Raw genomic sequence first — 144,179 nt, forward strand, 5'->3', positions numbered from 1 at the left:
AACGGAATTCTAGAGCCACTAATCATCCCATGGTGAACCCAGCGGGCGAGAAGGCTGGAAGTGAAGATTTGTGGATTAGCAGTACATGTCCAGTAGTGGATAAGCCTCCTAGTGACGATGTGGAAGTTTAAGGCCACATGGGTCTATTCAATCTTTCTTTTTGGTTTTACTGACGTTTTAGATGAATACTTCCAGACAGTTTTGTTTGCAGTCATGGTTTAGCATATTCAACCAGATGATTTTGTTTCCCTCCAGGGCAGTGGCAATACAATTATCTTCTGGTTTGCCAAGGAAAATGTCTATCTTGCTTTCACGTTTATTCTTATGTTCTACTGGTCTATCTTTGGGCTCTAGCTTTCTGTAACTCGTCTTCCTAGGTTCTTTCTATACTGGGGCAGTTTTGTTGTGTTGAGTGCTCTCGAGTACTGTTATCTGAGACCTCAACTCCTTGTAATATTATTTTACTTTTCAGTTAATAGAATTTAGTCTTTGCCGAGAAAATATATATATATATATATATATATATATATATATATATATATATATATATATATATATATATATACCTAATAATATTTTATATTTAAATATTTATTATATATTTATTAAAAACAATATTATATAATTATATAATACCGAAATATGATGTAACCAATATTAATAATATTAGAAGATGTATAATATTATTTTTTTCGAATATACTTCACAATTTCATGAATTAATGTCATGAATTAATGCTAGTTAGAGTGAGTTAACCCATATTCCTTAGTAAAAAGTAAAGTGTATATATATATAATTTTTAAAATATATAATAATTTGATTAAAATATTTAAAATTTAAATATATAATGTTTAATATATTTGTTAAAGAAAAATATTTACAATATATTTGAACATATGTGTACACTATTTAAAACTTGAAGAATAATGTTGTGTATATTATTAAAAAATTATATTGATTTATTTGGGAATTTTAGCCTCTCGATTTTGTGTCCATGAAGGTTTTGGATTGGTTTATGTTGGCGGATTTGAACTGTACACTAGAAATTCAATATTTTAAGGTGAGGTGGGCTCGCTGGATTTATATGATCATTTAACTTGTTCACTTGATCCTTACACACATTAGTATTTTGTGATTATCTCTTGTAGGTCACTTGTGCGCTTCTCATAGCTTTAGATTGGAGGTTTTATGACATAAATTAATCTTAACTTGTTGTGGGTTTCACTAAATTTCGAAGTGGAGATTTGGATAGGGTTCTTTGAAGGCCCTATTTCTAGTCTACTATTATGGTTCTCTCTGATATTCAATGTTCCCAAGGTGGTTATTGGGTTTATTCTTTATGTAACACTCTCTTTTCTTGTGGTTAGTATATGGTTTCAGTTATGTCTATGCTCAGGTCAGTGTTTCATTTAACAATGGTGGTGAAAACTCTCATGCCTCGTGGTGGCAATGATAGATATTGTGGTTATGTTATGAAAGCCATGCATCAATAATTATCTGATATATTTCGAAACATGCAACACCTTCAAACTAGAATTCAACATGTGGTGGATGAACTAGGTTATATCATATCATAGTTGGAGGAAATTTTATTAAAAATGAGCAATGAAAATGACACAATGGATGGTGAAAATGGAAATAGGTGGGTGATACCCTTGGATGGTTAATTTAGTATTTTGACATGTGCAGTAAGATTTGTTTTTTGGTGGACCGATATTGGCGTATGCATAACTACAACAATATGGAATATTTCATAGCTTGTCAAGAAAAAATGTCTTAACTCAAGCTCATTCTCTTGGCATCATGGGCAGAGCCTAAACCAAATAAAAGTAGATGGGAGAACTATGTTTGAGAAAGAAACAAGAAGCTAGAAATTTGAGACTAAAATAAGGGCGATTAGGACTCTTAGAAAGGAAAAATCATGGAAACAAGCTAGAGCGAGAAATGGCAAGGGAGTGTAGTGTGAAACAATGGATATTAGAACTAGAGGGTGTAGTAAAGGGTGAATGAGGTGAACATAGATGAGACAAGATAGAAGTTCATATGGAGAACTTGTCACATGTAGGGCTACTAGGAGTGAAGTTTTGAGGAGTGTCAACAATGGGGGAGTTCACATAGATTAAATTAGGGGCATGGTCCTTCAACATGCAAGATTTTCATAACAGAGATGATGGTATAGCTTCTCTCATTAGTTTGGCACCATTCCTTCGTGGATTTATATATCATATGAAAATGGTAACCTTGTCAAATTCATTCTTCTAGTAGAGTGCACTGCATTGGAAAACTCAATGCATTGAAGGCAATCCTTCAGTGCTGCATTTTCAAAGTAAATTCCCCTAGCAGGCAGAATGTTTGTCTGTGACTCTGTGCATGGCAACTGCAACATCATTCCCCCTTACTTTTTTGTGCTAAGTATAGTTGGTTGATGTGTTCATATTTGTCATCAGTTGGCTTCCCCTCACCCCTCGCTTAGCAAGTGATGGACTGTGTGGTTTTACGTGATCAAGTGATAACTTTTGTGTTGATGTTCACTTTTGCATTAAAACACCCCATTGGGATATAATATATAAACAATAAATAAATACAAATATTTATTGTATATTCTATGTAAACAATATATATATATATATATATATATGCACCCATGAGGGTATCAGAACTAGTGACCTATTGCATGGAGTGCCTTAGGAGTGCACCCTTCACCATCGAACCAAAGCCTCATAGGAAATTATGTATATAAATATAAAAAAATAAAATTGTAAATATAAAATATATAGCGTAATTTATATAAATTAAATTTTAATTTTAATTTTAATAATGGTAGAGAAACATTATATTTAATTAAATTTATATAAATATTAAAAAGATAAAATATATAAATATAAATGCAAAATATTATATTTTTAATCATTCATATAAGTATATATAAACACAATTATAAACATTAAATAACAAACATTGATATGTTATTTATAAACATAATTTATATAATTTAAACTGGAATATTTTAAAATAAATATTTTATGTGAACATTAAATTTTATTAATATAGATAAATACTAAAATATATATAAATATAAAATATTATATTTTAATCAAGTATGTATTTTTAATATATAATAAGTTATATTTTTTAATGAAAATTATAGTAAAAATATATATTTTTTAAATACAACATTGTGCATTATATCTATATAATAAATACTTTATTCTTTCCATATATATATATATATATATATGCTTTTTCTATTTCCAACTCTTTAAAACGTGAGTGGGCCTAATGGTTAAGAGCATGTGTTTCCTCCTAAGAGGTCATAGGTTCAAAACTAGATGGGGGTAGAGTATGTATGCCTTCGTACACTTAGTAGTCAAATATGGAGGTGGGTCTCTTCTTCCCAAATAAATGGGTCTCAGACACCAATGCGATGTATGGCTTGGCCATAATGTTAAAATTGGATAATAATAATATTAGTTCATGAAATCGTGAAGTGTATTCAAAGAAAATAATATCATACCTATTCTAATATTGCTAATATTAAGTAGATCATATTTATTTAATTAAAATTTTAAAGAAATTATACAATTATGTAATATTATTTTTAATAACTATATGAAAAATATTTAAACATTAAATTTTATTAAATTTATATATACTAAAAATACGTAAATATAAAAGATCCCGATTGGGGTGAGAACCGACAGACAAGAGGTTCACGACGAGGTCTTAATTCCCCAACACACATTATAAATGTTTAACCAATTTGATGGGATTGCTTCACCTAATGTGAGCTTAGCGAACATTCTGGAGAGTGTTTGGTTTATAATTATGGTATGCTTAGTTGAGGTCTTCATTCGCATGTTACCAGAGATGGAGATGGTGGTTTTGGTGGGTGATATTGTTCCAGATGCACAAGGTGGCTTACTCTTTAAGCCACAACACACTTATTAGTGTTAGTATGTTCCACAGGGATTCATTCTCTAGAGGCAGAGTGTGGTGTCAGCATTGGTGGAGGTTTTGAAGGGAGATACTTGGGACCCTGGTTCGCGGTGGAAGGAGGTGGCTTTCAGAATTTTGTGGCAACACAAGTCAAGTGTGACATCTAAGACTAGGGTCATCTGTAGTGCAACTCGGGGGACATCCAATTTCACAATTGTGTGGTAAATTTCTATAACTATGTCTTTGTGGTTCCTTTAATTTGGAGTTTGGTAGTAGCTAAATTTTCTCCATCCTCATATCAGTAATGGTTGGGTGGAGCAGTGTACTGACTAGATGCTTTATTCTTGATGGGGCTAGGGGTCTCTTGGTGGGTGTCGATCTTGAAAGGGTGTTGTATTGGGGTTGGCATACCAACCCTAGTGGGTGGCCACGTGTTGTGGGGGCCTAGTGGCTCTAGGTATGAGGGTGACTACTAGTGATGTGGGTCTGGTGTTTCTTGGTGTGAGGAGAGGGTGAGTAGATAGGGAGGTGGGTCAAGGGTTTGTCGCTTATGCAACACCACTGATCCAAGGACTGGGTTGACAATGCTAGTATTTGGAGATACTCTATGGGTGGGGGTCTCGTGGAGTTAAGATAGCGAGGAGGCCATGACAGGAGATGCAACGATAAAGAGGCTGCACACAGAGGGGTGTCGACCCTTGAGGCCTCAAAGTGATGCATCTGGTCGACCAACGAGGTCCTGGGGGAGAAGTTGACTAGTAGGCTAGCTCTCCAAGAAGGGTGGACCTCCCCCCGATTTTAATCTATTGAGGCCCAATTACATCAAGTTACTCTGATGGTTGAGCAATTAGTTTAGGATAGGAAATATGAATATGATGAATTCATAGCTTTCATGAATGATTTGTAGCATAACTAGTGGCACATACTGGATAAGTTGGTATCTATTTGGCGCAAGCATAAGCATATTATGGATAAGAAGACTCACTTGGAGGACCATCTGGATCACATAGAGGCCCATGTGCATGAGGAATTTTTCTAACCTCCACCACCAAGAGATGAATCATACACTCCAGAGCTAGGGTATACTAATGCTCAAAGATGACAGCTAGTTGTTTTTGTATCTTGGGTCATTTTTTCTTACTATGGGTTGCATGCATGAGATACTTTGGTTTTATATTACTCTTCTCTTTATGATTTTGTCAATACCTCCAAACCAACTAGTCCGGGAGCAATGAAGCTCGAGGAATTTTGACCTGGAATCAACCATGAAGTAGTATTTTGAGTAATTAATGGAAACTTTCGAATTATATATATCTATATATATGTGTGTGTACATATATATATATTCAAGAACAAAATATATTAGATATTTTGAATATATATATATATATATATATATATATATATATAATATGTATAATATCTATATATATATATATATATATATATATATATATATATATATATATATATATATATATATATATATATATATATATATATATATATATATATATATAACAAACATTTTATTAATATTAAACTTAAATTATTACAATACAAACACAATGAAATTTTGGCTCTGTTAGGGTTTTCAAAATCTATGTATAATTAAATTTTTTCAAAAGCCCTCATGGTGGCCCAGACTATCTCATAGAGGGCATTTTCCTTTACACTTGCAGATATGTTGCCAGGAGATTGTGTGCCAATTCACCAACTTGTTATCAGATATTTGTTAAGCTCCTCTCTAGATAGTCACTACTCATTAGGGTTTTTTATTCAAATCAAGTCACTTTTCACTTCTTTCTGACACCCTTCTTTTATTCAAATGATGACGTGTTGATGATAGAATCCAGAAAGCTCAACGACTTCTGCTGTGGACCATGCTCCTTCAACAAGTATAAAGATATTATATAGTAATGCTTCTCTAGGTATATTGAAACAAGCTCATTAGTTAGCTTCCTCATAATTTGATAAGGAATCTCCCTAAATGCATAATGATAATTTGCAGATCACTTTAATCAAACCATGTTCGAAAGGTTGGGTCAAGGTTTCAAAAAAGAAAGGGAAAAAATGTGGGCTTGAGGATGAGCCCTTATTTGAGAGATCCATATTTCTAATTGTTTATTCTATCCCTTTATGTCTTCTTTGTTACTCTCAATAACATTCATCCCTACTTAGATATCATTAATACCGGGAATATTGTGCCAAAAAGTGAGGCATGATATAATTTTATTTTTGTTTGATAAAAAAAAAAAAAAAAAACTTTAAAAATAAATTTTAGTTAAATTTTAATTATTATAAAATAGTATTATAATAAATCGATATATTTTTTTAATAATATACATAGCATTATTCATCAAGTTTTAAATAGTGTATGTTTAAATATATTGTAAATATTTTTATTTTAAACATTTTTCTTTAACAAATATATTAAACATTATATATTTAAATTTTAAATATTTTAATCAAATTATTATATATTTAATATATCTATATATATATATATATATATATATATATATATATATATATATATATATATATATATATATATATATATATATATATATATATATATATATATATATATATATACACACACTTTATTTTTTACTAAGGAATATGGGTTAACTCACTCTAACTAGCATTAATTCATGAAACTGTGAAGTATATTCGAAAAAAATAATATTATACATGTTCTAATAGGCGGTCATAGACTTCCTAAGCTAGCATTAAATTCCAGCCAAAACCACCTAACGCTCAAACGAGGGTGGCATAAAGACACAAGGGCCTGGTAAACTATTGGGAGATCAACAAGAATGATGTGTTGCAAAACATCAATAACATTAAAGATATTGTTACTTCTAAGTTCAAAGAAAAAAATATGGTTTGAGAAAGATTTAGCAGTTAAAAGAAAACTAAGTTACTATAAGGAGGTCATCAATCCCACCCTAGAAGATCAAAAGTATCTCTCTATTTTAACTAGCTTAAAGAGGAAAATTAATATAGCAAAGATTAGAACGAATTCTCATGAGCTCCAAAGTGAAACAGGTCGTTGGGCAATTCCTAAAACACCACGGATGGAAAGGATTTTCCATCTATGTGAGAATAGGAACATCGAGGATGAAAAGCACTTCCTCTTAGAGTGTCCTGCGTACAACCACATTAGATCTCAGTTTCACAATCTTTGTTACAATACTGACCTTCCTAGCCTTTTACAATGTCAAAATTATAGTGAGCTCGGGAGGCTTCTCTCCAAACTTTTTGAGCACAGGAACAAAATCTTAAATCAAAATAAATAATTTGTTTCTTTAGGTCTGATAGACCAATGTTTGGTCTCAGTCGATGTTAACCACCACCACCAACATCATCATCATCATCATCATCATCAATATTATTAATATTGATTAGATGATATTTCGATATTATATAATTATATAATATTATTTTTAATAAATATATAATAAATATTTAAATATAAAATATTATTAAATTTATATATAAATATTAAAATATATAACCATATGAATTAAATTAAAACTATTTTACACATTTATAATATATAAATTTAAATAACAAATATCTTTTTAATATTAATATTAAATTACTATAAAAAATCAACATAAATTTTTAATGGTATGCAAATATTATTATTATTGAAGTTTTAATGTATTGTATAAATATGATCAAATATATTCTCAAAGTGGGGGCTTTTGTGAGGAGTGATTTTGTTCTACTATTTCTAAATTATTCACATAAATATAAAAACATTAAACATCAAATTTCATCATCATCATCATCATCATATATATATATATATATATATATATATATATATATATATATATATATATATATATATATATATATATATATATATATCTATATATATATATATATATATATAATTGGGGATGATAAAAATTGGGCTATAATGCTTGCATTTGTGTATTTACATAGAGAGCTTCTCTTAGCTTCAAGAATCATAAATTCTCTACTAAAAAGGCCAACCACGTGAAGGTGGAAGCTCATCTGGCCTCCCCCTCACTTCTAGCCTATAATTACACTACACTCATCACTCCCCAAACCCCACCTTCTATTTTAAATAACATACAATATGTCATCAACATTCATTCTAAATACATAGATATAAAGGAAACAACATAATAAATATTATACACAATCATCAATGCATATCAAATTTCCATTAATATGATTGAAGATCAAATTTTGCAAACATAAAAACATTATGCGTAAAATTTTAATTATTACCAAAAAATAAGCATCAAAGTTTTAATTATTGCAAGCAAAGAAATTGTAAATACACAGACCCCAAAAATTGTAAAACATACAAACATTACATGTCAAACACAAAAAATATTGTAAATGCATAAACATACAAGCCTATGTAAAATTTACACATTGGCAAAAGAAATTCACACACACTTTAAAATACAAGTCATACAATATAATTGTAAATACCATTCAAATCAAACTCAAAATACAAGCATACACAAACATAGAAACATCACATATCAATTACACCCTAAAAATCTTGTAAATGCATAAGATACAAGCACATGAAGATACTAAGCATTGCCAAATGAAATTTCATACACATTCCAAAGTACATATCCAAATGTCAGACACAATAAATGTAAATACACAACCATACAAATGAAACTAGAACCACAAAAATTACTACAGTCATGAATACACATCAAAATAAAAGAATACACAAACATAGAAACATCACATATCAATTATACCCTAAAAAATTGCAAATGTATAAGATACAGGCACATGGATATACTAAGCATTGTCAAATGAAATTTCGTACACATTCCAAAGTACATATCCAAATGTCATACACAATCTTTGTAAATACACAACCATACAAATGAAACTAAAACCACAAACATTATTACAATCATGAATACACATCAAAATACAAGAATACAGAAACATAGAAACATCACATATCAATTACACCCTAAAAATATTGTAAATGCATAAGATACAAGCACATGGAGATACTAAGCATTGCCAAATGAAATTTCATACACATTCCAAAGTACATATCCAAATGTCAGACACAATAAATGTAAATACACAACCATACAAATGAAACTAGAACCACAAACATTACTACAATCATGAATACACATCAAAATACAAGAATACACAAACATAGAAACATCACATATCAATTATACCCTAAAAAATTTCAAATGCATAAGATACAGGCACACAGATATACTAAGCATTGTCAAATGAAATTTCGTACACATTCCAAAGTACATATCCAAATGTGATACACAATCTTTGTTAATACACAACCATACAAATGAAACTAAAACCACAAACATTACTACAATCATGAGTACACATCAAAATACAAGAATACACAAACTTAGAAACATCACATATCAATTACACCCTAAAAATATTGTAAATGCATAAGATACAAGCATGTGGAGGTGCTAAGCATTGCCAAATGAAATTTCACACATTCCAAAGTACATATCCAAATGTCATACACAATCATTGTAAATACACAATCATACAAATGAAACTAAAACCACAAACATAGCTACAATTATGAATACACATCAAAATACAAGCATATACAATTTACATAGAAACATCACATATGAATTACACCCTAAAAATATTGTAAATGCATAAGATCCAAATGTCATACACAATCATTGTAAATACACAACCATACAAATGACACAAAAACCACAAACTTTGCTACATACATGAACGCATATCAAAATGCATGAATACACAAACATAGAAACATTGCATATCAATTACACCCTAAAAATATTGTAAATGCATAAAATTCAAGCACATGGAGATACTAAGCATTGCCAAATGAAATTTCACACACATTCCAAATTACATATCCAAATGTCATACACAATCATTGTAAATAAACAACCATACAAATGAAACTAAAACCAAAAATATTGCTACAATGATGAATGTACATCAAATCTTAACCACCATACATACATAATATTGTAAATACAAAAAAATACAAATATCACCCATCAAATTTTGATCAATACACATACAATATTGCAAATACAGACATATTACACATCAAATTTTAATCATCACAAAAAACATGTTGTGAATGGTCATTGCTAAAGGAGACAAACACACACACAAACATTTCAAAATACATATCAACATGCCATGCATATCCATTGTAAATACAACCGTTAAAACTCAAACAACAAACATTATCATAGACAATCATAAACAAAGTACAAAAAGTCATCAAACATTACATTAAAATAACATGAATACACGTCAATACACAAACAAAAAATGTTTTAATGCATTTAAGAATTTAAAAATGTGTAAAACATACATTAACAATTAAGAAGTTGATTTTGGTTTTCAAATTTCAAGTATGTTCCATAATGTAGATTGATATATCATTAAAAGTTATTAGCTTAAAATCTATGATGCTAACTACTATTAGACAATTAACCAAATCTAAGAAAAAGTAAAAACTAAGAAGTGGAAAAGGAGAGGTGATGCACAAACCCTTAAGAATGACCATGGTTCATTCTTAAGGGCATTGAGAAGGGGCATTATAGCTCCTTCAAAAAGAAATATTTTATTATTATTATTATGAGCTTTCCATGAGTAATTACAACACAATGAATAAATAAACGTCAATTTCTTTTGAAAGCGATTAATGTCTTAATCATTTCATGTCTTTTTTCATGAACACAATGGACATGTAAATGTTTCATATGTCGTGGCCATGCACATATCCTAGTGATTCTCTGCAAAATTAATATATTTTAAAATTCAGTGAAAATCCATGCTTTCTATATAGTGGAACAAAAAATGCATAAATTGATTTATCATTTAAGAAAGTGAGTAACATAATTTAATGTTTGAAATCATCTTCTTAACTTAGCTTGACTAAAGAGAAACCTTGCTACATATTGAGAATTAGTATTGGAGCGTGTACTTTGACTTCAAAAGGGAAAAAAATCATTTAGGTGAAAATAAGTTTGAAAATTAAATAGTCTAGACTCTACGATAATAATGAGATAAAAGAAAATACTAATTCACCGAAATTGACTCATTTAGTAGCCTTCATTGTAAGAAGATAAAATGCAAATGTTGGAACATGAACATAGTTAAAAATCGAAAGTGATGAAGAAGTTGAGATTTAAGAAGGTGAAGGAGTTGGGGCTTACTAGAATATGCCCAATTTTGGGAAGGCTTTGGTAGCTAGAGGCATATGCAGGCTCATATCAAATAAGGGTCTTTGAAGCCAAGTTATCCTATAAAAATACATTGAACCTTATTCATTAGAAGACCTTCCAAGAATACTCATTATATAATTTGTTGATATGTCGGAAGGTCATTGTCCAACCCTTCCCTCTTGTGCAGAATTGGCTACTGTGGGAAGTTGGTAATGGAGAAAGAGTAAACGGTAGGAACTAATCCTTCCTAAGGTTGGAAGTGGAGAAGTAAGTCCCTGAAAACAACTATAACTTAGATTAGGCAACCTCCCTAGAATTCTAATGTATACAGCATCAAGAGTGGAAGAAAGCAAACTTCTTAGATTTGGATGGTATTGAAGGAGATGTATGGGAGGCCTATACAATAAAATCAAAAATGAGTCATGTTAGAGTTAACATAGAGGATGAATTGGTTTGGTCAAATAATGGGGCCCTGAGTCAAACATTATAGGAGGGACTATCTTTCTTAAGATAACTATAATGGAAAAAGCAACATTGAAAAAAGAAAATGATAATGGTGAGCAACTGTGTACCCTGAAGCCCATCAGTGGTTTTCTCCCTGCGTCCCATTCCTGTTGAGAGCCCGTCACACAGCTGCTGAAATTGAATCCTACAACAATGAAATCTAATTACTTACTGAAACAGATAAATTCAGCGGGTTATCCAAATCAATGAAATCTAGTTACTTACCGAAACAGATAAATTCAGCGAGTTATGCAAATTTCTATCTATAAATGAGATGAAACATAAGAAAATATACCCATCAATGAGGAGTTGATCCAGTGGACTGGCAATGGGAAGAATATGAACAACACACAGTGAATCTGATGCCTGAAGCTGCTGCTCTCCTCGCTGAACATGCCTATAAATCCATGCACTAGGTCCCACTGGCACAGCGATCCACGTCATCCACGCTGCTCATGTTCTCCGTATAACTGTGTTCTCACTTCAAGGTTTACGAAGTATGCACTGCTTATAAATTTTTAACCATCACACTGGAGGCCCTGAAGTAGAGGTTGAGGATTTATTGGGTACTAAATATTACGTTCGCAACCCATCTACATTTGCTTTAAAGATTCTACTGTGTGAAAATTTAAGGGGAAATGGCATGCTACAACATATTTAATGGGAAATGGCCTGCTACATATATATTTCTTAACAATATATATGTATTACAAAATATTCATACCTGTCTGTGCTGGTTGAATAACACTGGCATCATGCAGCACAGTCACACTGTTTTTTTGACAGAAACAACGCGCAGAGGCTGAACAAGTCTCTCGATCGATCAGAGACAGCAACTTCTCACCCGCTCGCCTCTCTACACGGGCTCTCAAGGATGCCTTCGTATACTGTACAAAAATTGGATTCAAAACATTTAGGTGATTATAGTTTTAAGGAGGTCATAAATAAAATTATTGGATTCTACTATTTGTATCACAGATTTGGAATTCCCATTTTCCAGGAAAAGTAAGGCTGATTTACCTTGTTGTAACATTGAAAGTGGCCAATTCAAGTGTCGTTGCTTCCAGGATCTGAGGGATACCTCAGCTCCCCATAATTCCCCACTCCAACTTGAATTTCCTCTGTGTATGACAAACTTGCATTCTCAGGAAGGAAACAAACAGGGCCTATTCAGATTGATTCTCAGTAAGGAAAAAAATAGACAGAGCCTATTAAGATTGATTCTCAAGAAGGAAGGAAACAAACATAACCTATTTAGATCAATCATAGACTTAATCTATCGAAATATATGTTTCAATTAATTGGAGAGAGAATTAGATGGGCATATAATCTCTGAATGTAGTATCTCTGAAACTTCTCATATAATCTGTGTATACCTGAATCGGCATTCTTCCCTTGAGCAGAGGTAGGGTGTCGCACCCTATTGAGATATATATACTCTTTATTTCTCCTTCCTGCCTTATAGTTGTCGATGTATAAAGACTTCCTCCCAAGCCCAACAAGGTAAGGGAATGCTACATCCACAATAGTGCAATCACAGAGCCTTGTTATCCATAATTGCATAAGCAAAAGCACAAACAATATAAGTAAAAGCACAATGACGGCCTTATCATACAAAATTGCATATAAAACAGAGAGTACGAACACAGAGCCTTCATCTATAATTGCATAAGAAATAGCACAAAAAGTATAAGTAAAAGCACAATGATGGCCTTATCATATAGAATTTCATGTAAAACAGAGAGCAGAGCTACTACTTCTATGAATTTAACAACAAAATTGATAATACAGAGCTACTTATATGCATTTAACAAAATTGAATTAACAAAAGAAAGGCACATAAAAAAAAATAGACTATATAGAATTTGACCATATCAGATGAACATTAACCAAAGAAGATGGAGAAAGTTGAAACAAAGAGACTATACAGGATATTACCAGAAGAGGGGAGGATGTGGATGTGGATGTGGGAGGATTTAGTTCTGTGCCAATCAGGGGCAGGGCGTGTGAAGTAGTTTGTATCAGTCGCAGGAGGCAATACTGCCAAGCCAAGACAAGACATGGGCATCCTCTGTTTGCCATTGCACCACCAAGCCAAGCCATGACAAGATACGGGTAGTCTCTGTTTGTCATTGCACCGCCCAGTTAAGAGCTTGAAAAGGGCCGTCTGAATGATCCTCATACTGCAACATTGATCCCAAAGAAGAAAAACAGGGACTCTATTTGAATCTATAACTAGAAAAAGAAGAAAAACAGAGACTCTATTTAAATCTATAACTAGAAAAAGAAGAAAAACAAAGACTCTATTTGAATTTATAACTAGAAAAAGAAGAAAAACAAAGACTCGATCGATAGAAATTCACCTAATCTACCTGCGATTGATTGAATCCCATCCCATGCAAATATGAATTCATGTAAATACGTCTAGCCTAGAAATTTATGTGCATTCAAAAACTGAAGCAGGGCATGTAACAATTCATAATTAGGTAATTTCTGTGGCTTCAAAAAATGAAGCAGGTGCCCATTCATATTTATGTGTTTAGCCTGGTAATTCAATATATGCTAGAATAGAGCTAATTGCATGAAATAATTACAAAATCATATTAATTCTAATTCTTGCAGTGTATGCCCATTACTAAGCCAATCTAATATAACGTCTGTGTGAAGGTTACATGTACAGAAATTTGCATGCCTGGGATTGAGAAGGATATGGATGGATATCTCCTCATTCATATACCTTTTTCTTCAGCGATGTATGTCTACCTTGAGAAAATTGGTGTGATGTATGTTTACCTTCACCTCCCTGTGCCGCACAGCACAACAACACGCAAACCAGAGCAGACCATACCAGACAACACAAAACTCATACAAAGACTAGACCAGACTACACAAAACTCATACAGAGACCACCAGACTCACAAACATACATGACATGGAGCTCCAAGACAAGACTCATATAGTGAAGTGCAGTAGCCATGGGAGGAGGAGGAGTAGATTCATAAATGGCAAAGATTGGGACAAGGATCGGAAACAAATATTGGTTGGATTCAACGGTCAAGCTTTTCTTGACTGCCACCTTTACAAAACAAAAGCACTTTTCTTGACTGCCAGCGCAACAAAAATCACTTTGTGGGGACATGATCTTGGATTTCCAGTTTATGTGAAGATAATTTTTTTCCCGGCTCAATGAAAAAGCACTTTGTGGGGACATGATCTTGGAGTGCGAATTTTTGCGATGAAGATAATTTTGTTGCCCATAGGAGTATAAGTCATAATTTAATATTTTAAGTGAGTGTAATAAAAGTTAAATTTATTTTTTTAAATTTTTTTTATTAAATTGGAGAATGCTCCCAACCAATAGACACGCTGCAAGTAAAACATAAATAGCTAGAATTGGAAAGAACTATGGCTGTATTTTTCCAAACATGCAGGAAGAAACACCTACAGAGGGAATGTCCATTAAACTCTATAGAGGAGTGTGCAATATGTGAGTTGAATCATGTGACAAGTTCATGCCCATCCTTTCCGGAACTGAAAGCAGTTTTTCAAGGGAAAGGCAAAGAGATTGAGCAGTTGTACTTTATGGGACCTAAAAATCCATGGCAACCTCGGATGTCAATGGGAAATCAAGGGGTATTTCCAGATCCATCTCAATATTTTAGTAATTTTAATATGGGTCCCCAGTCCATGCCTTATCCAACCATTTGGCCCCAATACCAGCGTCCACCTTGGCAGCAGTGGGCTCCTTAGGCTAGTTCAAGTTCCTCGTGGGCTCCGAACTGGCGGGGACCTTCTCCTCCTATGCAGTTTCCCCAGTGAATTCCACAACAAAAACTTCAGTTACCCTCTAATTTACCTCCTGGTAATTAGCCTATTCATCCCCAACTTCCCATCCAACCCAATCCAAATCCTAACAACAAAGGGGCTTAGCGAGCTGACACCCTCAACCCACCTTCATACAACATCTCTACCGCAAAATTCTATGAGATGAATTTACGATCTCGACAGACAGTAGATGCTCAACCCTCGCCAGTTATCATTGAACAAATTGAGAGTGAGGAAAAGGAACCAGAAATGGTTGAAGAGGAATCAAACCAAGTCAACAAAAATCATACACCTCCTCAGCGCTAGTTACTCAAAAACACTGAGCTAGACCACCCTATCCAGAAAGGTTGGCTTTGAGTAAACAAACCCTCAAGGTGAGTTTGACCTGTTAGGGGAGTTACGGAATTTATTTGTCAAGATTCCCATGCTGCAAGCTATGAGGGACGTACCTATATACACAAAAACTCTTAGGGAATATTGTGCTAAGAAGCCTAGAAAGAAATCAAGAGACCCGCTCACCATTCATGTAATGGGGAAGTTATCATATTTTATGATGGGAAGGTCCATGCCTGTAAAGTATGGGGATCTCGAGAACCAGGGAAAATTTTAAGAACCCCCCTAAATTTATAAATATAATAAATGGGCGAATCTGCATGGTATATAGGAAAAATCGAAGGCCATTTTATCAATAATATAATATGTATATATAATTTTTTGGCGAATCTCTCACCACGCATGGCGAATATTTTACTCAATTATAAAATCTTGTAAGATCTTGGCGAGTCTTTCACTAAATAATAAAACTTTGTAAAGTCCTAGTGAATCTTAGCATAGGCTACATGCTGGTTTAATTCCCCCATTTAAATAGGCTACATTCCAGGTGAATACCATGGGTCAATACCATGTGCCATTTTGGTGAATACCATGGGTCAATACCATGTGCCATTTTTATTTTTATTAATTCTAATATTAGGGTTAATAATGGTTTTTTGCATGGTATTAATAACAATCTAGTCCATGGTATTTGTCCCATAGTATTTTGGCCATAGGTTTCACCTAAATATAACCCATTTTTTGAGTGTTCGTAAATATAAGGTGACTTATGGAGTAAATATAAAAAAATGTTTTATTTGTTTACCATACCTCTCGTTTATTTATATTTTTATTAATTTACCATACCTCTTTTACAAATATGGTATTTGGCCCATAGGATTCACTTAAATAAAACCTCTTTCTTGAGCCTTCATAAATAGAACAAGGGTTATGGACTAAATATAAAAAGAGGTTTTATTTATTTACGATATGTCTAGTTTATTTATATTTTTATTTATTTACCATACATTTTGAGTAAGTATAAAAAGACGTTTTATTTATTTACCATACCTCCACTTTACTTATATTTTTATTTGTTTACACCCTTACATGTATATAAGGTGACTTATGGAGTAAATATAAAAATGTTTTATTTATTTACCATACCTCTCATTTATTTATATTTTTATTAATTTACCATACCTCTTTTATAAATATGGTATTTGGCCCATAGGATTCACTTAAATAAAACCTATTCTTGAAAATGGGCGAATGGATTCACTTAAATAAAACCTATTCTTGAAAATGGGCGAATGGAAGGTTGCAAGTCCTAATTTCAAGGGCTAAATTTACCTTTTATACCTCTCCCTTAAAATAAGGTGGGCTATTTGAGGTTATTGTAAAAATGTACTATGATACAAAATATTCGCCCACTAAAAATTTAAAACCCCTTAATTTCGCCAAAGGGTGAACATTCGCCCCTAAAATTATCCTTGTCGAGAACCTAATTTTAACCGTGCAAATTAATGGGCTAGAAATTCCAAATGTACTGGTAGATTTGGGTGCTGCCATAAATGTCATCACTGCTGAAACTATGCATGCATTAGGTCTTCTTACTTGAAACACACACCTACAGTGCTAGAGCTAGCAGATCGATCTACAGTAAAATCGGTAGGGAAGTTTGAAGATATCACAATTTCGATTGATTCATGGCACTACCCTATGGACTTCCTAGTACTCCAAACGTAATCTCCAGATGGAGGCCATCCCTTGATTCTGGGAAGACCGTGGTTGGCAATCGCAGACGCTTATATTCGGTGTCGGTTTGGACATATGATCATTTAAAATGGACAAAACACTAAGAATTTAGTATTATAAACTTCCACAAAACCTAACCCATCAGCAAAACCGACATACCACAAGAAATCTTTACCGAGGAAAGAGTCTGAATTAGAAAATGAGGAATTAAGACCAGTTCTTACTATTGGACAAGCCCTCCTGCTGAAAAAAGAAACGGAAGATGACACAATTATTACCTTTATTAGTGATCCCTATTCTATTTCAGATTTAAATCAGCAAAACTTGGACTCTGTCTTGAGTTGTGAGACAAAAGAAAGTATTGGAATAGCAGATGGATTTGATGAGCTACCTACAACTGCGCCCCATGACAGTATTTCTATGGAAATAGAACCAAGAAAAGCGCTGAATATCAATCGAGATCTGTCGGAGTCCAGAAGAAACAAATCTTGGATGCTCTTCGGAAACACAAAGAAGCCTTCTCCTGGGACTATTCAGACATGAATGGGATTCTTGCTAATCTATGCACCCATCACATATACATTAAGGAGGACTGTCGTCGTGTGAGCCAAACCGAGAGGAGAATGAACCCTGCTCTGAAAATCATTGTTAAGGAAGAGCTTCAAAATCTGCTGGATGTGGGATTTATCTACCCCATTTCAGACAGGCAATGGGTTTCCCCATTGGTAAAGGTCCCTAAGAAAAATGGTAAATGGCGGATATGCATGGATTACAAAGGAATAAATAAGGCAACTCAGAAAGACCATTTTCCATTACCATTCAATGACCAAGTCTTGGATGCGTTGGCTGGGAAGAAGTTTTTCTCCTTCCTGGACGGATTTACCAGGTACAACCAGATCCATATAGCTCCTGAAGATCAGGATAAGACCACTTTCACATGCCCTTGGGGAACGTTCGCATACTGGGTCCTCCCATTTTGCCTCTGTAATGTGCCTAGAACATTCCAGAGGGCAATCTTAGGGATTTTCTCTGATCTAATGGATGATAGTGTTGAGATTTATATGGACAATTTAATGAAATATGGAGATTAATTCGAAGAAGCATTGGGGAAGCTAGAAAAATTTCTTTAAAGATGCAAGCAGGCGCACATCTCATTAAGTACGGAAAAATGCCATATGATGATGAATAAAGGAATAGTCCTGGGACACTTGCTTTCAGTTGTAGGAATCCGGATGGATCTAACTAAAATAAAGGTAATACAACATTTTCCAATACCCAGAAAACCCACACATGTACATAGCTTTATCGGTTGCGCTAGTTATTACAAGCGCTTTATAGAAAATTTTCCTAAGACATCACATCCGCTTTTTCAATTACTGACAAAAGATGCAGACTTTGTGTGGACAAATGACTGTGATGCAGCCTTTGTGAAGATCAAGGAACTGGTCTGTAGTGCTTCGATCCTTAGAGGGCCAGACTATGCATTACCATTCCATATTCATGTTGATGCTTCCCAGATAGCAGTCGGGGCCATTTTCGGGCAGTAAGTGGATAAGGTACCATATGCAGTTTACTATGTTAGTAATAACTTGGCTCCTGCTAAGCTAAATTACACAGTGACTAAAAGAGAATTCCTTGCTGTCATCTACGCCATCAACATGTTCCGGCACTATATCACTAGTTACCCCACCTTTGTGCATACTGATCATGCAGCCATCAGTTACCTGATGAATAAACCCGTTACTCCTGGTTGTATTACAAGATGGCTTTTGCTACTTCAAGAATTTGAATTACCATAGTAGATAAAGCAAGGAAGGACAATGTGGTTGCTGATTTTCTGTCTAGGTTAGAAAATAATGCCGAAGGTACACATATCGAAGATAGCTTTCCATATGAATATCTCTTTGCAATTTCCGCTAACACTTAGTGGTATGCAGATATTGCTAACTATCTTGCTACACGTAAGGTACCTCGTCACTTGTCATATAAGTATCAACCGAAAATTATTCATCATAGTACCCGATATTCATGGATGACAAGATACCTCTTTCACACAAGGGTTGATCAACAGATTCGGCACTGTGTATCAGAGGATGATATCTATGAGATATTGAAGGCTGCCCATGGTGGACCTTGTGGAGGACATTTTTCAGATAATAGAACAGGCCACAAGGTGCTGCAATTTGGATACTACTAGCCTTCTATCTTTCGTGATGCTAGAGATTATGTCCAAATATGTGACACCTGTCAACAGATGGGACAATCTAGGAAATCAGACGAAATTCCATTACAGCCCAAGATAGTCCTTGAACCTTGTGAGAAGTGGGCCATTGATTTCGTTGGGCCCTTCAACCCACCTTTTCACAAGAAGGTTCACATCCTAGTCTACACTGATTATGTGACTAAGTGGGTGGAAGATGAAGCAGTTGCGAAAGCAACACAACAGGTGGTTGTAGATTTCCTTTTTGAAGATATTTTTCCTTGATATGGTACCCCAATAGAAATTGTTTCGGATGGAGGAGCACAGTTCACATGCCACATGATAGGGAGGCTTATGCATAAATACGGGGTGAAACATAGAGTGACAACTCCTTACCATCCCCAAGAGAATGGACAGGTAGAAAGTACAAACAAGGTATCAGAGAATATCTTGACAAAAACTGTAGAAATTCATCGTCGGGATTGGTCACAGAAACTTCCAGAAGCTCTTTGGGAGTATAGGACGACGTGGTGGAATACAACTGGGTTTTCACCATTTGAGCTATTCTATGGGAAATCCCCCTTGTTTCTAGTAGAGTTCAAGATCAGTATCCTCATAATGGCTTTGGAAGTGGGGTTATACTTATCAGAGGCCCAAAAATACCGACTGGAATAGCTCAATGAGTTAGACGAGATTCATTTAGTAAATGTCCAGAGAACTATTGCTATCCAACAATAGAGAATGAAATGGCATGATAAATTTATCAAGAATAAGGTGTTTCATACAAGGGACTAGGCATTTCTCTATGACTCCCGGTTCAAATATTTTAAAGGAAAGATTTGCACTCGTTGGATGGGACCCTATGAAGTGGATGTTGTATTTGACAATGGAACAGTCAAATTGGTTACAATAGATGAAAATCGTACTTCCTTCCTAGTGAACGGACACCATCTGATGTTATATCACCATCCAACTTCTAAGGATTCCTTCATCAAACATATTTCTAATACGTCTGGTTTAATGGTTGTTGGTGCAAATAATACTCTCTCTGCCTTCTGTTAAATATATATATATATATATATATATATATATGTTGTTACTACTTACTTGTTTGTCTTTTGCAGGAATAAGAACCAAATTATGAGAAGGAGAAACTGAGAAATTTTCCAGGTAACAATTGTTGTTGTTACTCCGCTGATGTTGTTACTCCGCCGTTGCTGTTACTCCCCAGTACACTGTATTCAATCACCATAATCATTAACCTGTACTGCCATACCTTTCCATTATTTACTGTGTTTTTCGAGATGTACCAGTCATTATTACCATTCTTTTATGCCACGGCCACCATGCTAACATTATTGCCATCGTCAGTTTGGATTGTTGTTACTCTCCCCTTGTTAGGATATTTCGACACATAGGAAATAGTTAAGTATAACTTGGTCTAGTGTAGAGTTAGGTAAAGTGTGTTCATTTACTATGTATTTTTGTAACTTACAATCTGACGTTCATGATATGTAGTGATCCAACGGTTCATTCTCTCCTCGGTATTACCAACATTTGATCTGTGGCTTAACACTCGATTGGTCCATGATCTCTATTTAAAGAGCATGGAGGGTCATTTGTAGGGTAACCATTCATGAGAGAAGCTTATGTAAATTTTCATCCTTTTATTAATAAATTGCCTGAAGTGGTCGCGTTGGCTCAGGCCATGGACTGTTTCCCTCTTTGAGGGTTTTAACCACGACAACAATACTGTTGTATTGATCTGTGATCTGTTTGTGAGCGGTGTCGTTTGGTGTTCTGTCTGAGGAACTTACCTTATAAATTCCTACACCCCCTACCAACCGACTGTATCCATTGTGTCGATCCAGTTCCTACAGCGATGGGTGGGTTGGCTATGCACCATGAGCCGGAGAATACGACAATGGTTTGAAATAATTGAGAAGTATGGCATGTTTTTGAAAATTCAATGTGGAACATCTATCTCGATAGGGTGTAGGGTTTTAATGAGGCAATTGCAATTGAATTTGCACTCAATTTAGAGGAAGGGAGCTCTCGGGTCCGGGGGATAGAAATCCTTGCTACAGAGGAATCCATTGCAGAGGTCAGCGGGCTATCCAAATAGGGGCAGAGATGGTTTTCGCGAAGAAACTCCCTCCCGGAGTTCCCCGAGGCATTTTTGCAAGCCAGAGAGAATGTTGTTCAGAAAGGTCGGGGGTATGACCAGAATTCATTACAACACTCGTGGGGTGAGGTAGCAGGTTTTGTAGTGAGATACATAATTTGCAAGGGGAGGTATACCATCGTGTTTAAATATCATTTTAGAATGTTGGCTCACCTCTGGTTCTGATAGTCGAAAGCCTTCTCATTGAATATGCCTTTCTTCCTATTAAAAAGTCTCCAGCTGATGGCGCAATCTGCTCGGCGTTCACAACAAGTTGCGGCAGTCATTACCAACCATGGGTTGGTCCAGCTATTAGTCACGCATGCAATCGATCGACTTCAAATCCTATGGGAAACATTCCGAGATTCTATAGAGGAAGAGATAGCAACTACTAGAGCCGCTAGAGAAGAAAAGCCGAAGGCGATGGAGGAAGAACCCGAAGCAGAGGACAAACACGTAGACCAAGAAGAACCAGAAGAAATGGAGATGGAACCCAAGGGGCTGGAACAAAATCGAGAACGTGAACCGAAGAGGATAGTCAAGGCTGCCTCACAAGAACCAGCCTCGACTGTAGAACGGATGGAAGAAGAAGTGTTGTGACAAGAGGCCGATATAGAAAGGGTCACTAGCACCATGATCGAGACTGTCTCACAGGAACCAACCTCGACTATGGAGCCAATGGAGCAAACCAGCAGCACTATAACAAGATAAGAGGTACCACATGAAGCTGAGGTGGAAGAATTCGTTAATATTGCGGCTGTGGGTGTCCCACAATGACCACCCTCGACCGTGGAACCGATGGTGGAAGATGAACCAGGACGAGAGGGGCCCAAAGCTGAAAGAACCGTGGGGCCAACAGAAGGAGAGGCTATAGGTATAATGGACGGAATTGACATAATGATGTAAGAATCCATTTTTATTGTTGGTGTCCTGGAAGAAACAATGCCAGCATCGTCTAATCAAGAATTGCTGGATAGGGAAGGTTTTGTTACACAAGAACCACCATCAACCCGTCTAGCCCTGGAGATTGCAGAGGAATTAGATGCTGAGATTGACGATACTCGACAAGAACCAACGTCAACCTCAGAATGGGGGACTACATAGACAGGGGTTCCAACCCAAACCAGAGATGTTGCAGACAGAGGGAAAGAGCCCGAGGTCATAGTCGGGGCCGAGATAGATCAGGTAGGAAAAATATTTCAATTTTCCTCTTACTTCTCCATTCCAAAAGGGGCGAGGGTGTCTTGCTCTTGTCGACGCACAGGGGAGGATTTTGTCGTTCTGCTGATTTACAAGTTTGATGGGTCAAATAAGGAATCAGTTGCCACAGGTTTATTGGCCGCAGACTTCCAGAAAGACCTTTCCCAGGAACCCAAAAGAGAGGAAGAGACAGGTGTTTCTGAAACAAGGGAACCTGGAGGGGGAATTTTGTCAAAAACACCAATGGACACCCATCAAGTGAGTCTGCCACCTATCAAGATAGCTTCACAGTGGGTCGAGGCCAGAGTTAGTAAGGAAGCGATTTCTACCAAGGAAGCGAGACAAAGCAAAGCAGCCCCGCCGATTAACCTTGTGGATACTCCCTCGAGTAATCCACCACCGATCAAACTAGCTATAGTACCAGATGAGGTGGTGGTCAAACAAGAATGGATAGAATTGTGTGAGCAATGGAGGCTTCTTGTTAAGCAGAAATATCAGCTGCAATTCAAAGAAACAATGTAGCTCAAAGCATAGGTTAAGAGGCTAAGAAGGCAGGTGCACCGGTTAAAGAAACAGGTGAAGAAACATAAGCGGCAGGCTAAGAAGCCCAAAGCCACGATGGCTGAAGCAGAGACATAGGTAGATGAAGTGGAAACAACCTCTGTTGCCACTCATACAGACCCTATCAAGTATCTGTTTGAAGGCCGTGAGTTTTCTTTGACGGCTGAAGTACAAAGTTGGAAATCCACCATGGCGCGATATCAGAACGAAGTGAAGAGAGCCCAAGAACGAGCATCCACGGCTATCTTCAAATATGTGGAGCACATAGTTATAATGCGATTGAGGTATGCAAAGAAGCAACTCAAGGTGGAGTGGCTGGAAAGTCAAGTGGCAGAATTGAAAGCCGACAAAGAACAAATTCTCAATATAGCACAGGAGGTGATGGCATGTCGCCCTCCTGCTTCTAGTTATTCTTTATTTTTGCATGAACGTTTTCTTTTTTCTGTTTGGAAAGCATCAAGAAAGAAATTAGTCATGAGATTGAGGATGGTGTACCTCTAGATGTTGAGAGCCCACGATGTTCCAACTCAACATTTGATGTGTGAGCTTTACATGCATGAGTGTCTCCTGCATGTTCATAGAGAATTTAATGCAGTTCCATTTGTGGGGGACATTCATTTGAGGCCCCTCACCTATTACACTTTCAATCAGATTAGCTGGCAAAAGGCTTCTAATGCATTTGAGTCGAATCAGGTCACGAAGCCTTTTATGGTAAGAGGAGAACCCGAGAGATCAGTGACTATGTACAATAAGCACAATACATTTTTAGAAATTGTGGGAAATAGGGAATGGATCTTGAAGACAAAAAAGTGGTGCATTGATCTCTATGTCAAGCAATTAGTCACGTTTCAAGCTGAGGCCCTGGATAGTTGTCAAAAAATGTGGATGATGTCACCCACATCTGTCCGGAACAGAGAACCGTTTGGAGCACCAAAGTTTGCATGAGCACTTAGTAGGGTGCCAAGATACGTGGCATGCATCCAAACATGTGGGGTTCAGTGGATGGGAATTCGATTTCAGTACCCTGTAATTTGGTTGCCAGCAGAGCACTACACCCCAGCATATAATGTACCAAATGATTGGTGGGAGGAAGTTCTTCTCTCAGAAGGGTTTAAGGTTCCAGGAACAGAAATGGTCGGGGAATACAATCTTGTGCGACTTCATGAAGCCCACAACCTATCCAACCCACACCTATGGAGACGGAAATCTGCAGAGGGCGTGCAGAAGGCTAGTTGGGGGAGATGTTGGGCATCAAGTCAACCTATCTTTTTCTTACATTTCCAGTCCTCTTTTTATCCCTTTTGTATTCATTCACATATATTTACTATGTAAAACTGTGAGGTAATTCCCCTTTCTTCATCTCTTGGGATATTTAATTAATGAAGTAGAGTCATGAGGGTTTTACCTATGCGAACCACTAAAACATGTTATGATTAGAGATTCTGAAGCGCAGGTGTTGACCTCACGGCATGTCACAGCAGTTCCGCGATTCACAGCAGCTGATCGACCACGATGAAACAACATAACTGATTTTCAGTTGTTCTCAACCTGTTTTGGATCATTTCTATTCTTGCTTTCTCGACGTTGGTGTTGTGTTGAACTGATGTATATCTTTGGGAATATAGTTGCTAGGTTTTGGGGAGAGATGTTACTCCCCTTTGTAATGTATAAAATACGAGTCATTCCTGTATGAGGGGTTACCCAAACCCTCAATTATATTGTAATAGGATTGTTCAGATTAATAAAATACAACCCTTTTTGTTGTTCTATCTTTCGTTGTGAGTAGCGCAACCCTGATCAGAGAGTTAGGCCCGCTCTTCTCATCAGGTGTTGCATGTTTTCTTGTTATGTGTGTGTTGTTCGTTGCTATGTTTATTTATTGATTGCTGTTACAGATTCTTTAGATCACTATGAATACCTTTTTAATTTTTGTAGTTGATTTTCTATTTATGTTACAGCAATGCTTTGATTTGGTAATCATGAACCCTTGGTCGATGACAGATTGTAACCTTGCCCTTGCATATACCTTTCGTGTTGCCTTGAAAAGAATATGCACCCGGATTGATACATTAATGTAGGAAAAGGGGTGAATAATTTTTTCATACCTGAACACAAACAATATACACTGAAAATTTTTCATGTCTTGGGAGGTATGACATGTTGTTGAAGGATCATACATAGTTCTAATGACACACTTGGCATTGATGATCATTACTGACTTGATCATGTATCATTTGAACATAATATGTGGTTTAACTAGAAAATTAAACATTCAACAAGAATTCATTATATGATTGAAAAGAAAACTCCATTGCAAAAAAAATAATTATAGTTCATTTATTTATGCAGTGACTCAATTATTTACAATATAATTCAACTATACACTATCCACACAAAACATTTCCACAGACCCTGTTAAGTCTATATAACTCATTCATTGATCCCACCATTGATACAAAACATAAGAAATAAAACGATGGAAATGGAATAAAACCTCTATAAATTTCATATTTATATTAACCATCACTAGCACAAGCTATACACAAGCTCCATATACTTAAATGTAAGAACTCAAACTCTGTTAATTCATATTACGCTATCTAGCGAATGCCATTATGATAAACATAGTAAATATTGACAATAGAATAGCAAACTATCAAATCCATAGTACAATAATAAAAGAAATATAAACAAAAAAGCTATTGTCTAACAAAAACATAACAATAACATCAAATAGAGTGGAAAAAAATAACTAATCAGGGAAAAAGAAACCACTACTATAGGAAACAACTCATCTTTTATATTTTGTCTTTAATGTCCTACTTCAGGGAAACTCTAACCAACTCATCTAGCTAGCTTGCCCTAATGAGTTATACTCGTACATGCTGAGTTGCAAATGTTCATTGGACCAAACTAGGATGAATCACCACCACTGCCCATATCTAGCCAACCTACATAGTTAGAGGATACATTGTTGACCAAGGAATATTTCACTTAAGGCGTAGTCTCTTCAGCCCTTGTCACACATCTGCGCAGTATTTTGGGCATTTGTGGCATGTGGTGCATAATTCCCTCCATCCTCTGTGTGATTTCTCCACACTTAGGAAACATTTCATACTTTTCCTCCCTTTTTTCATTGTTCTTTCTTATCCCTAATAGTCCCCCAACACTAAACATGGCTCATCCTTGGGCCAATTTGTTGTGGTTGTGCACCAGTTGAAGAAAGAACCTAGAAAACCTTCACCACAATTTTTTCAAACATTTCTTTGGTAGTGTGTGTGATTGCCTTCGCTTACTCAACCAATCCTATAGTATTTGCAGTAGTCTTGATAGGCATAAGAGCAATTTGGAACAAAGTTTCATTCTCAGTAATGAATTTGTGCATTCTGATTTTTGCTGCAACGAAATAATTTATGAGTAGCATGGCCTCAACTTCCAACTTTCCACTTTTTGAGCTAGTTATTATTGCTCCACTCTCAATTGGTTAATCTTTCTTCCCAATTCCACACTTTTGTCAATTGCAACACTACATTCTTCCATGAGTAGAGGTATCAAATAGCTACATATTGTCTCATTTTGTTGCTCCATTGTTTGAATCCTCATCCCAATGTCTTTGAGCTCGACATTATCTTGCAATTTATTCCATAAATCTATGTTGGCCTCATATAATTTGTGCACTCATTTTCCAGATATTGTGCATTCTCAAAATATTTGGAGGCTATCTAGACCCTTTCCCTTCTTTTTACTTCTTATGGTGGGATAGTGGGATTGATCTCCAATTGTAGCTATTCTACCTTTTCTATTAGGCCATGAACGACCTCTTCAATATTGGGCAATTTCTCCTTTGTGGGAGTGTCAGTTTCCATGGGGACACTTGAAATCTTACTATGATGGCATGTCATAGTGTCCCTTCTATTTCTTCAGCTTGTTTCATTGCTTCTTCCTACTATGTGTTTGCTTCTTACAGAGCCTTGTCCTCATTACTGAGTTGGATTAAGTCCACCAAGTTTGCTTGTGCATGAAACTATACTTCCTAGGCAATGGACTACTGCTAAGAATGTAAAACATGCATTGGTAACTAAGAAATAATTAGATCTACCTGCAGAAACACTTGAGCCCATTGTTGGTCATTAGTGGCCATGTAGTGTACTGCAACTAGGGGGATGACCAAGGTGTTATGCTCTGCTAAATTCGAGGATGTTTTTGACGGTTCTGGTAAGATCTCCAGTATAAGAGGTGCATTGGTTGCCTCTATCATAGTTGTTGGCTCTGTTGCACTAGGTGTAGGAGCAGTTGTCCTAGATGCCTCGATCATTAAATGTGATTTATCTATTTGTTGCTACATATGATCCTATAATTCCCTCTTGTGTAAGTTTCTAAATGGCTATGATGATAGGGGAAGCTTCTTGCTTCGTCACTTCTTTGATTTGTTGAACTGATTTTCTAGTTCCTCCTCCAAAATGGAAGGTTTTTCAACGCTTATTGTCTTTCTCACTTTTCACTTCTTTCTAACACCCTTCTTTTTACCTTCCAATGGCCTCTTATCACTTCTTGGCACAACTTCCTCTTCCTTGGGTTCCCATTGGGGTGTGTTGGGAAACTCTTGTTCAGGTTCCCATGGCAAAGGTTCTGGGCATTCCTTCGGTTATGGGGCAGATGACCTTGTTTATTGTTGTCCTTGTAACTCCCCCTTTGTGCAATCGTTAATTATATGTACCTACAGATGCTCATTATGGGTTGGTATACATTAATCCACCAACCAATCATTCATTATCTGTGACACTACATTCTCATCAAGCTTGTAACAACACTTCCACCATTACTTGTCAGGGTCTACACGTGCATGTACATACATGTGGTGAGGAGTTGCATGGAGCATTGTGATTTTCTTATAGGCTTCAACAACCTATACCGAAATGTGTTATACCTTGAAAATATCATAATTAATGACTTATTTCCAAATATAAAATTTCAAATTTGTATTCATCTAGCTCTTTTTATCATAAGTATACTAGAGTGATCCAAACCATAGCGCAATGAATTTTGTCTTGTTTGGAATAGGAAATTTGGTATCCCGAGACACTTGCCATTTTAATCAGGATCAATAGCCATGCATAATGGAACTCGACATTCCTATCCTTCGCCTACAAACAATCTTGCATAAATTGACTTAGTAGAAAGGTGATCCATTTCATCTAGACATGTGTGACACATTTCTTTGCAATAGCCACTTCTCCTACAAGTCAATGCTCCTTTTGGCACTTCCTAAGAAACTTACAAGAAATTAATAGCGTGGAAAAATTCACCTGCTCATCACTTATAGAGGATATTAATACCCCCTCCATCCACAAACTGCACTGTATTTTTCTATCACCTCCTTACCAACATCATTTTCATTCCTTTTATCAAAGAGAGGTTACAAATCCTCTCCTACCATGGATAACCCATAAATCCTAGATATGAGTTATGAATCAATTTCTATAAGCTCACAGAGCCACATCTCTATTTTGTACGCAACCGAGAGTAATTTAACACAAATATTTACTTCATTACTAGACCAAAATGGCGGATATCTAACAAATTTAAAATACCTGATTTATAAACCCCCTTAGTCCATTGTTGAGGTTCAAAAACGCGTGGAAGTCTTAGTTGGACTATGATAGTCATGTACTTTACCTGAGCAAATTGGGGAAAATTGTTGGGGTATGTGGAAATGTCTTCATTAAATTTAAGCTTGTCGATCAGGTTGAGCATGCCACCTTATTTGATAACACCTTTCAGAATTGAAGTTGTTAACAATTTAAACTTTGGCTCTTTCAACAACTGAGTTTTTTATTTTTCAACAAGTTGTGGACGCCGCACACCACTAGCGACTTTTGTCCTTGATTTATTGGGAACTAATGATGAGGCCATGGCATATGTATCTAAAAAATACGAAATTCATCTGCAACTACATTTTGATTAGTTTTGTGCTTCATGCCTCGACTTTACTCTTACAAATATGAGACAATGAGAAAATAACTGGATGAAGTGTTAGTGACTTACATGTCTTGTGCACATTTTAAAAAAAAATAACTTTTAGTAATCTTGGTTATATCTTATAATAACTTCACTAGGCATGGACATCGTTTGTGATTCTAGCCATGGTAGAATTCATGCCAAGCAACCTTCCTAACATTGCCGCTGATCTAGGACACATTTTTCTTTAATAAATTTAATGTCCCTTTTAATATATTTCCACAATGCCCATCCACATGGGTGGCACATGCTTTTACTGGTTCCTTTTTCTATAATTTCTTGGTTTCTATTGGCATCATTGACCACTAGATGTAGTCCACTTTTCATGTTATCACTGGTACTACACACTTTCCTTGAATGCTTATACACGTGGCTGTGCAATGTTCTTGGTGCACAGTGTGTTAGCCCTTCACTACAAAAAGATATATCTACTTTTCCAAGTTAGTCACATTGTTCCTGTGAACACAACATTCTTTGGGTTCTCTACTTCACAATGTTGACCTGTGAATGCCAATAAGGTTACAAAAACAAATATTTTTTACCCCTACAAACACATCAACTTTGGAAAGTGGGGTAATTGTCTCTATACAATTTTAGTCGATTCCCATTGACAAGTTCATTGATGGGATTCTCATTCAGTTTCTCCAATTGTATTGTCATTGCATTTGTGACATAATGCATAATATACAATCCAAGCTAATGCATATGAAATTTCATAGGTGTTTCATAAATTCGTTGTCATACATCAACACAAGATCATCAACCTGGGATTTCTTTTGCTTGACATGGAAATCATGTCATGCCTTTTCCCTAGCCTTCACCTCATAATAGGTCAACATTTTTCACCTCCTCAGTTCAATAAATATGGAGAACTAGAAATGAAAAGGTTTGTTACGAAACTACATATAAAAGTATTTTTATAAGAAGAAATCATTTTTCCAAACATGCTTGCAAGCGATATTTCAAAACACAATATTTTCAAACGTTCTATTTTGGTTTGATTTTCTCTACAGGAGCATGTAATGTGCAACTTTATAATTTCAATACATAAAGTTGGCTTTTTAGTAAATTGATATATAATTGTAGTCTAAAACCTCTCTAAAATGACAATTTGAGATACTAAGATTTGGAATAAATTAATGAAATAAATAACACTAATATGATTTTATGGTTATGTAATAGCCTTGGGAAATTGCGTTAGAAAAGATAAACACCAAACAAAAAAACTTGGGAAAAAAGAACAAGCAAACAAAAAGATAACTCCTTGAAGAACCACATTAAGGAAAAAGTCAACTGTCTAATTAAACAGAACAACATATAAGTGAGAGGAAGAGGCTTACCTTAAGAATGTCATTGCAAACAGTAGCACAATAGTCTTTGTGCCATTAATATTTTCTCAAGCAATATTGTCAAGTGATAGGTTTGGAGTTGAGAGTAAGATCACCAAGTGAAATTCTATTCAAGATGGAAAGGTCCTTTTGTCCCCCACCTTGCGAAGAAGAATCATCCCTTTCTCTTTCATTATTCCTAACAAAACAACCTTTTCTCCTTTTCTCTCCCTCCCTTTAAATTTTCTTTCTGATTCAATTATCCTTCTCAACTTCCCATAAATTGTAACTTTTGTCAATTTCTCTCACTTTAAATTAATGTTCCCATTCCCTTTCAATTTCCCTCACAAACCTTTCAAAAAATACTTCGTGTTTGATAGCACCGTGAAACCCTCTATAGTCTCTTTCCCTTTTCATCTCTACATCATCCCCAATTCTTGTTCATAATTTGATCCCTCTTTAATAGCAAGCTCCCTTGACTAGAAACTCAACCTTCTAGAATATATCCCTTCTCCCATTGGCTAGTTTGTTTCATAAAGCACTCTGCAATCCATTCCAATATATTTTCTTTATTTGTTAGTGATAAGTAACCAGGTCAAATCCCAATGAGTTTAGGGTAGTTTTTTTGAAATAAAAGAAATTCTCTAACATGCCAAATAAAATAGTCCTTCGTAGGTGAAAACATGAAAAAAATGAGTTTAATACTTTTAAGCACTCATTTGCTTTAAAATCAAGTTTAATATCTCTATTTTGAAACTAACATGGAATTGTTTTGGCTCAAGTCTTTCCTGAATATCTAGCGAGTCTCTCATGTCAATAAGATTTTTTATCTCTAGCTTGGCCTAGTCATTTATTGAATATATGAAAAGTGTCTTGATGATCTTGTCAATAATAGTGGCAAATTCCTATCATGGACCTCTCCAAAGACCATTATCAATCCATAACACGTTGAAATATTCAATGGTCACATTCCCTTTCCTTTTCCTTGTTGTCCCCAATTATCGTTCCATCATTATGGCCTTTTTTATAGCAATCTCCCTTGATCGATCACCGACCTTCCAATTAACTCGATTCCTGCTCCTCTAGCCTAGGTTATTTCACAAAGTCATCTACAATCCATCCCAATAGGATTTTCTTTATTTGCTAGTGATAGGTCATGAGGTTGAAACCCTATGAATATAAGGTAGACTTTTGGTCATTAAATAAAGTCTCTAACATTCCAAACAAAGCCAACACCAATTTACATACTTTTTAGTGTTTGTAAGCTAAAACTTCTAGTTTAATAATTTTTACTGTGAAAATCGACCCAAATTTTTACGGCATGATTCTTTCTGGAATGTCTGGAGAGTCTCTCAACTTTCAATTCAAGATTTCTTTTCTCAAATTTGGTCCAAATGTTTATGGAATATTTGGAAATCTCTCAAGAATCATGTCAATAATAGTGGTGAATTCCCCTTATCAACATCTCCATAGACCATTCTTGTCCTATAGCACGTTGAAACCCCTGATGGTCATTTTCACTTCCCACTCCACATCATCCCAATTCTTGTTCCATAATTATGGCCTTCTTCATAGTAATCTCCCTCCATGGTCACTCAACCTTCTAGACTCTATTCCGATTCCCAACCAAAGCCATTTCAGGGAGGCCTTTGTAATGCAGTTCAATATGATTTTCTTTATTATCCAATGGTAGTTCGCGAGATCGAAACTTGGTGAGTCCAACAGAGCCACTTAAAATCTTTCTTGAATGTATGGGGACCCTGTCATATGAATAATACCTTGTTTGGAGTCCATCCTCGATGTTTATTGAATGTATGGAAAGTCTCGAAAACCTTCACAACATTAGGGGTGATTTTTGTTTCATAAATTGAAAGGAATAAATATGTCATTCATTTTTCTCTAGAAATGCTTTAGGTATTAACTCAAAATGCCACTGACCTCTTCGAGGTTTTGAGTTAGAATCATCTCCTTGTGGGTGCTCTGGTTGGATGAATACGAAGGAGAAGTGTATTTTTCATACATATCCGACTCTTGAACTCTCAAATCAAATGAAAGAAACCTAATGGAAAATTTTGACACAATTATATGAAGGATGTGAGATGTCTTTTAGTGATTAATTTTTCATATCATACCTGACCCTTGAACTCTCAAATCAAATGAAAGAAATCTAATAACAACGAGAAAGATTGATTTCTTGAGCCTGGGTTACAACCTTTTCCATTCAGGTAGACCACGGGATGTTTAGATGCAAATGAAATTTGATTAAAAGTATATATTTTTAAATCATTTAATATGCCAAATTTGTAGTAATATTTGTACAAATTATTTAAATTAGTAAGGATTTCGTAATTTTTTTTAATTAAGTTTCAGCGATTTTATTATATAAAATTTGGGTGAAACATTTTTAATTTTTTTAGAAGAGAGAGAGAGAGAGAGAGGGAGAGAGAGAGAGAGAGAGAGAGAGTGAGAGAATTTAATCTATGAATTAAATTTAGTCTGAAAAGTTTTGCTTATATTAATATCTAAGTAGTTTTGAACTTCATCCTTCTCAAAATTGTTGAATAGTTGATCATTAGGATGTTATTTGTAATGATTTAAATTATTCCATCGAAGTGGATGATCATTTAGCATATATTCAATGATAAATCTCAATCTCGTTATGTTACCGATGACAGTTATTATATATTATTATGCATGGCATATGTGATTTTCTTCTCCCCATCACATCTCAAATGTGTTAACCGTATGGAAATCCATGAAAGTAGTATTTGAGGAAATTAATGAATGAAGATGAAATAAATCTCTTTGACATTTTATAAATGGATACGATAATGAATGAAGAAAGGTAAGTTCAAAAAGATGAACATTTTTCAATGCATCTCCTTGTAATTCCCTTTAAGATTCGCTTTCCCAAGCTATAATAAGTTTGGTCATTATGTATGGGAGTGTTTTTTGGGCTTATTTTAAATCTAGTTGTTCCCTTGGATAGGTAATTAATAAACCTAAACAATAATATTGTGAAACAACTCTAGAGTTGGAAACTTGATTGGTTGGGAGCATTCTCCAATTTACGAAGAACAATTTTAAAAGATAAATTTAACTTTTATTACACTCACCTAAAATATACATTCTTGCTAAATTATAAATTAGTAATATATGTACTTTAAAACTATAAATATGTGTGTAATGCTTTATAAATAGAATTTATTTACTTATGATAAAATAAGCACGAAGTGTAAAGTGTAATTGGCCTCCACAAGGCATATTTGAGCACTGAATATTGTGAACGTTTAACAAAGAGGTTACCCTTAGATTATTTCAACCATTGAATTATGACATATACTCCTCCTATTGGCAACGAAATTATCTTCATCACAAAAATTTGCAATCCAAGATCATGTCCCCACAAAGTGCATTTTCGTTGAGCTGGGAACAAAATTATCTTTGCAAAAACTGGAAATCCAAGATCATGGCCCCACAAAGAGCTTTTTTGTTGCACTGGAAATCAAGAAAAGTGCTTTTGTTTTGCAAAGGTGGTAGTCAGGAAAATCTTGACTGTTGAATCCAGCCAATATTTGTTTCTGATCCTTGTCCCAATCTTTGCCTTTTACGAATCTACTCCTCCTCCTCGCATGGCTACTGCGCTTCATATAATACATATATATTTTTAAGAAATATATATGTAGCAGGCCATTTCCCATTTATGTTGTAGCAGGCCATTTCCCATTAAATTTGCAGACAGTAGAATCTTTAAAGCGAATGTAGATGGATTGCAAATGTAATATTTAGTACCCAATAAATCCTCAACCTCTACTTCAGGGCATCCAGTGTGATGGTTAAAAATTGATAAGCAGTGCATACTTCGCAAACCCTGAAGTGATGGTGATATGATCTCCCTCAGCATCGAAGACTACCACTGAGCATGTGACCCAGGGCTTTGTAAAACCATGTTGATGCTTTCTATATTTGTGATCGACTGTTATTCCATTCCATGTAATGAAATGACCAAAAATATGTGTTTTCTTAGCTTAGATTCAATTGGGTTTAATAGTTAACAACATCTGAACCTTCGATTATTTGTTTTGAATATATGAACAAATGGAAGGTGGATGACCTGACACCAATCCACCCACACGGTTATACAGAGAACATGAGAAGCGCAGACGAGGTGGATCCCTGAGCCAGTGGGACCTAGTGCGTGGATTTATAGGCACGTTCAGCGAGCAGAGTAGCAGCTTTAGGCATCATAGTCACCAATCAAAATAATGTCTGACCACTATGTGTTGTTCATATTCTTCCTAGCACCGGTCCAATGGATCAACTCCTCATTGATGGTTATATTTTCTTATTTTTCATTTTATTTATAGATATAAATTTGGATAACCCGCTGAATTTATCTGTTTCGGTAAGTAATTGGATTTCATTATTGTGGGATTCATTTTCATCTGTGGTGTGACGGGTTCTCAGTAGCAATGGGACGCAGGAAGCAAACTATTGATGGGCTTCATGATACACAAGTGCTCACCATTACCATTTTCTTTTTTCGATGTTGCTTTTTCCATTATAGTTATCTTAAGAAAAATAGTCCCTCCTATAATGTATGACTTAGGGCTCCATTATTTGACCAAACCAATTCATCCTCTATGTTCTTAATTTTAACATGAATCATTTTCAGTTTTCTTGTATAGGCCTCCCATACATCTCCTTCAATACCATCCAAACCTAGAAAGTTTGCTTTCTTCCACTCTTTATGTCATATACATTATAATTCTAGGGGGGTTGCCTAATCTAAGTTATAGTTGTTTTTAGGGACTTAATTCTCCACTTCCAACCTTAGGAAGGATTAGTTCCTACCCTTTACTCTTTCTCCATTACCAACTCCCCACAGCGGCCAAGTCTACACAAGAGGGAAGGCTTGGACAATGACCTTCCAACATATCAACAAATTATATTATGAGCATTCTTGGAAGATCTTCTAATGAATTAGGTTCAATGTATTTTTATAAGATAACTTGGCTTCATAGACCCTTATTAGATATGAGCCTCCATATGCCTCTAGCTACCAAAGCCTTCCCAAAATTAGGCATATTCTAGTAAGCCCAAACTCCTTCACCTTCTTAAATCTCAACTTCTTCATCACTTTTGATTTTTAACTATGTTCATGTTCCAACATTTACATTTTCTCTTCTTGCAATGAAGCCTACTAAATGTGCCAATTTTAGTGAATAAGTACCTTATTTATCTCATTATTATAGTAGAGTCTAGACTATTTAATTTTCAAACTTATTTTCATCTAGATGATTTTTTTCCTTTTGAAGTCAAAGTACATGCTCCAATACTAATGATCAATATCTAGCAAGGTTTCACTTTAGTCAAGTTAAGTTAAGAAGATGATTTCAATCATCAAATTATGTTAGTCACTTTCTTAAATGATAAATCTATTTATGCATATTTTGTTCCACTATATAGAAAGCATGGTTTTTCACTGAATTTTAAAATATATTATTTTTGCAGAGAATGACTTCGATATGTACATGGCCATGATATATGAATCATTTACATGTCCATCATTTTCCTGACAAAAGACATAAAATGATTACGACATTAATCGCTTTCAAAAGAAATTAACATTTATTTATTCATTGTGTTGTAATAACTCTCAGAAAACTCATAATAATAATAATAATTTTTTTTTTTGAAGGGGCTAAAAAGCCGCTTCCCAATTCCCTTAAGAATGAACCATGGTCATTCCTAAGGGTTTGTGCATCCTCTCTCCTTTTCCACTTCTTAGTTGTTACTTTTCCTTGGATTTGGTTATGTCTAATAGTAGTTAGCATCATAGATTTTAAGCTAATAACTTTTAATGATACATCAATCTACATTATGGAACATACTTGAAATTTAAAATCCAAAATTGACTTCTTATTTGTTAATGTATTCTTCACACATTCTAAATTGTTAAATGCATTAAAACAATTTTTGTTTGTGTATTGACGTGTATTCATGTTATTTTAATGTAATGTTTGATGACATTTTGTACTCTGTTTATGATTGTCTATGATAATGTTTGTTGTTTGAGTTTTAATGGTTGTATTTACAATGAATATGTATGGCATGTTGATATGTATTTTGAAATGTTTGTGTTTGTTTGTCTCCTTTAGCAATGACCATTCACAACATGTTTTTTGTGGTGATTAAAATTTGACGTGTGATATGTGTGTATTTGCAATATTTTATTTGTGGTGATCAAAATTTGATGGGTGATATCTGTATGTTTTTGTATTTACAATATTATTTATGTATGGTGATCAAAATTTGATGTGCATTCATGATTGTAGCAATATTTTTGGTTTTAGTTTCATTTGTATGGTTGTTTATTTGCAATGATTGTGTATGACATTTGGATATGTAATTTGGAATGTGTGTGAAATTTCATTTGGCAATGCTTAGTATCTCCATGTGCTTGTATCTTATGCATTTACTATATTTTTAGGGTGCAATTGATATGTGATGTTTCTATGTTTGTGTATTCTTATATTTTGATGTCTATTCATGAATGTAGCCAAGTTTGGGGTTTTTGTGTCATTTGTATGGTTGTGTATATACAAGATTGTGTATGACATTTGGATATGTACTTTGGAATGCATGTGAAATTTCATTTGGCAATGCTTAGTATATCCATGTGCTTGTATCTTAAGCATTTTCAATATTTTTAGCATGTAATTGATATGTGATGTTTCTATGTAAACTGTACATGCTTGTATTTTGATGTGTATTCATAATTGTCGCAATGTTTGTGGTTTTAGTTTCATTTGTATGATTGTGTATTTACAATGATTGTGTATGACATTTGGATATGTACTTTGAAATGTGTGAAATTTCATTTGGCAATGCTTAGTATCTCCATGTGCTTGTATCTTATGAATTTACAATACTTTTAGGGTGTAATTGATATGTGATGTTTCTATGTTTGTGTATTCTTGTATTTTGATGTGTATTCATGATTGTATTAATGTTTGTGGTTTTAGTTTCATTTGTATGGTTGTGTATTTACAATGGTTGTGTATGAAATTTGGATATGTACTTTGGAATGTGTATGAAATTTCATTTCGTAATGCTTAGTATCTCCATGTGCTTGTATCTTATGCAATTACAATATTTGTAGGGTGTAATTGCTATGTGATGTTTCTATGTTTGTGTATGCTTGTATTTTGAGTTTGATTTGAATAGTATTTATAACTATATTGTATGACTTGTATTTTGAAGTGTGTGAATTTCTTTTTCCAATGTGTAATGCTTACATAGGCTTGTATGTTTATGCATTTACAATTTTTTTTGTGTTTGGAATGTAATGTTTGTATGTTTGACAATTTTTGGGGTTTGTGTATTTACAATTTCTTTGCTTGCAATAATTAAAACTTTGATGCTTATTTTTTTGTAATAATCAAAATTTTACGCATAATGTTTTTATGTTTGCAAAATTTGATTTGCAATCATGTATTAACAAAAATTTGATATGCATTGATGATTGTGTATAATATTTATTATGTTTTTTCCTTTATATCTATGTATTTAGAATGAATGTGGATGACATGTTGTCTGTAATTTAAAATAGAAGGTGGGGTTTGGGGAGTGATGAGTGTAGTGTAATTATAGGCTAGAAGTGAGGGGGGAGTCTAGATGAGCTTCCACCTTCACGTGGTTGGCCTTGTTAGTAGAGAATTTATGATTCTTGAAGCTAAGAGGAGGTCTCAATGGTGAGGCACAGTTTTTGACCAACTGAGCTAACCCTTGGGGCTAACATCCCCCATTATATATATATATATATATATATATATATATATATATATATATATATATATATATATATATATATATATATATATATATATATATATATATAGATATAGATATAGATATAGATATAGATATAGATATAGATATATAATGAAATTTTATGCTTAATGTTTTTATATTTATGTGAATAATCTAGAAATAGTAGAACAAAATCACTTCTCACAAAAGCCCTCACTTTGAAAATATATTTGATCATATTTATACAATTTATTAAAACTTAAAAAATAATAATATTTGCATACCATTAAAAATTTATATTGATTTTTTATAGTAATTTAATACTAATATTATTATTAATAAGATATTTGTTATTTAAATTTTATAAAAATAAATGTGTAAAAGAGTTTTAATTTACTTCATATAATTATATATTTTAATATATATATATATATATATATATATATATATATATATATATATATATATATATATAGATATAGATATAAAAGTGTAAAAGAGTTTTAATTTACTTCATATAATTATATATTTTAATATATATATATATATATATATATATATATATATATATATATATATATATAGATATATTATTTTATATTTAAATATTTATTATATATTTATTAAAAATAATATTATATAATTATATAATATCGAAATATGATGTAATCAATATTAATAATATTAGAACATGTATAATATTATTTTTTTCGAATATACTTCACAATATCATGAATTAATGCTAGTTAGAGTGAGTTAACCCATATTCTTTAGTAAAAATTAAAGTGTGTGTGTATATATATATATATAATTTTTAAAATATATAATAATTTGATTAAAATATTTAAAATTTAAATATATAATGTTTAATATATTTGTTAAAGAAAAATATTTACAATATATTTGAACATATGTGTACACTATTTAAAACTTGAAGAATAATGTTGTGTATATTATTAAAAAATTATAATGATTTATTTGGGAATTTTAGCCTCTCGATTTTGTGTCCATGAAGGTTTTGGATTGGTTTATGTTGGTGGATTTGAACTATACACTAGAAATTCAAGATTTTAAGGTTAGGTGGGCTCTCTCGATTTATATGATCATTTATCTTGTTTGCTTGATCCTTACATACAATAGTATTTTGTGTTTCCCTCTTGGAGGTCACTTTTGCACTTCTCATAGGTTCGGATTGGAGGTTTTATGACATAAATTAATCTTAACTTGTTGTTGGTTTCACTAAATTTTGAAGTGGAGATTTGGATAGGGTTCTTTGAAGGCCCTATTTCCAGTCTACTATTTTGGTTCTCTCTGATATTCAATGTGCCTAAGGTGGTTATTAGGTTTATTCTTTATGTAACACTGTATTTTCTTGTGGTTGGTATATGATTTCAGTTGTGTCTATGATCAAGTCAGTGTTTCATCTTAACAATGGTGGCGAAGACTCTCATGGCTCGTGGTGGCAACGATAGATTTTGTGATTATGTTATGAAAGCCATGCATCAATAATTATCTGATATATTTCGAAACATGCAACACCTTCAAACTAGAATTCAACATGTGGTGTATGAACTGGGTTATATCATATCATAGTTGGAGGAAATTTATTAAAAATGAGCAATGATAATGACACAACAGATGGTGAAAATGGCAATAGGTGGGTGATACGCTTGGATGGTTAATTTAGTATTTTGACATGTGTAGTAAGATTTGTTTTTTGGTGGACCGATATTGGCGTATGCATAACTACAACAATATGGAATATTTCATAGCTTGTCAAGAAAAAATGTCTTAACTCAAGCTCGTTCTCTTGGCATCATGGGCAGAGCCTAAACCAAATAAAAGTAGATGGGAGAACTATGTTCGAGAAAGACACAAGAAGCTAGAAATTTGAGACTAAAATAAGGGCGATTAGGACTCTTAGAAAGGAAAAATCATGGAAACAAGCTAGAGCGAGAATTGGCAAGGGAGTATAGGTTGAAACAATGGATATTAGAAGTAGAGGGTGTACCAAAGGGTGAAAGAGGTGAACATAGATGAGACAACATAGAAGTTCATATGGAGAACTTCTCACATGTAAGGCTACTAGGAGTGAAGTTTTGAGGAGTGTTAACATTGGGGAGTTCACATAGATTAAATTAAGGGGCATGGTCCTTCAACGTGCAAGATTTTCATAACAAAGATGATGATATAGCTTCTCTCATTGGTTTGGCACCATTCCTTCATGGATTTATATATTATATGAAAATGGTAACCTTGTCGAATTCATTCTGCTAGTAGAGTGCATTGCATTGGAAAACTCAATGCATTGAAGGAAATCCTTCAGTGTTGCATTTTCAAAGTAAATTCCCCTAGCAGGGAGAATGTTTGTGTGTGGCTCTGTGCATGGCGACTACAACATCATTCTCCCTTAATTTTTTGTGCTAAGTATAGGTGGTTGATGTGTTCATATTTGTCGTCAGTTGGCTTCACCCTCGCCCCTCGCTTAGAAAGTGATGGATTGTGTGATTTTACATGATCGAGTGATAACTTGTGTTTTGATGTTCACTTTTGCATTAAAACATCCCATCGAGATATAATATATAAACAATAAATAAATACAAATATGAATTTTATTTTTATATATATGAAAATATAAATATTTATTATATATACTATGTAAACAATATAGATATATATATATATATATATATATATATATATATATATATATATATATATATATATATATATATATATATATATATATATATATATATATATATATATATATATATATATATATATATATATATATATATATATATATATATACATATACATATATGCACCCATGAGGGGATCAGAACTAGTGACCTATTGCATGGAGTGCCTTAGTAGTGCACGCTTCACCATCAAACCAAAGCCTTATAGGAAATTATATTTATAAACATAATTTAAATAATTTAAATTGGAATATTTTAAAATAAATATTTTATGTGAACATTAAATTTTATTAAATATATAAATATAGATAAATACTAAAAATATATAAATATAAAATATCATATTTTAATCAAGTATATATTTTTAATATATAATAAATTATATTTTTTATTGAAATTGTAGTAAAAAATATATCATTGTGCATTATATCTATATAATAATTACTTTATTCTTTCCATATATATATATATATATATATATATATATATATATATATATATATATATATATATATATATATGCTTTTTAATTTCCAACTCATTAAAACTTGAGTGGGCCTAATGGTTAAGAGCATGTGTTTCCTCCTAAGAGGTCATAGGTTCAAAACTAGAGGGTGGTAGAGTATGTATGCCTTCGTACACTTAGTAGTCAAGTATGGAGGTGGGTCTCTTCTCCCACAAATAAATGGTTCTCAGACACCAATGCGGTGTATGGCTTGGCCATGATGTTAAAATTGGATAATAACAATATTAGTTCATGAAATCGTGAAGTGTATTCAAAGAAAATAATATCATACCTATTCTAATATTGCTAATATTAAGTAGATCATATTTATTTAATTAACATTTTAAAGAAATTATATAATTATGTAATATTATTTTTAATAACTATATAAAAAATATTTAAATATTAAATTTTATTAAATTTATATATATTAAAAATACATAAATATAAAAGACCCAGATGGGGGTGACAACCGGCAGACAAGAGGCTCACAACGAGGTGTTAATTCCCCAACACGCATTATAAATGTTTAACCAATTTGATGGGATCGCTTCACCTAACATGAGCTTAACGAACATTCTGGAGAGTGTTTGGTTTATAATTATGGTATGCGTGGTTGAGGTCTTCATTTGCATGTTACCAGAGATGGAGATAGTGGTTGTGGTGGGTGGTACTATTTCATATGCACAAGGTGGCTTACTCTCTAAGCCACAACACACTCATTAATGTTAGTATGTTCCATGGGGATTCATTCTCTAGAGGCAGAGTTTGGCGTCAACATTGGTGGAGCTTTTGAAGGGAGATACTTGGGACCCTGGTTCATGGTGGAAGGAGGTGGTGTGACATCGAAGACTAGGGTCATTTGTAGTGCAACTCAGGGGCCATCCAATTTCACAATTGTGTAGGTAAATTTCTATAAGTATGTCTTTGTGGTTCCTTTAATTTGGAGTTTGGTAGTAGCTAAATTTTCTCCATCCTCATATCAGTAATGGTTGGGTGGAGTAGTGTGGTGACTAGATGCTTTATTTTTGACAAGGCGAGGGGTCTCTTCGTGGGTTTCGAGCTTGAAAGGGTGTTGTATTGGGGGTGGCATACTAACCCTAGTGGGTGTCCACGTGTTGTGGGGGCCTAGTGGCTCCAGGTTTGAGGGTGACTACTAGTGATGTGCATCTGGTGTTTCTTGGTGTGAGGAGAGGGTGAGTAGATAGGGAGGTGGGTCAAGGGTTTGTCGCTTATGCAACACCACTGATCCAAGGACTGGGTTGACAGTGCTAGTATTTGGACATACTCTATGGGTGGGGGTCTTGTGGAGTTAAGATAGCGACGAGACCATGACAGGAGATGCAACAATAAAGAGGCTGCACACGTAGGGGTGTTGACCCTTGAGGCCTTAGAGTGATGCATCTGGTTGACCAACGAGCTCCTGGGGGAGAAGTTAACTAGTAGGCCAACTCTCCAAGAAGGGTGGACCTCCCCCTGATTTTAAGCTATTGAGGCCCAATTACATCAAGTTACTCTGATGGTTGAGTAATTAGCTTAGGATAGGCAAGATGAATATAATGAATTCATAGCTTTCATGAATTATATGTAGCATAAATAGTGGCACATACTGGATAAGTTGGTATCTCTTCGGTGCAAACATAAGCATATTATGGATAAGAAGACTTGCTTGGAGGGCCATCTAGATGACATAGAGGCCCATGTGCATGAGGAATTTTGCTAACCTCCACCACCAAGAGATGAATCATACACTCCAGAGCTAGGGTATACTAATGCTCAAAGATGATGGCTAGTTGTTTTTGTATCTTGGGTAATTTTTTTTACTATGGGTTGCATGCATGAGATACTTTGGTTTTATGTTACTCTTCTCCTTGTGATTTTTTCAGTACCTCCAAACCAACCAGTCCAGGAGCAATGAAGCTGGAGGAATTTTGACCTGGAATCAACCATGAAGTAGTATTTTGAGTAATTAATGGAAACTTTCAAATTATATATATATATATATATAGTAGGGGATGATAAAAATTGGGCTCTAATGCTTGAATGTTTGTATTTACATAGAGAGCTTCTCTTAGCTTCAAGAATCATAAATTCTCTACTAATGAGGCCAACCACGTGAACGTGGAAGCTCATCTGGCCTCCCCCCTCACTTCTAGCCTATAATTACAATACACTCATCACTCCGCAAACCCCACCTTCTATTTTAAATTACATACAATATGTCATCCACATTCATTCTAAATACATAGATATAAAGGAAACAACATAACAAATATTATACACAATCATCAATGCATATCAAATTTCCATTAATATATGATTGTCGATCAAATTTTGCAAACATAAAAACATTATGCGTAAAATTTTGATTATTAAAAAGAATAAGCATCAAAGTTTTAATTATTGTAAGCAAAGAAATTGTAAATACACAGACCCCAAAAATTGTCAAACATACAAACATTACATGTCAAAAACAAAAAATGTTGTAAATGCATAAACATACAAGCCTATGTAAACTTTACACATTGGCAAAAGAAATTCACACACACTTTAAAATACAAGTCATACAATATAATTGTAAATGCCATTCAAATCAAACTCAAAATACAAGCATACACAAACATAGAAACATCACATATCAATTACACCCTAAAAATCTTGTAAATGCATAAGATACAAGCACATGGAGATACTAAGCATTGCCAAATGAAATTTCAAACACATTCCAAAGTACATATCCAAATGTCATACACAAGCATTGTAAATACACAACCATACAAATGAAACTAAAACCACAAACATTACTAAAATCATGAATACACATCAAAATACAAGAATACACAAACATAGAATATCACATATCAATTACACCCTAAAAATATTGTAAATGCATAAGATACAAGCACATGGAGATACTAAGCATTGCCAAATGAAATTTCATACACATTCCAAAGTACATATCCAAATGTCAAACACAATAAATGTAAATACACAACCATACAAATGAAACTAAAACAACAAACATTACCACAATCATGAATACACATCAAAATACAAGAATACACAAACATAGAAACATCACATATCAATTATACCCTAAAAAATTGCAAATGCATAAGATACAGGCACATGGATATACTAAGCATTGTCGAATGAAATTTCATACACATTCCAAAGTACATGTCCAAATGTCATACACAATAATTGTAAATACACAACCATACAAATGAAACTAAAACCACAAACATTACTACAATCATGAATACACATCAAAATACAAGAATACACAAACATAGAAACATCACATATCAATTACACCCTAAAAATATTGTAAATGCATAAGACACAGGCATGTGGAGATGCTAAGCATTGCCAAATGAAATTTCATACACAATCATTCTAAATACACAATCATACAAATGAAACTAAAACCACAAACATTGCTACAATTATGAATACACATCAAAATACAAGCATATACAATTTACATAGAAACATCACATATCAATTACACCCTAAAAATATTGTAAATGCATAAAATACAAATGTCATACACAATCATTGTAAATACACAACCATACAAATGACACAAAAACCACAAACTTTGCTACATACATGAACACACATCAAAATGCATGAATACACAAACATAGAAACATCGCATATCAATTACACCCTAAAAATATTGTAAATGCATAAAATACAAGCATATGGAGATACTAAGCATTGCCAAATGAAATTTCACACACATTCCAAATTACATATCCAAATGTCATACACAATCATTGTAAATAAACAAACATACAAATGAAACTAAAACCAAAAATGTTGCTACAATCATGAATGTACATCAAATCTTGATCACCATACATAAATAATATTGTAAATACAAAAACATACAAATATCACCCATCAAATTTTGATCACCACACATAAAATATTGAAAATACACACATATCACAGATCAAATTTTAATCATCACAAAAAACATGTTGTGAATGGTCATTGCTAAAGGAGACAAACACACACACAAACATTTCAAAATACATATCAACATGCCATACATATCCATTGTAAATACAACCATTAAAACTCAAACAACAAACATTATCATAGACAATCATAAACAAAGTACAAAAATTCATCAAACATTACATTAAAATAACATGAATACAAGTCAATACACAAACAAAAATTGTTTTAATGCATTTAATAATTTAAAATGTGTAAAGCATACATTAACAATAAAGAAGTTGATTTTGGATTTCAAATTTCAAGTATGTTCCATAATGTAGATTGATATACCATTGAAAGTTATTAGCTTAAAATCTATGATGCTAACTACTATTAGACAGTTAACCAAATATAAGGAAAAGTAAAAACTAAGAAGTGGAAAATGAGAGAGGATGAACAAACCCTTAATAACAACCATGGTCCATTCTTAAGGGCATTGAGAAGGGGCTTTCTATCCCCTTCAAAAAGAAATATTTTATTATTATTATTATGAGTTTTCTGTGAGTAATTACAACACAATGAATAAATAAACGTCAATTTCTTTTGAAAGCGATTAATGTCTTAATCATTTCATGCCTTTCTTCATGAACATGATGGACATGTAAATGTTTCATATTTTGTGGCCATGCACATATCCCAGTGATTCTCTGCAAAAATAATATATTTTAAAATTCAGTGAAAATCCATGCTTTCTATATAGTGGAACAAAAAATGCATAAATTGATTTATCATTTAGGAAAGTGAGTAACATAATTTGATGTTTGAAATCATCTTCTTAGCTTAACTTGACTAAAGAGAAACCTTGCTACATATTGAGCATTAGTATTGGAGCATGTACTTTGACTTCAAAAGGGAAAAAAATCATTTAGATGAAAATAAGTTTGAAAATTAAATAGTCTAGACTCTACTATAATAATGAGATAAAAGAAAATACTAATTCACCGAAATTGACTCATTTAGTAGCCTTCATTGTAAGAAGAGAAAATGAAAATGTTGGAACATGAACATAGTTAAAGATCGAAAGTGATGAAGAAGTTGAGATTTAAGAAGGTGAAGGAGTTGGGGCTTACTAGAACATGCCTAATTTTGGGAAGGCTTTGGTAGCTAGAGGCATATGGATGCTCATATAAAATAAGGTTCTATGAATCCAAGTTATCCTATAAAAATACATTGAACCTTATTCATTAGAAGACCTTCCAAGAATACACATTATATAATTTGTTGATATGTTGGAAGGTCATTGTCCAACCCTTCCCTCTTGTGCAGAATTGGCTACTGTGGGAAGTTGGTAATGGACAAAGAGAAAAAAGTAGGAACTAATCCTTCCTAAGGTTGGAAGTGGAGAAGTAAGTCCCTAAAAACAAATATAACTTAGATTAGGCAACCTCCCTCGAATTCTAATGTATATGGCATCAAGAGTGGAAGAAAGCAAACTTCCTAGATTTGGATGGTATTGAAGGACATGTATGGGAGGCCTATACAATAAAATAAAAAATGAGTCATGTTAGAATTAACATAGAGGATGAATTGGTTTGGTCAAATGATGGAGCCCTAAGTCAAACATTATAGGAGGGACTATCTTTCTTAAGATAACTATAATGGAAAAAGAAACATTGAAAAAAAAAATGGTAATGGTGAGCACTTGTGTACCCTGAAGCCCATTAGTGGTCTGCTCCCTGCATCCCATTCTTGCTGAGAGCCTGTCACACAACTTCTGAAAATGAATGCCACAACAATGAAATTTAATTACTTACCGAAACAGATAAATTCAACAGGTTATCCAAATAAATGAAATCTAATTACTTACATAAACAAATAAATTCAGCGGGTTATCCAAATCAATGAAATCTAATTACTTACCGAAACAGATAAATTCAATGGGTTATCCAAATTTCTATCTATAAATGAGATGAAACATAAGAAAATATACCCATCGATGAGGAGTTGATCCAGTGGACTAGAGCTGGGAAGAATATGAACAACACACATTGAATCTGATGCTTGAAGCTTCTGCTCTGCTTGCTGAACATGCCTGTAAATCCACGCACTAGCTCCTACTGGCATAGGGATACACGTTGCTCATGTTCTCCGTATAACCGTCCGGGTGGATGGGTGCCAGGTCATCCACCTTCCATTTGTTCATATATTCAAAACAAATAAACGAAGGTTCAGATGTCGTTGGCCATTTAACCCAATCGAATCTAAGCTAAGAAAACACATATTTTTGGTCATTTCATTACATGGAAGGAATACCAGTCGATCACAAATATAGAAAGCATCAACATGGTTTTACAAAGCCCTGGGTCACATGATCAGTGGTAGTCTTTGATGTTGAGGGAGATCATCTCACCATCACTTCAAGGTTTGCAAAGTATGCACTGCTTATCAATTTTTAACCATCACACTGGAGGCCCTGAAGTAGAGGTTGAGGATTTATTGGGTACTAAATATTACATTCGCAACCCATCTACATTCGCTTTAAACATTCTACTGTCTGCAAATTTAAGGGGAAATGGCATGCTACAACATATTTAATGGTAAATGGCCTGCTACATATATATTTCTTAAAAATATATATGTATTACAAAATATTCATACCTGTCTATGCTGGTTGAATAACACTGCCATCATGCAGCACAATCACTCTGTTTTTTTTACAGAAACACTGCGCAGAGGCTGAGCAAGTCCCTCAATCGATCAGAGACATCAAATGCCAACCCGCTCGCCTCTTTGGATGGGCTCTCAACGACGCCTTTGTATACTGTACAAAAATTGGATTCAAAACATTTAGGTGATTACAGTTTTAAGGAGATCATAAATAAAATTATTGGATTCTACTATTTGTATCACAGATTTGGAATTCTCGTTGTCTGGGAAAAGTAAGGTTGATTTACCTTGTTGTAACATTGAAAGTGGCCAATTCAGGTGCCGTTGCTTCCATGATATAAGGGATACCTCAGCTCCCCACGAGTCCCCACTCCAACTTGAATTTCCTATGTGTATGACAAACTTGCATTCTTAGGAAGGAAACATACAGAGCCTATTCAGATTGATTCCCAAGAAGGAAAAAAACAGACAGAGCCTATTCAAATTGATTCTCAGGAAGGAAGGAAACAAATAGAACCTATTCATATCAATTGAAGACTTAATCTATGGAAATATATGTTTCAATTAATCGGAGAGAGAATTAGATGGGCACAAAATCTTTGAATGTTGTATCTCTAAAACTTGTCATATAATCTGTGTATACCTGAATCGGCATTCTTCCCTTGAACAGAGGTAGGGTGTCGCAACCTAATGAAATATATATACTCTTTGTTTCTCCTTCTAGCCTTATAGTTGTCAGTGTATAAGGAATTCTTCCCAAGCCCAATGAGGTAAGGGAATGCTACATCCACAACAATACAATCGCAGAGCCTTCTCATCCATAATTGCATAAGAAAAAGCACAAACAATATAAGTAAAACCACAATAATAGCCTTATCATACAGAATTGCATATAAAATAGAGAGTACAAACACAGAGCCTTATCATCCATAATTGCATAAGCAAAAGCACAAACAGTATAAGTAAAAGCACAATGATGGCCTTATCATACAGAATCTTATATAAAATAGAGAGCGGAGCTACTACTTGTATGCATTTAAAAACAAAATTGATAATACAGAGCTACTTATATGCTTTTAACAAAATTGAATTAACAAAAGAAAGACACACAGAAAAAAAGAGACTATACAGAATTTGACCATATCAGATGAACATTAACCAAAGAAGATGGATGTGGATGTGCATGTGGGAGGATTTAATTCTGTGCCAATCAAGGGCAAGGCGTGTGAAGTAGTTTGCAGCAATCGCAGGAGGCAATACCGCCAAGACAAGAGAAGACATGGGCATTATCTGTTTGTCATTGCACCGCCAAGCCAAGCCATGATAAGACAGGGGTAGTCTCTGTTTTCCATTGCACCGCCCAGTTAAGAGCTTGAAAAGGGCTAGCCAAACAATCCTCATACATCAACATTGATCCCAAAGAAGAAAAACAAAGACTCTATTTGAATCTATAACTAGAAAAAGAAGAAAAATAGAGACTCTATTTAAATCTATAACTAGAAAAAGAAGAAAAACAGAGACCCTATTTGAATTTATAACTAGAAAAAGAATAAAAACAGAGACTCGATGCATAGAAATTCACCTAATCTACCTGCGATTGATTGAATCCCATCCCATGAAAATATGAATTCATATAAATACGTTTAGCCTAGAAATTTATGTGCATTCAAAAACTGAAGCAGGGCATGTACCAATTCATAATTAGGCAATTTCTGTGGCTTCAAAAACTGAAGCAGGTGCCCTTTCATATTTACGCGTTTAGCGTGGTAATTCAATATATGCTAGAATAGAGCTAATTGCATGAAATAATTTCAAAATCATATTAATTCTAATTCTTGCAGTGCATGCTAATTACTAAGCTAATCTAATCTAACATTTGTGTGAAGGTTACATGCACAGAAATTTGCATACCTGGGATTGAGAAGGATATGGGTGGATATCTCCTCATTCATATAACTTTCGCTCCAGCGATGTATGTCTACCTTCAGAAAATTGATGTGACATATGTTTACCTTCACCTCCCTGTACCGTGCAACACAACAACACACAAACCAGACCAGACCATACCAGACAACACAAAACTCATACAGAGAGTAGACCAGACTACACAAAACTCATACAGAGACCACAAGACTCACAAACATACATGACATGGAGCTCCAAGACAAGACTCATACAACGAAGCGCAGTAGCCATGGGAGGAGGAGGAGCAGATTCGTAAAGGGTAAAGATTGGGACAAGGATCAAAAACAAATATTGGTTGGATTCAACAGTCAAGCTTTTCTTGTTCATGGCTCAGTGAAAAAGCACTTTGTGGGGACATGATCTTGGATTGCGAATTTTTGTGATGGAGATAATTTTGTTGCCCATAGGAGTATAAGTCATAATTTAATATCTTAAGTGACTGTAATAAAAGTTAAATTTATTTTTTTTAATTTTTTTTAATAAATTGGAGAATGCTCCCAACCAATAGACACGCTGCAGGTAAAACAGAAACAGCAAGAATTGGAAAGAACTATGGCTGTATTTTGCCCAACTGCAGGAAGAAACACCTACAGAGAGAATGTCCATTAAACTCTGTAGAGGAGTGTGCAATATTTTAGTTGAATCATGTGACAAGTTCATGCCCATCATTGCCAGGACTGAAAGCGGTTTTTCAAGGGACAGGCGAAGAGATGGAGCAGTTGTACTTTATGGGACCTAAAAAGTTGTGGCAACCTCGGACGTCAAAGGGAAATCAAGGTATGTTTCTGGATCCATCTCAATATTTTAGTAATTTTAATATGGGTCCCCAGTCCATGCCTTATCAGACCATGTGGCCCCAATACCATCATCCACCTTGGTAGCAGTGGGCTCCTTAAGCTAGTTCGAGTTCTTTGTGGGCTCTGAACTAGCAGGGACCTTCTCCTCCTGTGCAGTTTCCCCAGTCAATTCCACAACAAAAACTTCAGTTACCCTCTAATGTGCCTCCTGGAAATCAGCCTGTTCATCTCCAACTTCCCATCCAACCCAATCCAAATCCTAACAATAAAGGGGTTCAGCAAGCTGACACCCTCACCTACCTTCATAAAACATCTCTACCGCAAAATTCTATAAGATTAATTTATGATCTCAGCGGACAGTAGATGCTCAACCCTCGCCAGTTATCATTGAATAAATCGACAGTGAGGAAAAGGAACCAAAAATGGTTGAAGAGGAATCAAACCGAGTCAACAAAAATCATACACCTCCTCAACCACTAGTTACTCAAAAACACCAAGCTAAGCCGCCCTATCTAGAAAGGTGGCTTTGAGTAAACAAACCCTCAAGGTCAGTTGGACCTGTTAGGAGAGTTATGGAATTTATTTGTCAAGATTCCCCTGCTGCAAGCTATGAGGGACGTACCTATATACAAAAAAACTCCTAGGGAATATTGTGCTAAGAAGCTTAAAAATAAATCAAGAGACCTGCTCACCATTCATGTAATGGGGAAGTTATCAGATTTTATGATGGGAAGGTCCATGCCTGTAAAGTATGGGGATCTCGGGAACCCAATTTTAACCGTGCAAATTAATGGGGTAGAAATTCCAAATGTACTGGTAGATTTGGGTGCTACCATAAATGTCATCACTATTGAAACTATGCATGCATTAGGTCTTCTTACTTGAAACACACACATATAGTGCTAGAGCTAGCAGATCAATCTATAATGAAACCGGTAGGGAAGTTTGAATATATCACAATTTTGGTTGATTCGTGGCACTACCCTATGGACTTCCTAGTACTCCAAACGCAATCTCCAGTTGGAGGCCATCCCTTGATTCTGGGAAGACCGTGGCTGGAAACCACAGACGCTTATATTTGGTGTCGGTCTGGACATATGATCATTTAAAATGTACAAAACACTAATAATTTAGTATTATATCCTCCCACAGAACCTAACCCATCAGAAAAACCAACAGGCCATAAGAAATATTTACCGAGGAAAGAGTCTGAATCGGAAAATGAGGAATTAAGACCAGTTCTTACTATTGGACAGGCCCTCCAGCTGAAAACAGAAATGGAATATGACACAATTACTACCTTTATTAGTGATCCATGTTCTGTTTCAAATTTAAATCAGCAAATCTTGGAGTCTGTCTTGAGTTGTGAGACACAAGAAAATATTGGAACAACATATGGATTTGATGAGCTACCTACGACTGCTCCCCATGACAACATTTCTGTGGAAATAGAACCAGGAAAAGCCCTGAATATTAATCGAGATCTTTCATAGTCCCAGAAGAAACAAATCTTGGATGCTCTTCGAAAACACAAAGAACCCTTTGCCTAGGACTACTCAGATATGAATGGGATACTTGCTAATCTATGCACCCATCACATATACATTAAGGAGGACTGTCTTCCTATGAGGCAACCCCAAAGGAGAATGAACCCCGCTCTGAAAAAGATTGTTAAGGAAGAGATTCAAAATCTGCTGGATGTGGGATTTATCTACCCCATTTTAGATAGCCAATGGGTTGCCCATTGGTAATGGTCCCTAAGAAAAACGGTAAATGGCAGATATGCGTGGATTACAAAGAAATAAATAAGGCAACTCAGAAAGACCATTTTCCATTACCATTCATTGACCAAGTCTTGGATGCGTTGGTTGGGAAGAAGTTTTTCTCCTTCCTGGATGGATTTGGTAGGTACAACAAGATCCATATAGCTCCTGGAGATCAAGATAAGACCATTTTCACATGCCCTTCGGGAATGTTCACATACTGGGTCCTCCCATTTGGCCTCTGTAACGTGCCTACAACATTCCAGAGGGAAATATTAGGGATTTTATCTGATCTGATGGATGATAGTGTTGAGATTTATATGGACAATTTCAAGGCATATGGAGATTAATTCAAAGAAGCATTGGGGAAGCTAGAAAAAGTTCTTGAAAGATGCAAGCAGGCACATGTCTCTTTAAGTATGGAAAAATACCATATGATGATGAACAAAGGAATAGTCCTGGGACACTTCCTTTCAGTTGTAGAAATCCAGATGGATCCAACTAAGATAAAGGTAATACAACATTTTCCAATACCTAGAACACCCACACAGGTACGTAGCTTTATTGATTGCGCTAGTTATTACAGGTGCTTTATAGAAAATTTTGCTAAGACATCACATCTAATTTTTCAATTACTGACAAAAGATGCAGACTTTGTGTGGACAAATGACTGTAATGAAGCCTTTGTGAAGATCAAGGAACTGGTCTATAGCGCTTTGATCCTTAGAGGGCTAGACTGGGCATTACCATTCCATATTCGTGCTGATGCTTCCCAGATGGCAGTTGGGGCAGTTTTGGGGAAGCAAGTGGATAAGGTGCCATATGCAATTTACTATGTTAGTAAGAACTTGGCTCCTGGTGAGTTAAACTACACAATGACTGAAAAAGAATTCCTTGTTGTCATCTATGCCATCAACAAGTTCTCGAACTATATCACCAGTTACCCCACCTTTGTGCATACTAATCATGCAGCCATCAGTTACCTGATAAATAAACCCATTACTCTTGGTTTTATTACAAGATGGCTTTTGTTACTTCAAGAATTTGACATTACCATAGTAGATAAACCAAGGAAGGACAACGTGGTTGTTGATTTTCTTTCTAGGTTAGAAAATAATGCCGAAGGTACACCTATCGAAGATAGCTTTCCATATCAATATCTCTTTGCAATTTCCGCTAACACTCAATGGTATGCAGATATTGCTAACTATCTTGCTACAGGAAAGGTACCTTGTCATTTTTCATATAAGTATCAACGGAAAATTATTCATCATAGTACCCGATATTCATGGATGGCAGGATACCTCTTTCATACAAGGGTTGATCAACAGATTCGACACTGTGTATCAGAGGATGATATCTATAAGATATTGAAGGCCGCCCATGGTCAACCTTGTGGAGGACATCTTGTAGATAAAATAACAGGCCACAAGGTGCTGCAATTGGGATACTACTGGCCTTCTATCGTTCGTGATGCTAGAGATTATGTCCGAAGATGTGACACCTATCAATAGATGGGACAACCTGGGAAATCAGACGAAATTCCATTACATCCCCAGATAGTCCTTGAACCTTATGAGAAGTGGGCCATTGATTTCGTTGGGCCCTTCAACCCACCTTCTCACGAGAAGGTTCACATCCTGGTCTGCACTGATTATGTGACTAAGTGGGCGGAAGCCAAAGTGGTTGCGAAAGAAACACAGGAGGTGGTTGTAGATTTCCTTTTTGAAGATATTTTTACCCGATATGGTACCCCAAGAGAAATTGTTTTGGATGGAGGTGCACAGTTCACATCCCGCATGATAGGGAGGCTTATGTAGAAATACGGGGTTAAACACAAAGTGACAACTCCTTGCCATCCCCAAGCGAATGGACAGGTAGAAAGCACAAACAAGGTATCAGAAAATATCTTGACAAAAACTGTAGCAAGTCATCGTCGGGATTGGTCACATAAACTTCCAGAAGCTCTTTGGGAGTATAGCACGACGTGGCAGAATACAACTGGGTTTTCACCATTTGAGCTAGTCTATGGGAAATCCCCCTTGTTTCCAGTAGAGTTCGAGATCAGTATGCTCAGAACAACTTTAGAAGTGGGGTTAGACTTATCAGAGGCCCAAAAAGACTGACTGGAATAGCTCAATGAGTTAGACGAGATTCATTCAGTTGATGTCCAGAGAACCATTGCTATCCAACAATAGAGAATGAAATGGCATGATAAATTTATCAAGAATAAGGTGTTTCATACAGGGGACTAGGCATTTCTCTATGACTCCCGGTTCAAATATTTGAAAGGAAAGCTTCGCACTCGTTGGATGGGACCCTATGAAGTGGACGCTGTATTGGACAATGGAACAGTCAGATTGGTTATAATAGATGAAAATCGTACTTCCTTCCTAGTGAACGGACACTGTCTGAAGTTATATCACTATCCAAGTTCTAAGGATGCCTTCGTCAAACATCTTTCTAATATGTCTGGTTTAATGGTTGTTGGTGCAAAGAATACTCTCTCTGCCTTCTGTTAAAAAAAATAAAATATATATATATATATATATATATATATATATATATATATATATATATATATATATATATATATATCTGTGTTGTTACTACTTACTTGTTTGTCTTTTGCAGGAATAAGAACCAAATTATGACAAGGAGAAATTGAGAAATTTTCCATGTTATAGTCGTTGTTGTTACTCCATCATTGTTGTTACTCCGTCGGTGCTGTTACTCCATCGTTGTTGTTACTCTGTCGGTGTTGTTACTACGCCATTGCTATTATTCCGCTGGTGTTGTTACTCCGTCGTTGCTATTACTCTGCCGGAGTTGTTACTCCGCCGTTGCTATTACTCCGCTAGTGCTGTTACTTCGTCATTGTTGTTACTCCGCAGGTGTTGTTACTTCGCCGTTACTATTACTCCATCGGTGTTCTTACTCCACCGTTGCTGTTACTCTGCTGCTACTACTACTCTGTCATTTTATTACTCCGCCGATGTTGTTACTCCATTGGCACTGCTACTTCACCGTTGCTATAACTCCATCGGTTATTTTTGCTGTTACTCCACCACCAGGTAGGTCGCCAGGTACAACTTCATTGACTCTTATGAATTTAAATAATATTCCAAAGAAGAGACCAGTACGTGCCGCAAACGACCGCATTTTAGTTGGGGACTCCTGTCACAAATAAATGGCGATGTACCGAAAATTGTAATTATATTACATCATTACCAAATCTAATGCGAACGGAAACCAAAATATTGCAATTTTGTAATCATGATTCTGACTCATTGGAATTTGAAATCGTACGCCAAAAACCTTATCGGTCATTTCCCCAGTACACTATATTCAATCACCATAATCATTCACCTGTACTGCCATACCCTGCCATTATTTACTATGTTTTTCGAGGTGTACCAGTCATTATTACCATTCTTTTACGCCACGGCCACCATGCTAACATTATTGCCATCGTCAGTTTGGATTGCTGTTACTCTCCCCTTGTTAGGAAATTCTGACACATAGGAAATAGTTAAGTATAAATTGGTCTAGTATAGAGTTAGGTAAAGTGTGTTTCTTTACTATGTACTTTTGTAACTTACAATCCGACGTTCACAATATGTAGTGATCTGACGGTTCATTCTCTCCTCGGTATTACTGACCCTTGATATGTGGATTAACACCCGATTGGTCCATGATATCTATTTAAAGAGCATGGAGGGTCATTTGTAAGGTAACCGTTCATGAGAGAAGCTTCTGTAAATTTTCATTCTTTTATTAATAAATTGCCTGAAGTGGCAACGTTGGCTCAGGTCGTGGACTGCTTCCCTCTTTGAGGGTTTTAACCACATCAACAATACTGGTGTATTGATCTGTGATATGTTTGTGAGCGGTGTCCTTTGGTGTTTTGTATGAGGAACATACCCTGTAAATTCCTACACCCCCTACAAACTGACTGTATCCATCGTTTCAATCCAGTTCCTACAGTGATGGGTGGGTTGGCTATGCACCATGAGCTGGAGGATATGACAATGGTCTGAAATAATCGAGAAGTATGGTAGGTTTTTGAAAATGCAGGGTGGAATGTCTATCTCGACAGGGTGTGGGGGTTTAATGAGGCAATTGTGATTGAATTTGCACTCAATTTAGAGGAAGGGAGCTCTTGGGTCTGGGAGATAGAAATCGTTGTTACAGAGGAAACCATTGCAGAGATCAGTGGGCTATCCCAATAGGGGCAAAGATGGTTTTCGCGAAGAACCTCCCTCTCAAGGTTCCCCGAAGCATTTTTGCAAGCCAGAGAGAATGTTGTTCAGAAAGGTTGGGGGTATGACCAAAATTCATTACCGCACCCATGGGGTGAGGTAGCAGGTTTTGTAGTGAGATACATAACCTGCAAGGGGAGGTATACCACCATGTTTAAATTTCGTTTCAGAATGTTGGCTCACCTCCAGTTCCAACAGATGAAAGCCTTCTCATTCAATATGCCTTTCTTCTTGTTAAAAAGTCTCCAACTGATGGCATAATCTACTCGGCATTCACGACAAGTTGCGGTAGTCATTACCAACCATGGGTTGGTCCGGCTGTTAGTCATGCATGAAATCGATCAACTTCAAGTCCTGTGGGAAACATTCCATGATTCTACAGTGGAAGAGATAGCAACTACTAGAGCTGCTAGAGAGGAAAAGCTAAAAGTGATGGAGGAAGAACCCGGAGCAGAGGACGAACACGTAGACCAGGAAGCACCAAAAGAGATGGAGATGGAACCCAAGGGGATGAAACAAAATTGAGAACGTGAACCAGAGAGGATAGTCGAGGCTGCTTCACAAGAACCAGCCTCGACCGTAGAACTCATGGAAGAAGAAGTGTTGCGGCAAGGGGTCGATATAGAAAGGGTCACCAGCACCACGACCGAGATTGTCTCACAAGAACCAGCCTCAACTATGGAGCCCATGGAGCAAATCAGCAACACTATAACAAGATAAGAGGTACAACATTAGGCTGAGGTGGAAGAATTCGTTAATATTGTGGCCATGGGTGTCCCATAAGGACCACCCTCGACCGTGGAACCGATGGAGGAAGATGAACTAGGATGAGAGGGGCCCGAAGCTGAAAGAACCATGGGGCCAACATAAGGAGAGGCTATAGGAATAATGGACAGAATTGACATAATGATGCAAGAATCCATTTTTATTGATGTCATCCTGGAAGAAACAATGCCAACATCATCTGATCAAGAATTGCTGGATATGGAAAGTGGTGTTACACAAGAACCACCATCAACCCATCTAGCTCTGGAGATTGTAGAGGAAATAGATGCTGAGACTGACGCTGCTCGACAAGAACCAACGTCAACCTCGGAACGAGGGACTGCACAGAAAAGGGTTTCAACCCAAAGCAGAGATGTTGCAGACAGAGGGAAAAATCCTGAGGTCACAGTTGGGGCTGAGATAGGTCAGGTGGGAAAATTATTTCAATTTCCCTCTTACTTCTCCATTCTAAAAGGGACGAGGGTGTCTCACTCTTCCAGACGTGCAGGGGAGGGTGTTGTCATTCCTGCGATTTTGAAGTTTGATGGGTCAAATAAGGGACCAGCTGCCACAGGTTTTCTGGCCGCAGACTTCCAGAGAGACCTTTCCCAGGAACCCAAAAGAGAGGAAGAGACGGGTGTTTCTAAAGCAAGGGAACTTGGAGGGGAAATTTTGGTTGAAACATCGATGGACACCCATCAAGTGAGTCCGCCACCTATCAAGATAGATTCACAGTGGGTCGAGGCAGGAGTCAGTAAGGAAGCGGTTGCTACCAAGGAAGAGAGACAAAGCAAAGCAAGCCCGTCGATTAACCTTGTGGATACTCCCTCGAGTAATCCAACACCAGTCGAACCAGCTAGTACTAAATGAGGTGGTGGTGAAACAAGAATGGATAGAGTTGTGTGAGCAATTGAGGCTTCCTGTTAAGAAGAAATATCAACTGCAATTGAAAGAAACAATCCAGCTCAAAACATAGGTCAAGAGGCTGAGAAGGCAGGTGCACCGGTTGAAGAAACAGGTGAAAAAATATAAGTGGTGGGCTAAGAAGCCCAAAGCCACGATGGCCGAAGTAGAGACACAGGTAGATGAAGTGGAAACAACCTCTGTTGCCACTCAGACAGAACCTATCGAGTATTTTCTTGAAGGCCGTGAGTTTTCTTTGACGGCTGAAGTACAAACTTGGAAATCCACCATGGCGCGATATCAGAACGAAGTGAAGAGAGCCCAAGAACGAGCATCCACGGCTATCTTCAAATGTGTGGAGCACATAGATATAATGCAATTGAGGTATGCAAAGAGGCAACTCAAGGTGGAGCGGCTGGAAAGGCAAGTGGCAGAATTGAAAGCCGAAAAAGAACAAATTCTCAATTTAGCACAGGAGGTGATGGCATGTTGCCCTCCCGCTTCCAGTTATTCTTTATTTTTGTATGAAAGTTTTCTTTTATTCTGTTTGGAAAGCATCAAGAAAGAAATTAGTCATGAGATTGAGGATGGTGTATAGTTCCTCCAGATATTAAGAGCCCATGATGTGCCAACTCAACATTTGATGTGTGAGCTTTACATGCATGAGTATCTCCTGCGTGTTGATAGAGAATTTAATATGGTTCCATATGTGGGGGACATTCATTTGAGGGCCCTCACCTCTTACAATTTAAATCAGATAAGTTGGCAGAAGGCTTCTAATACATTTGAGTCAAATCAGGTCACGAAGCCTTTTATGGTAAGAGGAGAACTTGAGAGATCAGTGACTATGTACAATAAGCACAATACACTTTTAGAAATTGTGGGAAAAGGGGAATGGATGTTGAAGACACAAAAGTGGTGCATTGATCTCTATGTCAAGCAATTAGTCACGTTTGAAGCTAAGGCCCTGTATAGTTGTCAAAAAATGTGGATGATGTCAACCACATCTGTCCGGAATAGAGAACCATTTGGAGCACCAAATTTTGCACGAGCACTCAGTAGGGTGCCAAGATACGTGGCATGCATCCAAACATGTGGGGTCTGGTGGATGGGAATTTGGTTTTAGTACCCTATCATTTGGTTGCCAACAGAGCACTACACCCCAGCATATAATGTACCAAATGATTGGTGGAAGGAAGTTCTTCTCTCAAAAGGGTTTAAGGTTCCAGGAACAGAAATGGTCAGGGAATACGATCTCGCCCGACTTCATGAAGCCCAAAACCTATCCAACCCAGACCTACGGAGACGGTGATCTGCACGAGGGTGTGCAGAAGGCTAGTTGGTGGGAGATGTTGGGCACCAAATCAACCTATCTTTTTCCTGCATTTCCAGTCCTCTTTTCATCCCTTTTGTATTCATTCACATATATTTACTATGTCAAACTATGAGGTAATTCCCCTTTCTTCGTCTCTTGGGATATTTAATTAATGAAGTAGAGTCATGAGGGCTTTGCATATGCGAACCACTAAAACATGTTATGATTGCAGATTCTGGAGTGCAGGTGTTGACCTCACGGCATGTCGCAGCAATTCCACGATTCACAGCAGTTGATCGACCACGATGAAACAACATAACTGATTTGCAGTTGTTCTCAACCCGTTTTGGATCATTTCTTTTCTTGCTCTCTCAGCGTTGGTGCTATGTTGAACTGATGTATATCTTTCGGAATATAGTTGCCAGGTTTTGGGGAGAGATGTTACTCCCCTTTGTAATGTATAAAAGACGAGTCATTCCTGTACGAGGGGTTACCCAGACCCTGAATTATATTGTAATAGCATTGTTCAGATTAATAAAATACAACCCTTTTTGTTGTTCTATCTTTTGCTGTGAGTAACGCAACCCTGATCAGAGAGCTAGGCTCGCTCTTCTGATCAGGCGTTGCGTGTTTTCTTGTTATGTGTGTGTTGTTCATTGCTATGTTTATTTCTTGATTGCTATTACCGATTCTTTAGATCACTGTGAATACCTTTTTAAGTTTTGTAGTTGAGTTTCTATTTTTGTTACAACAATGCTTTGATTTTGTAATCACGAACCCTTGGTCGATGACAAATTGTAACCTTGCCCTTGCATATACTTTGCGTGTTGCCTTGAAAATAATATGCACCCGGATTGATACATTAATGTAGGAAAAGGGGTGAATAATTTTTTCATACCTAGACACCAACAATATACACTGAAAATTGTTCATGTCCCTGAGGTATGACATGTTGTTGAAGGATCATATATAGTTCTAGTGACACACTTGGCATTGATGATCATTACTGACTTGATCATGTATCATTTGAACATAATATGTGGTTTAACCAGAAAATTAAACATTCAACAAGAATTCATTGTATGATTGAAAAGACAACTCCATTGCAAAAAAAATAATTATATTTCATTTATTTATGCAGTGACTCAATTATTTACAATATAATTCAACTATACATTATCCACACAAAACATTGCCACAAACCCTGTTAAGTCTATATATCTCATTCATTGATCCCACCATTGATACAAAATACATAAGCAATAAAATAATGGAAATGGAATAAAACCTCTATAAATTTCATATTTATATTAACCATCACTAGCACAAGCCATACACAAGCTCCATATACTTAAATGTAAGAACTCAAACTATGTTAATTCATATTACACTATCTAGCCAATGCCATTATGATAAACATAGTAAATATTGACAATAGAATAACAAACTATCAAATCCATACTACAATCATAAAAAAAATCTAAACAAAAAACTATTGTCTAACAATAACATCAAATAAAGCGGAAAAAAATAACTAATCGAAAAAAAGAAACCACTACTACTGGAAACAACTCATTTTTTATATTTTGTCTTTAATGTCCTACTTCAGGGAAGCTCTAACCAACTCATCTAGCTAGCTTGCCCTAATGAGTTATCCTTGTACATGCTGAGTTGAAAATGTTCATTGGACCAAACTAGGATGAATCGCCACCACTGCCCATATCTAACCAACCTACATAGTTAGAGGATACATTGTTGACCAAGGAATATTTCATTTAAGGCATAGTCTCTTAAGCCCTTGTCACACATCTGGGCAGTCTTTCAGGCATTTGTGGCATGTGGTGCATAGTGCCCTCCATCCTCAATGTGATTTCTCCACACTTAGGAAAAATTTCATACCTTTCCTGCCTTTTCTCATTGTTCTTTCTTATCCCTAATAGTCCCCCAACACTAAACATGGCTCATCCTTGGGCCAATTTGTTGTGGTTGGGCACTAGTGGAAGAAAGAACCTATAAAACCTTCACCACAATTTTTTCAAATATTTCTTTTGTATTGTGTGTGATTGCCTTCGCTTACTCAACCAATCCTATAGTATTTGCAGTAGTCTTGACAGGCATAAGAGCAATTTGGAATAAAGATTCATTCTCAATAATGAATTTGTGCATTGTGATTTTTGCTACAACGAAATCATTTATGAGTAGCATGGCTTCAACTTCCAACTTTCCACTTTTTGAGCCAGTTATTGTTGCTCCACTCTCAATTGGTTAATCTTTCTTCCCAATTCCGCACTTTTGTCAATTGCAATGCTACATTCTTCCATGAGTAGAGGTATCAAATAGCTACATATAGTTTCATTTTGTTGCTCCATTGTTTGAATCCTCATCCCAGTGTCTTTGAGCTCGACATTATCTTGCAATTTATTCCATAAATCTATGTTGGCCTCATATAATTTGTGCACACATTTTCAAGATATTGTGCACTCTCAAAATATTTGGAGGCTATCTAGACCCTTTCCCTTCTTTTTACTTCTTATGGTGGGATAGTGGGATTGATCTCCAATTGTAGCTATTCTACCTTTTATTTTAGGCCATGAACAATCTCTTCAATATTGGGCAATTTCTCCTTTGTGGGAGTGTCAGTTTCCATGGGGACACTTGAAATCTTACTATATATGCTTTGATGGCATGTCATAGTGTCCCTCCTATTTCTTCGGCTTGTTTCATTGCTTCTTCCCACTGTGTGTTTGCTTCTTACAAAGTCTTGTCCTCATTACTGAGTTGGATTAAGTCCACCAACTTTGCTTGTGCATGAAACTATACTTCCTAGGAAAAGGACTACTGTTAAGAATGTAAAACATGCATTGGTAACTAAGAAATAATTAGATCTACCTACGGAAGCACTTGAGCCTGTTGTTGATCATTAGTGGCCATGAAGTGTACTACAACTAGGGGGATGACCAAGGTGTTATGCTCTGCTAAATTCGAGGATGGTTGTGACAGTTCTAGTAAGATCTCTAGTATAAGAGGTGCATTGGTTGCCTCTGTCATAGTATTTGGCTCTGTTGCACTAGGAGTAGGAGCAGTTGTCCTAGATGCCTCGATCATTTGATGTGATTTATCTATTTGTTGCTACATATGATCCTGTAATTCCCTCCTCTACAAGTTCCTCAATGGATATGATGATAGGGGAAGCTTCTTGCTTCGTCACTTCTTTGATTTTTTGAACTAATTCTCTAGTTCCACCTCCAAAATAGAAGGTTTTTGAACGCTTATTGTCTTGCTCACTTTTCACTTCTTTCTAAAACCCTTATTTTTACCTTCCAATGGCCTCTTGTCACTTCTTGGCACAACTTCCTCTTCCTTGGCTTCCCATTGGGGTGTGTTGGGAAACTCTTGTTCAGGCTCCCATGGCAAAGGTTATGGGCATTCCTTCAGTTATGGGGCAGATGACATTGTTTATTGTGGTCCTTGTAACTCCCCCTTTGTGCCATCATCAATTGTATGTACCTACAGATGCTCATTAGGGGTTGGTATACATTAATCCACCAACCAATCATTCATTATCTGTGACACTACATTCTCATCAAGCTTGTAACAACACTTCCACCATTACTTGTCAGGGTCTACACGTGCATGTACATACATGTGGTGAGGAGTTGCGTGGAGCATTGTGATTTCCCTATAGGCTTCAACAACCTATACCGAAATGTGTGATACCTTGAAAATATCATAATTAATGACTTATTTCCATATATAAAATTTCAAATTTGTATTCATCTAGCTCTTTTTATCATAATTATACTAGAGTGATCCAAACCACAGCGCAATGAATTTTTTGTCTTGTTTGGAATAGGAAAGTTGGTATCCCGAGAGACCTGCCATTTTTTCAAAGCAATCAGGATCAATAGCCATGCATAATGGAACTCGACATTCCTATCCTTCGCCTACAAACAATCTTGGATAAATTGATTTAGTAGAAAGGTGATCCATTTCATCTAGACACGTGTGACACATTTCGTTGCAATAGCCACTTCTCCTACAGGTCAATGCTCCTTTTGGCACTTCCTAAGAAACTTACAAGAAATTAATAGCGTGGAAAAATTCACCTGCTCATCACTTATAGAGGATATTAATATCCCCCTCCATCCACAAACTGCACTATATTTTTCTATCACCTCCTTAACAACATCATTTTCATTCTTTTTATCAAAGAGAGGTTACAGATCCTCTCCTACCATGGATAACCCATAAATCCTACATATGGGTTATGAATCAATTTCTATAGGCTCACAGAGCCACATCTCTATTTTGTACGCAACCGAGAGTAATTTAACAAAAATATTTACTTCATTACTAGACCAAAATTGGGGATATCTAACAAATTTAAAATACCTAATTTATCAACCCCCTTAGTCCATTGTTGAGGTTCACAAACTGGTGGAATTCTTGGTTGGACTATGATAGTCATGTACTTTACCTGAGCAAAATGGGGAAAATTGTTGGGGTATGTGGCACTGTGTTCATTAAATTTAAGCTTGTCGATCATGTTGAGCATGCCACCTTATTTGATAACACCTTTCAGAATTGAAGGTGTTAACAATTTATACTTTGGATCTTTCAAAAACTGAGCTTTTTTATTTTGCAACAAGTTGTGGAGGCCACACACCACTAGCGACTTTTGTCCTTGATTTATTGAGAACTAATGATGAGGCCATAGCATATGTATCTAACAAATACAAAATTCATCTGCAACTACATTTTGATTAGTTTTTTGCTTCATGCCTTGACTTTACTCTTACAAATATGAGACAATGAGAAAAGAACTGGATGAAGAATTAGTGACTTACATGCCTTGTGCACATTTTAAGGAACAATAACTTTTAGTAATCTTGGTTATATCTTATAATAACTTCACTAGGCATGAACATCGTTTGTGATTATAGCCATGGTAGAATTCATGCCAAGCAACCTTCCTAACATTGCCGCTGATCTAAGACATATCTTTCTTTAATAAATTTAATGTCCCTTTTAATATATTTCCACAATTCCCATCCACATGGGTGGCACATGCTTTTACTGGTTCCTTTCTCTACAATTTCATGGTTTCTATTGGCATCATTGACCACTAGATGTAGTCCACTTTTCATGTTGTCACTGGTACTACACACTTTCCTTGAATGCTTATACACGTGGCTGTGCAATTTTCTTGTGCACATTGTGTTAGCCCTTCACCGCAACAAGATATATCCACTTTTCCAAGTTAGTCACATTGTTCCTGCGAACACAATGTTACACAATAATTTGTCACCATTGGTCACCGTCCCTATCGCCCCGTTTCTGTACATTGGAGGACACATTCTGGGACCTATGAGCAGTGACATAACCCAAAAACACTTGCATTATGTTCCCTTGAGTATGCACTTCATGTTCCCTGAAGACACCTTCTGCAAATTATCCCTGAAAAGTGCTCTTTTTCCATTGGCGCAAGTCCACAGTGTCTTACCCACGCCAATCACTGAGATCCTCAAAAGGGGGTGCGACCATTGGCGCTCTGTCACAGAACAACACCCGCGCCAACCCAGTTTGGTAATGATTTTTGACAAACGCGCACCCATATGTTTTTTCCTTTCAGATCACGAAGTCTTTTGAGGGTAAAATCCATCGGATAGAGGTCGAGAGTCATCATCTATCCTCATCATCTATCCTTTCAGAGATAATGCCAATCCACAATGGGTGTCCTGGTTCATTGAATCTTCCTCCCTTCTCCATCTATAAATGTCTGTCCTCATGCATTAGACAAGCTAGTTTTGGAGTTTTTTGAGGAATGCTAGTTGTGATTATGCTTGTCGTGAGTGATAGTGAAGCATAGAGAGGTTATGCTGCCGGAGAGGAGGTATATTGCAAGACACACATAGCTGCTCGCCCAGCCAGAGGAAAGGTTCAACGTCAGAACCTTGGTTGTATCTTTTCCCGTCTATTATTTATTAATGAACGACTGCTGTTATGGTTCCAATCTCATTGTCCACTATAATGATGTTTGATTTATTTCCTTTCTGACTGAAATATAGTTGTACTTTGGTGGATTTTATGCTTGTATCTACTTCGTCCTTTGTGTGTGCAGGTGTCCGTTCGCGAGGATCGCTAGGATTGTGACCTGCTGGAGCAAGGGAGCGAGAACATCAACTCTGCATCGACATTAGCGTTGGATTCCAGGTTGGTCTTCTTAATTCACCCTTAGTGTACAACTAGGAACTTGCGTAGCAGCGTGAATCGATTGTGGCTAGTTCTATTTTGGACTAGTGGGATCACCTCTGTCCGTAGAGGGGATTTACCTATCCAACACACAACATTATTTGGGTTCTATACTTCACAATGTTGACCTATGAATGCCAATAAGGTTACAAAAACAATTATTTTTTACCCCTACAAACACATCAACTTTGGAAAGTGGGGCAATTGTCTCTATACAATTTTAGTCGGTTCCCATTGACGAGTTCATTGATGGGATCCTCATTCAGTTTCTCCAATTATACTATCATTTTATTTGTGACATAATGCATAATATACAATCCAAGCTAATGCATATGAAATTTCCTAGGGTGTTTCATAAATTCATTGTCATACATCAACACAAGATCATCAACCTGGGATTTCTTTTGCTTGATATGGAAATCATGCCATGCATTTTCCCTAGCCTTCACCTCCTAATAGGTCAACCTTTTTCACCTCCCGAGTTCAATAAATATGGAGAACTAGAAATGAAAAGGTTTGTTACTAAACTACATATAAAAGTATTTTTATAAGAAGAAATCATTTTTCCAAACATGCTTCCAAGCAATATTTCAAAATACAATATTTTCAAATGTTTTATTTTGGTTTGATTTTCTCTACAGGAGCATGTAATGTGCAACTTTATAATTTCAACACATAAAGTTGGCTTTTTAGTAAATTGATATATAATTGTAGTCTAAAACCTTTCTAAAATGATAATTTCAGATACTAAGATTTGGAATAAATTAATGAAATAAATAACACTAATATGATTTTATGGTTATGTAATAGCCTTAGGATATTGCATTAGAAAAGATAAACACCAAACAAAAAAACTTAGGGAAAAATGACAAGCAAACAAAAAGATAGCTCCTCGGAGAACCACATTAAAGAAAAAGGCAACTGTCTAATTAAACAGAACAACATATAAGTGAGAGGAAGAAGCTTACCTTAAGAATGTCATTGCAAATAGTAGCACAATAGTCTTTGTTCCATTAATAATTTCTCAAGAAATATTGTCAAGTTGGAAGTGATAGGTTTTGAGCTGAGAGTAAGATCACCAAGTGAAATTCTATTCAAGATGGAAAGGTCCCGTTGTCCCCCACCTTGTGAAGAAGGATCATCCCTTTCTCTTTCATTATTCCTATCAAAATAACCTTTTCTCCTTTTCTCTCCCTCCCTTTAAATTTTCTTTCTGATTCAATTATCCTTTTCAACTTCTCATAAATTGTACCTTTTCTCAATTTCTCTCACTTTAAATTCATGTTTCCATTCCCTTTCAATTCCCCTCATGAACCTTTCAAAAAACACTTCTTATTCAATAGCACCGTGAAACCCTCTATAGTCGTTTTCCCTTTACGTCTCTACATCATCCCCAATTCTTGTTCATAATTTCATCCCTCTTTGATAGCAAGCTCCCTTGACTGGACACTCAACCTTCCAGAATATATCCCTTCTCCCCTTGGCTAGTTTGTTTCATAAAGCACTCTACAATCCATTCCAATATATTTTCTTTATTTGTTAGTGATAAGTAACTAGGTCAAATCCCAATGAGTTTAGGGTAGTTTTTTTTACATTAAAGAAATTCTCTAACATGCCAAATAAAATAATCCTTCGTAGGTGAAGACATGCAAAAAATGAGTTTAATACTTTTAAGCGCTCATTTGCTTTAAAATCAAGTTTAATATCTCTATTTTGTAACTAACATGGAATTTTTTTGGCTCAAGTCTTTCCTGAATATCTGGCAAGTCTCTCATGTCAATAAGAATTTTTATCTCTAGCTTGGCCTAGCCATTTATTGAATATATGAAAAGTGCCTTGATGATCTGGTCAATAATAGTGGAAAATTCCTATCATGGACCACTTCAAAGACCATTATCAATCCATAACACGTTGAAATCTTCAATGGTCACATTCCCTTTCCTTTTCTGTGTCGTCTGCAATTATCGTTCCAGCATTATGGCCTTTTTTATAGAAATCTCCCTTGATCGGTCACCGACCTTCCAATTAACTCGATTCCTTCTCCTCTAGCCTAAGTTATTTCACAAAGTCATCTACAATCCATCCCAATAGGGATTCTTTATTTGCTAGTGGTAGGTCATGAGGTCGAAACACTATGAATTTAGGGTAGAATTATGGTCATTAAATAAAGCCTCTGACATTCCAAACAAAGCCAACACCAATTTACATACTTTTTAGTGTCTGTAAGCTAAAACATCTAGTTTAATAATTTTTACTTTGAAAATCGACCCAAATTTTTTATGGCATGATTCTTTTTGGAATGTCTGGAGAGTCTCTCAACTTTCAATTCGAGAATGTTTTTCTCAAATATGGTCCAACTGTTTATGGAATATTTGGAAATCTCTCAAAAATCCTTTCAATAATAGTGGTGAATTCCCCTTATGAACATCTCCATAGACCATTCTTGTCCTATAGCACGTTGAAACCCCTGATGGTGGTTTTCACTTCCCACTCCACATCATCCCGAATTCTTGTTCCATAATTATGGCCTTCTTCATAGTAATCTCCCTCCATGGTCACTCAACCTTCTAGACTCTATTCCTACTCCCAACCAAGGCCAGTTTAGGGAGGCCTTTGTAATGTAGTTCAATACGATTTTCTTTATTATCCAATGGTAGTTCGCAAGGTCGAAACTTGGTGAGTCCAAGAGAGCCACTTAAAATCTTTATTGAATGTATGGGGACCCTGTCATATGAATAATTCCTTGTTTGGAGTTCATCCTAGATGTTTATTGAATGTTTGGAAAGTCTCGAAAATATTCACAACAGTAGGGGTGATTTTTGTTTCATAAATTGAAAGGAATAAATATGTCATTCATTTTTCTCTAGAAATTCTTTAGGTATTAGCTAAAAATGCCACCGAACTCTTCGAGGTGGTGAGTTATAATCATATACTTGTGGGTGCTCTGGTTGGATGAATACGAAGGAGAAGTGTATTTTGCATACATATCCGACTCTTGAACTCTCAAATCAAATGAAAGAAACCTAATGGAAAAAATTTGACACAGTTATATGAAGGATGTGAGATGTCTTTCAGTGATTAATTTTGCATATTATACCTGACCCTTGAACTCTCAAATCAAATGAAAGAAATCTAATGACAATGAGAAAGATTGATTTTTTGAGCCTGGATTACAACCTTTTCCATTCGGGTAGACCGTGGGATGATTAGATGCAAAAGAAATTTATTTAAAATTATATTTCTTTTTAATCATTTAATATGCAAAATGTGTAGTAATATTTGTACAAATTATTTAAATCAGTAAGGATTTCGTAATTTTTTTTAATAGAGTTTCAGTGATTTTATTATATAAAATTTGGGTGAAACATTTTAAATGTTTTTTAGAAGAGAGAGAGAGAGAGAGAGAGAGAGAGAGAGAGAGAGAGTGAGAGAATTTAATCCATGAATTAAATTTAGTCTGGAAATTTTTTCTTATATTAAAATCTAAGTAGTTTTGAACTTCATCCTTCTCAAAATTTTTGAATAGTTGATAATTAAGATGTTATTTGTAATGATTGAAATTATTCCATCGAAGTGGATGATCATTTATCATATATTCAATGATAAATCTCAATCTCGTTATGTTACCGATGACAATTATTATATATTATTATGCATGGCATATGTGCTTCTCTTCTCCCCATCACATGTCAAATGTGGAAATCCATGAAAGTAGCATTTAAGGAGGAAATTAATGGATGAAGATGAAATCAATCTCTTTGACATTTTATAAATGGATACAATAATGAATGAAGAAAGATAAGTTCGAAAACATGAACATTTTTCAGTGCATCTGCTTGTAATTCCCTTTAAGATTCACTTTCCCAAGCTATAATAAGTTTGGTCATTATGAATGGGAGTGTGTTTTGGGCTTATTTTAAATCTAGTTGTTCCCTTGGATAGGTAATTAATAAACCTAAACAAAAATATTGTGAAACAACTCTAGAGTTGGTAACTTGATTGGTTGGGAGCATTCTCCAATTTACTAAGAACAATTTTGAAACATAAATTTAACTTTTATTACACTCACCTAAAATATACATTCTTACTAAATTATAAATTAGTAATATATGTACTTTAAAACTATAAATATGTGTGTAATGCTTTATAAACAAAATTTATTTACTTATGATAAAATAAGCACGAAGTGTAAAGTGTAATTAGCCTCCGAAAGGCATATTTGAGCGCCGAAGATTGTGAATGTTTAACAAAGAGATTACTCCTATGGGCAACAAAATTATCTTCATCACAAAAATTGGCAATCCAAGATCATGTCCCCACAAAGTGCTTTTTCGTTGAGCCGGGAACAAAATTATCTTCACAAAAATTGGCAATCCAAGATCATGTCCCCACAAAGTGCTTTTTTGTTGTGCTGGCAGTCAAGAAAAGTGCTTTTGTTTTGCAGAGGTGGCAGCCAAGAAAAGCTTGACCATTGAATCCAGCCAATATTTGTTTCCGATCCTTGTCCCAATATTTCCCTTTTACGAATCTGCTCCTCCTCCTCCCATGGTTACTGCGCTTCGATGTATGAGTCTTCTCTTGGAGCTCCATGTCATGTATGTTTGTGAGTCTGGTGGTCTCAGTATGAGTTTTGTGTAGTCTGGTCTGGTCTCTGTATGAGTTTTGTGTTGTCTGGTATGGTCTGGTCTGGTTTGCGTGTTGTTGTGTTGCGCAGTACGGGGAATTGAAGGTAAACATACATCACATCAATTTTCTCAAGGTAGACAGACATCACCGGAGTGAAAGGTATGTGAATGAGGAGATATCCACCCATATCCTTCTCAATCCCAGGAATGCAAATTTCTGTACATGTAACCTTCCCACAGATGTTAGATTAGATTGGCTTAGTAATTGGCATACACTGCAACAATTAGAATTAATATCATTTTGTAATTATTTCATGCAATTAGCTCTATTCTAGCATATATTGAATTACTAGGCTAAACGCATAAATATGAATGGGCGCCTGCTTCAGTTTTTGAATCCACGAAAATTGCCTAATTATGAATTGGTACATGCCCTGCTTCATTTTTTGAATGCACAGAAATTTATAGGCTAAATGTATTTTTATGAATTCATATTTGCATGGGATAGGATTCAATCAATCACAGGTAGATTAGGTGAATTTCTGTTTTCCTTCTTTTTCTAGTTATAAATTCAAATCGAGTCTCTGTTTTCCTTCTTTTTCTAGTTATAAATTCAAACAGAGTCTTCGTTTTTCTTCTTTTTCTAGTTATAGATTTAAATAGAGGCACATAATTAAATCCTCCCACATCCAAATCATCATCCCCATCCTCCTCTCTTCTGGTAAAATCCTGTATAGTCTCTTTGTTTCAACTTTCTCTATCTTCTTTGGTTAATGTTCATCTGATATGGTCAAATTCTGTATAGTCTCTTTGTTTCTGTGTGTCTTTCTTTTGTTAATTCAATTTTGTTAAATTCATATAAGTAGCTCTTTGTTCTCAATTTTGTTGTTAAATGCATACAATTAGTAGCTCTGCTCTCTGTTTTATATGCAATTCTCTATGATAAGGCCATCATTGTGCTTTTACTTATACTATTTCTGCTTTTTCTTATGAAATTATGGATGATAAGGCTCTGTGTTTGTACTCTCTGTTTTATATGAAATTCTGTATGATAAGGTCATCATTGTGCTTTTACTTATACTGTTTGTGCTTTTGTTTATGCAACTATGGATGACAAGGCTTTGTGATTGTACTGTTGTGGATGTAGCATTCCCTTACCTCGTTGGGCTTGGGAATAAGTCCTTATGCACCGATAACTATAAGGTTGGAAGGAGAAACAAAGAGTATATATATATCTCATTAGGGTGGACACCCTACCTCTGCTCAAGGGAAGAACGTCGATTCAGGTATACACAGATTATATGAGAAGTCTCAGAGATACTATTTTCAGAGATTATATGCCCATCTAATTCTCTCTCCGACTAATTGAAACATAGATTTCCATAGATTAAGTCTTCGATTGATCTGAATAGGTTCTGTTTGTTTCCTTCCTTCCTGAGAATCAATCTAAATAGGCTCTATCTATTTGTTTCCTTCTTGAGATCAATCTGAATAGGCTCTGACTGTTTGTTTCCTTCCTAAGAATCAACCTGAATAGGCTCTGTTTGTTTCCTTCCTGAGAATGCAAGTTTTTCATACAAGCAGGAAATTCATGTTGGAGTGGGGACTTGTGTGGAGCTGAGGTATCCCTCATATCCTGAAAGCAAAGTCACCTGAATTGGCCAGTTTCAATGTTACGACAAGGTAAATCAACCTTACTTTTCCCGGACAATGGGAATTCGAAATCTGTGACACAAATAGTAGAATAGAATCCAATAATTTTATTTATGACCTCCTTAAAACTGTAATCACATAAATGTTTTGAATCCAATTTTTGTACAGTATACAAAGGCATCCTTGAGAGCCCGTGCAGAGAGGCGGGCAGGCGGGCATTTGTTGTCTCTAATCGATCGAGAGACTTGTTCAGCCTCTGCGCGGTGTTTCTGTCAAAAAATAGAGCGATTGTGCTGCATGATGCCAGTCGTATTCAACCAACACAGACAGGTATGAATATTTTGTAATACATATATATATTTTTAAGAAATATATATGTAGCAGGCCATTTCCCATTAAATATGTTGTAACAGGCCATTTCTCATTAAATTTACAGACAGTAGAATCTTTAAAGCGAATGTAGATGGGTTGCGAATGTAATATTTAGTACCCAATAAATCCTCAACCTCTACTTCAGAACGTCCAGTGTGATGGTTAAAAATTGCTAAGCAGTGCATACTTCGCAAACCCTGAAGTGATGGTGAGATGATCTCCCTCAGCATCAAATACTACCACTGAGCATGTGACCCAATGCTTTGTAAAACCATGTTGATGCTTTATATATTTGTGATCGACTGGTATTGCATTCCATGTAATGAAATGACTAAAAATATGTTTTTTCTGAGCTTAGATTCGATTGGGTTTAATAGTCGACGACATCTGAAACTTTGATTATTTGTTTTGAATATATGAACGAATGGAAGGTAGATGACCTGGCACCGATCCACCCGCATGGTTATACGGAGAACATGAGAAGCGTGGACGAGGTGGATCCATGTGCCAGTGGGACCTAGTACGTGGATTTACAGGCATGTTCAGCGAGCAGAGCAGCAGCTTCAGGCATCAGAGTCACAAATCAAAATAATGTCAATGTTTGACCACTGTGTGTTGTTCATATTCTTACCAGCGCGAGTCCACTGGATCAACTCCCCAATGATGGTATATTTTCTTATTTGTCATTTTATTTATAGATAGAAATTTGGATAACCTGCTGAATTTATCTGTTTCGGTAAGTAATTGGATTTCATTATCGTAGGATTCATTTTCAGCTGCAGTGTGACGGGCTCTCAGCAGCCATGGGATGCAGGAAGCAAACCACTGATGGGCTTCAGAATATACAGGTGCTCACCATTACCATTTTCTTTTTTCAATGTTGCTTTTTCCATTATAGTTATCTTAAGAAAAATAGTCCCTCCTATAATGTTTGACTCAGGCTCCATTATTTGACCAAACCAATTCATCCTCTTTGTTCTTAATTCTAACATGCCTCATTTTCAGTTTTCTTGTATAGGCCTCCCATACATCTCCTTCAATACCATCCAAACCTAGGAAGTTTGCTTTCTTCCACTCTTGATGCCATATACATTAGAATTCTAGGGGGTTTGCCTAGTCTGTTGTGTTTAGGGACTTACTTCTCCACTTCCAACCTTAGGAAGGATTAGTTCCTACCCTTTACTCTTTCTCCATTACCAACTTCCCACAGTGGCCAATTCTACACAAGAGGGAAGGCTTGGACAATGACCTTCCAACATATCAACAAATTATATTATGAGCATTCTTGGAAGGTCTTATAATGAATTAGGTTCAATGTATTTTTATAGGATAACTTGGCTTCATAGACCCTTATTTGATATGAGCCTCCATAGGCCTCTAGCTACCAAAGCCTTCTCAAAATTAGGCATATTCTAGTAAGCCCCAACTCCTTCACCTTCTTAAATCTCAACTTCTTCATCACTTTCGATTTTTAACTATGTTCATGTTCCAACATTTGCATTTTCTCTTCTTACAATGAAGCCTACTAAATGACCCAATTTCAGTGAATAAGTACCTTTTTTATCTCATTATTATAGTAGAGTCTAGATTATTTAATTTTCAAACTTATTTTCATCTAAATGATTTTTTTCCTTTTGAAGTCAAAGTACATGCTGCAGTACTAATGCTCAATATGTAGCAAGGTTTCTCTTTAGTCAAGTTAAGTTAAGAAGATGATTTCAATCATCAAATTATGTTAGTCACTTTCTTAAACGATAAATCTATTTATGCATATTTTGTTCCACTATATAGAAAGCATGGATTTTCATTGAATTTTAAAATATATTATTTTTGTAGAGAATGACTTGGATATGTGCATGGCCATGAAATACGAAGCATTTACATGTCCATCATGTTCATTACAAAAGACATGAAATGATTACTACATTAATCGCTTTCAAAAGAAATTAACATTTATTTTTTCATTGTGTTGTAATAACTCTCGGAAAACTCATACTAATAATAATAATATTTTTTTTTTTGAAGGGGCTAAAAAGCCCCTTCCCAATGACCTTAAGAACAAACCATGGTCGTTCTTAAGGGTTTGTGCATCCTCTCTCCTTTTCCACTTCTTAGTTTTTACTTTTCCTCGGATTTGGTTATTTCTAATAGTAGTTAGCATAATAGATTTTAAGCTAATAACTTTTAATGATACATCAGTCTACATTATGGAACATACTTGAAATTTTAAATCCAAAATTAATTTCTTAATTGTTAATGTATGCTTCACACATTTTAAATTGTTAAATGCATTAAAACAGTTTTTGTTTGTGTATTGACATGTATTCATGTTATTTTAATGTAATGTTTGATGACATTTTGTACTTTGTTTATGATTGCCTATGATAATGTTTGTTTTTTGAGTTTTAATGGTTGTATTTACAATGAATATGTATGGGATGTTGATATGTATTTTGAAATGTTCGTGTGTTTTTTGTCTCCTTTAGCAATGACCATTCACAACATGTGTTTTGTGGTGATTAAAATTTGATGTGTGATATGTGTGTATTTGCAATATTTTATGTGTGGTGATCAAAATTTGATGGGTGATATTTGTATGTTTTTGTATTTACAATATTATTTATGTATGGTGATCAAGATTTGATGTGCATTCTTGATTGTAGCAATATTTTTGGTTTTACTTTCATTTGTATGGTTGTTTATTTGCAATGATTGTGTAGGACATTTGGATATGTAATTTGGAATGTGTGTGAAATTTCATTTGGCAATGCTTAGTATCTCCATGTGCTTGTATCATATGCATTTACTATATTTTTAGGGTGCAATTGATATGTGATGTTTCTATGTTTGTGTATTCTTGTATTTTGATGTGTGTTCATGAATGTAGCAAAGTTTGGGGTTTTTGTGTCGTTTGTAAAGTTGTGTATTTACAATGATTGTGTATGACATTTGGATATGTACTTTGGAATGCATGTGAAATTTCATTTGGAAATGCTTAGTATATCCATGTGCTTGTATCTTATGCATTTTCCATATTTTTAGGCTGTAATTGATATGTAATGTTTCTATGTAAATTGTATATGCTTGTATTTTGATGTGTATTCATAATTGTCGCAATGTTTGTGGTTTTAGTTTCATTTGTATGATTGTGTATTTACAATGATTGTGTACGACATTTGGATATGTACCTTGAAATGTGTGAAATTTCATTTGGCAATTCTTAGTATCTCCATGTGCTTGTATCTTATGCATTTAGAATACTTTTAGGGTGTAATTGATATGTGATGTTTCTATGTTTGTGTATTCTTGTATTTTGATGTGTATTCATAGTTGTTGTTGGACACCTAATCCTAAATGGGTTAGTGTGGAAGCCGAATAGACCAAAGTAGTCCAAGAGACCTTGGGATCTGAAACCCAAGAGTCACATAATGTACTATAAATGTAAATCTCTTGTTAATAAAATTGTATTGCATGTTTTATCTTTTATATCTCTCTTGTTGTCCATGTGAGTTTAACATGGTATCAGAGCAGACGATATCCTGCCCTGCTCATATTTGAGCCACTAATTTTTGTGGTTTTTGATATGAATTGGAATTGATATATCTTCTGGGGTGTTGGCCGTTTTATTTCAATTAATGAATCCTTGTGCACTCTCCCTTTGAACACTGGTCTGAGTTTGCTTCTCAAATTGTTCCTTGTATGTATCCCATTTTTGTCCAAAGGAATTAATTATATGTCACCGCACTTCTGAGATATGTTCCTGGAACTAATGGAACTAATTTATCTATCACTGCTGCTCTTTTAATACATTTTCCTGCACAGAACTTGTGTAGAATGATTTGGTTTTTCCTTGTGAAATTGGTCAAGGGTTTTTGCCTAACAGTGAACGCTGCCCCACATTAAACACTGTCTCAGAACGTGGCTTTGGAAATGATATGATGGATGGCATGTGTGCTCCTGTGAATTGTGGAAACCGTGTGATTAAAGAGGCCGTAGCATAAGCAGATGAATTGTTATATTTTATGTATGACAGTTATGACAGGTGTTGCGATACAGATGGTGCAGAGATTGTGGAGCAATTTGCATTATATACAAAACGTTTGAACAAGTGAACTGGTATGTATGCTTATTGACTGATTGATGTGCATGAATGTTTTCTTCCGGCCATGGAGAAAGTTGGTCGAATGGTATTGGGAAATAGCACAGAAAAACGCTCTCTGTCCATCATATTCGCATTATGTCTCTGCCATTCTGCACTGTTCTTCTAAGAAAAACGCCTCTGTCCATCATATTCGCATTATGTCTCTGCCATTCTGCACTGTTCTTCTAAGAAAAACGCCTCTGTCCATCATATTCGCATCATAGCAGCGTTTTCTCCATCAAAGCATTCTCCATCGGACCGTGGAGCACTCGCACGTGCAATAAGGGTGCCACCTTCCAGAACAGCCACCGCTTCCACACAATAAGCAACCACGTCAGTAGCATCAACAATACCTTTCTTCATAGACTACAACTCACAATTTATTACACAGATTATTTTAACCATTGTGATGGCGCTAGAAAGAGGGCATGGCGATCAAATTATCCTCTTCTCCAACGAGCTCAGATGCTGCAATGCACAGAACCGAAGGCATGAACTCCCTATCATCTATTAATAGATACCTCCTCATTAGTTGATGCACTTCAGTTTCACCTTCCTTCACTATTCTGTAAAGGGGAGTCTTTGGAACAGCTTCACTTAACGCTTCCCTTAAGGACGCGATCTTTGTAACCGTTTTCGTAGCCATTTTCTTGATAACCATTCTCGCAGCCATAGCAGTTGCGTCAAACACATGAAAATGCTTAACCTCTGTTAACCCAACTCACAGATTGAATCAATTGCAAAAGAAAGGGTTCTTCTTCTCGGCGGTGTGTAGAGGATTCAGATTTACGGTTGTTGGAGTTTGGGGTTCGTGGAATAAAATAGCAGAAAGTTGGAAGTGTGAAAGAATGTTTAATGAGTTCTCCAAAACGATAAATTCATGGAGCGTGGAGGTAGATCCATGTCTGTAGCCATTTTTTATATATAAATTCTTTTGTATATTGGTTCCGTTGCCTGAAGGATATCCTTGGACACGTAGAAGAAGTGCACAGCCCGAAAGGAGAAGAGATGGACGTTGACCCGCAAGGAAAAGAGATGCAGACCTATCATTTGCATCGAGTTATGTAAGTTTTTTGCACTGAGACACCTGACGAATTCGGGACATTAAACAGCCTGTTATGCCGTGCAGTATGCCTAGCTGGTATGCATAAATTAACGTGAGTGTGTGCTGCTGCTGATGATTTGGAGTCACTTTATATATGGAAAGACGTCCTTCGTGGCTATCAGAAGTCTTTAGCACGGTGCAGTAGGCGGTCATCTAAGCCCTGGTTTGCAATCATCGACGGATATTCATATTCATGTACCGAACATTTTTGGGTGTTTATGTGCCCTTTTGACTGAGAAAGAATTCATTCTCTTCTTTAGTTAGTTAGTTAGTCAAAGACTCGTGAGTCTTGGCTTGCAGTTTGAAGTTTGAACCGCGATGTTTGCTTGATTTGTTATCTGAAAAGAAAGGAAGGTCTTGGGCAGAGCAGTGGTCTTTTGGGATTGGACAACGATCCATAAGGCTTTGAAAGCATCGTACTAACGGCGGCAAAGATTTACATCTGTTTGTATACACAGACCTCCTCTCCTGGTATACACGTGGTTACCCCACACGCCAACATCTCTGGTTAACGTTTCTCAACTATTTTTTGGTGTTCGCCTATGACGGAATCGCTACAAATAAACTCAATTTCACTGATACGGACCTGAGATACGAAAATTTCCGCCAAATTTAAGATATTTCGGTGGTGGAGGAAACGGAAGATTGGGCGTAGAAGGAAAAGATTAATGAGAACTCAGAGGTGTCAGTCAGAGGGATTGCGTAATTTTTAAAATTCTCTTAATGTTTTAATCGTCGGTGATGCCGTGGCCATTCTCCATTGGATTGGACGTTTCGATTTGGAGGTGCTCCACAAGAAGTCGTGCCGGCTTCTGTCATTTGCTTTATAAACAGCGCCGAGCCATTTCGTCAGTCCAACAAAACCGCTGATTCGCTGACATTGACGATTCATTTCCGTCATTCATTCCATAGAAAGAGCCAGAATTGGATATCGTTTCATCGTGCCACCGCCGGCTGAGTTCGCTGAATTGTTATTGTTCGCGTTCATGCTACTGCTGGGTGAACTGTTATAGGTCAGAAGGGTGCACAGGTTTAGTTGTTGAAGTAATTCCATTTGTTATTATTGCTGTTGTTGGTATATCGTTGAATCGTTATTGCTCACAAAAGCACGCAGGTCGGAAAGGCGCGCAGGTTTAGCTGCTGAAGTATTCCCATCTATTGTTGTCGCTGTTGCTGGTGAATGATTGAATCGTTATTGCTCGCAAAGGCCGGCAGGTCTGTTTGCTGAGGTTGCTTGCTATATAAAGGTTGAACTCGTCCCTTGTTCGCTAGATGAGTTGTTATTCTCACTGCTCATTCTTGGTCGAGTTTCTTGTTGTGGGTACCACAATTGTGTACATGTTGGTAGTTGAATAAATTACAGAGCATGAGCTGGGAATTCGAAGGCATACTGTAGAAGTTATCTTTGTCATAGAAGGTTGATCTCACTGTGAAGAAATCGATACCAGGTTCCCTAATTCCTTATCTTTGTAATCTCTATTGCATTTTTTTGGCTCAAAATCAGAATATAAGGTTGCAGACTTTTTCATGCTGCAAAAGTGCCAGTGCTGGTGGTGGACAAAAGAGCGGTTATATTGATTGCAATTATAGTTCATTTGGTTTGCAAACCTGCAAATTCTCATTTAATCAACCAATTTTGTGTAAATTATAGCGCAAGGTATTATAGTTGGAGAAAATGGCTAGATTTGATGATGTATTAGAGTTACTGAATACACTAATACACTCTACTATTGATGGGAAGGTAAATGTCAGCAAAGACACTCTTTCTGACATTCAGAACTGTCTAAAACAATATGTTGTTCAAGGTTAAACCAGCAAGTGGTGAAATTAGTAAGATTGAGGTTGAATCAGATCCAGAACCCAATAAAGCAGCTGTTGTACATGCAGATGCAGAAACTCAGTCTGCACTTCCCAAGCCCATCATCGGACCTTGGGAACAGCTTGTCCACAACAAGCACAGAACTAGTCTTGGATATGACAAGGACTTGTCCTTTAATATTCCAGACTATGCCAAGCCCATTCAGTTTCAAAGTGCTGGATTTATTCATGACAGTTCACCTGCTCCTCATGACAGTTCACCTCCAGTTGTTCCAGATTCTGCCCCTCTTCCACAACAGCAACAACAACAATAGATTGTAAAATGCCAACACTATGACCGAGTTGGCCATTTGAAAGATCACTATTTTGATATTCATCCATGTAAGCACTGTCATAAAACCAGTCATTCTTCACACAGATGCTTCAAAAACAAACGTCCTGCAAGAACAAAGATTCATCTTGGATGGATCACTTCTTGGCAATGGGCATCAACAGCCAAGAAGATATTCTAAACACATGTCAGAACTTGTTCCAGAATATTGAACCGTCTTGCAGTCGAGTCTTCTCCATCATCTCACCTTGTATCTGACAGGGGGGGAAATGATGGTCCTCTACAAGCTTCAAAGTCACATCAAGCGAGCCTGATCCACAACCTGCCACACCAGTTTCAGAGTTGTAGCCAGCGACAAAGATGCCCCTGAACATGCCTTCAGTTAGCAATCTAGGACACTTCCTCTAGCAGAAGACTTCAATTTCTTGCCAGTTTTGGAAGCATTCCAGGAACACAATTGAGAACACTTCCTCTAGCAGAAGACTCCAGCTTCTTGCCAGTTTTGGAAGAGTTCTAGGAATTGCATTAAGCATTCCAGAGTTGTTGGTTATCCTTAAACCATCACAGGTTGAGACTTCCCTTTTCAGGTTGAAGTTTTACCTTTTATGCGGGGTGAGAACTCCCTTTTATGGTTGAAGGTTTCCCTCTTTAAAACAATAGGATCACTTCCTCTAGCAGAAAACTTCTGTTTCTTGCCAGTTTTGGAAGAGTTCCGGGAACTATACTAAGCATTCCAGTGTTGGTGGTCATCCTTAAACCACTGCCCTTTATACCAACATTTCATAGAGCACATTCAGCCTAGTGCTGCCATGCATTTTTTTGCACATTTTGTATTACAGCTCTCTTCTTGGACTCATACATAACCCTTCGGATTAAGGGGAGGAATGTTGGACACCTAATCCTAAATGGGTTAGTGTGGAAGCCGAATAGACCAAAGCAGTCCAAGAGACCTTGGGATCTGAAACCTAAGAGTCACATAATGTACTATAAATGCAAATCTCTTGTTAATAAAATTGTATTGCATGTTTTATCTTTTATATCTCTCTTGTTGTCCATGTGAGTTTAACAGTTGTAGTAATGTTTGTGCGTTTAGTTTCATTTGTACGGTTGTGTATTTATAATGATTGTGTATGACATTTGGATATGTACTTTGGAATGTGTAAGAAATTTCATTTGGCAATGCTTAGTATCTCCATGTGCTTATATCTTATGCATTTACAATATTTTTAGAGTGTAATTGATATGTGATGTTTCTATGTTTGTGTATTCTTGTATTTTGATGTCTATTCATGATTGTAGTAATGTTTGTGGTTTTAGTTTCATTTGTATGGTCGTGTATTTACAATGATTGTGTATGACATTTGGATATGTACTTTGGAATGTGTATGAAATTTCATTTCGCAATGCTTAATATCTCGATGTGCTTGTATCTTATGCAGTTACAATATTTGTAGGGTGTAATTGCTATGTGATGTTTATATGTTTGTGTATGCTTGTATTTTGAGTTTGATTTGAAGAGTATTTACAATTATATTGTATGACTTGTATTTTAAAGTGTGTGAATTTCTTTTGCCAATGTGTAATGTTTACATAGGCTTGTATGTTTATGCATTTACAACATGTTTTGTGTTTGGCATGTAATGTTTGTATGTTTGACAATTTTTGGGGTTTGTGTATTTACAATTTCTCTACTTGCAATAATTAAAACTTTGATGCTTATTTTTTTGTAATAATCAAAATTTTATGCATAATGTTTTTGTGTTTGCAAAATTTGATCTGCAATCATGTATTAATGGAAATTTGATATGCATTGATGATTGTGTATAATATTTATTATGTTGTTTCCTTTATATCTATGTATTTAGAATGAATGTGGATGACATGTTGTATGTAATTTGAGATAAAAGGTGGGGTTTAGGGAGTGATGAGTGTAGTGTAATTATAGGCTACAAGTGAGGGGGGAGGCCAGATGAGCTTCCACCTTCACGTGGTTGGCCTTGTTAGTAGAGAATTTATGACTATTGAAGCTAAGAGAAGCTCTCTATGTAAATACAAACATGCAAGCATTAGAGCCCAATTTTTATCATCCTCCACTATATATATATATATGTATGTATGTATGTATGTATGTATGTATGTATTTATGTATGTATGTATGTATGTATGTATGTATGTGTGGTTCACGAATACCCTGGTCAGTGAGTGGTCACTACGTCCACGGGAAAATCTCGGCTAATCGCCCCTCGGCCTACTGGCAAGACCTAACCCCAAGGGCTTCCAGAAAATTCGATCTTGTGACCTCTCGATGGCGAGGCATGGTTTTTGACCACCTGAGCTAACCCTTGGGGCTAACATCCCCCACTATATATATATATATATATAATGAAATTTGATGCTTAATGTTTTTATATTTATGTGAATAATCTAGAAATAGTAGAACAAAATCACTCCTCACAAAAGCCTTCACTTTGAAAATATATTTGATCATATTTATACAATTTATTAAAACTTCAAAAATAATAATATTTGCATAGAATTAAAAATTTATATTGATTTTTATAGTAATTTAATACTAATATTAATATTAATTTAATATTAATATTAATAAGATATTTGTTATTTAAATTTTATATATGATAAATGTGTAAAGAGTGTTAATTTAATTCATATAACTATATATTTTAATATATATATATATATATATATTTCATAATATTTTATATTTAAATATTTATTAAAAATAATATTATATAATATCGAAATATGATGTAATCAATATTAAAAATATTAGAACATGTATAATATTATTTTTTTCGAATATACTTCACAATTTCATGAATTAATGTTAGTTAGAGTGAGTTAACCCATATTCCTTAGTAAAAAGTAAAGTGTGTGTGTGTGTGTATATATATATATATATATATATATATAGAATTTTTAAAATATATAATAATTGCATTAAAATATTTAAAATTTAAATATATAATGTTTAATATATTTGTTAAAGAAAAATATTTACAATATATTTGAACACATGTGTACACTATTTAAAACTTGAAGAATAATGTTGTGTATATATTTAAAAATTATATTGATTTATTTGGGAATTTTAGCCTCTCGATTTTCTGTCCATGAAAGTTTTGGATTGGTTTATGTTGGTGGATTTGAACTGTACACTAGAAATTCAAGATCTTAAGGTGAGGTGGGATCGCTGAATTTATATGATCATTTATCTTGTTCGCTTCATCCTTATATACATTAGTATTTTGTGTTTCTCTCTTGGAGGTCACTTTTGCACTTCTCATAGCTTTGGATTGGAGTTTTTATGACATAAATTAATCTTAACTTGTTGTGGGTTTCACTAAATTTTGAAGTGGAGATTTGGATAGGGTTCTTTGAAGGCCCTATTTCCAGTTTACTATTTTGGTTCTCTCTGATATTCAATGTTCCTAAGGTGGTTATTGGGTTTATTATTTATGTAACACTCTCTTTTCTTGTGGTTGGTATATGATTTCACTTATGTCTATGCTCAGGTCAGTGTTTCATCTTAACAATGGTGGTGAAAACTCTCATAGCTCGCGGTGGAAATGATAGATTTTGTGATTATGTTATGAAAGCCATGCATCAATAATTATCTTATATATTTCGAAACATGCAACACCTTCAAACTAGAATTCAACATGGTGGATGAACTGGGTCATATCATATCATAGTTGGAGGAAATTTTACTAAAAATAAGCAATGATAATGACACAACAAATGGTGAAAATGGAAATAGGTGGGGGATACCCTTCGATGGTTAATTTAGGATTTTGACATGTGCAGTAAGATTTGTTTTTTGGTGGACCAATATTGGCATATGCATAACTACAACAATATGGAATATTTCATAGCTTGTCAAGGAAAAATGTCTTAGCTCCAGCTCGTTCTCTTGGCATGATGGGCAGAGCCTAAACCAAATAAAAATAGATGGGAGAACTATGTTCGAGAAAGACATAAGAAGCTAGAAATTTGAGACTAAAATAAGCGCGATTAGGACTCTTAGAAAGGAAAAATCATGGAAACAAGCTAGAGCGAGAAATGGCAAGGGAGTATAGGGTGAAACAATGGATATTAGAACTAGAGGTTGTACCAAAGGGTGAATGAGGTGAACATAGATGAGACAAGATAGAAGTTCATATGGAGAATTTGTCACATGTAGGGCTACTAGGAGTGAAGTTTTGAGGAGTATCAACAATGGGGGAGTTCACATAGATTAAATTAGGGGGCATGGTCCTTCAACATGCAAGATTTTCATAACAAAGATGATGATATAGCTTATCTCATTGGTTTGGCACCATTCCTTCGTGGATTTATATATCATATGAAAATGATAACCTTGTCGAATTCATTCTACTGGTAGAGTGCACTGCATTGGAAAACTCAATGCATTCAAGGCAATCATTTAGTGCTGCATTTTCAAAGTAAATTCCCCTAGTAGGGAGAATGTTTGTCTGTGGCTCTGTGCATGGCAACTGCAACATCATTCTCCCTTACTTTTTTGTGCTAAGTATAGGTGGTTGATGTGTTCATATTTGTCGTCAGTTGGCTTCACCCTCGCCCCTCGCTTAGCAAGTGATGGATTGTGTGATTTTACATGATCGAGTGATAACTTGTGTTTTGATGTTCACTTTTGCATTAAAACACCCCATCGGGATATAATATATAAACAATAAATAAATACAAATATTCATTTTATTTTTATATATATGGAAATATAAATATTTATTGTATATACTATGTAAACAATAGATATATATATGCGTGTGTGTGTGTGTGTGTGTGTGTGTGTGTGTGTGTGCACCCATGAGGGGATCAGAACTAGTGACCTATTGCATGGAGTGCCTTAGCAGTGCACCCTTCACCATCGAACCAAAGCCTCATAGGAAATTATATATATAAATATAAAAAAATAAAATTGTAAATATAAAATATATAGCGTAATTTATATAAATTTAATTTTAATTTTAATTTTAATGATGGTAGAGAAACATTATATTTAGTTAAATTTATATAAATATTAAAAAGATAAAATAATGTAAATATAAATGTAAAATATAATATTTTTAATCATTCATATAAGTATATATAAACATATTTATAAACATTAAATAATAAACATTGATATGTTGTTTATAAACATAATTTATATAATTTAAATTGGAATATTTTAAAATAAATATTTTATGTGAACATTAAATTTTATTAAATATATAAATATAGATAAATATTAAAAATATATAAATATAAAATATCATATTTTAATCAAGTATATATTTTTAATATATAATAAATTAAAATTATATTTTTAATATATAATAAAAATATATTATTTAAATATATCATTGTGCATTATACCCATATAATAAATACTTTATTCTTTCCATATATATATATATATATATATATATATATATATATATATATATATATATATATATATATATATATATATATATGATCTTTTATTTGCAGCTCATTAAAACTTGAGTGGGCCTAATGGTTAAGAGCATGTGTTTCCTCCTAAGAGGTCATAGGTTCAAAACTAGAGGGAGTAGAGTATGTATGCCTTCGTACACTTAGTAGTCAAATATGGAGGTGGGTCTCTTCGCCCACAAATAAATAGGTCTCAGACACCAATGCGGTGTATGGCTTGGCCATGACGTTAAAATTGGATAATAATAATATTAGCTCATGAAATCGTGAAGTGTATTCAAAGAAAATAATATCATACCTATTCTAATATTGCTATTATTAAGTAGATCATATTTATTTAATTAACATTTTAAAGAAATTATATAATTATGTAATATTATTTTTAATGACTATATAGAGAATATTTAAATATTGAATTTTACTAAATTTATATATATTAAAAATACATAAATATAAAAGACCCCGATGGGGGTCACAACCGGCAGACAAGAGGCTCACGACGAGGTGTTAATTCCCCAACACGCATTATAAATGTTTAACCAATTTGATGGGATCGCTTCACCTAACGTGAGCTTAGCGAACATTCTGGAGAGTGTTTGGTTTATAATTATGGTATGCTTGGTTGAGGTCTTCATTTGCATGTTACCAGAGATGGAGATGGTGGTTGTGGTGGGTGGTATTGTTTCAGATGCACAAGGTGGCTTACTCTCTAAGCCACAACACACTCATTACTGTTAGTATGTTCCAGGGGGATTCATTCTCTAAAGGCAGAGTGTGGCATCGGCATTGGTGGAGGTTTTGAAGGGAGATACTTGGGACCCTGGTTCATGGTGGAAGGAGTTGGCTTTCAGACTTTTGTGGCATCTAAGACTGGGGTCATCTGTAGTGCAACTCAGGGGTCATCCAATTTCATAATTGTGTAGGTAAATTTCTATAACTATGTCCTTTTGGTTCCTTTAATTTGGAGTTTGGTAGTAACTAAATTTTCTCCATCCTCATATCAGTAAGGGTTGGGTGGAGCAGTGTGGTGACTAGATGCTTTATTATTGACGGGGCGAGGGGTCTGTTTGTGGGTGTCGAGTTTGAAAGGGTGTTGAATTGGGGTGGCATACTAACCCTAGTGGGTGACCACGTGTTGTGGGGGCCTGGTGGCTCTAGGTATGAGGGTGACTACTAGTGATGTGGGTCAAGTGTTTCTTGGTGTGAGGAGAGGGTGAGTAGATAGGGAGGTGGGTCAAGGGTTTGTCACTTATGCAGCATCACTGATCCAAGGACTGGGTTGACAGTGCTAGTATTTGGAGATACTCTATGGGTGGGGGTCTCCTAGAGTTAAGATAGCGAGGAGGAAATGATAGGAGATTCAACGATAAAGATGTTGCACATGTAGGGGTGTCTACCCTTGAGGCCTCAAAGTGATGCATCTGGTTGACCAACGAGGTCCTGGGGGAGAAGTTGACTAGTAGGCCAGCTCTCCAAGAAGGGTGGACCTACCCCAGATTTTAATATATTGAGGCCCAATTACATCAAGTTACTCTGATGGTTGAGAAATTAGCTTAGGATAGGCAAGAAGAATATAATGAATTCATAGCTTTCATGAACGATTTGTAGCATAACTAGTGGCACATACTAGATAAGTTGGTATCTCTTCTGCGCAAGCATAAGCATATTATGGATAAGAAGACTCGCTTGGAGGGCCATCTGGATCACGTAGAGGCCCATGTGCATGAGGAATTTTGCTAACCTCCCCCACCAAGAGATGAATCATACACTCCAAAGCTAGGGTATACTAATGCTCAGAGATGATGGCTAGTTGTTTTTGTATCTTGGGTCATTTTTTTAATATGGGTTTCATGCATGAGATACTTTGGTTTTATGTTACTCTTCTCTTTCTGATTTTGTCAATGCCTCCAGACCAACCAGTCCGAGAGCAATGAAGCTGGAGGAATTTTGACCTGGAATCAACCATGAAGTAGTATTTTGAGTAATTAATGGAAACTTTCGAATTATATATGTATATATATTCATGAACAAAATATATTAGATATTTTGAATACATATATAAAAATAACAAACATTTTATTAATATTAAATTTAAATTATTACAATACATACACAATGAAATTTTGGCTCTGTGAGGGTTTTCAAAATCTATGTATAATTAAAAGTTTTCAAAAACCCTCATGGTGGCCCAGACTATCTCATACAAGGCATTTTCCTTTACACTTGCAGATATGTTGCCAAGAGATTGTGTGCCAAATTCACCAACTTGTAATCAAATATTTATCAAGCTCCTCTCTAGATATTCACTACTCATTAGGGTTTTTTATTCAAATCAGGTCACTTTTCACTTCTTTCTGACACCCTTCTTTTATTCAAATGATGAAGTCGTGGTGATAAAATCCATTTGGGGGACAAGATTCAAATATCAACGACTTCTGGTGTGGACCATGCTCCTTCAACAAGTAGAGAGATATTATATAGTAATGCTTCTCTGGGTATATTGAAACGAGCCCATTAGTTAGCTTCCTCATAATTTGATAAGGAATCTCCCTAAATGCGTAATGATAATTTTCAGATCACTTTAATCAAACCACCTTCGAAAGGTTGGGTCAAGGTTTCAAAAAAGAAAGGGAAAAAATGTAGGCTTGAGGATGAGCCCTTATTTGAGTGATCCATCTTTCTAATTGTTTATTATATCCCTTTATGTCTTCTTTGTTACTCTCAATATCATTCATCCCTACATAAATATCATTAATACAGGGAAGATTGTGCCAAAATGTGAGGCATGATATAATTTTATTTTTGTTTGATAAAAATAAATTAAACTTTAAAAAATAAATTTTAGTTAAATTTTAATTATTATAAAATAGTATTATAATAAATCAAAAAAAAAATTAATAATATACATATCATTATTCATCAAGTTTTAAATAGTGTATGTTTAAATATATTGTAAATATTTTTATTTTAAACATTTTTATTTAACAAATATATTAAACATCATATATTTAAATTTTAAATATTTTAATCAAATTATTATATATTTTACAAATGATATATATATATATATATATATATATATATATATATATATATACACACACACACTTTATTTCTTACGAAGGAATATGGGTTAACTCACTCTAACCAGCATTAATTCATGAAATTGTGAAGTATATTCCAAAAAAATAATATTATACATGTTCTACTATTATTAATATTGATTTCACTCTAACTAGCATTAATTCATGAAATTGTGAAGTATATTCAAAAAAATATATATACATGTTCTAATATTATTAATATTGATTAGATGCTATTTCGATATTATATAATTATATAATATTATTTTTAATAAATATATAATAAATATTTAAATATAAAATATTATTAAATTTATATATAAATATTAAAATATATAACCATATGAATTAAATTAAAACTATTTTACACATTTATCATATATAAAATTTAAATAACAAATATCTTATTAATATTAATATTAAATTACTATAAAAAATCAACATAAATTTTTAATGTTATGCAAATATTATTATTATTGAAGTTTTAATATATTGTATAAATATGATCAAATATATTCTCAAAGTGGGGGCTTTTGTGAGGAGTGATATTATTCTACTATTTCTAGATTATTCACATAAATATAAAAACATTAAACATCAAATTTCATCATCATCGTCATCATCATCATCATCATCATATATATATATATATATATATATATATATATATATATATATATATATATATATATATATATATATATATATATATATATATATATATATATATATATATGATAAAAATTGGGTTCTAATGCTTGCATGTGTGTAGTTACATAAGGAGCTTCTCTTAGCTTCAAGAATCAGCAATTCTCTACTAACGAGGCCAACCACGTGAAGGTGGAAGCTCATATGGCCTCCCCACTCACTTCTAGCCTATAATTACACTACACTCATCACTCCCCAAACCCCACCTTCTATTTTTAATTACATACAATATGTCATCCACATTCATTCTAAATACATAGATATAAAGGAAACAACATAATAAATATTATACACAATCATCAATGCATATCAAATTTCCATTAATATATGATTGCAGATCAAATTTTGCAAACATAAAAACATTATGCGTAAAATTTTGATTATTACAAAAAAAAAAGCATCAAAGTTTTAATTATTGCAAGCAAGGAAATTGTAAATACACAGACTCCAAAAATTGTCAAACATACAAACATTACATGTCAAACACAAAAAATGTTGTAAATGCATAGACATACAAGCCTATGTAAACTTTACACAATGGAAAAAGAAATTCACACACACTTTAAAGTACAAGTCATACAATATAATTGTAAATACCATTCAAATCAAACTCAAAATATAAGCATACACAAACATAGAAACATCACATATCAGTTACACCCTAAAGATTTTGTAAATGCATAAGATACAAGCACATGGAGATACTAAGCATTGCCAAATGAAATTTCAAACACATTCCAAAGCACATATACAAATGTCATACACAATCATTGTAAATACACAACCATACAAATGAAACTAAAACCACAAACATTACTACAATCATGAATACACATCAAAATACAATAATACACAAACATAGAAACATCACATATCAATTACACCATAAAAATACTGTAAATGCATAAGATACAAGCACATGGAGATACTAAGCATTTCCAAATGAAATTTCATACACATTCCAAAGTACATATCCAAATGTTAGACACAATAAATGTAAATACACAACCATACAAATGAAACTAAAACCACAAACATTACTACAATCATGAATACACATCAAAATACAAGAATACACAAACATAGAAACATCACATATCAATTACACCCTAAAAAATTGCAAATGCATAAGATATAGGCACATGGATATACTAAGCATTGTCAAATGAAATTTCATACACATTCCAAAGTACATATCCAAATGTCATACATAATCATTGTAAATACACAACCATACAAATGAAGCTAAAACCACAAAAATTACTACAATCATGAATACACATCAGAATACAAGAATATACAAACATAGAAACATCACATATCAATTACACCCTAAAAATACTGTAAATGAATAAGATACAAGCACGTGGAGATGCTAAGCATTGCCAAATGAAATTTCACACATTTGAAAGTACATATCCAAATGTCATACACAATCATTGTAAATACACAATTATACAAATGACACAAAAACCACAAACTTTGCTACATACATGAACACACATCAAAATGCATGAATACACGAACATAGAAACATTGCTTATCAATTACACCCTAAAAATGTTGTAAATGCATAAGATCCAAATGTCATAAACAATCATTGTAAATACACAACCATACAAATGACACAAAAACCACAAACTTTGCTACATACATGAACACACATCAAAATGCATGAATACACGAACATAGAAACATTGCATATCAATTACACCCTAAAAATATTGTAAATGCATAAAATACAAGCACATGGAGATACTAAGCATTGCCAAATGAAATTTCACACACATTCCAAATTGCATATCCAAATGCCATACACAATCATTGTAAATAAACAATCATGCAAATGAAACTAAAACCAAAAATATTGCTACAATCATGAATTTGCATCAAATCTTGATCACTATACATAAATAATATTGTAAATACAAAAACATACAAATATCACCCATCAAATTTTGATCACCACACATAAAATATTGCAAATACACACATATCACACATCAAATTTTAATCATCACAAAAAACATGTTTTGAATGGTCATTACTAAAGGAGACAAACACACACACAAGCATTTCAAAATACATATCAACATGCCATATATATCCATTGTAAATATAACCATTAAAACTCAAACAACAAACATTATCATAGACAATCATAAACAAAGTTCAAAAATTCATTAAACATTACATTAAAATAACATGAATACACGTCAATACACAAACAAAAATTGTTTTAATGCATTTAAGAATTTAAAATGTGTAAAGCAATTAACAATTAAGAAGTTTATTTTGGATTTCAAATTTCAAGTATGTTCCATAATGTAGATTGATATATCATTAAAAGTTCTTAGCTTAAAATCTATGATGCTAACTACTATTAGACAATTATCCAAATCTAAGGAAAAGTAAAAACTAAGAAGTGGAAAAGGAAAGAAGATGCACAAACCCTTAAGAATGACCATGGTTCGTTCTTAAGGGAATTGAGAAGGGGATTTTTAGCCCCTTCAAAAGGAAATATTTTATTATTATTATTATTATTATTATTATTATGAGTTTTCCATGAGTAATTACAACACAATGAATAAATAAATGTCAATTTCTTTTGAAAGTGATTAATGTCTTAATCATTTCATGTCTTTTGTCATGAACATGATGGACATGTAAATGTTTCGTATGTCGTGGCCATGCACATATCCCAGTGATTCTTTGCAAAAATAATATATCTTAAAATTCAGTGAAAATCCATACTTTCTATATAGTGGAACAAAAAATGCATAAATTGATTTATCTTTTAAGAAAGTGAGTAACATAATTTGATGTTTGAAATCATCTTCTTAACTTAACTTGACTAAAGAGAAACCTTGCTACATATTGAGCATTAGTATTGGAGCATGTACTTTAACTTCAAAAGGGAAAAAAAATCATTTAGATGAAAATAAGTTTGAAAATTAAATAGTCTAGACTCTACTATATTAATGAGATAAAAGAAAATACTAATTCACCGAAATTGACTCATTTAGTAGCCTTCATTGTAAGAAGATAAAATGCAAATGTTGGAACATGAACATAGTTAAAAATCGAAAGTGATGAAGAAGTTGAGATTTAAGAAGGTGAAAGAGTTGGGGCTTACTAGAATATTCCTAATTTTGGGAAGGCTTTGGTAGCTAGAGGCATATGGAGGCTCATATCAAATAAGGGTCTATGAAGCCAAGTTATACTATAAAAATACATTGAACCTTATTCATTAGAAGACCTTCTAAGAATACTCATTATATAATTTGTTGATATGTTGGGAGGTCATTGTCCAACCCTTCCCTCCTGTGCAGAATTGGCTACTGTGGGAAGTTGGTAATGGAGAAAAAGTAAACGGTAGGAACTAATCCTTCCTAAGGTTGGAAGTCGAGAAGTAAGTCCCTGAAAACAAATATAACTTAGATTAGGCAACGTCCCTAGAATTTTAATGTATACAGCATCAAGAGTGGAAGAAAGCAAACTTCCTAGATTTGGATGGTATTGAAGGAGATGTATGGGAGGCCTATATAATAAAATAAAAAATGAGTCATGTTAGAATTAACATAGAGGATGAATTGGTTTGGTCAAATAATGGAGCCTTGAGTCAAATATTATAGAAGGGACTATCTTTCTTAAGATAACTATAATGGAAAAAGCAGCATCGAAAAAAGAAAATGGTAATGGTGAGCACCTATGTACCCTGAAGCCCATTAGTGGTTTGCTCCCTGTGTCCCATTCCTACTGAGAGCCCATCACACAGCTGTTGAAAATGAATCCCGCAACGATGAAATCTAATTATTTACCGAAACAGATAAATTCAGCGGGTTATCCAAATTTCTATCTGTAAATGAGATGAAACATAAGAAAATATACCCATCGATGAGGAGTTGATCCAGTGGATTGGTGCTGGGAGGAATATGAACAACACACAGTGAATCTGATGTCTGAAGCTACTACTCTGCTTGCTGAACATGCCTGTAAATCCACGCACTAGGTCCCACTGGCACAGGGATCCATGTTGTCCACACTGCTCATGCTCTCCGTATAACCATGTGGGTGGATGGGTGCCAGGTCATCCACCTTCCATTTGTTCATATATTCAAAACAAATAAACTAAGGTTCAGATTTCGTTGACTATTTAACCCAATCAAATCTAAGCTAAGAAAACACATATTTTTGGTCGTTTCATTACATGGAATGGAATACCAATCGATCACAAATATAGAAAGCATCAACATGGTTTTACAAAGCCCTGGGTCACATGCTCAGTGGTAGTCTTCAATGCTGAGGGAGATCATCTCACCATCACTTCAAGGTTTGCGAAGTATGCACTGATTATCAATTTTTAACCATCACACTAGAGGCCCTGAAGTAGAGGTTGAGGATTTATTGGGTACTAAATATTACATTCGCAACCCATCTACATTCGCTTTAAAGATTCTACTGTCTGCAAATTTAAGGGGAAATGGCATGCTACAACATATTTAGTCGGAAATGGCCTGCTACATATATATTTCTTAAAAATATATATGTATTAGAAAATATTCATACCTGTCTGTACTGGTTGAATAACACTGGCATCATGCAGCACAGTCACTCTATTTTTTTTACAAAAACACCGCGCAAAGGCTGAACAAGTCTCTCGATCAATCAGAGACAGCAAATACCCGCTCGCCCACCTCTCTGAACGGGCTCTCAAGGAAGCCTTCGTATACTATACAAAAATTGGATTCAAAACATTTAGGTGATTATAGTTTTAAGAAGGTCATAAATAAAATTATTGGATTCTACTATTTATATCACAGATTTGGAATTCCCAATGTCTGGGAAAAGTAAGGTTGATTTACCTTGTCGTAACATTGGAAGTGGCCAATTCAGGTGTCATTGCTTCCATGATCTGAGGGATGACAAACTTGCATTCTCAGGAAGGAAACAAATAGACAGAGCCTATTCAGATTGATTCTCAAGAAGGAAGGAAACAAACAGAACCTATTCAGATCAATAGAAGACTTAATCTATGGAAATCTATGTTTCAATTAATCAGAGAGAGAATTAGATGGGCATATAATCTTTGAACGTAGTATCTCTGAAACTTCTCATATAATTTGTGTATACCTGAATCAATGTTCTTCCCTTTAGCAGAGGTAGGGTGATGCACCCTAATGAGATATATACACTCTTTGTTTCTTCTTCCAGCCTTATAGCTGTCGCTGTATAAGGACTTCTTCCCAAGCCCAACGAGGTAAGGGAATGCTACATCCACAATAGTACAATCACAGAGCCTTGTCATCCATAATTGCATAAGCAAAAGCACAAACAGTATAATTAAAAGCACAAGGACAGACTTATCATACAGAATTGCATATAAAACAGAGAGTACAAACACAGACCCTTATCATCCATAATTGCATAAGCAAAAGCACAAACAGTATAAGTAAAAGCACAATGATGGCCTTATCATACAGAATTTCATATAAAACAAAGAGCAGAGCTACTACTTGTATGTGTTTAACAACAAAAATGATAATAAAGAGCTACTTATATGCATTTAACAAAATTAATTAACAAAAGAAAGACACACAGAAACAAAGAGACTATACAGAATTTGACCATATCAGATGAACATTAACCAAAGAAGATGGAGAAAGTTGAAACAAAGAGACTATACAGGATTTTAGCAGAAGAGAGGAGGATGTGGATGTGGATGTGGGAGGATTTAATTATGTGCCAATTAGGGGCAGGGCATGTGAAGTAGTTTGCAGCAGTCGCAGGAGGCAATACCGCCAAGCCAAGACAAGACATGGGCATCCTCTATTTGTCATTGCACCGCCAAGCCAAGCCATGAAAAGATAGTGGTAGTCTTTGTTTGCCATTGCACTGCCCAGTTAAGAGCTTGAAAAGGGCTGGCCGAACGATCCTCATACTGCAACATTGATCCGAAAGAAGAAAAACAGAGACTCTATTTGAATCTATAAATAGAAAAAAGGAAAAACAAAGGCTCTATATAAATCTATAACTAGAAAAAGAAGAAAAACAGAGACTCTATTTGAATTTATAACTAGAAAAAGAAGAAAAACAGAGACTTGATGCATAGAAATTCACCTAATCTACCTGCAAGTGATTGAATCCCATCCCATGCAAATATGAATTCATATAAATACGTTTAGCCTAGAAATTTATGTGCATTCAAAAACTGAAGTAGGGCATGTATTTGGTTTCAAAAACTGAAGCAGGTGCCCATTCATATTTACACGTTTAGGCTAGTAATTCAGTATATGCTAGAATAGATCTAATTGCATGAAATAATTACAAAATCATAATAATTTTAATTCTTGCAGTGTATGCCAATTACTAAGCCAATCTAATCTAACATCTGTGTGAAGGTTACATGTACAAAAATTTGCATACCTGGGATTGAGAAGGATATGAGTGGATATCTCCTCATTCATATACCTTTCACTCCAGTGATGTATGTCTAGCTTGAGAAAATTGATGTGACGTATGTTTACCTTCACCTCCCTGTACCGCGCAACACAACAACACGCAAACCAGACCAGACCATACCAGACAACACAAAACTCATACAGAGACCAGACCAAACTACACAAGACTCATACAGAGACCACCAGACTCACAAACATACATGACATGGAGCTCCAAGACAAGACTCATACAGCGAAGCGCAGTATCCATGGGAGGAGGAGGAGCAGATTCGTAAATGGCAAAGATTGGGATAAGGATCAGAAAAAAATATTGGTTGGATTCAACGGTCAAGCTTTTCTTGACTGCCACCTTTGCAAAACAAAAGCACCTTTCTTTACTGCCAGCGCAACCAAAAGCACTTTGTGGGGACATGATCTTGGATGGCCAGTTTTTGTGAAGATAATTTGTTCCCGGCTCAATGAAAAAGCACTTTGTGGGGACATGATCTTGGATTGTGAATTTTTGTGATGAAGATGGTTTTGTTGCCCATAGGAGTATAAGTCATAATTTAATATTTTAAGTGAGTGTAATAAAAGTTAAATTTATTTTATTTAATTATTTTTATTAAATTGGAGAATGCTCCCAACCAATAGACACGCTGCAGGTAAAACAGAAACAACTAGAATTGGAGAGAACTATGGCTGTATTTTTCCCAACATGCAGGAAGAAACACCTAGAGAGGGAATGTACTTAAACTCTATAGAGGAGTGTACAATATGTGAGTTGAATCATGCAACAAGTTCATGCCCATCCTTGCCAGAACTGAAAGTGGTTTTTCAAGGGACAAGCGAAGAGATGGAGCAGTTGTACTTTATGGGACCTAAAAAGCCATGGCAACCTCGGCCGTCAATGGGAAATCAAGGTATGTTTCTGGATCCATCTTAATATTTTTGTAATTTTAATATGGGTCCCCAATCCATGCCTTATCCAACCATGTGGCCCCAATACCAACTTCCACCTTGGCAGCAGTGGGCTCCTTAAGCTAGTTCTAGTTCCTCGTGGGCTCCGAACTAGCGGGGACCTTCTCCCCCTGGGCAGTTTCCCAGTCAATTCCACAACAACAACTTAAATGACCCTCTAATGTGCCTCCTAGTAATTAGCCTATTCATCCCCAACTTCCCATCCAACCCAATCCAAATCCTAACAATAAAGGGGCTCAGCAAGCTGACACCCTCAACCTACCTTCATACAACATCTCTACCGCAAAATTCTATGAGATGAATTTACGATCTGGGTGGACAGTAGATGCTCAACCCTCACCAGTTATCATTGAACAAATTGACAGTGAGGAAAAGGAACCAGAAATGGTTGAAGAAGAATCAAACCGAGTCAACAAAAATCATACACCTCCTCAACCGTTAGTTACTCAAAAACACCAAGTTGAACCGCCCTATCCAGAAAGGTTGGCTTTGAGTAAACAAACCCTCAAGGTGAGTTTGACCTATTAAGGGAGTTACGGAATTTATTTGTCAAGATTCCCCTGTTGCAAGCTATGAGGGACGTACCTATATACACAAAAACTCTTAAGGAATATTGTGCTAAGAAGCCTAAAAAGAAATCAAGAGACCCACTCACCATTCATGTAATGGGGAATTTATCAGATTTTATGATGGGAAGGTCCATGCCTGTAAAGTATGGGGATATTAGGAACCCAATTTTATCCGTGCAAATTAATGGGGTAGAAATTCCAAATGTACTAGGAGATTTGGGTGCTGCCATAAATGTCATCACTGCTGAAACTATGCATGCATTAGGCCTTTTTACTTGAAACACACACCTACAGTGCTAGAGCTGGTAGATCGATCTATAATGAAACCGGTAGGGAGGTTTGAAGATATCACAATTTTGGTTGATTCATGGCACTACCCTATGGACTTCCTAGTACTCCAAACACATTCTCCAGTTGGAGGCCATCCCCTCATTCTAGGAAGACCGTGGCTGGCAACTGCAGACGCTTATACTGGGTGTCAGTCTGGACATATGATCATTTAAAATGGAAAAAACACTAAGAATTTAGTATTATATCCTCCCACAGAACCTAACCCATCAACAAAACCAACAAGCCGGAAGAAATATTTACTGAGGAAAGAGTCTGAATCGGAAAATGAGGAATTAAGACCAGTTCTTACTATTAGACAAGCCCTCCAGCTAAAAATAGAAACGGAAGATGACACAATTACTACCTTTATTAGTGATCCCTGTTTTGTTTCAGATTTAAATTAGCAAATCTTGGAGTCTGTCTTGAGTTGTGAGACACAAGAAAGTATTGGAACAGTAGATGGATTTGATGAGCTACCTACAACTGCGCCCCATGACAGTATTTATGTGGAAATAGAACCAGGAAAAGCCCTAAATATCAATCGAGATCTGTCAGAGTCCCAGAAGAAACAAATCTTGGATGCTCTTCAAAAACAAAAAGAAGCCTTTGCCTGGGACTACTCAGATATGAATGGGATTCTTTCTAATCTATGCACCCATCACATATACATTAAGGATGACTGTCGTCCTGTGAGGCAACCCCAACAGAGAATGAACCCCGCTCTGAAAAACATTGTTAACGAAGAGCTTCAAAATCTACTAGACGTGGGATTTATCTACCCCATTTTAGACAGCCAATAGGTTTCCCCATTGGTAATGGTCCCTAAGAAAAATGGTAAATGGCGGATATGCGTGGATTACAGAGAAATAAATAAGGAAACTCAGAAAGACCATTTTCCATTACCATTCATTGACCAAGTCTTGGATGTGTTGGCTGGGAAGAAGTTTTTCTCCTTCCTAGACAGATTTAGCAGGTACAACCAGATGCATATAGCTCCTGAAGATCATGATAAGACCACTTTCACATGCCCTTGGGGAATGTTCACATACGAGGTCCTCCCATTTGGCCTCTGTAATGTGCCTACAACATTCCAGAGGGCAATCTTAGGGATTTTCTCTGATCTGATGGATGATAGTGTTGAGATTTATATGGACAATTTCATGGCATATGGAGATTAATTCGAAGAAGCATTTGGCAAGCTAGAAAAAGTTCTTGAAAGATGCAAGCAGGTGCATGTCTCTTTAAGTATGGAAAAATGCCATATGATGATGAACAAAGGAATAGTCCTGGGAAACTTGCTTTCAGTTGTAGGAATCCGGATGGATCCAACTAAGCTAAAGGTAATAAAACATTTTCGAATACGTAGAAAACCCACACAGGTACGTAGCTTTATCGGTTGCGCTAGTTATTACAGGCGCTTTATAGAAAATTTTGCTAAGACATCACATTCGCTTTTTCAATTACTGACAAAAGATGTAGACTTTATGTGGACAAATGACTGTGATGCAGCCTTTGTGAAGATCAAGGAACTGGTCTGTAGCGCTCCAATCCTTAGAGGGCTAGACTGTGCATTACCATTCCATATTCATGCTCATGCTTCCCAGACAGCAGTTGGGGCAGTTTTGGGGCGGGGAGTGGATAAGGTACCATATGCAGTTTACTATGTTAGTGACAACTTGGCTCCTGCTGAGTTAAACTACATAGTGACTGAAAAAGAATTCCTTGCTATCATCTACGCCATCAACAATTTCTGGCACTATATCACTGGTTACCCCACCTTTGTGCATACTGATCATGCAGCCATCAATTACCTAATGAATAAACCCATTACTCCTAGTCGTATTACAAGATGGATTTTGTTACTTCAAGAATTTGACATTACCATAGTAGATAAACCAAGGAAGGACAACATGGTTGCTGATTTTCTGTCTAGGTTAGAAAATAATGTTGAAGGTACACCTATCGAAGATAGCTTTCCATATCAATATATCTTTGCAATTTCTGCTAACACTCAGTGGTATGCAGATATTGCTAATTATCTTGCTACAGGGAAGGTACCTCGTCATTTGTCATATAAGTATCAACAGAAAATTATTCATCATAGTACCCGATATTCATGGATGGCAGGATACCTCTTTCATACAGGGGTTGATCAATAGATTCAGCGCTATGTATCAGAGGATGATATCTATGAGATATTGAAGGCCGCCAGTGGTGTTACTCCGTTGTTGTTGTTACTCTATTGTTGTTGTTACTCCACCGTTGTTGTTACTCTGCTGGTGTTGTTACTATGTCGTTGTTGTTACTCTGTTGGTGTTGTTACTCCGTCGTTGCTATTACTCCACTAGTGCTATTACTTTGTCATTGATGTTACTCCATAGGTGTTGTTACTTCACCGTTACTATTACTCCATCGGTGTTCTTACTCCATCGTTGTTGTTACTCTGCCGCTGTTGTTACTTTGTCATTTTATTACTCCACCGGTGTTGTTACTCATTCGGCACTGTTACTCTGTCATTGCTATTACTCCACCGGTTATTTTTGTTGTTATTCCACTGCCAGGTAGGTCGCCAGGCATGCCTTCATTGACTCTTATGGATTTAATTAAAATATTCCAAAGAAGAGACCAGTACGTTCCGCAGACGACCGCATTTTAGTTGGGGGGCCCCATCACAAATAAATGACGATGTAATTAAAATTGTAATTATATTACATCATTACCAAATCTAATGTGAACGGAAACCAAAATATTGCGATTTTGTAATCATGATTCTGACTCATTGGAATTTGAAATCGTATAACAAAAACCTTATCGGTCATTTCCCCAATACGCGGTATTCAATCACCATAATGATTCACCTGTACTGCCATACCCTGCCATTATTTACTGTGTTTTTTGAGGTGTACCAGTCATTATTACCATTCTTTTACGCCACGGCCACCATGCTAACAATATTGCCATCGTCAATTTGGATTGCTGTTACTCTCCCCTTGTTAGGATATTCCGACACATTGGAAATAGTTAAGTATAACTTGGTCTAGTGTAGAGTTAGGTAAAGTGTGTTTCTTTACTATGTACTTTTGTAACTTACAATCTAACGTTCACGATATGTAGTGATCCGACGGTTCGTTCTCTCCTCAGTATGACCGACACTTGATCTGTGGCTTAACACCCGATTGGTACATGATCTCTATTTAAAGAGCATGGAGGGTCATTTGTAGTGTAACCGTTCATGAGAGAAGCTTGTGTAAATTTTCATTCTTTTACTAATAAATTGCCTGAAGTGGCCGCGTTGGCTCAGGCCGTGGACTATTTCCCTCTTTGAAGGTTTTAACCATGTCAACAATACTGGTGTATTGATCCGTGATCTATTTGTGAGCAGTGTCCTTTGGTGTTCTGTCTGAGGAACTTACCCTGTAAATTCATACACCCCCTACCAACCAATTGTATCCATCATGTCGATACAGTTCCTACAGCGATGGGTAGGTTGGCTATGCACCGTGAGCCAAATGATACAACAATGGTCTAAAATAATTGGGAAGTAGGGCAGGTTTTTGAAAATGCAGGGTGGAACTTCTATCTTGACAGGTTGTAGGGGTTTAATGAGGCAATTGCGATTGAATTTGCACTCAATTTAGAGGAAGGGAGATCTCGGGTCCGGGGGATAGAAATCCCTGTTATAGAGGAAACTATTGTAGAGGTCAGCGCGCTATCCCAATAGGGGCGAAGATGGTTTTCACGAAGAACCTCCCTCCCCGAGTTCCCCGAAACATTTTTGCAAGACAGAGAGAATGTTGTTTAGAAAGGTCGGGGGTATGACTAGAATTCATTACCACACCCATGGGGTGAGGTAGCAGGTTTTGTAGTGAGATACATAACTTGCAAGGGGAGGTATACCACCGTGTTTAAATATCATTTCAGAATGTTGGCTCACCTCCAGTTCCGACAGTCGAAAGCCTTCTCATTGAATATGCCTTTCTTCCTGTTAAAATGTCTCTAGCTGATGGCACAATCTACTCGGCATTCACGACAAGTTGCAGCAGTCATTACCAACCATGGGTTGGTCCAACTGTTAGTCATGCATGCAATCGATCGACTTCAAATCTTGTGGGAAACATTTCGGGATTCTACAGAGGAAGAGATAGCAACTACTAGAGCCGCTAGAGAAGAAAAGCCAAAGGTGATGGAGGAAGAACCCGGAGCAGAGGACGGACACGTAGACCAAGAAGAACCAGAAGAAATGGATATGGAACCCAAGGGGCTGGAACAAAATCGAGAATGTGAACCAGAGAGGATAGTCGAGCCTGCTTCACAAGAACCAGCCTCGACCGCAGAACCTATGGAAGAAGAAGTGTTGCGGCAAGGGGCCAATATAGAAAGGGTCACCAGCACCACGACCAAGGCTATCTCACAAGAACCAGCCTTGACTATGGAGCCAATGGAGCAAATAAGCAACACTATAACAAGATAAGAGGTACCACATCAGGCTGAGGTGGAATTATTCATTAATATTACGGCCGGGGGTGTCCACAAGGACCACCCTTGACCATGGAACCAATGGAGGAAGATGAACCAGGACGAGAGGGGCCCGAAGCTGAAAGAACTGTGGGGCAACAAAAGGAGAGGCTATAGGTATAATGGAAGGAATTGACATAATGATGCAAGAATCCATTTTTATTGATGTCATCCTAGAAGAAAAAATTCCAGCATCGTCTAATCAAGAATTGCTGGATACGGAAGGTGGTGTTACACAAGAACCACCATCAACCCATCCAGCCCTGGAGATTGCAGAGGAATTAGATGCTGAGACTCACGCTGCTCGACAAGAACCAACGTCAACCTCGGAATGGGGGACTGCACAGATAGGGGTTTCAACCCAGAGCAGAGATATTGCAGACAGAGGGAATGAGCCCGAGGTCATAGTCGGGGCCGAGATAGATCAAGTAGGAAAATTATTTCAATTTTCCTCTTACTTCTCCATTCCAAAAGGGGCGAGGGAGTCTCTCTCTTCCCGACGCGCAGGGGAGTATGTTGTCATTCCCCCGATTTTGAAGTTTGATGGGTCGAATAAGGGACCAGCTGCCACCGGTTTGTTGGCCACAGACTTCCAGAGAGACCTTTCCCAGGAACCCAAAAGAGAGGAAGAGATAGGTGTTTCTGAAACAAGGGAACCGGGAGGGGAAATTTTGGCTGAAACACTGATGGACACCCATCAAGTGAGTCCGCCACTTATCGAGATAGCTTCACAGCGGGTTGAGGCAGGAGACAGTAAGGAAGCGGTTGCTACAAAGGAAAAGAGACAAAGAAAAGCGGCCCCGTCAATTAACCCTGTGGATACTCCCTTGAGTAATCCACCACCAGTCGAACCGGCTACAGTACCAGATGAGGTGGTGGTCAAACAAGAATGGATAGCATTGTGTGAGCAATGGAAGCTTCCTGTTAAGCAGAAATATCGGCTGTAATTCAAAGAAACAATGCAGCTCAAAACAAAGGTCAAGAGGCTGAGAAGGCAGGTGCACCGATTGAAGAAACAGGTGAAGAAATATAAGCGGCGGGCTAAGAAGCCCAAAGCCATGATGGCTGAAGCAAAGACACAGGTAGATGAAGTGGAAACAACCTCTGTTGCCAATCAAACAGACCCTATTGAGTATTTGTTTGAAGGCCGTGAGTTTTCTTTGATGGCTGAAGTACAAACTTGGAAATCCATTGTGGCACGATATCAGAACGAAGTGAAGAGAGCCCACGAATGAGCATCCACAGCTATCTTTGAATATGTGGAGCACATAGATATAATGTGATTGAGGTATGCAAAGCAGCAACTCAAGGTGGAGCGGCTGGAAATGCAAGTGGTGGAATTGAAAGCCGACAAAGAACAAATTCTAAATTTAGCACAGGAGGTGATGGCATGTCGCCCTCCCGCTACCAGTTATTCTTTATTTTTGCATGAACATTTTCTTTTCTTCTATTTAGAAAGAATCAAGAAAGAAATTAGTCATGAGATTGAGGATGGTGTACAGTTCCTCCAGATATTGAGAGCCTATGATGTGCCAACTCAACATTTGATGTGTGAGCTTTACATGCATGAGTATCTCTTGCATGTTGATAGAGAATTTAATCTGGTTCCATATGTGGGGGACATTCATTTGAGGGCCCTCACCTCTTACACTTTCAATCAGATAAGCTGGCAGAAGGCTTCTAATATGTTTGTGTCAAATCAGGTCACAAAGCCTTTGATTATAAGAGGAGAACCGAAGAGATCAGTGACTATGTACAATAAGCACAACACATTTTTAGAAATTGTGGGAAACGGGGAACGGATGTTGAAGACACAAAAGTGGTGCATTGATCTCTGTGTCAAGCAATAGTCACGTTTCAAGCTAAGGCCCTGGATAGTTGTTAGAAAATGTGGATGATGTCACCCACATCTGTCCTGAACAAAGAATCATTTGGAGTACCAAATTTTGCACGAGCACTCAGTAGGGTGCCAAGATACATGGCATGCATCCAAACATGTGGGGTTCGGTGGATGGGAATTCGGTTTCAGTACCATGTCATTTGGTTGCCAACAGAGCACTACACCCTAGCATATAATGTACCAAATGGTTGGTGGAAGGAAGTTCTTCTCTCAGAAGGGTTTAAGGTTCCAGGAACAGAAATGGCCTGGGAATACAATATTGCCTGACTTCATGAAGCCCACAACCTATCCAACCCAGAACTACGGAGACGGCGATCTGCACGAGGGCATGCAGAAGGCTAGTTGGGGGGAGATGTTGGGCACCAAATCAACCTATCTTTTTCCTGCATTTCCAGTCCTCTTTTCATCCCTTTTGTGTTCATTCACATATATTTATTATGTAAAACTATGAGGTAATTCCCCTTTCTTCGTCTCTTGGGATATTTAATCAATGAAGTAGAGTCATGGGGGTTTTTCCTATGAAAACCACTAAAACATGTTATGATCGCAGATTCTGGAGCACAGGTGTTGACCTCACGGCATATCGTAGCAGTTTCGCAATTCACAGCAGCTGATCGACCACGATGAAACAGCATAACTGATTTGCAGTTGTTCTCAACCTGTTTTGGATCATTTTTGTTCTTGCTCTCTCGGCATTGGTGCTGTGTTGAACTGATCTATATCTTTAGGAATATAGTTTCCAGGTTTTGGGGAGAGATGTTACTCCCCTTTGTAATGTATAAAATACAAGTCATTCTTGTACGAGGGGTTACCCAGACCCTGAGTTATATTGTAATAGCATTGTTCAGATTAATAAAATACAACCCTTTTTGTTGTTCTATCTTTCGCTGTGAGTAACGCAGCCCTGATCAGAGAGCTAGGCCCGCTCTTCTGATCAGGTGTTGCGTGTTTTCTTGTTATGTGTGTGTTGTTCATTGCTATGTTTATTTCTTGATTGTTATTACAGATTCTTTAGATCACTGTGAATACCTTTTTAAGTTTTGCAGTTGAGTTTCTATTTCTCTTATAGCAATGCTTTGATTTGGTAATCACAAACCCTTGGTTGATGATAGATTGTAACCTTGCCCCTATGTAAACCTTGCGTGTTGCCTTGAAAAGAATACGCACCCGAATCGATACATTAATGTAGGAAAATGGGTGAATAATTTTTTCATCCCTGGACACCAACAATATACATTGAAAATTGTTCATGTCTCGCGAGGTATGACATGTTGCTGAAGGATCATATATAGTTCTAGTGACACACTTGGCATTGATGATCGTTACTGACATGATCATGTATCATTTGAACATAATATGTGGTTTAACAAGAAAATTAAACATTCAACAAGAATTCATTGTATGATTGAAAAGCCAACTCCATTGCAAAAAAATAATTATAGTTAATTTATTTATGCAGTGACTCAATTATTTACAATACAATTCAACTATACACTATCCACACAAAAAATTGCCACAAACCCTGTTAAGTCTATATAACTCATCCATTGATCCCACCATTGATACAAAATACATAAGCAATAAAATGATGGAAATGGAATAAAACCTATATAAATTTCATATTTATATTAACCATCATGAGCACAAGCTACACACAAACTCCATATACTTAAATGTAAGAACTCAAACTATGTTAATTCATATTACACTATCTAGCCAATGCCATTATGATACACATAGTAAATATTGACAATAGAATAACAAACTATCAAATCCATAGTACAATCATAAAAAAAAATCTAAACAAAAAAACTAATGTCTAACAACAACATAACAATAACATCAAATAGAACGGAAAAAAATAACTAATCAGGAAAAGGAAGCGACTACTATTGGAAACAACTCATTTTTTATATTTTTTCTTTAATGTTCTACTTCAGGGAAACTCTAACCAACTCATCTAGCTAGCTTGCCCTAATGAGTTATCCTCGTACATGCTGAGTTGCAAATGTTCATTGGACCAAACTAGGATGAATCACCACCACTACCCATATCTAACCAACCTACATAGTTAGAGGATACATTGTTGACCAAGGAATATTTCATTTAAGGCGTAGTCTCTTCAGCCCTTGTCACACATCTGTGCAGTATTTCAAGCATTTTTTGCATGTGGTGCATAGTGCCCTCCATCCTCTATGTGATTTCTCCACACTTAGGAAAAATTTCATACTTTTCCTCCCTTTTCTCATTGTTCTTTCTTATCCCTAATAGTCCCCCAACAGTAAACATGGCTCATCCTTGGGAGAATTTTTTGTGGTTGTGCACCAGTGGAAGAAAGAACCGATAAAACCTTCACCACAATTTTTTCAAACATTTCTTTGGTAGTGTGTGTGATTTCCTTCGCTTACTCAACCAATCCTATAGTATTTGCAATAGTCTTGACACGCATAAGAGAAATTCGGAACAAAGTTTCATTCTCAGTAATGAATTTGTGCATTGTGATTTTTGCTACAACTAAATCATTTATGAGTAGCATGGCTTCAACTTCCAACTTTCCACTTTTTGAGCTAGTTATTGTTGCTCCACTCTCAATTGGTTAATCTTTCTTCCCAATTCCGCACTTTTGTCAATTGCAACACTACATTCTTCCATGAGTAGAGGTATCAAATAGCTACATATAGTTTCATTTTGTTGCTCCATTGTTCGAATCCTCATCCCAATGTCTTTGAGCTCAACATTATCTTGCAATTTATTCCATAAATCTATGTTGGCCTCATATAATTTGTGCACTCATTTTCAAGATATTGTGCACTCTCAAAATATTTGGAGGCTATCTAGACCCTTTCCCTTCTTTTTACTTCTTATGGTGGGATAGTGGGATTGATCTCCAATTGTTGCTATTCTACCTTTTCTTTTAGGCCATGAACAACCTCTTCAATATTGGGCAATTTCTCCTTTCTGGGAGTGTCACTTTCCATGGGGACACTTGAAATCTTACTATATATGCTTTGATGGCATGTCATAGTGTCCCTTCTATTTCTTCGGCTTGTTTCATTGCTTCTTCCGTCTGTGTGTTTGCTTCTTACAGAGCCTTGTCCTCATTACTGAGTTGGATTAAGTCCACCAAGTTTGTTTGTGCATGAAACTATACTTCCTAGGTAATGGACTACTGCTACGAATGTAAAACATGCATTGGTAACTAAGAAATAATTAGATCTACCTGCGGAAACACTTGAGCCCGTTGTTGGTCATTAGTGGCCATGAAGTGTACTGCAACTAGGGGGATGACCAAGCTATTATGTTCTACTAAATTCGAGGATGGTTGTGATAGTTCTGGTAATATCTCCAGTATCAGAGGTGCATTGGTTGCCTCTGTCGTAGTTGTTGGCACTGTTGCAATAGGTGTAGGAGCAATTGTCCTAGATGCCTCGATCATTAGATGTGATTTATCTATTTGTTGCTACATATGATCCTATAATTCCCTCCTATGCAAGTTTCTCAATGGCTACGATGATAGAGGAAGCTTCTTGCTTTGTCACTTCTTTGATTTGTTGAACAAATTCTCTAGTTCCTCCTCCAAAATAGAAGGTTTTTCAACGCTTATTGTCTTGCTCACTTTTCTCTTCTTTCTAACACCCTTATTTTTACATTCCAATGGCCTCTTATCACTTCTTGGCACAACTTCCTCTTCCTTGGGTTCCCATTGGGGTGTGTTGAGAAACTCTTCTTCAGGTTCCCATGACAAAGGTTCTGGGCATTCCTTCGGTTATGGGGCAAATGACCTTGTTTATTGTGGTCCTTGGAACTCCCCCTTTGTGCCATCATCAATTATATGTACCTACAGATGCTCATTAGGGTTTGGTAAACATTAATCCACCAACAAATCATTCATTATCTGTGACACTACATTCCCATCAAGCTTGTAACAACACTTCCACCATTACTTGTCAGGGTCTACACGTGCATGTACATACATGTGGTGAGGAGTTGCATGGAGCATTGTGATTTCATTATAGGCTTCAACAACCTATACGGAAATGTGTGATACCTTAAAAATATCATAATTAATGACTTATTATCAATTTTGTTGTTAAATGCATACAAGTAGTAGCTCTACTCTCTGTTTTATATGCAATTCTGTATGATAAGGCCATCATTGTGCTTTTACTTATACTATTTGTGCTTTTGCTTATGCAATTATGGAGTATATATATCTCATTATGGTGCGACACCATACCTCTACTCAAGGGAAGAACATTGATTCAGGTATACACAGATTATATGAGAAGTCTCAGAGATACTACATTTAGAGATTATATGCCCATCTAATTCTCTCTCCGACTAATTGAAACATAGATTTCCATAGATTAAGTCTTTGATTGATCTGAATAGGTTCTGTTTGTTTCCTTCCTTCCTAAGAATCAATCTAAATAGGCTTTGTCTGTTTGTTTCCTTCCTGAGAATCAATCTGAATAGGCTCTATCTGTTTGTTTCCTTCCTGAGAATCAATCTGAATAGGCTCTGTTTGTTTCCTTCCTGAGAATGCAAGTTTTTCATACACGCAGGAAATTCAAGTTAGAGTGGGGACTTGTGGGTAGCTGAGATATCCCTCAGATCTTGAAAGCAACGGCACCTAAATTGGCCAGTTTCAATGTTACGACAAGGTAAATCAGCCTTACTTTTACCGGACAATGGGAATTCAAAATCTGTGATACAAATAGTAGATAGAATCCAATAATTTTATTTATGACCTCCTTAAAACTGTAATCACCTAAATGTTTTGAATCCAATTTTTGTACAGTATACGAAGGGGTCCTTGAGAGCCCATGCAGAGAGGCAGGCAGGCGGGCATTTGCTGTCTCTAAACGACCGAGAAACTTGTTCAGCCTCTGCGCAGTGTTTCTGTCAAAAAACAGAGTGACTGTGTTGCATGATGCCAGTCTTATTCAACCACCACAGACAAGTATGAATATTTTGTAATACATATATATTTTTAAGAAATATATATGTAGCAAGCCATTTCCCATTAAATTTGTAGACAGTAGAATCTTTAAAGCGAATGTAGGTGGGTTGTGAATATAATATTTAGTACCCAATAAATCCTCAACCTCTACTTCAGTGCATCCAGTGTGATGGTTAAAAATGTATAAGATGTGCATACTTCACAAACCCTGAAGTGATGGTGAGATGATCTCCCTCAGCAATTAAGACTACCACTGAGGATGTGACCCAGGGCTTTGTAAAACCATGTTGATGCTTTCTATATTTGTGATCAACTGGTATTCCATTCCATGTAATGAAATGACCAAAAATACATGTTTTCTTAGCTTAGATTTGATTGGGTTTAATAGTCAACGACATCTGAACCTTCGTTTATTTGTTTTGAATATATGAACAAATGGAAGGTGGATGACCTGGCACCGATCCACCACACGATTATACGGAGAACATGAGAAGCGTGGACGAGGTGGATCCCTGTGCCAGTGGGACCTAGTGCATGGATTTACAAGCATGTTCAGCGAGCAGAGTAGCAGCTTCAGGAATCAGAGTCACAAATCAAAATAATGTCTGACAACTGTGTGTTGTTCATATTCTTCCCAGTGCCAGTCCACTGGATCAACTACTCATCGATGGGTATATTTTCTTATTTTTAATTTTATTTATAGATAGAAATTTGGATAACCTGCTGAATTTATCTGTTTCGGTAAGTAATTGGATTTCATTATTGTGGGATTCATTTTCAGCTGCAGTGTGACGGGCTCTCAGCAGCAATGGGACGCAAGAAGCAAACCACTGATGGGCTTCAAGGTACACAGGTGCTCACCATTATCATTTTCTTTTTCAATGTTTCTTTTTCCATTATAGTTATCTTAAGAAAAATAGTCCCTCCTATAATGTTTGACTCAGGGCTCCATTATTTGACCAAACCAATTCATCCTATATGTTCTCATTTTCAGTTTTCTTGTATAGGCCTCCCATACATCTCCTTTAATACCATCCAAACCTAGGAAGTTTTATTTCTTCCACTCTTGATGCCATATACATTAGAATTCTAGGGGGTTTGCCTAATCTAATTTATAGTTTTTTATAGGGACTTACTTCTCCACTTCCAACCTTAGGAAGGATTAGTTCCTACCCTTTACTCTTTCACCAGTACCAACTTCCCACAGTGACCAATTCTACACAAGAGGGAAGGCTTGGACAATGACCTTCCAACATATCAACAAATTATATTATGAGCATTCTTGGAAGTCTTCTAATGAATTAGGTTCAATGTATTTTTATTGGATAACATGGCTTCATATACCCTTATTTGATATGAGCCTCCATATGCCTCTAGCTACCAAAGCCTTCCCAAAATTAGGCATATTCTAGTAAGCCCCAACTCCTTCACCTTCTTAAATCTAAACTTCTTCATCACTTTTAATTTTTAACTATGTTCATGTTCCAACATTCTCATTTTCTTTTCTTACAATGAAGCCTACTAAATGAGCCAATTTCAGTGAATAAGTACCTTTTTTATCTCATTATTATAGTAGAGTCTAGACTATTTAATTTTCAAACTTATTTTCATCTAAATGATTTTTTTCCTTTTGAAGTCAAAGTACATGCTCCAATACTAATGATCAATATGTAGCAAGGTTTCTCTTTAGTGAAGTTAAGTTAAGAAGATGATTTCAATCATCAAGCTATGTTAGTCACTTTCTTAAATGATAAATCTATTTATGCATATTTTGTTCCACTATATAGAAAGCATGGATTTTCACTGAGTTTTAAAATATATTATTTTTGCAGAGGATGACTTAGATATGTGCATGGCCACGACATACGAAGAATTTACATGTCCATCATGTTCATGACAAAAGACATGAAATGATTACGACATTAATCACTTTCAAAAGAAATTAACATTTATTTATTCATTGTGTTGTAATAACTCTCGGAAAACTCGTAATAATAATAATAATAATTTTTTTTTTTTAAGGGGCTAAAAAGCCCCTTCCCAATGTCCTTAAGAACGAACCATGGTCGTTCTTAAGGGTTTGTGCATCCTCTCTCCTTTTCCACTTCTTAGTTTTTACTTTTCCTCGGATTTGGTTATGTCTAATAGTAGTTAGCATCATAGATTTTAAGCTAATAACTTTTAATGATACATAAATCTACATTATGGAACATACTTGAAATTTGAAATCCAAAATTAACTTCTTAATTGTTAATGTATGCTTCACACATTTCAAATTGTTAAATGCATTAAAACAGTTTTTGTTTGTGTATTGACTTGTATTCATGTTATTTTAATGTAATGTTTGATGACATTTTGTACTTTGTTTATGATTGTATATGATAATGTTCGTTGTTTGAGTTTTAATGGTTGTATTTACAATGAATATGTATGGCATGTTGATATGTATTTTGAAATGTTTATGTGTTTGTTTGTCTCCTTTAGCAATGACCATTCACAACATGTTTTTGTGGTGATTAACATTTGATGTGTGATATGTGTGTATTTGCAATATTTTATGTGTGGTGATCAAAATTTGATGGGTGATATTTGTATTTTTTTGTATTTACAATATTATTTATGTATGGTGATCAAGATTTGATGTGCATTCATGATTGTAGCAATATTTTTGGTTTTAGTTTCATTTGTATGGTTGTTTATTTGCAGTGATTGTGTAGGACATTTGGATATGTAATTTGGAATGTGTGTGAAATTTCATTTGGCAATGCTTAGTATCTCCATGTGCTTGTATCTTATGCATTTACTATATTTTTAGGGTGCAATTGATATGTGATGTTTCTATGTTTGCGTATTCTTGTATTTTGATGTGTGTTCATGAATGTAGCAAAGTTTGGGGTTTTTGTGTCGTTTGTATGGTTGTGTATTTACAATGATTGTGTATGACATTTGGATATGTACTTTGGAATGCATGTGAAATTTCATTTGGCAATGCTTATTATATCGATGTGCTTGTATCTTATGCATTTTCAATATTTGTGGGGTGTAATTGATATGTAAGGTTTCTATGCAAATTGTATATGCTTGTATTTTGATGTGTATTCATAATTGTTGCAATGTTTGTGGTTTTAGTTTCATTTGTATGATTGTGTATTTACAATGATTGTGTATGACATTTGGATATGTACTTTGAAATGCGTGAAATTTCATTTGGCAATGCTTAGTATCTCCATGTGCTTGTATCTTATGCATTTAGAATACTTTTAGGGTGTAATTGATATTTGATGTTTCTATGTTTGTGTATTCTTGTATTTTGATGTGCATTCATGGTTGTAGTAATGTTTGTGGTTTTAGTTACATTTGTTTGGTTGTGTATTTATAATGATTGTGTATGACATTTGGATATGTACTTTGGAATGTGTATGAAATTTCATTTGGCAATGCTTAGTATCTCCATGTGCTTGTATCTTATGCATTTACGATATTTTTAGAGTGTAATTGATATGTGATGTTTCAATGTTTGTGTATTCTTGTATTTTGATGTGTATTCATGATTGTAATAATGTTTGTGGTTTTAGTTTCATTTGTATGGTTGTGTATTTACAATGATTGTGTATGACATCTGGATATGTACTTTGGAATGTGTATGAAATTTCATTTCGCAATGCTTAGTATCTCCATGTGCTTGTATCTTATGCAATTACAATATTTGTAGGGTTTAATTGCTATGTGATGTTTCTATGTTTGTGTATGCTTGTATTTTGAGTTTGACTTGAATAGTACTTACAATTATATTGTATGACTTGTATTTTAAAGTGTGTTAATTTCTTTTGCCAATGTGTAATGTTTACATAGGCTTGTATGTTTATGCATTTACAACATTTTTTGTGTTTGGCATGTAATGTTTGTATGTTTGACAATTTTTGGGGTTTGTGTATTTAAAATTTCTTTGCTTGAAATAATTAAAACTTTGATGCTTATTTTTTTGTAACAATCAAAATTTTACGCATAATGTTTTTATGTTTGCAAAATTTGATCTACAATAATGTATTAATTGAAATTTGATATGCATTGATGATTGTGTATAATATTTATTATGTTGTTTCCTTTATATCTATGTATTTAGAATGAATGTGGATGACATGTTGTATGTAATTTAAAATAGAAGGTGGGGTTTGGGGAGTGATGAGTGTAGTGTAATTATAGGCTAGAAGTGAGGGGGGAGGCCAAATGAGCTTCCACCTTCACGTGGTTGGCCTCGTTAGTAGAGAATTTATGATTCTTGAAGCTAAGAGAAGCTCTCTATGTAAATACAAACATGCAAGCATTACAGCCCAATTTTTATCATCCCAAGCATTATGTGAATAATCTAGAAATAGTAGAACAAAATCAGTCCTCACAAAAGCCCTCACTTTGAAAATATATTTGATCATATTTATACAACTTATTAAAACTTCAAAAATAATAATATTTGCATACCATTAAAAATTTATATTGATTTTTTTTTTATAGTAATTTAATACTAATATTAATATTAATTTAATATTAATATTAATAAGATATTTGTTATTTAAATTTTATATATGATAAATGTGTAAAAGAGTTTTAATTTAATTCATATAATTATATATTTTAATATATATATATATTTTATATTTAAATATTTATTAAAAATAATATTATATAATATCCAAATATGATGTAATAAATATTAATAATATTAGAACATGTATAATATTAGTTTTTTCGAATATACTTCACAATTTCATGAATTAATGCTAGTTAGAGTGAGTTAAAGAAAAATATTTACAATATATTTGAACATATTTTAGCCTCTCGATTTTGTGTCCATGAAGGTTTTGGATTGGTTTATGTTTGTGGATTTGAACTGTACACTAGAAATTCAAGATTTTAAGGTGAGGTGGTCTCGCTGGATTTATATGATCATTTATCTTGTTCGCTTGATCCTTACATGCATTAGTATTTTGTGTTTCTCTCTTGAAGGTCACTTTTGCGCTTCTCATAGCTTCAGATTGGAGGTTTTATGACATAATTTAATCTTAACTTGTTGTGGGTTTCACTAAATTTCAAAGTGGAGATTTGGATAGGGTTCTTTGAAGGCCCTATTTTCAGTTTACTATTTTGGTTCTCTCTAATATTCAATGTGCCTAAGGTGGTTATTGGGTTTATTCTTTATGTAACACTCTCTTTTCTTGTGGTTGGTATATGATTTCAGTTATTTCTATGTTCAGGTCAGTGTTTCATTTTAACAATGGTGGTGAAAGCTCTCATGGCTCGCGGTGGCAACTATAGATTTTGTGATTATGTTATGAAAGCCATGCATCAATAGACATATTTCGAAACATGCACCACTTTCAAACTAGAATTCAACATGTGGTGGATGAACTGGGTTATATCATATCATAGTTGGAGGAAATTTTATTAAAAATGAGCAATGATAATGACACAACAGATGGTGAAAATGGCAATAGGTGGGTGATAACCTTGGATGGTTAATTTAGTATTTTGACATGTGCAGTAAGATTTGTTTTTTGGTGGACCGATATTGGCGTATGCATAACTACAACAATATGGAATATTTCATACCTTGTCAAGAAAAAATGTCTTAACTCAAGCTCGTTCTCTTGGCATCATGGGCAGAGCCTAAACCAAATAACAGTAGATGGCATAACTATGTTCAAGAAAGACACGAGAAGCTAGAAATTTGAGACTAAAATAAGGGTGATTAGGACTCTTAGAAAGGAAAAATCATGGAAACAAGATAGAGCAAGAAATGGCAAGGGAGTATAGGGTGAAACAATGGATATTAGAACTAGAGGGTGTACCAAAGGGTGAATGAGGTGAACATAGATGAGACAAGATAGAAGTTCATATGGAGAACTTATCACATGTAGGGCTACTAGGAGTGAAGTTTTGAGGAGTATCAACAATGGGGGAGTTCACATAGATTAAATTAGGGGGCATGGTCCTTCAACATGCAAGATTTTCATAACAGAGATGATGATATAGATTCTCTCATTGGTTTGGCACCATTCCTTCGTGGATTTATATATCATATGAAAATGGTAACCTTGTCGAATTCATTCTGCTAGTAGAGTGCACTACATTGGAAAACTCAATGCATTCAAGGAAATCCTTCAGTGCTACATTTTCAAAGTAAATTCCCCTAGCAGGGAGAATGTTTGTCTATGGCTCTGTGCATGGCAACTGCAACATCATTCTCCCTTAATTTTTTGTGCTAAGTATAGGTGGTTGATGTGTTCATATTTGTCATCAGTTGGCTTCACCCTCGCCCCTCACTTAGCAAGTGATGGATTGTGTGATTTTACATGATTGAGTGATAACTTGTGTTTTGATGTTCACTTTTGCATTAAAACACCCCATCGAGATATAATATATAAACAATAAATAAATACAAATATTCATTTTATTTTTATATATGAAAATATAAATATTTATTGTATATACTATGTAAACAATATATATAGATATATATAAATATGTGTGTGTGTGTGTGTGTGTGTGTGTGTGTGTGTGTGTGTGTGTGTGTGTGTGTGTGTGTGTGTGTGTGTGTGTGTGTGTGTGTCTGTCTGTGTGTGTGCACCCATGAGGGGATCAGAACTAGTGACCTATTGCATGGAGTGCCTTAGCAGTGCACCCTTCACCATCGAACCAAAGCCTCGTAGGAAATTATATATATAAATATAAGAAAATAAAATTGTAAATATAAGATATATAGCGTAATTTATATAAATTAAATTTTAATTTTAATTTTAATGATGGTAGAGAAACATTATATTTAATTAAATTTATATAAATATTAAAAAGATAAAATATATAAATATAAATGCAAAATATAATATTTTTAATCATTCATATAAGTATATATAAACACATTTATAAACATTAAATAATAAACATTGATTTGTTATTTATAAACATAATTTATATAATTTAAATTGGAATATTTTAAAATAAATATTTTATGCGAACATTAAATACTAAAAATACATAAATATAAAATATCATATTTTAATCAAGTATGTATTTTTAATATATAATAAATTATATTTTTTAACGAAAATTATAGTAAAAATTATATTATTTAAATATATCATTGTGTGTTATATCTCTATAATAAATACTTTATTCTTTCCATATATATATATATATATATGTATGCTTTTTTATTTCCAACTCATTAAAACTTGAGTGGTCCTAATGGTTAAGAGCATGTGTTTCCTCCTAAGAGGTCATAGGTTCAAAACTAGAGGGGGGTAGAGTATGTATGCCTTTGTACACTTAGTAGTCAAATATGGACATGGATCTCTTCTCCCACAAATAAATGGGTTTCAGACACCAATGCGGTGTATGGCTTGGCCATGACGTTAAAATTGGATAATAATAATATTAGTTGATGAAATCGTGAAGTGTATTCAAAGAAAATAATATCATTCCTATTCTAATATTGCTAATATTAAGTAGATCATATTTATTTAATTAACATTTTAAAGAAATGATATAATTATGTAATATTATTTTTAATTACTATATAAAAAATATTTAAACATTAAATTTTATTAAATTTATATATATTAAAAATACATAAATATAAAAGAACCCGATGGGGGTGACAACCGGCAGACAAGAGGCTCACGACGAGGTGTTAATTCCCCAACACGCATTATAAATTTTTAACCAATTTGATGGGATCGCTTCACCTAACGTGAGCTTAGCGAACATTCTGGAGAGTGTTTGGTTTATAATTATGGTATGCTTGGTTGAGGTCTTCATTTTCATGTTACGAGAGATGCAGATGGTGGTTGTGGTGGGTGGCATTGTTTCAGATGCACAAGGTGGCTTACTCTTTAAGCCACAACACACTCATTAGTGTTAGTATGTTCTAGGGGGATTCATTCTCTAGAGGCAGAGTGTGGCGTCGGCATTGGTGGAGGTTTTGAAGGGAGATACTTGGGACCCTAGTTCGTGGTGGAAGGAGGTGGCTTTCAGACTTTTGTGGCAACACAAGTCTAGTGTGACATCTAAGACTAGGGTTGTCTATAGTGCAACTCGAGGGCCATCCAATTTCACAATTGTGTAGGTAAATTTCTATAACTATGTCTTTGTGGTTCCTTTAATTTGGAGTTTGGTAGTAGCTAAATTTTCTCCATCCTCATATCAGTAATGGTTGGGTGGAGCAGTGTGGTGACTAGATGCTTTGTTGTTGATGGGGCCAGTGGTCTCTTCGTGGGTGTCGAGCTTGAAAGGGTGTTGTATTGGAGGTGGCATACTAACCCTAGTGGTTGGCCATGTGTTTTTGGGGCCTGGTGGCTCTAGGTATGAGGGTGACTACTAGTGATGTGGGTCTGGTGTTTCTTGGTGCGAGGAGAGGGTGAGTAGATAGGGAATTGGGTCAAGGGTTTGTCGCTTATGTAGCACCATTGATCCAAGGACTGGGTTGACAGTGCTAGTATTTGGAGATACTCTATGGGTGGGGGTCTCCTGGAGTTAAGATAGCGAGGAGGAAATGACAGGAGATTCAACGATAAAGATGTTGCACATGTAGGGGTGTCTACCCTTGTGGCCTCAAAGTGATGCATCTGGTTGACCAACGAGGTCCTGGGGGAGAAGTTGACTAGTAGGCCAGCTCTCCAAGAAGGGTGGACCTACCCCCGATTTTAATCTATTCAGGCCCAATTACATCAAGTTACTCTGATGGTTGAGCAATTAGCTTAGTATAGGCAAGATGAATATAATGAATTCATAGCTTTCATGAATGATTTGTAGCATAACTAGTGGCACATACTGGATAAGTTGGTATCTGTTCGGCGCAAGCATAAGCATATTATGGATAAGAATACTCACTTGGAGGGCCATATGGATCACATAGAGGCCCATGTGCATGAGGAATTTTGCTAACCTCCACCACCAAGAGATGAATCATACACTCCAGAGCTAGGGTATACTAATGCTCAGAGATGATGGCTAGTTGTTTTTGTATCTTGGGTCACTTTTTTTACTATGGATTGCATGCATGAGATACTTTGGTTTTATGTTACTCTTCTCTTTCTGATTTTTTCAATACCTCCAGACCAACCAGTCCAGGAGCAATGAAGCTGGAGGAGTTTTGACCTGGAATCAACCATGAGGTAGTATTTTGAGTAATTAATGGAAACTTTCAAATTATATATATATATATATATGAACAAAATATATTAGATATTTTGAATATATTAATATCAAATTTATTGATATCAAATTTAAATTATTACAATACATACACAATGAAATTTTGGCTCTATTAGGGTTTTCAAAGTCTATGTATAATTAAAAGTTTTCAAAACCCTTCATGGTGGCCTGGACTATCTCATAGAGGGCATTTTCCTATACACTTGCAGATATGTTGCCAGGAGATTGTGTGCCAAATTCACCAACTTGTTATCAGATATTTTTTAAGCTCCTCTCTAGATAGTCACTACTCGTTAGGGCTTTTTATTCAAATCAGGTCACTTTTCACTTCTTTCTGACACCCTTCTTTTATTCAAATGATGAAGTGTTGATGATAAAATCCATTTGGGGGACAAGATTCAAAGCTCAATGACTTTTGGTGTGGACCATGCTCCTTCAACAAGTAGAGAGATATTATATAGTAATGCTTCTGTGGGTATATTGAAACGAGCTCATTAGTTAGCTTCCTCATAATTTGATAAGGAATCTCCCTAAATGCATAATGATAATTTGCAGATCACTTTAATCAAACCACCTTCGAAAGGTTGGGTCAAGGTTTCAAAAAAGAAAGGGAAAAAATGTGGGCTTGAGGATGAGCCCTTATTTGAGTGATCCATCTTTCTAATTGTTTATTCTATCCCTTTATGTCTTCCTTGTTACTCTCAATATCATTCATCCCTACTTAGATATCATTAATACATGGAAGATTGTGTCAAAAAGTGAGGCATGATATAATTTTATTTTTGTTTGATAAAAATAAATTTTAGTTAAATTTTAATTATTATAAAATAGTATTATAATAAATCGATATAATTTTTTAATAATATACATAGCATTATTCATCAAGTTTTAAATAGTGTATGTTTAAATATATTGTAAATATTTTTATTTTAAACATTTTTCTTTAACAAACATATTAAACATTATATATTTAAATTTTAAATATTTTAATCAAATTATTTTATATTTTAAAAATTATATATCTATATATATATATATATATATATATATATATATATATACACTTTATTTTTTACTAAGGAATATGGGTTAACTCACTCTAACTAGCATTAATTCATGAAACTGTGAAGTATATTCGAAAAAATAATATTATACATGTTCTAATATTATTAATATTGATTAGATGATATTTCAATATTATATAATTATATAATATTATTTTTAATAAATATATAATAAATATTTAAATAAAAAATATTATTAAATTTATATATAAATATTAAAATATATAACCATATGAATTAAATTAAAACAATTTTACACATTTATCATATATAAAATTTAAATAACAAATATCTTTTTAATATTAATATTAATATTAATATTAAATTACTATAAAATATCAACATAAATTTTTAATGGTATGCAAATATTATTATTATTGAATTTTTAATATATTGTATAAATATGATCAAATATATTCTCAAAGTGGGGGCTTTTGTGAGGAGTGATTTTGTTCTACTATTCTAGATTATTCACATAAATATAAAAACATTAAACATCAAATTTCATCATCGTCGTCATCATCATTATCATATATATATATATATATATATATATATATATATATATATATATATATATATATATAGAGAGAGAGAGAGAGAGAGAGAGAGAGAGAGAGAGAGAGTGGGGGATGATAAAAATTGGGCTCTAATGCTTGCATGTGTGTATTTACATAGAGAGCTTCTCTTAGCTTCAAGAATCATAAATTCTCTACTAACGAGGCCAACGACGTGAAGGTGGAAGCTCATCTGGCCTCCCCCCTCACTTCTAGCCTATAATTACACTACACTCATCACTCCCCAAACCCCACCTTCTATTTTAAATTACATGCAATATGTCATCCACATTCATTCTAAATACATAGATATAAAGGAAACAACATAATAAATATTATACACAATCATCAATGCATATAAAATTTCCATTAATATATGATTGTAGATCAAATTTTGCAAACATAAAAACATTATGCGTAAAATTTTGATTATTACAAAAAAATAAGCATCAAAGTTTTAATTATTGCAAGCAAAGAAATTTTAAATACACAGACCCCAAAAATTGTCAAACATACAAACGTTACATGTCAAACACAAAAAATTTGTAAATGCATAAACATATAAGCCTATGTAAACTTTACACATTGGCAAAAGAAATTCACACACACTTTAAAATACAAGTCATACAATATAATTGTAAATACCATTAAAATCAAACTCAAAATACAAGCATACACAAACATAGAAACATCACCTATCAATTACACCCTAAAGATCTTGTAAATGCATAAGATACAAGCACATGGAGATACTAAGCATTGCCAAATGAAATTTCAAACACATTCCAAAGTACATATCCAAATGTCATACACAATCATTGTAAATACACAACCGTACAAATGAAACTAAAACCACAAACATTACTACAATCATGAATACACATCAAAATACAAGAATACACAAACATAGAAACATCACATATCAATTACACCCTAAAAATATTGTAAATGCATAAGATACAAGCACATGGAGATACTAAGCATTGCCAAATGAAATTTCATACACATTCCAAAGTACATATGCAAATGCTAGACACAATAAATGTAAATACACAACCATACAAATGAAACTAAAACCACAAACATTACTACAATCATGAATACACATCAAAATACAAGAATACACAAACATAGAACGAATACATATCAATTATACCCTAAAAAATTGCAAATGCATAAGATACAGGCACATGGATATAGTAAGCATTGTCAAATGAAATTTCATACACATTCCAAAGTACATATCCAAATGTCATACATGATCGTTGTGTTAGCTTTGCTACAAACTTGTACGTTTGGAGGACCAAAATACTAGCGCGGCTGCGTGTTTATACAGAAAAGGGCAGATCACAGCAGTTTTTCTGCCCTTCCCCTTCTTTTCCCTTACACTCCATAGCCCTGCTTTCTCTGTTTCCTCCTAAAACCTCTTCTTTCCCTGTTTTCCCTGTTTTCTTTCGAAACTCAGTGTGAATCCTTTTTCCCCTTAAACCCGCTTTTCTTTGTCCCTGGGCACTTAACCCACGAAACCATGCCCATATTAGCCTCTACCTTATTCGCAACTGCAGTCGTTGATCGTCGTGATCCAACGGTCACAACCCTTTTTCCTGCAAGTTAAACATCGTGCGTGTTCCTCGCCATCTGACCGTCTGTCACACGATCGGACGGTAGTCGCTCCTCCAGATTGCACGACTTGCCTGCCCATTAATTCATGGGGAAAGTGGTTTCCCGCCCGTCACTTCAGCCACATGTCACACAAAGACTGGATCGCACGGCCATATACGGATACTGCCATCCTCCCATGGGCGGTGTGGGGAATATCGCCTACCTCTCAAAACTGTTCTCCCGCGCGTTATTCTCCATGTGGCTTTCGCTCTCGATCACCGTCGAATCTGCCCAACAGCAATCCAATGGCCCACGTGATCCCGATCCCACATTTCCCAATAACCTCTACAAAACTTTTCCTGTCGTTGATTTGCGCAATCCAACAGCCTATCTTTCCTCTCAGTTCACCCACACGGTCCTCTTCCATATCCATTTGAGACTTCCGAAGGACAGAGGTGGTTTGCATATTATGTACCTGTGCAAATTATTCTACAACTACTACATTCAAGAGCATTATGGCCAAAGAAGGAAATAGGAAAGCCTCGAGCAGTTAACACAGTTATTAGTTATGGAGCTTGTATCATTCAATACTTTGCCTACTCAGAGAAGGACAACAGAATATCTAAAAAAGCCAATTTGTTCATTAAAGCACACAGTTTTGCAGAGTGACTCATATTAGATTGTAAATGTGATTGCTGGTCTATTATGACCCCTACACACATAGCATAGCAGAGTGTTTTTTTAACCAGCCTCTATATATATCCAGAAGACAAGAGGTCGATGGTTGATGAATTTTATTTTGATGTAAAGTTCAACTTCTGGAGACTGTAACTACTGTGATACCTGCAGCTTCTGGTCTTCATTTTCAGCTAATACAAGCTTCTTTTGCTATTAATTGCTTACTTTCCACTTCTTCTTCTTTGTTCCAGGTTGTGCCTGTTATGCATTTATTCATGTGTTGTTGATGTTTAGCATTAGATGGGCTGTCATCCCACCTCTGTGTTAGAATCTAGCTTGTATCATTGAATTTGTATGCAGGTTTCTGTTATTTTAATGTCAGAGAGTTGTCATCATGTCTGTGCATTAAGAAATAGATTTGCAGACCTCCTTACTGGTTGCAGCTGGCCATCACAGGGTCCTGTGCATCTGCTGGTGTGATCAGTATTCTCCATCATCACATTTTCCTTAAACTATGAGTAATTGGTGGTCTAAAGCCTTGTAGTTTGGGGGTGTTCACCCATGTCTAGGGTTAAGCATAGTAGAAGTGGTTATCTGGCTTGAATATGCATCATTCCCTCCATTCATCCACCATTGTCCAACATTTTTGCTAAGTTTGTAATGTTCCTGAGCATCTCTGAGATACAACTTAGGAGAGTTTCTTGGGGTGATAACATTAATTGGCGCCGTTGCCGGGGAGAGGAGATTGAAGCTCAGCTTCCCTAGGAGTACAACACAGTTTCACGCTTTGATGATAGACAATTTTTGAACACATATTTTGGTTGTAGTCATCTATCTGGTGACTCCACTGGAGGAAGACCAACCTTTGGTGACTCCACATTGAAGTTCTGGCTCTGTTTGTGAGACATACTCGAAGAAATCCTCAAAAAACGACCCAATGAACCAGTGCCTGACCTTGAGAGGACTGTCAAATCGAAGAAAGCATCACAAAAAGGAGCATCAGGACCAGGTAAGCCTTAGAAATTCCATGTATCTCTGCTACTGAAGGTCACCTTCATAGATTCATAAAGCTCCTTTGTCATTCATTTCCCTTTCAAATTCCAGTTCAAAGAAAAAAGCTTTCCATGTTGTCCATCATATTCCTTTGTTTCTGTCATTCTTTTCATTGATTCATACCACTCATGCCACCAATATCCTTTCATATACCCTAGTCATGGTAGGCCAGCAAGCCCTCACAAAGATAGAAAGAATAGTTGCTGCTAGGTATGGACCCCTGGTCTTGCTTGTCTGTTTGAATGCCATGCCTGCAGGAGATTATCAAGAATTTATGCCTAATTTTATTGGTCCAGAGGGAGAAACAGTTGAAGAGCACCTTGAGGACTTTTATAGCTAAGTTGATAACCTGGATATCAATGAAGAGGATGTATGGATGAGATTTTTTTTCCAGAGCCTTGATGGGGAAGCTAGAAAATGGTTTAGAGAATTACCCCACAGATCTATTGCAGACATTGAGGCCCTAGATGATGTGTTCCTAAAGCACTGGGGGAATAATAAAGTTCTACTCTTTTATCATACCGAGTTTGGGAACTTGCAGAGAGAAGATGGTGAGCTGCTGTCTGATTTCAACAAGAGATTCAATCATATGTACAACAAAATGCCACATAAAGTGAAGCCCACCCCTACTTCTGCTATGACTACTTATGCCAATGCCTTCGATCCTCAGTTCTGCCTACTGTTAAGAGAAAGAAGATGTATTTCTTTGGCTGATATGCAAGATGCAGCCTTTGAAATAGAAGCAAACATCATTGTTGTAGAGAGACTTGAAGGTGATGCTGAAAGGAGAAGACAAGGAGGAGAGTCCTCATCATCCTCAGATCTTGAGATCGATGAATTAGCTAGGATGATTGAGTTTTTGGCCTCTGAAGTTTCCAAATTAAAAGTTGAGCAGTATTCTCAGGAGGTAGAAGCTCATTGTTATTTTTCTCTTCCAACTCCAAATCCATATAGAGGAGCACATGAGCATTTGCAGATTTTGCAAAGAAATAAAGTCACAAATGAAGATAAAGGGTGAAGACCCTTTTACAGAATATAGTCATGGAAGAAAAGCAGCATAAAGAGGAGGAGGTCCATGGTTTGGAAGATAAGGGCAATGCCCCCTTCTTAACCAGAGCTGCATATGAAGAAGCATTATCTAGAGGCACTGTTTACCAGTTTGTTGTAGCTGCAGAACAATAAGCTCATCAGCAAAACGAAGTAGTAGTAGATCCCTTCATCCTCGAAGAATCTGTACCCAAAGCCAGCTCATCTTCACATGGCTATGCAGATCTGCAAATTTTCCAACCTACTTTTGTCCCTTGTCCAGTGATCAATAAGGGAGAGGAAAGCTCCCCATCATCTTATGTTTCTCTGTCTGCTCAAGTGACAATCCCTCAAAGTTGCCCCTTGAACACTGAGGCAGAACAAAATTCAATGCTCAAGGCTAAAACTGATCATATCAGTCTTGATATTCTAAAACCTGCTCAGGTGGCCTTCACACAGATTGAAAAGGCAGCTTTTCAGATGACAGAGGAAGAGGATGCACAGTTTTGGAACTCCTCCTTGGATGAAGATTGTTCAAAGCAAGATGCAGGAGCAGATGATGTCCCTGTGTCACCTGCACAAGAATACATTGGTTCATCATTCATATTAATTGTGCAGATCATAGATGACACAGAGAAGTACACAACATTCATGGTTATCCTGCAGGTGTACAAAGGCTCTCATGAAAAACATTCGAGGAGGAAAATACACAGAAAGGGGATGAAAGTTGATCCATATCTACCTATTAAGCTTAAAAGTCCTAAACTCTTTGAGGTAGATGATCAAATAAACCTTGTTTTGCAGCTTTTTGATGAACCAGCTAACAGGCAACAATTTTGGTGGCCCAGCAGATGAGCATTTTTTGAAGTTTTAAGTTTTCCAGCCTTAATGTTGTAATTGTTTTACTTTTAGTATAGACTTGGTTTGACTCCATGCCCAATGGATACTAGGCAATGTTTTTTAAGCTGGGTTTTGTATGAAGGCATTGGTCTGCAGTTCTTGAGACCTCACAGGGAGGATCTCATCCGTAGAAGGAGCCAATGTTAGCTCTACTACAAACTTGTACGTTTAGAGGACCAAAATACTAGCGCGACCGCGTGTTTATATAGAAAAGGGAAAATCGCAGTAGTTTTTCCGCCCTTCCCCTTCTTTTCCCATACACTCCATAGCCCCGCTTTCTCTATTTCCTCCATAGCCCCGTTTGCCCTGTTTTCTTTCGAAACTCAGTGTGAATCCTTTTTCCCCTTAAACCCGCTTTTCTTTGTCCCCAGGTGCTTAACCCATGAAACCGCGCACATATTAGCCTCTGCCGTATTCGCAATTGCAGCGGTTGATCGTGGCGATCCAACAGTCACAACCCTTTTTCCCTAACGTTAAACATCATGCATGTTCCTTGCCATCTGACCGTCCTCGCACGATCAGATGGTATTCGCTCCTCCAGATCGCGTGACTTGCCTGCCCGTTAATTCGTGCGGAAATTGGTTTCCCGCCCGTCACTTCAGCCATGTGTCACGCAAAGACTGTATCGCACAGCCATATACGAATACCTCCATCCTTCCGTGGGCGGTGTGGGGAATACCGCCCGCCTCTCAAAACCATTCTCCCGCACATTATTCTCCATGCAGCTTCCACTCCTGACCACTATCGGATCTGCCCGACAGTGATCCGACGGCCCACGTGCTCCCGATCCCACATTTCCCGATAGCCTCTGCAAAATGTTTCCCGCCGTTGATTTGCGCAATCCAACGGCCTATCTTTCCTCTCAGTTCGCCCACACGGTCCTCTTCCATAGCCATTCCAGACTTCCGAAGGACGGAGGTGGTCTGCAGATTATGTACCTGTGCAAATTATTCTACAACTACTGCATTCAAGAGCATTATGGCCAAAGAAGGAAACAGGACAACCTCGAGCAGTTAATGCAGTTATTAGTTATGGAGCTTGTATCAGTTAGTACTCCGCCTCCTCATAGAAGGACAGCAGAATATCTGAGAAGGCCAATTTGTTCATTAAAGCACACAGTTTTGCAGCAGTGACCCATATTAGATTGTAAATGTGGTTGGTGGTCTATTATGACCCCTCCACGCATAGCATAGCAAATTTTTTTTGTAATCAACCTCTATATATATCCAGAAGACAAGAGGTTGATGGTTGATGAATGTTATTTTGATGTAAAGTTCAAGTTCTGGAGACTGTAACTACTGTGATACTTGCAGCTTATGGTCTTCATTTTCAACTAATACAAGCTTCTTTTGCTATTAATTGCTCACTTTCCACTTCTTCTTCTTTGTTGCAGGTTGTGCCTATTATGCATTTATTCATGTGTTGTTGATGTTTAGCATTATATGGGCTGTCATCCCACCTCTGTGTTAGAATCTAGCTTGTATTATTGAATTTGTATGCAGGTTTCTGTTATTTTAATGCCAGAGAGCTGTCATCCTGTCTGTGCATTAAGAAATAGATTTTCAAACCTCCTTACTAGTTGCAGCTCGCCATCACAAGGTCCTGTGCATCTGCTGGTGTGATCAGTATTCTCCATCATCACATTTTCCTTAAACTGTGAGTAATTGGTGGTCGAAAGCCTTGTAGTCTAGGGGTGTTCACCATGTCTGGGGTCAAGCATAGTCGAAGTGGTTATCTGGCTTGAATATGCATCATTCCCTCCATTCATCCACCATTTTCCAATATTTTTTTTGAGTTTGTAATGTTCCCGAGCATCTCTGAGATACAACCTAGGAGAGTTTCTTGGGGTGATAACACATTGTAAATACACAACGATACAAATGAAACTAAAACCACAAACATTAATACAGTCATGAATACACATCAAAGTACAAGAATACACAAACATAGAAACATCACATATCAATTACACCCTAAAAATATTGTAAATGCATAAGATCCAAATGTCATACACAATCATTGTAAATAAATAACCATACAATTGAAACTAAAACCAAAAATATTGCTACAACCATGAATGTACATCAAATCTTGATCACCATACATAAATAATATTGTAAATACAAAAACATACAAATATCACCCATCAAATTTTGATCACCACACATCAAATTTTAATCATCACAAAAAACATGTTGTGAATGGTCATTGCTAAAGGAGACAAACACACACACAAACATTTCAAAATACATATCAACATGCCATACATATCCATTGTAAATACAACCATTAAAACTCAAACAACAAACATTATCATAGACAATCATAAACAAAGTACAAAAAGTCATCAAACATTACATTAAAATAACATGAATACACGTCAATACACAAACAAAAATTGTTTTAATGCATTTAAGAATTTAAAATGTGTAAAGCATACATTAACAATAAGAAGTTGATTTTGGATTTCAAATATTAAGTATGTTCCATAATGTAGATTGATATATCATTAAAAGTTATTAGCTTAAAATCTATGATGCTAACTACTATTAGACCATTAACCAAATCTAAGAAAAAGTAAAAACTAAGAAGTGGAAAAGGAGAGAGGATGCACAAACCCTTAAGAACGACCATGGTTCATTCTTAAGGGCATGGAGAAGGGGCTTTTTAGCCCCTTCATATTTTATTATTATTATTAAGAGTTTTTCGTGAGTAATTACAACACAATGAATAAATAAACTTCAATTTCTTTTGAAAGCGATTCATGTCTTAATCATTTCATGTCTTTTGTCATGAACATGATGGACATGTAAATGTTTCGTATGTCGTGGCCATGCACATATCATAGTGATTCTCTGCAAAAATAATATATTTTAAAATTCAGTGAAAATCCATGTTTTCTATATAGTGGAACAAAAAATGCATAAATTGATTTATCATTTAAGAAAGTGAGTAACATAATTTGATGTTTGAAATCATCTTCTTAACTTAACTTGACTAAAGAGAAACTTTGCTACATATTGAGCATTAGTATTGGAGCATGTACTTTGACTTCAAAAGGGAAAAAAATCATTTAGATGAAAATAAGTTTGAAAATTAAATAGTCTAGACTCTACTATAATAATGAGATAAAAGAAAATACTAATTCACCAAAATTGACTCATTTAGTAGCCTTCATTGTAAGAAGAGAAAATGCAAATGTTGGAACATGAACATAGTTAAAAATCGTAAGTGATGAAGAAGTTGAGATTTAAGAAGGTGAAGGAGTTGGGGCTTACTAGAATATGCCTAATTTTGGGAAGGCTTTGGTAGCTAGAGGCATATGGAGGCTCATATCAAATAAGGGTCTATGAAGCCAAGTTATCCTATAAAAATGCATTGAACCTTATTCATTAGAAGACCTTCCAAGAATACTCATTATATAATTTGTTGATATCTTGAAAGGTCATTGTCCAACCCTTCCCTCTTGTGCAAAATTGGCTCCTATGGGAAGTTGGTAATGGAGAAAGAGTAAACGGTAGGAACTAATCCTTCCTAAGGTTGGAAGTGGAGAAGTAAGTCCCTAAAAACAACTATAACTTAGATTAGGCAACCTCCCCAGAATTCTAATGTATACGGCATCAAGAGTGGAAGAAAACAAACTTCCTAGATTTGGATGGTATTGAAGGAGATGTATGGGAGGCCTATACAATAAAATCGAAAATGAGTCATGTTAGAATTAACATAGAGGATGAATTGGTTTGGTCAAATAATGGAGCCCTGAGTCAAACATTATAGGAGGGACTATCTTTCTTAAGATAACTATAATTGAAAAAGCAACATCGAAAAAAGAAAATGGTAATGGTGAGCACCTGTGTACCCTGAAGCCCATCAGTGGTTTGCTCCCTGCGTCCCATTCCTGCTGAGAGCTCATCACACAGCTGCTGAAAATGAATCCCACAACAATGAAATCTAATTACTTACCGAAACAGATAAATTCAGCGGGTTATCCAAATCAATGAAATCTAATTACTTACCAAAACAGATAAATTCAGCAGGTTATCCAAATTTCTATCTGTAAATGATATGAAACATAAGAAAATATACCCATTGATGATGAGTTGATCTAGTGGACTGGTGCTGGGAAGAATATGAACAACACACAGTGAATCTGATGCCTGAAGCTGCTGCTCTGCTTGCTGAACATGATTATAAATCCACGCACTAGGTCCCACTGGCACAGGGATCCACGTCATCCACGTTGCTCATGTTCTTCATATAACCATGTGGGTGGATGGGTGCCAGGTCATCCACCTTCCATTTGTTCATATATTCAAAACAAATAAACGAAGGTTCAGATGTCGTTGACTATTTAACCCAATCAAATCTAAGCTAAGAAAAACACATATTTTTGGTCATTTCATTACATGGAATGGAATACCAGTTGATCACAAATATAGAAAGCATCAACATGGTTTTACAAAGCCCTAGGTCACATGCTCAGTGGTAGTCTTCGATGCTGAGGGAGATCATCTCACCATCACTTCAAGGCTTGCGAAGTATGCACTGCTTATCAATTCAAATAGAGTCTCTGTTTTTCTTCTTTGGGATCAATGTTGCAGTATGAGGATCGTTCAGCCGGCCCTTTTCAATCTCTTACCTTGGCGGTGAAATGGAAAACAGAGACTACCCCTGTCTTGTCTTAGCTTGGCTTGGCAGTGCAATGGCAAATAGAGGATGCCCATTTCTTGTCTTGGCTTGGCGGTGCCATGGCAAACAGAGACTACCCCTGTCTTGTCTTGGCTTGGCGGTATTGCCTCCTGCTACTGCTGCAAACTACTTCACACGCCCTGCCCGTAATTGGCACAGAATTAAATCCTCCCACATCCACGTCCCCATCCTCCTCTCTTCTAGTAAAATCTTGTATAGTCTCTTTGTTTCAACTTTCTCCGTCTTCTTCGATTAATGTTAACCTGATATGGTCAACTTCTATATAGTCTTTTTGTTTTTGTGTTTTTAGTTATACTGTTTGTGCTTTTGCTTATGCAATTATGGATGATAAGGCTCTGTGTTTGTACTCTCTGTTTTATATGCAATTCTCTATGATCAGGCCATCATTATGCTTTTACTTATACTGTTTGTGCTTTTGCTTATGCAATTATGGATGACAAGGCTCTTTGATTGTACCGTTGTGGATGTAGCATTCCCTTACCTCATTGGGCTTGGGAAGAAGTCTTTATGCACCAATAACTATAAGGCTGGAAGGAGAAACAAAGAGTATATATATCTCATTAGGGTGCGACACCCTACCTTGCTCAAGGGAAGAACGCTGATTCAGGTATACACAGATTATATGAGAAGTTTCAGAGATACTACGTTCAGAGATTATATGCCCATCTAATTCTCTCTCCGACTAATTGAAACATAGATTTCCATCGATTAAGTCTTCGATTGATTTGAATAGGTTCTATTTGTTTCCTTCCTTCCTGAGAATCAATCTAAATAGGCTCTGTCTATTTGTTTCCTTCCTGAGATTCATTATGAATAAGCTTTGTGTGTTTGTTTCCTTCCTGAGAATCAATCTGAAGAGGCTCTGTTATTTTCCTTCCTGAGAATGCAAGTTTGTAATACACGCAGGAAATTCAAGTTGGAGTGGGGACTTGTGGGGAGCTGAGGTATCCCTCAGATCCTGAAAGCAACAGCACCTGAATTGGCCAGTTTTAATGTTACGACAAGGTAAGTTAGCCTTACTTTTCCGAACAATGGGAATTCCAAATATGTGATACAAATAGTAGAATAGAATCCAATAATTTTATTTATGACCTCCTTAAAACTGTAATCACCTAAATGTTTTGAATCCAATTTTTGTACAGTATACGAAGGCGTCCTTGAGAGCCCATGTAGAGAGGCGGGCGGGCGGGCATTTGCTATCTCTGATCGATTGAGAGACTTGTTCAGCCTCTGCATAGTGTTTATGTCAAAAAAATAGAGTCACTGTGCTGCATGATGCCAGTCTTATTCAACCAACATAGACAGGTATGAATATTTTGTAATACATATATATATTTTTAAGAAATATATATGTAGCAGGCCATTTCCCATTAAATTTGTAGACAGTAGAATCTTTAAAGCAAATGTAGATGGGCTACGAATGTAATACTTAGTACCCAATAGATCCTCAACCTCTACTTCAGGGCATCCAATGTGATGATTAAAAATTGATAAGCAGTGCATACTTCGCAAACCTTGAAGTGATGGTGAGATGATCTCCCTCAGCATCGAAGACTACCACTGAGCATGTGACCCAGGGCTTTGTAAAACCATGTTGATGCTTTCTATATTTGTGATCGATTAGTATTCCATTCCATGTAATGAAATGACCAAAAATATGTGTTTTCTTAGCTTAGATTCGATTGGGTTTAATAATCAACAACATCTAAACCTTCGATTATTTGTTTTGAATATATGAACAAATGGAAGGTGGATGACCTGGCACCGATCCACTCGCATGGTTATATGGAGAACATGAGAAGCGTGGACGAGGTGGATCCTTGTGCCACTGGGACCTGGTGGAGGAGGTGGATCCCTGTGCGAGTGGGACCTAGTGCGTGGATTTACAGGCATGTTCAGTGAGCAGAGCAACAGCTTCAGGCATCAGAGTCAGAAATCAAAATAATGTCCGACCACTGTGTGTCGTTCATATTCCTCCCAGCGCCAGTACACTAGATCAACTCCTCATCGATGGGTATATTTCTTATTTTTCATTTTATTTATAGATATAAATTTGGATAACCTGCTGAATTTATCTGTTTCGGTAAGTAATTAGATTTCATTATTGTGGGATTCATTTTCAGCTGTTGTGTGACGGGTTCTCAACAGGAATGGGACGCAGGAAGCAAACCACTGATGGGCTTCAGGATACACAGGTGCTCACCATTACCATTTTGTTTTTTCGATGTTGCTTTTTCCATTATAGTTATCTTAAGAAAAATAGTCCCTCCTATGATGTTTGACTCAGGGCTCCATTATTTAACCAAACCAATTCATCCTCTATATTCTTAATTCTAACATGACTCATTTTCATTTTTCTTGTATAGGCCTCCCATACATCTCCTTCAATACCATCCAAACCTAGGAAGTTTTCTTTCTTCCACTCTTGATGCCATATACATTAGAATTCTAGGGGGTTTCCTAATCTAAGTTATAGTTGTTTTTAGGGACTTACTTCTCCACTTCCAACCTTAGGAAGTATTAGTTCCTACCCTTTACTCTTTCTCCATTACCAACTTCCCACAATAGCCAATTCTGCATAAGAGGGAAGGCTTGGACAATGACCTTCCAACATATCAACAAATTATATTGTGAGCATTCTTGGAACGTCTTCTAATGAATTAGGTTCAATGTATTTTTATAGGATAACTTGGCTTCATAGACCCTTATTTGATACGACCCTCCATATGCCTCTAGCTACCAAAGCCTTCCCAAAATTAGGCATATTCTAGTAAGCCCCAACTCCTTCACCTTCTTAAATCTCAACTTCTTCATCACTTTTGATTTTTAACTATGTTCATGTTCCAACATTTACATTTTCTCTTCTTACAATGAAGCCTACTAAATGAGCCAATTTCAGTGAATAAGTACCTTTTTTATCTCATTATTATAGTAGAGTCTAGACTTTTTGATTTTCAAACTTATTTTCATCTAAATGATTTTTTTCCTTTTGAAGTCAAAGTACATGCTCCAATACTAATGCTCAGTATGTAGCAAGGTTTCTCTTTAGTCAAGTTAGGTTAAGAACATGATTTCAATCATCAAATTATGTTAGTCACTTTCTTAAATGATAAATCAATTTATGCATATTTTGTTCCACTATATAGAAAGCATGGATTTTCACTGAATTTTAAAATATATTATTTTTGCAGAGAATGACTTGGATATGTGCATGGCCACAACATACGAAGCATTTACATGTCCATCACGTTCATGACAAAAGACATGAAATGATTATGACATTAATCGCTTTCAAAAAAAATTAACATTTATTTATTCATTGTGTTGTAATTACTCTTAGAAAACTCATAATAATAATAATAAATTTTTTTTGAAGGGTCTAAAAATCCCCTTCCTAATGCCCTTAAGAATGAACCATGGTTGTTCTTAAGGGTTTGTGCATCTTCTCTCCTTTTCCACTTCTTAGTTTTCAGTTTTCCTCGGATTTGGTTATGTCTAATAATGGTTAGCATCATAGATTTTAAGCTAATGACTTTTAATGATACATCAATCTACATTATGGAACATACTTGAAATTTGAAATCCAAAATTAACTTCTTAATTGTTAATGTATGCTTCACACATTTTAAATTTTTAAATGCATTAAAACAGTTTTTGTTTGTGTATTGAAGTGTATTCATGTTATTTTAATGTAATGTTTGATGAGATTTTGTACTTTGTTTATGATTGTCTATGATAATGTTTGTTGTTTTAGTTTTAATGGTTGTATTTACAATGAATATATATGGCATGTTGATATGTATTTGGAAATGTTTGTGTGCCTGTTTGTCTCCTTTAGCAATGACCATTCACAACATGTTTTTTGTGATGATTAAAATTTGATGTGTGATATGTGTGTATTTGCAATATTTTATGTGTGGTGATCAAAATTTGATGGGTGATATTTGTATGTTTTTGTATTTACAATATTATTTATGTATGGTGATCAAGATTTGATGTGCATTCATGATTGTAGCAATATTTTTGGTTTTAGTTTCATTTGTATGGTTGTTTATTTGAAATGATTATGTATGACATTTGGATAGGTAATTTGGAATGTGTGTGAAATTTCATTTGGCAATGCTTAGTATCTCCATGTGCTTGTATCTTATGCATTTACTATATTTTTAGGATGCAATTGATATGTGATGTTTATATGTTTGTGTATTCTTGTATTTTGATGTGTGTTCATGAATGTAGCAAAGTTTGGGGTTTTTGTGTTGTTTTTATGGTTATGTATTTGCAATGATTGTGTATGAGATTTGGATATGTACTTCAGAATCCATGTGAAATTTCATTTGGCAATGCTTAGTATATCCATGTGCTTGTATCTTATGCATTTTCAATATTTTTAGGGTGTAATTGATATGTGATGTTTCTATGTAAATTGTATATGCTTGTATTTTGATGTGTATTCATAATTGTCGCAATGTTTGTGGTTTTAGTTTCATTTGTATGATTGTGTATTTACAATGATTGTCTATGACATTTGGATATGTACTTTGAAATGTGTGAAATTTCATTTGGCAATGCTTAGTATCTCCATGTGCTTGTATCTTGGCATTTACAATATTTTTAGGGTGTAATTGATATGTGATGTTTCTATGTTTGTGTATTCTTGTATTTTGATGTGTATTCATGATTGTAGTAATTTTTGTGGTTTTAGTTTCATTTGTATGGTTGTGTATTTATAATGATTTTGTATGACATTTGGATATGTACTTTGGAATGTGTATGAAATTTCATTTGGCAATGCTTAGTATCTCCATGTGCTTGTATCTTATGCATTTACAATATTTTTAGGGTGTAAGTGATATGTGATGTTTCTATGTTTGTATATTCTTGTATCTTGATGTGTATTCATAATTGTAGTAATGTTTGTGGTTTTAGTTTCATTTGTATGGTTGTGTATTTACAATTATTGTGTATGACAATTGGATATGTACTTTGCAATGTGTATGAAATTTCATTTCGCAATGCTTAGTATCTCCATGTGCTTGTATCTTATGCAATTACAATATTTGTAGGGTGTAATTACTATGTGATGTTTCTATGTTTGTGTATGCTTGTATTTTGAGTTTGATTTGCATAGTATTTACAATTATATTGTATGACTTGTATTTTAGAGCTTGTGAATTTCTTTTGCAAATATTTAATGTTTACATAGGCTTGTATGTTTATGCATTTGCAACATTTTTGGTGTTTGGCATGTAATGTTTGTATGTTTGACAATTTTTGGGGTTTGTGTTTTTACAATTTCTTTGCTTGCAATAATTAAAACTTTGATGCTTGTTTTTTTGTAATAATCAAAATTTTACGCATAATGTTTTTATGTTTGAAAATTTTGATATGCAATCATGTATTAATGGAAATTTGATATGCATTGATGATTGTGTGTAATATTTATTATGTTGTTTCCTTTATATCTACGTATTTAGAATGAATGTGGATGACATGTTGTATGTAATTTAAAATAGAAGGTGAGGTTTGGGGAGTGATGAGTGTAGTGTAATTATAGGCTAGAAGTGAGTGGGGAGGCCAGATGATCTTCCACCTTCACGTGGTTGGCCTCGTTAGTAGAGAATTTATGATTCTTGTAGCTAAGAGAAGCTCTCTATGTAAATACACACATGCAAGCATTAGAGCCCAATTTTTATCATCCCCCACTATATATATATATATATATATATATATATATATATATATATATATATATATATATATATATATATATATATATATATATATGTTAAGTGTGGTTCATGAATACCCTCGTTAGTGAGTGGTCGCTATGTCCACAGAAAAATCTCGGCTAATCGCCCCTTGGCCTACTCGCAAGACCTAACCCCAAGGGCTTCGGGCAGATTCGACCCTGTGACCTCCCAATGGCGAGGCACGGTTTTTGACCAACTGAGCTAACCCTTGGGGCTAACATCCCCCAATCTATATATATATATATATATATATATATATATATATATATATATATATATATATATATATAGATATATAATGAAATTTGATGCTTAATGTTTTTATATTTATGTGAATAATCTAGAAATAGTAGAACAACATCACTCCTCACAAAAGCCCTCACTTTGAAAATATATTTGATCATATTTATACAATTTATTAAAACTTCGAAAATAATAATATTTGCATACCATTAAAAATTTATATTGATTTTTTATAGTAATTTAATACTAATATTAATATTAATTTAATATTAATATTAATAAGATATTTGTTATTTAAATTTTATATATGATAAATGTGTAAAATAGTTTTAATTTAATTCATATGATTATATATATATATATATATATATATATATATATATATATATATATTATATTTAAATATTTATTAAAAATAATATTATATAATTATATAATATCGAAATATGGTGTAATCAATATTACTAATATTAGAACATGTATAATATTATTATTTTTAAATATACTTCACAATTTCATGAATTAATGCTAGCTAGAGTGAGTTAACCCATATTCCTTAGTAAAAAATAAAGTGTATATATATATATATATATATATAATTTTATTAAAATATTTAAAATTTAAATATATAATGTTTAATACATTTGTTAAAGAAAAATATTTACAATATACTTGAACATATGTGTACACTATTTAAAACTTCAAGAATAATGTTGTGTATATTATTAAAAAATTATATTGATTTTTTTGGGAATTTTAGTCTCTCGATTTTGTGTCCATGAAGGTTTTAGATTGGTTTATGTTGGTGGATTTGAACTGTACACTAGAAATTCAAGATTTTGAGGTGAGGTAGGCTCACTGGATTTATATGATCATTTATCTTGTTCGCTTGATCCTTACATACATTAGTATTTTGTGTTTCTCTCTTGGAGGTCACTTTTGCGCTTCTCATAGCTTCGGATTGGAGGTTTTATGACATAAATTAATCTTAACTTGTAGTGGGTTTCACTAAATTTCGAAGTGGAGATTTGCATAGGGTTCTTTGAAGGCCCTATTTCCAATTTACTATTTTGGTTCTCTCTGATATTCAATGTGCCTAAGGTGGTTATTGGGTTTATTCTTTATGTAACACTCTCTTTTCTTGTGGTTGGTATACGATTTCAGTTATGTCTATGCTCAGGTCAGTGTTTCATCTTAAAAATGGTGGTTAAAACTCTCATGGCTCGCGGTGGCAAAGATAGATTTTGTGATTATGTTATGAAAACCATGCATCAATATTTATCTGATATATTTCGAAACATGCACCACATTCAAACTAGAATTCAACATGTGGTGGATGAACTGGGTTATATCATATCATAGTTGGAGGAAATTTTATTAAAAATGAGCAATGATAATGACACAACAGATGGTGAAAATGTCAATAGGTGGGTGATACCCTTGGATGGTTAATTTAGTATTTTGACATGTGCAGTAAGATTTTTTTTTGGTGGACCGATATTGGCGTATGTATAACTACAACAATATGGAATATTTCATAGCTTGTCAAGAATAAATGTCTTAACTCAGGCTCGTTCTCTTGGCATCATGGGCAGAGCCTAAACCAAATAAAAGTAGATGGGAGAACTATGTTCGAGAAAGACACAAGAAGCTAGAAATTTGAGACTAAAATAAGGGCGATTAGGACTCTCATAAAGGAAAAGTCATGGAAACAAGCTAGAGCGAGAAATGTCAAGGGAGTATAGGGTACAACAATGGATATTAGAACTAGAGGGTGGACCAAAGGGTGAATGAGGTGAACATAGATGAGACAAGATAGAAGTTCATATGGAGAACTTGTCACATGTAGGGCTACTAAGAGTGAAGTTTTGAGGAGTATCAACAATGGGGGAGTTCACATAGATTAAATTAAGGGGCATGGTCCTTCAACATGCAAGATTTTCATAACAAAGATGATGATATAGCTTCTCTCATTGATTTGGCACCATTCCTTCGTGGATTTTTATATCATATGAAAATGGTAACCTTGTTGAATTCATTCTACTAGTAGAGTGCACTGCATTGGAAAACTCAATGCATTGAAGGCAATCCTTCAGTGCTGCATTTTCAAAGTAAATTACCCTAGCAGGGAGAATGTTTTTCTATTGCTCTGTGAACGGCAACTACAACATCATTCTCCCTTAATTTTTTGTGCTAAGTATAGGTGGTTGATGTGTTCATATTTGTCATTAGTTGGCTTCACCCTCGCCCCTTGCTTAGCAAGTGATGGATTGTGTGATTTTACATGATCGAGTGATATCTTGTGTTTTGATGTTCACTCTTGCATTGAAACAACCCATTGGGATATAACATATAAACAATAAATAAATACAAATACTCATTTTATTTTTATATATATGAAAATATAAATGTTTATTGTATATACTATGTAAACAATATATATATATATATATATATATATATATATATATATATATATATATATATATATATATATATGCTTGCGGATGAGCCCTTATTTGAGTGATCCATCTTTCTAATTGTTTATTCTATCCCCTTATGTCTTCTTTGTTACTCTCAATATCATTCATCCCTACTTAGATACCATTAATACAAGGAAGATTGTGCCAAAAAGTGTGACATGATATAATTTTATTTTTGTTTGATAAACAAAAAAAAATTAAACTTTAAAAAATAAATTTTAGTTAAGTTTTAATTATTATAAAATAATATTATAATAAATCAAGATAATTTTTTAATAATATATACAACATTATTCATAAAGTTTTAAATAGTGTATGTTTAAATATATGGTAAATAATTTTATTTTAAACATTTTTCTTTAACAAATATATTAAACATTATATATTTAAATTTTAAATATTTTAATCAAATTATTATATATTTTTAAAATTATAATTATATATATATATATATATATATATATATATATATATATATATATATATATATATATATACACACACACTTTATTTTTTACTAAGGAACATGGGTTAACTCACTCTAACTAGCATTAATTCATGAAACTGTGAAGTATATTCGAAAAAGATAATATTATACATGTTCTAATGTTATTAATATTGATTAGATGATATTTCGATATTATATAATTATATAATATTATTTTTAATAAATATATAATAAATATTATTAAATTTATATATAAATATTAAAATATATAACCATATGAATTAAATTAAAACTATTTTACACATTTATCATATATAAAATTTAAATAACAAATATCTTTTTAATATTAATATTGAATTACTATAAAAAATCAACATAAATTTTTAATGGTATGCAAATATTATTATTATTGAAGTTTTAATAAATTGTATAAATATGATCAAATATATTCTCAATGTGGGGGATTTTGTGAGGAGTTATTTTGTTCTACTATTTCTAGATTATTCACATAAATATAAAAACATTAAACATCAAATTTCATCATTATCATCAGATATATATATATATATATATATATATATATATATATATATATATATATATATATATATATATATAGTGGGGGATGACAAAAATTGGGCTCTAATGCTTGCATGTGTGTATTTACGTAGAGAGCTTCTCTTAGCTTCAAGAATCATAAATTCTCAACTAACGAGGCCAACCATGTGAAGGTGGAAGCTCATTTGGCCTCCCCCCTCACTTCTAGCCTATAATTACACTACACTCATCACTCCCCAAACCCCACCTTCTATTTTAAATTACATAAAAGATGTCATCCACATTCATTCTAAATACATACATATAAAGGAAACAACATAATAAATATTATACACAATCAGCAATGCATATCAAATTTCCATTAATATATGATTGCAGATCAAATTTTGCAAACATAAAAACATTATGCGTAAAATTTTGATTATTACAAAAAATAAGCATCAAAGTTTTAATTATTGCAAGCAAAGAAATTGTAAATACATAGACCCCAAAAATTGTCAAACATACAAACATTACATGTCAAACAAAAAAATGTTGTAAATGCATAAACATATAAGCCTATGTAAACTTTACACATTGGCAAAAGAAATTCACACACACTTTAAAATACAAGTCATACACTATAATTGTAAATACTATTCAAATCAAACTCAAATTACAAGCATTTACAAACATAGAAACATCACATATCAATTACACCTTAAAAATCTTGTAAATGCATAAGATACAAGCACATGGAGATACTAAGCATTGCCAAATGAAATGCCAAACACATTCCAAAGTGCATATCCAAATGTCATACACAATCAATGTAAATACCCAACCATACAAATGAAACTAAAACCACAAACATTACTACAATCATGAATACACATCAAAATACAAGAATAGACAACATAGAAACATCACATATCAATTACACCCGAAAAATATTGGAAATGCATGAGATACAAGAAAATGAGATACTAAGAATTGCCAAATGAAATTTCATACACATTCCAAAGTACATATCCAAATGTCATACACAATAAATGTAAATACACAACCATACAAATGAAACTAAAACCACAAACATTACTACAATCACGAATACACATCAAAATACAAGAATACGCAAACATAGAAACATCACATATCAATTATACCCTAAAAAATTGCAAATGCATAAGATACAAGCACATGGATAGACTAAGCATTGCCAAATGAAATTTCATACACATTCCAAAGTACATATCCAAATGTCATACACAATCATTGTAAATACACAACCATACAAATGAAACTAAAATCACAAGCATTATTACGATCATGAATACACATCAAAATACAAGAATACACAAACATAGAAACATCACATATCAATTACACCTTAAAAATATTGTAAATGCATAAGATACAAGCACGTGGAGATGCTAAGCATTGCCAAGTGAAATTTCACGCATTCCAAAGTACATATCCAAATGTCATACACAATCATTGTAAATACACAATCATACAAATGAAACAAAAACCACAAACATTGCTACAATTATGAATACACATCAAAATACAAGAATATACAATTTATAAAGAAACATCACATATCAATTACACCCTAAAAATATTGTAAATCCATACGATCCAAATGTCATACACAATCATTGTAAATACGCAACCATACAAATGACTCAAAAACCACAAACTTTTCTACATACATGAACACACATCAAAATGCAAGAATATACAAACATAGAAACATCACATATCAATTACACCCTAAAAATATTGTAAATGCATAAAATACAAGCACATGGAGATACTAAGCATTGCCAAATGAAATTTCACACACATTCCAAATTACATATCCAAATGTCATACACAATCATTGTAAATAAACAACCATAAAAATGAAACTAAAACCAAAAATATTGCTACAATCATGAATGTACATCAAATCTTGATCACCATACATAAATAATATTGTAAATACTAAAACATACAAATATCACCCATCAAATTTTGATCACCACACATAAAATATTCCAAATACACACATATCACACATCAAATTTTAATCATCACAAAAAAATGTTGTGAATGGTCATTGCTAAAGGAGACAAACACACACAAAAACATTTCAAAATACATATCAACATGCCATACATATCCATTGTAAATACAACCATTAAAACTCAAACAACAAACATTATCATAGACAATCATAAACAAAGTACAAAATGTCATCAAACATTACATTAAAATAACATGAATACACGTCAATACACAAACAAAAATTGTTTTAATGCATTTAAGAATTTAAAATGTGTAAAGCATACATAATGCTAACTACTATTAGACATAACCAAATCTAAAGAAAGTAAAAACTAAGAAGTGGAAAAGGAGAGAGGATGCACAAACCCTTAAGAACAACCATGGTTCGTTCTTAAGGGCATTGAAAAGGGGCTTTTTAGCCCCTTCAAAAAGAAATATTTTATTATTATTATTATTATGAGTTTTCCACGAGTAATTACAACACAATGAATAAATAAACGTCAATTTCTTTTGAAAGCGATTAATGTCTTAATCATTTCATGTCTTTTGTCATGAACATGATGGACATGTAAATGTTTTGTATGCCGTGGCCATGCACATATCCCAATGATTCTCTGCAAAAATAATATATTTTAAAATTCAATGAAAATCCATGCTTTCTATATAGTGGAACAAAAAATGCATAACTGATTTATCATTGAAGAAAGTGACTAACATAATTTGATGTTTGAAATCATCTTCTTAACTTGACTAAAGAGAAACCTTGCTACATATTGAGCATTAGTATTGGAGCATGTACATTGACTTCAAAAGGGAAAAAATCATTTAGATGAAAATAAGTTTGAAAATTAAATAGTCTAGACTCTACTATAATAATGAGATAAAAAAAAAAAATACTAATTCACTGAAATTGACTCATTTAGTAGCCTTCATTGTAAGAAGAGAAAATGCAAATGTTGGAACATGAACATAGTTAAAAATCAAAAGTGATGAAGAAGTTGAGATTTAAGAAGGTGAAGGAGTTGGGGCTTACTAGAATATGCCTAATTTTGGGAAGGCTTTGGTAGCTAGAGGCATGTGGAGGCTCATATCAAATAAGGGTCTAGGAAGCCACGTTATCCTATAAAAATACATTGAACCTTATGCATTAGAAGACCTTCCAAGAATACTCATAACATAATTTGTTGATATGTTGGAAGGTCATTGTCCAAGCCTTCCCTCTTGTGTAGAATTGGCTACTGTGGGAAGTTGGTAATGGAGAAAGAGTAAACAGTAGGAACTAATCCTTCCTAAGGTTGGAAGTGGAGAAGTAAGTCCCTGAAAACAACTATAACTTAGATTAGGCAACCTGCCTAGAATTCTAATATATACGGCATCAAGAGTGGAAGAAAGGAAACTTACTAGATTTGGATGGTATTGAAGGAGATGTATGGGAGGCCTATACAATAAAATTGAAAATGAGTCATGTTAGAATTAAGAACATAGAGGATGAATTGGTTTGGTCAAATAATGGAGCCCTGAGTCAAACATTATAGGAGGGACTATCTTTCTTAAGATAACTATAATGGAAAAAGCAACATCAAAAAAGAAAATGGTAATGGTGAGCAACTGTGTACCCTGAAGCCCATCAGTGGTTTGCTCCCTGCGTCCCATTCCTGCTGAGAGCCTGTCACACAGCGGCTAGAAATGAATCCCACAACAATGAAATCTAATTACTTACCGAAACAGATAAATTCAGCGGGTTATCCAAATCAATGAAATCTAATTACTTACCGAAACAGATAAATTCAACGGGTTATCCAAATTTCTATCTATAAATGAGATGAAAAATAAGAAAATATACCATCGATGAGGAGTTGATCCAGTGGACTGGCGCTGGGAAGAATATGATCAACACACCGTGAATCTGATGCGTGAAGCTGCTGCTCTGCTCGCTGAACATGCATGTAAATCCACGCACTAGGTCCCACTGGCACATGGATCCACGTCGTCCACGCTGCTCATGTTCTTCGTATAACCGTGCGGGTGGATCGGTGCCAGGTCATCCACCTTCCATTTGTTCATATATTCAAAACAAATAAACGAAGGTTCAGATGTCGTTGACTATTTAACCCAATCGAATCTAACCTAAGAAAA

The sequence above is a fragment of the Pinus tabuliformis genome, chromosome 2_2, assembly GCF_031772625.1.
Source record: "Pinus tabuliformis cultivar Carrire ecotype Pingquan chromosome 2_2, CPIR1, whole genome shotgun sequence".
Taxonomy (NCBI): domain Eukaryota; kingdom Viridiplantae; phylum Streptophyta; class Pinopsida; order Pinales; family Pinaceae; genus Pinus; species Pinus tabuliformis.